The sequence below is a fragment of the Triturus cristatus genome, chromosome 4_2, assembly GCF_964204655.1.
Source record: "Triturus cristatus chromosome 4_2, aTriCri1.1, whole genome shotgun sequence".
In the NCBI taxonomy this organism is placed as follows: Eukaryota; Metazoa; Chordata; class Amphibia; order Caudata; family Salamandridae; genus Triturus; species Triturus cristatus.
The window spans coordinates 208,467,079-208,611,257 of NC_140586.1; the positions used below are offsets into that span (position 1 = coordinate 208,467,079).

The 144,179-nt window shown below is 45.7% G+C and overlaps 2 protein-coding genes across 3 annotated transcripts; both read right to left on the reverse strand.

The window, feature by feature from the left end:
* Positions 1-656: 656 nt before the first annotated feature.
* Positions 657-24,102, reverse strand: LOC146833405 (uncharacterized). The gene is made up of 2 exons (XM_085600070.1): positions 19,010-24,102; positions 657-904 (listed from the first exon to the last, which is right to left on the reverse strand). The coding sequence occupies exon 1, from the start codon at positions 22,696-22,698 to the stop codon at positions 21,790-21,792; it is 909 nt and encodes a 302-aa protein (XP_085456196.1). The 5' UTR covers positions 22,699-24,102; the 3' UTR covers positions 657-904; positions 19,010-21,789.
* An 11,029-nt stretch (positions 24,103-35,131) lies between these two features.
* On the reverse strand, positions 35,132-116,382 carry POLR3H (RNA polymerase III subunit H). 2 transcript variants are annotated; one of them, XM_085601213.1, is made up of 7 exons: positions 116,220-116,382; positions 101,253-101,405; positions 100,092-100,188; positions 94,316-94,402; positions 88,764-88,827; positions 88,022-88,226; positions 35,132-36,675 (listed from the first exon to the last, which is right to left on the reverse strand). In XM_085601213.1, the coding sequence occupies exons 2-7, from the start codon at positions 101,361-101,363 to the stop codon at positions 36,622-36,624; spliced, it is 618 nt and encodes a 205-aa protein (XP_085457339.1). In that variant the 5' UTR covers positions 101,364-101,405; positions 116,220-116,382; the 3' UTR covers positions 35,132-36,621. The 2 variants fall into 2 exon arrangements, with proteins under 2 accessions (XP_085457339.1, XP_085457338.1); XM_085601212.1 differs by lacking the exon at positions 116,220-116,382 and adding an exon at positions 115,907-116,085.
* Positions 116,383-144,179: the final 27,797 nt, after the last annotated feature.

Below are 144,179 nucleotides of genomic sequence, written 5' to 3' on the forward strand. Positions count from 1 at the left end.
TCGAACTTGCGACCGGGGTAACCTTGGTAATGTAAATGGGTATCCAATGACCACTTAGCAGTTATTCAAGAAAGGTCGTCCACAAGTTCATCTCCAACAGCCTAAAGGAGAGCGAAGTATATTGCACTCTTCAGAGGATGCATTTCGGGCCCCGTACCATTCAGGGAACCGAAGCTGCAGTCCAAGGCTATTTTACCTTTCACTGGACTCTATTTCTCGGCCAAACAGTGGAAATCATATATTCTATTTCTAGTCCAGGACAGAGCATTAAAAATGAAAACACAGATGGTGTCGGTAATTTTCTGCACTGTAAATCCTTTTATTCTTTCCACTCGGGTACTGCAAGACTGATTCCACAAATCTAGGAGTAATGATGTTGAGAATCAGGGTATTTCACGGATTCAGGATGCTCAGGCCACAAACCGCACCGAACCTAGTTCAGCCACTTCCGTGACATAGAGTCTCCCGCCAAGTAGGCCCTCTAACAGAGCCAGGACTCGCTGGACCCCTTTTTCCCAATGTCTTTGTTCAGTTGGTGTTACGAGGTCTGAGGTTATACCTGTTTCTTCCGGCTGTTGTTGGATCCGCAAAGAGAAGTTCCTCAGGTGTGGCAAAATAGTAGTCCGTCTTTTCCTCGTTGCTAAGAATGTTCTGTGCGACTCCTGCGTTCTCAGTTTCCATTGTCTGAGCCAGATCTGTTGGCACCTTTTTGCAGTGCAAAGTGTGGATCCAATTCCTTCCGTTAGTGACCCGAACTGCCGTCCATGTGGCCAATAGGACCTGTTCAGGCCCCTTCCAACGAGGTTCCAGGTTCTTTGAGCGCTGAAAGTTCTTGGTCAAAACCCTGACCAGGCTGTAACAGGTGCCCAGGACCTTCAGAATTGTCAGGCAGTGAATCATGTACCTGTTGGTGAATCAAAGAAAGATTGTCAGTCAGTTCTTTCATGTAACAAAATAGGATACTCAAGTTCTTTTATTTTCTTGGGACATGGAGGACCCCATACATTCATTGGCCTTCCAAAAACTATTTCGTAGGGTGTGAGGCCCGTTCTGCTGTGTGCAACTGCACGAGTAGACCTAAAAGCTAATGGCAGGGCATCAGGCCATTTGAGTCCCGTTGATGCCTGCACTTTGGCCAGTTTGAGTTTAAGGGTTTCGATATGTCTCTCCACCAGTCCTGCAGATTGTGGAAGATTAGCAGCGTGAAACTTCTGACGTATGCCTAAACCCTCAGTGATCAATTTGATAACCGGTCCAATGAAATGAGGTCCATTATCACTCCATAAAATTCTACAAATTCCAAATCGTGGTAAGTATTCTTTCAATAGTATTTTGGCTGTGGTAAGTGCAGTGTTATCTTTTGTAGGATAAGCCTCGACCCATTTGCTAAAGGCGCATACTATTACTAAAACATATTTCAAATTATTACATCTTTCAAGCTCAATGAAATCCATCTGTAGGACCTCAAATGGTGCACTGGGTGGGGAGAACCCACCTTTTGGGGTGGCTACTCCTTTTCCCGGATTGTGTTGCAAACATAATATTCAGCTGTCTTTTTTTTTTTTCTTTTTTGAAAGATTTTTATTTTCTTTGCAACAGTACAGAATAAAAGTTGTGTATACAATTTTCCATCAGCATAGAACAGTACAACACACAATATCACAGTCAGCACCTTGAAATCACCTCTCTGCAACATTACATCTCTGACATCACAGCTCCATATGTCCTCCCCGTGGTCTCTCCTATCAGTCTGTGTCCGAGTTTCCATCTTCCTGCTCCCGTGGTGGATCGCATATGCCTCCTCTGAATTAATTCCATGCCCCCCATATTTTACTCCATTTACGAGGGCACCCCCGCCTAATGAACACCGTTCGTTCAGCTAGCATGAAAGCATCCATGTCCCTTCCCCATGCGACCAGCGATGGCGCCTCCCCTGCCCCCCATTTTTGGGCTATGTTTCGTTTAGCTACCATGATCCCCAGCGTAGTCCAACTCTGAGCCTGATGAGTGAGGTCATTGGGTTCCCATATATTCAGCAGACAGCGTCTAGGCTCCGGCACCAATGACACTCCCTCAGACTGTGACATTGTCCGCATCACACGCTTCCAATATTCTCTGATCGTGGGGCATTCCCATATTGTGTGAAAGAAGGTGCCCTCCTCTCCGCAGCCACGTGGACAAAACGGATGTGCTATTCTGCCTATCCTATGTAGAGTGTGTCTGGTGTAGTATGATCGGTGTAGATTTCGGAGCTGCACCAACCTGAGTCTCGAGGGTATGCCCGCCTCCCGCGGCGAAGCCAGCATCTCCCACCATTCCGAATCGTCAAACTCGCCTACATCACGGGACCATTTCTCTCGCAGGGGTCCCGTTGGGTCCGGCAGGTTGTTTACTAGTTTGCAGTATGTGAGTGACGTGGCCTTCTGATGCATATAATCTGTCAACAACATGTCCTCCATGGGCGACGCCTCCGGAACTTCAGTACCGGGTGGTAGCATTGGCATTAAGGCGTGCCTAATCTGCGTGGAGGACCGATGAGCGCTGGTGCCAGTCTTCTGTCGTACAGGGGTGATAGCACACCTCTCGTGCCCAGTATGTCCCTATCTGCCTTAAACGCGAGGTCCGATTCTGGAGCATGGAACCATTGGTTGATTACCTTCAGCTGCGCCGGTTCAGCTGTCTTTTTGATGTCTGAGTGTTCCCATATTCGCTCTAATTGTGTGGCTATGCTTTTGGCACTAACGTGGGCTGGACCGTACACCATAGTTACAAATGACAATACATAGGAGCTAGGTAATTTCCACCTGTACCCATCTGGTCCTTTTCTCCAACAATTTTCACAGTCCAATATTCCTGTCTTCTTCCACTATTCTATTTCTTTTTCTGTTGCCATCTGTTGTATCTCCCTGACTTCTCGTTCCACATTTGTAATTTTCTCTGCAACAGAGTGCATCACATACATTTTGCCCTGTTGGCTACATGCTGTTTCTTTTGCTGTACTGTCTGAAAAGGCATTGCCTCAGCCCATATCATCTACTATTTTCTGATGTGCACTACACTTAATAATGGCCAGTTGTTTTGGTAGTGTTAATGCAATTAGCACATTTTTAACTAATTCCCCATATTGTATCTTGCTGCCATGTGATGTCAAAAACCCCCTCTCCTTCCATAGGCGTCCGAAATTGTGTGCTACTCCAAAAGCATACTGGCTATCCGTGTAGATGTTGACAATTAAACCTTGACTGAGCTCACAAGCCCTCAAGAGTGCAATGAGTTCTGCTGCTTGCGCAGATTTGTAGGCGATACGTTCTGTTTCCACAATTGTTTGCAATGTAGTAATAGCATAAGCCGCTGTAGTGGTGCCATCAGGTAGCTTAAAGCAAGATCCGTCTACATATAGATCGCCTTGGGCGTTAGGCAGAGGGGTATCAATAAGGTCCACACGACCCTTTGTTTGTTCCTCAGTGGGAAAAATGCAATCATGTATATCACTAGGTTGTTTGGAGGGTAATAGCAACAGGGTAGCTGGATTCAAAGTCAGGTAGCGTTTAAGTGGGATGTGTGGTGCTAGCAAGGTGAGTTTGTACCCAGTAAGACGAGCACTTGTCAAAAGTTGTGTCTCAGTCTGATTCAGCAACACATCAACCGAGTGGGGGACCAGAACCGTCAAATTGTGGTCAAGTACAAGTCCCGCTGATTGCCGGATTGAAATGGCAGTTGCTGCCACAGCTTTCAGGCAACCAGGGAGCGCTCTGGCCACGGGGTCCAAAATTGCAGAAAAGTATGCACATGGGCGTTGTTTATCCCCATGTGGCTGTGTTAGGACAGACAATGCGCAGCCTTTGCGTTTGTGTACATAGAGAAAAAATGGTTTCGTATAATCAGGTGTTCCTAGTACAGGGGCAGAACATAGTGCTGCTCTAAGTTGTTGGTATGCCCTTTGACACTCTGGGGACCAAGGCAAAGGGGATGGGGTATTCTTAGTCGTGAGGGCAAGAAGAGGTTTGATAATGAGGGAAACATTTGGTATCCAGTGCCAACAATAAGATGTCATGCCAATCAATGCCCTAACTTCTTTTTGTGTTTGAAGAATGGGTGTGTGTATAATAGCTTTGATTCTATCTTTGGTCAATGCTCTCCCCTCCTTCGACAAGAGGTGAGCTAAATAGGTGACCTCTGGTCGACAAAACTGTAACTTGTTCTTTGACACTTTGTGGTTCAATTTGGCAGAGTGATGTAACAACATTACCACAGCCTTGGGACAAATTTTTGTGTTGTAAGCTGCTATGAATAAATCAACGTATTGCAGCAAGGCAGCACCTGGTGGTAACTGCAAGGTATCCAATTGACGTTTTAGGGTTTGACTGTAGATGCTTGGGCTCTCCGTGTAGCCTCGGGGAGCGCGACAGAAGCGAAAGGACCATCCTTTTAGGGAGAACCCAAATAAATACCTGCTGGAAGGTACAATGGGGATGGGGTAAAATGCGTTTTTGAGGTCCACAACAGAAGAAACGCACGCTGTTGGTGGGATCATGGTCAATAATGTAGTAATGTCTGGGACTACAGGAAACTGTGGCACTACTACTTTATTAATGTCTCGCAAGTCAATAACAAATCTATAAATCTTATCCTTCGTGGTATCGGAAGTGGAACGCTTTAAAACCGGTAAAATAGGACTAATACAAATATTGCCGTCTGTTTCTTCTATCACCCCTCTGTCAATGAGCTTCTCTATTATTTGTACTAATGCACTCTCTCCTTCCTGCGATATCTGGTATTGCGGTATTTGAGGCAAAATGGCATTTTGTTTAACTTGTATATGTACTGGGTCAATGGATAATAGGCCAACATCAGTATCACCATCTGCCCACACAGATGGTGGCACGGTGGCCAGTTCATGGGGTAACTCATTGTTAACGTACTGCTTATCACAGCTATGTTTACCAAAACGTAACATAAACACCATCCGGTGAACAATAAATACGTTCATGGAAATGCTTGGTTAAGTCTAATCCCAACAGATTGTCAGGGCAATGTGGTGCGAGGAAGAATGGCCAGTTGGTAGTGAAAGGACCAATAGTAAGATCTAAGGGCTTGGACACAAGACTGAGTCTTGGTTTCCCAGCAAAACCTACAGACAAGTTATTATAGCCAGACAAGGGAGTCCCAGGGCTCAGTTGTTGGGAAATTGCACTTCGTGTAGCCCCAGTATCTACCAAAAATTGTTGCAGGGTCCCCAATATTTCAGCAGTAACATATGGGCCTGTCTGATCTACAGGTATAGAAACTGATCCCTCCTCTTGTCCTACGCTGTCCTAGTTAAAATACATGCCTGTGGCACCTGATTCGCTAAAATCATCTGTGTAATAAGTCTTTATCTGACCAGTATTATCAAAGTGATTCCGCCTGTCACTAACAAAGTCGTTGTAATGGGCCTCTCGTCATTCCTCTTCCCACTCCTCTGCCTTGTTGGCGGAGTAAGGGACACTCAGATCGCCAGTGTCCTTCTTTTTTACAGTATGCTCATTGATTTGGCCCTAGTGGGTCAGATGGCTGGGAATCTTGCAGGACCCTCCTCGAGGAGTCAGCCTTAGAAGCCCCTCGGCCCCTACCTCTCTGTGAACCATAGACTTGCTGGAACAATATTTTTGTTTTTAATTCCTTATTTTTACCTTCTTTTTTTGTCTCACTCGTCATTTATTTGGTTTTCGTAATACTGGGCCATGTCCAGGAATTCTAGTTGGTGTAGAAGTGGTCCATGTACTCTCGGCCACTCGTAATTTTTGCAAAATATTGGGTAATAGGATAGCGACACATTTTTCTACAAATAGGTGTTTGCCTGTGTCAGAAGCTGTGTCTTGCCCACTATAGTCGTGGAAAGTTCCCTCAAACCTGGTAAAGAAACCAGGGACCAACTCATCTTTCCTCTGCTTACAAGCCGCTAATTTTGCCCATGATATCTTCTTCGGTGGTATCACCGTTTTCATATAGGTAATTATGTTATCTGGTAGGTCTAATATAACCTGTGGCGGTTTATCCCCTGGTTTCCTATCAGCATCAGCGGCTTCTAACTGCGTCCAGGTGCCTCCAAAGTCTGCATGGTCCTGTCTACGAACCATATGTCAGAGGTAAGGGGGCAATGTAAGTCCGAAAAACATATCAATATCTGCTAGGGTCATGACACAAGAGGTCAATGAAGCACTAATTTCTTCATAAAAAGTGCTCGGTTCTTCCTATGCTCGGGCAAGGAAGCTTTAAGGGTTAATACGTCTGATCTTTTCCAAGGGGAGAAGATCCATTGAAACTGAAACCGGGCCGCATTAACACCCTGACCATCTCCTCCGGCTGGCTGAAACACAGGGGCCGCTTCCCGCATAGGGAGGACTCTGGTTGTACCTGACATTATTTTCTTTAGTCTCTTTTTATGAGTAAAAATATTCTCCACCGCTTGGTTTCATGGAACAGCAGTCAATGTGGCCTCATTTGACAATCTCCATATTTTACTCAAAACTTTAGGGGCCTCCTCACGAGTAGTGGCCCGCTAGTCCCCTATTATCGCATTGGCCTTTTCTCCTACAATATATTGCAAGGTCATTTGTGGGTGTTGTGTCAAGGAAGTGAGGACCTTGTCCAAACGTATATCATCATCTCAAACCCAATCATGGGCTCGAGCCACCAGTATTAATTTGTCGTTCTCTGTAAGGGCAGACCTATGACTTCGTCTATGAGTGGTGGGAGTAAGTACGGTGGTGGTAATCTTACTGTCGGATACGGGAGCCGTGGCAAAAGTAGCAGGTAATGGGGGATACATTGGTGGTATTTGATTGGGAGGAAAAGGTGCTGTTGGGGCCGCAATATTCCTGGTGGGATTCGGCGCATAAGGGGGTGGAGATGGTTGACAGAGTAATTCTTCAAATTCTGAATCTTCAACATCTAAACCCTGTATTGACCTTTCCATTTCTTGCCAAATATACCTTTTGCATTTGAAGTTTAAATCATCTGTCCTCATACTCTATATTTTATTCTTGCTCTTATAGTTTCAATTCTAATTTTCTGCAAAATTGTTTGTTCTTCAGATTTCTTCCTATCCTTTTCTTCCTTAATGGTGTGGCCAAGCTGGCTACCATGGCGGCTGCAGCTTGCTAGGGCTCCGAGACCGGGCCAGCAGAATGACCGTTTCCAGGCGTTGCTCCTGCTGACAAACGCAACCCTGGGCACCGGACCGCTCCTGGAGTCTGTGGATGCGCTGACTCGGCGCATGGAGGGAGAGGACCATCACGGTTGCGGAAAGCAGTGTCCGACTGAGCCCCGGTGGCCCAAGATGGCGGCGGGCGCCCAAAAAAGACAGAGATAGCGCTCCCGGAGGATGGCTGCAGGGCACACATGAGACCGACGGACCCCCCCTCGCGGCAGCCGCGTGAAGCGGCAATGGCAGAGTAGCGCTAGCGGAGCCCCGGAGGCTTCCTGGGCAACCGAGTGACATCGCGCCGGAATTGGCTCGCAGAAGACGGGACGCCATGTTGCCTGCGGCGTGCACCCGACACAGTGACCAGCGCAGTGTGTGACGCGGCAGAACGGTGTTGGGGAGAGACAACTCATCTCCTGCAGTGTCCTTACCGGAGGCAGCGTTGGCGGTGAGAGCGGCACGGGAGGGGAACCCTGGTGTGTCCCGGCGCACCATCGGGACGCCTGACTTCAAGATGGCGCCCATCGGGACATTGCCTTGGTAGTAACTGGAGTGTGACCCGGAGGACTGAGACTGCCGGCAGCAACAGTGAACGTCCTGCGCTCTCCTCATATCGGGCCTGGGGCGCCCTGCCCTGCGGGGGACGGCGAGACTGGAGGACGCCTGACATCACCCCCCTAAAAGCGTCCTGCGAGTCTGCGGAGGGCAGCCCTATTGGAGACACATTGTGGGACGTCCTCTGGACCTGGGGCCTCACCTGGCGGGGGGCCACGAAGCTGGACAGTCCACATCACCCGCTCTGATCGCTAACTCCTGGAGCCACCGCGTGGTACCCCCCGGACGGAGGACGAGCAACGGGGTGCCTACTGGACCCGTGGTGACCTGCAGCAGAGGGCGGAAACGTACGGTGAGGGCACAATTCACTGGTGAGTGCGGGCCTGACGACGAGGCGACTCCTTTACCTCCCTGGAGGACGAGGGATCCCGCGCCAGACGAGCACGAAGCGCGGAGGTGCCCTGGTCGCAGCGATGGGGAAACCCCGGGGGACCCAACAGACGACGGTTCCGGAGACGGCCCCGGAGAAGATGCCCAGGTCCCGGACATGGGTGGGCGCGGTGGAGACACAACCCGACGCCTCGGTCTCCGTCAAGTTGGACCAATTTCTAGCCGCCATTGAACATTCCAGAGTCTCGATGGAGGAGAGCCTCGGGACACTAGCGACAGACATCAATCTTATCCGCGACGACCATCGGAAACTGGCGGATAGAGTGAAAGACGGGGAGCAGAAGATGGCGGACATGCAGCCAACGATCGATAAGCACCAGCAGACTCTTCAGGAGGTACTGCATCGCCTGACGATCATGGAAGAACGTGCGGACGATTTGGAAGGACGCTCACGACGCTGCAACATTCGCGTCCTGGGGCTACCCGAGGGAATTGAAGGCGCAAACCCCTTGCACTTCTTGGAGACATGGGTGAAATCCTTCACTCCGGAAAAGGAGCGCTCGGCGTTCTTCTCCCTGGAAAGAGCCCACAGGGTCCCGGCTCGCAGACCGCCGCCGGGTACACCCCCAAGGCCGATGATAGCGAAGTTCCTCCATTTCCGGGACAGGGATGCAGTATTACGCGCGGCGCGGGCGGCAGGCACCCTGCAGGTGGACAATCAACGGGTTATGGTGTTCCCGGACTATGCCAGAGCGGTTCAACAACAACGGGCCTCCTTTTTGCATGTCAAACGCCGGCTGCGCGAGAACAACATTCAATACTCCCTACTATTCCCGGCTCGCCTCAGAGTGGTTCATGCCGAATCCACTGTATTCTTTACTAATGCCACAGAGGCTCAGGATTGGGCAGACTTGCATTGCACGCGGCAGTCTAGAGCGGAGAGCACGAGAGACCCCCACCCCAAGCCTTCACGATCCGGAAGGCGTTCACAGCGGCGCCCACGTGGCGGAGTGGGTGGCAGGGATCGGGCACGCACCCAGGACTCTCCGGATTTAGAGCAGATTGTGAAAGAAAGGAGGGAGGCCCTGCAAGCTGTGATCGATCTGCAAGCATCCCCCCTGCCGGACGACATAGATAGACCGCCGCATATCTTTACCTCGGAAGGGGAGAATGAAAGCGACGAAACACTGTCGGGGGAGGACTCTGTGACGCCCCCCATGGTCACTCCACAGACGGCGGACCACATTCTGGACGAACAATCTGGCACTTAAACGAAATGAGATGGGACTCTAGAAACTGACATGGAGCTAAGTATACTCTCCTCCCGCCTGTTGTATTTAGACATCAGACCCACTATTTGCTACAGCAGGTGCAACGTTCATTTTCCCTACTAATGGCCCGATTAGTTTCTGGCCCAGTGCGCATGCACCGCCGCCCCCTTCTTATATTGTTGTACCCCCCTTAATTGGGTAAACAGGTTTGGACGCATCGTTGCCGACGATGGGCCCTACGCATTGGGAATGTTCCCCGACCCCAATGGTTCTGTTGCTTATCCCAGTTCAGTATTTCCCTCACCTCCCGCATGGCATGACACAGATCCAAACATCCACTACCTATGACCGCGCAGCGTTGGGGGACACCGGCACCCTTAGCCAGCTCGTGCGACGGAGTTTTACACTCCTCGGTAGGCGCAGTCCTCACGCATGGCGAGTAGGCACACGGACATGACACCTCACGCGCCGCATAACTACGTTACTATCCTCACCCTCAATGTCCGTGGGCTACACACTCCGCGCAAACGATACGCGGCGTACTCTTACGCAAAGCGTCACAATGCCCCGATAGTGTTTTTACAAGAGACGCATCTCATTGCGAAAGAAGTCGGGAAACTACAGTCAAAATGGAGGGGTCTCATATGCGCCACGACTTATTCGGCGTATGCACGCGGGGCGTTGATCTGGGTACGGCCGGGAACCCCCTTTCAGGAGCTTCGGAGGGTGGTTGACAAAGAAGGTAGATATACACTGCTGGAGGGTCTATTGGATGGGCAGGCGGTACTTCTCGGTAGCATTTACGCTCCCAATGTGGATCAAGACAAGTTTTGGGACCATATCACAGGGGTCCTTGCCCCGTTTGCCTCCATACCCTGGGTCCTGGGAGGAGACTATAATTGCACGATCGACCTGCACCTTGACCGCTTGCACCCCCCTCCACTGCACTCCCCGGCACATAAGCAAACTGATAGATTTCGGGCTTGGATTAATCACTGGTCGCTCGCCGATGCTTGGCGAATGCGCCACCCCTTGATCAGAGTGTATTCCTTCCACTCTATCCCCCACAATCTGCGCGTTCGTCTTGACCGCTTTTTATGCTCGGCGGCTATATTACCTAAGGTGGTCAATTCGGACTACCTGGGTAGGATCATATCCGATCACGATGCTCACATCCTCCAGTTACACTGGCGACCCCCACGCCCACCGGTCCCCACCTGGCGTTTACCGCGGGACTGCCTGGCGGACCAGGTCTTCCGGCACGATCAGGAGAGTAGCATCCAAGACTATTTCTCGAGCAACTCAGGCACGGCATCATCTAGATTAGTGGAGTGGGATGCATTCAAGGTGGTAGCCCGGGGAGAATGCTTGAAGCAAATAACGGGGGCTAAACGCGTGCTGGAACAGGCTCTCACAACGACGGAGCAACGCTTGGCTGCTCTCACCAAACGGGATGTCACAACCGAGGAGGAGCGTTACAACAAACAAATGATGGACGGAATGCTGACAATGCATACATTCTCCCCCAGTCAAGAGATCTGGGTTAAATCCATCGTTCTTTTGCCCACTACACCACCCCAGTTTAGACATGGCCATATGCAAATCAGTCTTGACCCTGTGCCTCATGGGAACAGTCCAGCCCGAACTGCCAAGCCATGTCTTCCCTGGACCGGAATCAAGCATCCTAGGACCGGTTTCTGACTATCAGCCGTCATCAGCCAGGATAGCTTGACTCCAGTGGCGTAGTGAGCACGGGTCCCACGTCTGGGAATACCCATCCCACTTAGGGCGAAAAGCGTTACAACAAACAAATGATGGACGGAATGCTGACAATGCATACATTCTCCCCCAGTCAAGAGATCTGGGTTAAATCCATCGTTCTTTTGCCCACTACACCACCCCAGTTTAGACATGGCCATATGCAAATCAGTCTTGACCCTGTGCCTCATGGGAACAGTCCAGCCCGAACTGCCAAGCCATGTCTTCCCTGGACCGGAATCAAGCATCCTAGGACCGGTTTCTGACTATCAGCCGTCATCAGCCAGGATAGCTTGACTCCAGTGGCGTAGTGAGCACGGGTCCCACGTCTGGGAATACCCATCCCACTTAGGGCGAAAAGCGTTACAACAAACAAATGATGGACGGAATGCTGACAATGCATACATTCTCCCCCAGTCAAGAGATCTGGGTTAAATCCATCGTTCTTTTGCCCACTACACCACCCCAGTTTAGACATGGCCATATGCAAATCAGTCTTGACCCTGTGCCTCATGGGAACAGTCCAGCCCGAACTGCCAAGCCATGTCTTCCCTGGACCGGAATCAAGCATCCTAGGACCGGTTTCTGACTATCAGCCGTCATCAGCCAGGATAGCTTGACTCCAGTGGCGTAGTGAGCACGGGTCCCACGTCTGGGAATACCCATCCCACTTAGGGCGAAAAGCGTTACAACAAACAAATGATGGACGGAATGCTGACAATGCATACATTCTCCCCCAGTCAAGAGATCTGGGTTAAATCCATCGTTCTTTTGCCCACTACACCACCCCAGTTTAGACATGGCCATATGCAAATCAGTCTTGACCCTGTGCCTCATGGGAACAGTCCAGCCCGAACTGCCAAGCCATGTCTTCCCTGGACCGGAATCAAGCATCCTAGGACCGGTTTCTGACTATCAGCCGTCATCAGCCAGGATAGCTTGACTCCAGTGGCGTAGTGAGCACGGGTCCCACGTCTGGGAATACCCATCCCACTTAGGGCGAAAAGCGTTACAACAAACAAATGATGGACGGAATGCTGACAATGCATACATTCTCCCCCAGTCAAGAGATCTGGGTTAAATCCATCGTTCTTTTGCCCACTACACCACCCCAGTTTAGACATGGCCATATGCAAATCAGTCTTGACCCTGTGCCTCATGGGAACAGTCCAGCCCGAACTGCCAAGCCATGTCTTCCCTGGACCGGAATCAAGCATCCTAGGACCGGTTTCTGACTATCAGCCGTCATCAGCCAGGATAGCTTGACTCCAGTGGCGTAGTGAGCACGGGTCCCACGTCTGGGAATACCCATCCCACTTAGGGCGAAAAGCGTTACAACAAACAAATGATGGACGGAATGCTGACAATGCATACATTCTCCCCCAGTCAAGAGATCTGGGTAAAATCATCGTTCTTTTGCCCACTACACCACCCCAGTTTAGACATGGCCATATGCAAATCAGTCTTGACCCTGTGCCTCATGGGAACAGTCCAGCCCGAACTGCCAAGCCATGTCTTCCCTGGACCGGAATCAAGCATCCTAGGACCGGTTTCTGACTATCAGCCGTCATCAGCCAGGATAGCTTGACTCCAGTGGCGTAGTGAGCACGGGTCCCACGTCTGGGAATACCCATCCCACTTAGGGCGAAAAGCGTTACAACAAACAAATGATGGACGGAATGCTGACAATGCATACATTCTCCCCCAGTCAAGAGATCTGGGTTAAATCCATCGTTCTTTTGCCCACTACACCACCCCAGTTTAGACATGGCCATATGCAAATCAGTCTTGACCCTGTGCCTCATGGGAACAGTCCAGCCCGAACTGCCAAGCCATGTCTTCCCTGGACCGGAATCAAGCATCCTAGGACCGGTTTCTGACTATCAGCCGTCATCAGCCAGGATAGCTTGACTCCAGTGGCGTAGTGAGCACGGGTCCCACGTCTGGGAATACCCATCCCACTTAGGGCGAAAAGCGTTACAACAAACAAATGATGGACGGAATGCTGACAATGCATACATTCTCCCCCAGTCAAGAGATCTGGGTTAAATCCATCGTTCTTTTGCCCACTACACCACCCCAGTTTAGACATGGCCATATGCAAATCAGTCTTGACCCTGTGCCTCATGGGAACAGTCCAGCCCGAACTGCCAAGCCATGTCTTCCCTGGACCGGAATCAAGCATCCTAGGACCGGTTTCTGACTATCAGCCGTCATCAGCCAGGATAGCTTGACTCCAGTGGCGTAGTGAGCACGGGTCCCACGTCTGGGAATACCCATCCCACTTAGGGCGAAAAGCGTTACAACAAACAAATGATGGACGGAATGCTGACAATGCATACATTCTCCCCCAGTCAAGAGATCTGGGTTAAATCCATCGTTCTTTTGCCCACTACACCACCCCAGTTTAGACATGGCCATATGCAAATCAGTCTTGACCCTGTGCCTCATGGGAACAGTCCAGCCCGAACTGCCAAGCCATGTCTTCCCTGGACCGGAATCAAGCATCCTAGGACCGGTTTCTGACTATCAGCCGTCATCAGCCAGGATAGCTTGACTCCAGTGGCGTAGTGAGCACGGGTCCCACGTCTGGGAATACCCATCCCACTTAGGGCGAAAAGCGTTACAACAAACAAATGATGGACGGAATGCTGACAATGCATACATTCTCCCCCAGTCAAGAGATCTGGGTTAAATCCATCGTTCTTTTGCCCACTACACCACCCCAGTTTAGACATGGCCATATGCAAATCAGTCTTGACCCTGTGCCTCATGGGAACAGTCCAGCCCGAACTGCCAAGCCATGTCTTCCCTGGACCGGAATCAAGCATCCTAGGACCGGTTTCTGACTATCAGCCGTCATCAGCCAGGATAGCTTGACTCCAGTGGCGTAGTGAGCACGGGTCCCACGTCTGGGAATACCCATCCCACTTAGGGCGAAAAGCGTTACAACAAACAAATGATGGACGGAATGCTGACAATGCATACATTCTCCCCCAGTCAAGAGATCTGGGTTAAATCCATCGTTCTTTTGCCCACTACACCACCCCAGTTTAGACATGGCCATATGCAAATCAGTCTTGACCCTGTGCCTCATGGGAACAGTCCAGCCCGAACTGCCAAGCCATGTCTTCCCTGGACCGGAATCAAGCATCCTAGGACCGGTTTCTGACTATCAGCCGTCATCAGCCAGGATAGCTTGACTCCAGTGGCGTAGTGAGCACGGGTCCCACGTCTGGGAATACCCATCCCACTTAGGGCGAAAAGCGTTACAACAAACAAATGATGGACGGAATGCTGACAATGCATACATTCTCCCCCAGTCAAGAGATCTGGGTTAAATCCATCGTTCTTTTGCCCACTACACCACCCCAGTTTAGACATGGCCATATGCAAATCAGTCTTGACCCTGTGCCTCATGGGAACAGTCCAGCCCGAACTGCCAAGCCATGTCTTCCCTGGACCGGAATCAAGCATCCTAGGACCGGTTTCTGACTATCAGCCGTCATCAGCCAGGATAGCTTGACTCCAGTGGCGTAGTGAGCACGGGTCCCACGTCTGGGAATACCCATCCCACTTAGGGCGAAAAGCGTTACAACAAACAAATGATGGACGGAATGCTGACAATGCATACATTCTCCCCCAGTCAAGAGATCTGGGTTAAATCCATCGTTCTTTTGCCCACTACACCACCCCAGTTTAGACATGGCCATATGCAAATCAGTCTTGACCCTGTGCCTCATGGGAACAGTCCAGCCCGAACTGCCAAGCCATGTCTTCCCTGGACCGGAATCAAGCATCCTAGGACCGGTTTCTGACTATCAGCCGTCATCAGCCAGGATAGCTTGACTCCAGTGGCGTAGTGAGCACGGGTCCCACGTCTGGGAATACCCATCCCACTTAGGGCGAAAAGCGTTACAACAAACAAATGATGGACGGAATGCTGACAATGCATACATTCTCCCCCAGTCAAGAGATCTGGGTTAAATCCATCGTTCTTTTGCCCACTACACCACCCCAGTTTAGACATGGCCATATGCAAATCAGTCTTGACCCTGTGCCTCATGGGAACAGTCCAGCCCGAACTGCCAACCGAGGAGGAGGCGCGACGTGTAGCCGAGGCAAAAACGGCCTATCAGACTGCCTCCGCGGACCTACGAAGGTACAACTTCCGGTCGTATGCTACACGGATGCATAAAGAGAGGGACAAAACAGGCACTCTCTTGGCATGGTTGGCCAGGCAGGACACGGACATCAAGCCCATCACCGAGGTACTAGACCGTGGGGGGGCGTTGGTGCGCTCCCAGGCGGAGATTCTAGGGGCTTTCCGAGACTACTATGCTGAGATATACAGCGACCCTGCCCCCACCCCGCAAACTGTAGTGGATCGATTCCTCGATCCTCTCCCTATCCCAACCATTACGAGGACAGAGAGGGAGACCCTAGACGCCGTAATAACTGCGGCAGAGGTGAAGCGGGCCCTGCAGGCCCTGGCCCGCAATAAGGCTCCGGGGCTAGATGGGTTCCCCTTAGAATATTACACGACATTCGCGGTGCACCTAGTCCCTCGATTGGTGGAAGTGTTTGCGGCGGCACTGAAGAAGGGGGAGTTACCGAAATCCATGCGAGAATCCGTCATTGTGACGTTCTTGAAACCCCATAGGGACCCGCAACACATGGCCTCCTATCGCCCGATATCGCTGTTGTCCGCCGATTGCAAACTCCTCGGGAAAGCACTCGCAGACAGATACGTACAAATCATACACACCCTGGTCCACCCGGATCAGTGCGGATTTATTCCCGGCAGACGCACGTCCCAGAATATACGTCGGGTGTTCCACATTCAGGATCAGGTAAGGGGAATATACCCCCGAGCGGCCTGTCTCATCCTGGATCTTGAGAAGGCCTTTGATTCCCTCACATGGCACTTTCTGTTCTCGGTAGTGCAGCGAGCGGGCATTGGACCCACCCTCCTCGCCTACACGCGCCTACTGTACACTGGGCTCACCTCGCGGATGCGCCTAGGTCGATATATATCGACGGAGTTCGCGGTTCGGAGGGGCACGCGACAGGGCTGCCCACTGTCCCCTCTACTTTTTGCTCTGGCGGTGGAGCCGCTCGCCATACGCCTTCGACAGGAAGGGGAGAGCTGGGGCATCCCGGTGGCGGGCACAGTGCATAGTGTTTCCTTATACGCGGATGACTTGCTGATCTATGTGCGGGACATCACCGACGACCTGACCCCCCTCTGGGAAACCTTGACGGAGTTTGCGGCGGTCTCGGGACTACGGGTGAATTGGGACAAGTCCACGATATACCCGCTGCACCCGGATCTGCCCCCGCGGGAGGTTCGACTGGGTGCTCAGTGGGTGCCCTGGAGTGCGGAGGCCCCTCGATACCTTGGGATCCGTCTCTACCACTCCTCCACAGATATGTTTGAGGGTAACCATAACAGGGCACTGGCTAGTATTAGGGCTGCGATCGGATTTTGGAAGAGGCTTCCACTGGCTCCAATTGGGAGAGTGGCGCTAGCCAAGATGATCATAGTCCCAAGATTGTTGTATTTTTTTACCAATCTGCCAGTGATCCCGCCCAGGGCCTTTTTCCGGGACCTAGACTCCCTCCTTAGCGCACTCATTTGGGGATCCACTAGGCACAGGATAGCCCTGAAAAAACTGCAGCTACCCACCACACAGGGTGGCTTGGGAGCCCCCTCATTTGAGGCCTACTTCTTGGCAGCACAACTGCAATGGCTGTCTCACTGGACGGCAGACAGATACACTGTGGAAACTCACACTGTCGCAGGACGGATATCGGCCCCGGAGATCCGTCGCCTACTCCTCCCTGGCACTAAACCAAAGCGCACATACCCTTTACAAGTGTCGGTGGCGCGTAAGTGCATGATGAGGATACACCGTATGTCCCCGGGGGTTCCACTGTCCTCCCCTCTACTCACCCTGGTGGGGTGGCACAAACAGGAACACTACTACACCAATAGCGAGCTCCGCACGTGGACATCGTGCGGATTAACAGAGGTGGAGTCCCTATTCGAGGAGGGGCAACTAAGACCATTCCATAGCCTAGTAGAAGAGTATGATCTTCCCCCGGGACAATTCTTGCTCCATCGCCAACTCCTAGCGAGCTACCGACCGCATCAGGACCTAATCAAAGGGGAGCCACGCACACATCCGGTTCTCCACGCGATCTTACGCATGGGCGTGGGGCGCCATCTCACTACCTGGCTTTATAAAGCCATCCGGGAACTGTCTTACAAACCACTGGAGACCCTGCGAGCCACTTGGGAGGCCGAAATTGGGCGTGCGTTCCACGAGGGGGAGTGGGGGAGAGCCTTGGAGTACCCTAAGAAGGTCTCTAGGAACGCACGCTTTAAGAACATTCAATACTACATCCTGCATAGGGCCTATTTAACACCCGCACGCCTCCAACGGTTCTACCCTGACACTCAGTTCCTCTGTCCCAGATGCCAAGAGCGGAATGCAGATTTCCAACATATGTTTTGGAATTGCTCCACCATCAAAACTTTCTGGCACCACATTCACACCGCACTAGGTACCCTCACGGGGCTAACCTGCATGACCACATGGGAGGCCACCGCCATAGGCATCTTCCGCGCGGGTAAGCAACACAAGGTGCGGACGCGCTTCCTCTCCCTGGCGGTGCTTTTGGCCAAACGCAGCATCGCTATGCACTGGCGCTCCCCCACAGGTCCACCGCTGGCGGCTTGGGTGGGAGCTACACACAAGTGGGCGGCGGCAGAGGAGGAGACGTTGCGGGAGGAAGAGGTGAGAGGGGTCCGCAAACACCACATATCAATGGAATGGGCCATGCTATTGTATCAGTTCAAGCAGCTATCCCCGGGTGCAGATCCAATAGACAGCCCACTCACACCGTCAGCTCAGCACGCGCAGTCACAGACCCCGCCCAACCAATCTCTCGACATTCCGCCCACATGATCTTATTACATACCCCAACATCGGTTATGCTAACGTAATTCTAGGTCGACCCCCAATAGGATAGACACTCATGAGACACAGAGGTGCCTTACCCCAACGACGCTACAAACCCTCGCCGATATCATTGGTTGTGCCTGTTCATGCCCCCCCCCCCCTAGTTTAGGCCTTCGTTTTACCCTAGTTTCTGTGCCATATTTGGAACCTGAGACACCGGGGTATACACCTCATATCAAGTCTGTACGTGGGTTATGTTCTCCGATGACGTATCAATGATATATGCAGCTGATGTGTACCACTATTGAATGTACTATCTGTTATAACTATCTGAAAGATCTATATGATGTACAATGTGTCTAATGTAAAAATGGCAATAAAAATAAGTTTTTAAAAAAAAATCCTTTTCTTCCTTATTTTGTTTCTGTTTAATTTGTTTTCTCCACAATCCTAGGACGTCAAACATACTCTGTCTACTTTTTCTTTTAAAGAGTTGTTCCTCTACATATTGTAATTTATTTAATTCAAAGGTAGGTTAAGTGGCCACTGCAAATTGGTATCTGCCTTTGTGTATTTATTCCATAATGTACTGAACAATATGGAAGAAATACCATGTTTAATGTACATTTCATAATTTGGAGTACCCTCTCTAGGCGCCAGCTGTCTTTCCTCCAATATTCTATCTTTGTCACCACCACAACAACATAATGTATGAATTTTACTAAAGACAGGCATGTTTGTCAATCCCTTCTTAACAATGTTGTCAAGAAAATTTAAACATATACTAAGAGTGAGAAAAATTCCTCACATTACCTGCCTAAAACATTTGCAAATGTTTTATCAAGACCAAGTAAAAAAAAAGACAACCATTTCAATCCTACCTGATGGTAATTCTTCAACTCCCACCTGCCGATCCTCTGATCAATAGATCACCATCAGATGCCAACCGAAGAGCCCCAGTTGAGACCCGCGGCCGCCACAAAGGTCGGATCGATTAGCTGAAAAATCACTTTGGCTGCGAGAACAAGTCTCCTCTTGCGGGGCGCCCTTTGGTGTTTCTGTCCTTTCGAAACGACCTCCTTCTGGTCCAGCCACGGTCTTCAATGGTGTCCCACGATGGGCGCCAATTGTAGAAATGGGAATTTTATGTATCCCACTGGTGCAGGGACACCCTCGGTCTACGGGTTCAATAATGAGGATCAACACTGGAGTGGAAACAAAATACAAGTTTATTACGCTCATTAACGGGCGGTCTTACAGACACTGAAAGTGTCTGAGAGGGAACTAACAGCATAAGTCTCAGTACAGCATTTTATACAAATTCTTCAAGTCTTGGTACAGCACAACACCCACTGACACTCCAACTGTTGATCCTTGATAAACCACCACTCATGCTGTTTTCGTAGATAGATAAGGGCGGTTTCAGGCGCAGGAGGATGTATAGATAGGAACATCTGCGTGCTCAGGACATATCAACAGGGCCAAGTCTTTATTGTTTGCATGCAAGTATTATCCTATTGGTGCACCCAGCTCTCAGGGAAACACGTAACTCCCCATCCTTGTAATGTCGACCACAAGAAACACAAAATGGATGTTTGTGGACAAAATGGATGGCAGCATAGGCTAGGTTAACATGATACATTTTCCCGTCTAACTGTAGATGTTAGTCATGATCTCTAGGTCATTCACAATGCAGGGCCATTTGAGTGTTCTACAGTTGTTTCCTATCATAGGTTGATTCAACAAAGGATATGGATACATTTTTTGTGCATTAATATTACGCCCTGTCCACTCTAGGCACAAGGGATAATGGTTGATATCTTCTCTTTCCCTGTCTATTCAGAATTTTGTACCATGTTATTGTGCTATGCAATATGTAATCAATTCTTGTGCAAGCAGTGCCCATTCTGAATGTTTACAAAAGGGTATCACTTTCATTACCCTCCTTGATCCTTCCATTGCATGCGCTTAAGCCATGCTCTGTTGTTAAAGATGCTATTTTCATGGTCGCAGTGGTACATGGTTACCTGCATCCAATTGGGGGACACCTCTTGCCATATCCTCCTCCTCAATGATCGAACCCAGACTATGAGTGGCTTGTAAGTACAATTAAAATCTCACCCTACAATAATTGTATCACTGGGATCTAATCTTTCAAGAATGGTGTCCAGTGATTTTATTATCTGATTCAATATTGGATTGCTCAGTTGTATGTAGATATTGAACACATGTAGCGATTTATCATTGTTCATAGTTATTTTGATTCCAAGCATGTCTAATTAACCAATATGATAGATGTCAGTATTTACGTCTGGAGCAATTTTTGTCCATATCACCAAGCCTCCTAATGGTCTACCATTCTGTGAGGGAATTGCGTTTTTGTAAAATGTTTTATACCCTTGTTTATAAGGTGGGTCTAGCAGCCATGTCTCCTGGAAGAGGCAGAGATGGAACTGCTCTATGTATTTGTGCCAATCAGGATCTAATAGCCTACTTTTAGTCCTGCTACATTCCATTAGGTCATTGCTACAATTTCCTTGCCCATTGTCCTAGAAATGTTAGAAATGTTCAGGCATTCCTCCCGCTTTATCTCCAAATTTGCGAAGTTATTTTCCTCCCTGCTTTTGTCTACTTGGTTTTCTTGGTGATCTGCCCTATTTAAATGTTCTGCTTGTGCTGTCTCCATATCCTGACCATCTTCTGGAGTTTGGTTTGCACTTTTTTGTTCAACTATCCTATATGTTGTTAGTCAATCTACTGCATAAAGGTTTTGCATGTTTTATGGTCAAGCAGGGCACAGCTTATGGAGCTTAAAATGTATTGATTTTGACAATGATTCTGTTCTTAGGTCCATAGCAATTAATCCATCCACAATGTTTTTGTCCATGACTATAAGGGTGATAGTGTCATAACTGTTCTCCCCATCTTGCAGGCGTTCAGCTCCCACTATGTCTGAGCGTACTACAGACAAGCATCGCCAATTATGCCTGATTCAATGGGTAACCTTATTTTTCAGAGCTTTCCCCTCCTCTCTGCCCCATTTGTTTAACTTTGGGACATTTGTTAGGTAGATTCTGTGCTCGCTGGGGCTTTTTAATGTTTCTCCTTCTTTATACTTGTTTCTTGTGTTGGGACCACCCCTCCACTGGCCTAAGTACCATGGTGTTTGTGTATTTCCTTTCTGGTGACAGTAGGAAGTTTGATGGGATAAAGACTTAGATGGAAACTGGGGTCGCCTTACTAAGGATGTACCATGATCTTTTGTACTCGTCATTCTAACCCAGGGGTACTCATAGTACGGCCTGCGGGCCGCCAGCGGCCCGGCAAGCCTTTCTTGGCGGCCCGCGGACCTTGCAGACATCGTACCGGTGTTTTTTGTTATTTTTAACAGTGTCAGCAAATACAGACTCTGCTCTGTGGGGGCCCAGGGATTCAAGCGATAGTCCGAGTGGAGCTGCTGGGGCGCTAAAGGTGAAATACAACAAAGCCTCGTTATCATGCAAATGGTCTCTTAAAGCTGCCACACAAGCAGGGGGGGGGGGGTAGAGGTGACAAAGAATGACAAGAGAACAGCAGGGTGTGAGAGTCGGGTAAGGGGTCAGAGGGTGACAGAGGGCAGTAGGGAGAGACAGAAACAGACAGAGACAGATAGAGATAGAGACTAACAGAGACAGGGACAGACAGAGACAGATAGGCAGAGACAGGGACAGACAGGCAGAGACAGAGAGGCAAAGAGACAGACGGAAAGGGGGATGGAGGGCGACAGAGAGAGAGGGAGACGGAGAGAGAGAGGGAGGGAGACGGGGAGAGGGAGGGAGACGGGGAGAGAGAGGGAGACGAGGAGAGGGAGGGAGACGAGGAGAGGGAGGGAGACGGGGAGAGGGAGGGAGAGGGAGGGAGACTGAGAGGGAGGGAGACAGAGGGAGGGAGACTGAGAGGGAGGGAGACGGGGAGAGGGAGGGAGACGGAGAGGGAGGGAGAGAGGGGAAGAGGGGGAGGAAGGGAGGGAGACGGAGAGGAAGGGAGACGGAGAGGAAGGGAGACGGAGAGGGAGAGAGAGAGGGGGAGACAGAGAGGGGGAGACAGAGGGAGACGGAGAGGGAGGGAGATAGAGGGAGGGAGACAGAGAGAGAGGGAGGGAGACAGAGAGAGAGGGAGGGAGACAGAGGAGGGAGGGAGACGGAGGAGGGAGGGAGGGAGATGGAGAGAGGGAGAGAGAGAGATATGTGTATGCAGGGTCCGGTGGCTCAGTGGACGAAGGCGTCCGCTGCAGGGACCTATGTTCCACCTCATGGTCGCAGGTTTTTTTTGTTGCTCTAGCCCCGCCCCCTCCCCCAGTGACGGTGCGGCTCTCGGCCACAAACCGCACTGTAAATTTGCCCCCCAAGAGAAAGTTTGTGAGTACCCCTGCTCTAACCAATCTGTATAGGTAACACTTGTTATCAGGAATGATCTTCCTGCCCCAGCTGGATAACTCAAGAGAGTTCAGGTCTGGTTGTGCAGCAATGAATTCTAATCTCTCTTGCACAGGTTGAGGTATAGGGGTTAGGTACTTTAATGGCCTAGGCATCTCTGCTACTTCTTGATGTTGTGCCTTTATAATCGTTCACTTGTAGTCAGTATTTCTATTGACTCTTTTAAGCCCAGCACTTAATTTGTTAATTCCTTTATTTTTGCTAGGAGTATTTTTACTTTACTGCCATTGCATCTATAGTATTTAGTTCCTGATGATTGCATTGGCTCTACTTCTATTTGGAGTCCCCTGGGTGTTGTGGACGGTTTATCTAAACATTTGGAACCTTTCAGATTTTGCTTGTGTGTTTAGGGCTGGTTCATCATTTAACAGCGGTGTAAAACTAGTTGTGCAAATAACTGTCGTGGCCAGCCTCTCCTGCTCTTCACCCTTGTCTACATCAAGGTGGGTTTCTTTTACCAAGTGCTAATGTGCCTATCTCATTGCTATGACTTTTGCATCAACTGGTTCTACTACCTGAGATGTACATTTGTGAGTCCCTGTCTTGCCAGTTTCTGATAGTGTATTACTCAATTTCCCCTTTTATTCCTTCCTTTTGTGGTGTAGTAGGAGGTTATTTTATTTTCTCCTTCTGTGCTTTAGTATATTGTACCTTGTCCCCCAGCATGCATTCAACCTCCTCTATTAGATCTTCTATTTGTGCCACTGTACAACTATCTCGCGCACTTCTCATTATCTTTGCTGTTTTCCCCTGGGGCACTTCTGCTGCCTTTCGTTTCCCCATAAGGTTTTAGTTTAATTCCCTAGCCCAAGATACTAAGTCTTATCGTATGAGCTAAACAAGGAAAGCGATTAGGAGTTCCGTTTTAACCTCAAAATATTATAAACCAAAATCAGAAGCAAGTGCTATTCAGGGCTTCTGTCTATAAGTGGGGCCGTCGCTGCAGCATGTGTAGTCAGCGTCTCTCAATGTTAGTTAAAAAGAGAAAAGAACTCCTCCCGGAGACTCCTGTATATCTTCACATACGTTTGTGGGGCGCAAGTGCACAGTCCCTTACATTCCGTTGCTCACGTACACGGACATTGTCAGGAGCTGCAACAGTTGAGGTATCAGTACAGCACAGGATGTTTGAAGAAAGATGGGGGGGCTCAGCTCAGCTTCCTCGGGAGTCCCACAGGCGTGGACGGGCCTGCCCTTGGCCCAGGCTTTGCCCGGGAGCGTCCCGCGCCATGGAACCGCAGCGCCTTTAGTAGTGCCTGTTGTATTGTCTGTCTTTTGCTTTCTCGCCCTAAGTGCGCCAGGTATGCCCAGACGTGGATCCTGGGCTCACTGTGCCACTGGAATCAAGCTATCCTGGCTGAAGAGGGATGAAACCCCGAAACCGGTCCTAGGATGCTTGTTTCCGATCCAGGGAGGACCTGGCTTGGCAGTTCGGACTGGACTGTTCCCATGAGGCACAGGGTCAAGACTGATTTTCATATGGCAAGGTCTAAACTGGGGTAGCATGGTGAGCAAAAGAATGATGGATTTAACCCAGATCTCTTGACTGGGGGTGAATGTTTTGATTTGTTCTGCAATCCGTCCATCAATTGTCTGTCTTTTGCTTTCTCGCCCTAAGTGTGCCAGGTATGCCCAGACGTGGGTCCTGGGCTCACTGTGCCACGGGAATCAAGCTATCCTGGCTGAAGAGGAGTGAAACCCCGAAACCGGTCCTAGGATGCTTGTTTCCGGACCAGGGAGGACCTGGCTTGGCAGTTCGGACTGGACTGTTCCCATGAGGCACAGGGTCAAGACTGATTTGCATATGGCCAGGTCTAAACCGGGGTGGCATGGTGAGCAAAAGAATGATGGATTTAACCCAGATCTCTTGACTGGGGGTGAATGTTTTGCTTTGTTCTGCATTCCGTCCATCAATTGTCTGTCTTTTGATTATTGAGTGGCTACAGGTGCGGGATCACTGGGTTATGGGACTTGTAGTCCCCAGCAGTAGCAAAATGCGGCAGCTCTTCCCGTGAACTGTCCCCTCAAGGTCATGGCCACCAGGGCCGGACTGGCCGTAGTGGGCACCTGGCAATCCCCTGGTGGGCCACAGGGGTGGGGGCCAGTTTTGGGCCCCTGGGTGCCGTTTTTGTTACATGGCTGTCTTTGCAACGTAGCTGCAAAATCAGCCCTGTAACAAAATCAGCCGAAAACTGGCCCTGGCAAAGAGCTCGGCGGCACCCTCAACCCCCAGGGGGGGGGGGGGCAGCCGAACACTTTGCCAGGGCCGGTTTTGATTCCCAGTCCAGCCCTGATGGCCACCAACTCTTAATAAAGTGGAGGGATTTCAGGTCTTCAGTCCCCCTCTTAGCTCCAGTGAAAAGCACAAAGTCAGCAAGTTAGAGTATTGGCCCCTGGTGGTAGTCTGTGGAGGAGGGGAGTACCTGCTGAGACCCTAGAAGGGGAGTAGGTCTGCGAGAATTTGAATCTGGACTCTGACATGGCACTTTCCACACTCTGTAACCAGCATGGTGAGGGGTTGATAAATGTATCCTCTTTCTCAAGGGCTGGAGATCCCTTCGGAGTAATCTGAACAATTTTGATTCCTCTGGAGGAAGATCTGCTCCTCGACCTTATAGATCTCCATGTTGATTTATGTCTCTGCAAATCTGCCATACCGGATTGTACATTTCTTGATGTCGGTGAGGGTCTAGACTTCGAACGTCGCCATGTGTCTTTTGCCAGCGAGCTAGAGGTCTGCTGTGTCAGTGTACAATGATGGTGTGACGCCGAGGTTCTCGACGTCGAGCCGTGCGTTGATGGTTGCTTCAACATAGATCTCTTACGGGCTGTTGAATAGCGGGGCGCCAAGATGTTCACCTTGGTCCCTGATGCCGAAGCATGCACCTTGACATCGACTTCCTCTTCGTCAATGTGGCTGAAGCTGAATGCCTTGACGGCGATCTTTCCACCGTCAGATAGAGAATGATTTTTCTGGGGTCTTTTCTCCTTTCTCCCCGTGTTCAGGCTTTTCACGAGAGGAGGGCTCTTTGAAAGGGTTTTCAGACACCCCCAAGCTACTTGAAGGTCTCAACGTTCCTCTCTCTTGCAGAGCATGGAGTCTAATCTTCTCTCTCTGTCTTGCAACTGCTGACAGTAGTAACAAGTTTCTGGTTGATGAGAAGATGCCTTTATCCATACTGTTTGTGATACAACACATGTATTAAGGCATTGTTTGATGTTTAGATCCACTGATCATTGTACAAATACATGGTTATGATGGTGCCTTAAGATGGATTAGTTTCAGGCCCAATATGGAGGCCGCACTAGGCTGTCTAGTGGTTAATGACAGCTCATATATAAGAAGCGGCTTCTGCCGGCTTCCCGTAGGCTGCAAAAGGAGATCGGCAGATGTGGTCAGAAGCACACTGTAACAAGTAAGATCTTAAACACCTTGGGAGACTGTTAAGACTGTTAGTAGTACAACACCAGTTGCAAGTACTCATCATCCCTGTTTCCCTACTTTTAAATTCACGCACAAGATCACAGACTTGTTAGAGTATTGATGCAGTATTGGTCATTACGACCGGTGACAAACAGTAAGTTACACTCAACAACATGTGCACTTAAGTAAAGATAAGATCATACGGTACGGTGAAGAGTATAGTGGCATGTGGCATGTATTGATTGTGGTTTGACACAAGTATGTTTTCACCGGCATAGTCAAACGTCTTGTAACATCTGCTGTAGAGACGACAGTGCGGACAGTGTGCACCCATCAATATTAAGGCCCCACGATTTTGCATGGGGGATTATGCGAACATGGCACATGGGTTGCGCCATCACAGGCACAATATAACCTGTATGACACCCAATTAATTTAAGACTATGTCAAGGTGGCTAAGCGCTTTTTACATGCAGCTCAAATTTGCATGTTTTCACCTCCACTTGCTCATTATAGACTATGTTGAGTTGGCATGGCTCGCTATACATGCGGGTTGATATCCTGCGGTTCAGTTTACATACCATTCCAGATGGGCCTTGGTCGCGGATAAACTATTACAAGCAATATAATTGGATTTGGGTTGCAAGACTGTGCGTCATGCACGTTCAGACACTGTTAAGTTAGCAGGATTTGTAAAGTGCACCACTGCCCAGAGGCGTCTAGGTGCTATTCAGTTCTAGCCGCAGAGCAGAGACACCATAGAAATACGTGAGAAGGCTACTTGCAGTTTTGATAAAGAGAGGTTGGGTATTCCATGCCTTAGATGCTTCCAGCATGAAGCTCTTGCCACCCCATCTGACTCGTTTTAATGTGGGAAGTACAGCTAATTTAGCATTTGCAGAGCGTACATTTCTGTTGGGAAGATACCATTTGAAACTCTGATTCAGAAACATCAGGGCTAAGATCACGAAGTGTCTTATAAGCTAGACCGAGCTCCTTGAAGGTAACTCTTTGCTTGATGGGAAGCCAATAGAGGTTTTTAATATCCTGGGATACTGAGCAAAATTTAGGAATTTTTAACAGAAGTCTGGCTGCAACGTTTAAAAGGACTAGTAGATTTTATTGATTTTGTATTTACAGGTAGTAAAAAGGAGGCTGTTGCAATAGTCTAATTTAGACATCATCAGTGAAGTGATTTTGTTTTTAAGCTAATCAGAGGCAGGATCTTAATGATCGTTCTGAGGGTGCAAAAGATGGATGAGGTGTACATATTCACCTGCTCAGCCAAATTCAGTTTGTCGTCGATAATCACCCCCCCAAAATGGTGTAGGGATAGAACCCATAGTAGACGGGCAAGCAAATTGAATCTAAAAGGATGACTGGGATCGAAAAAGTAGGACTTCTGTTTTTTCTATATTTAGTTTGAGGCAGTTTGAATTTATCCACTCGTGGACATCCCACATGCAGTTGAAAAATTTGACCGCAGTGCCCGCCATGCCATTTCCAATGATTATGACAATTTGGGGGTCATCTGCATAGGAGGTCAGAGAGAATCCAAAGTTTCTTATCAGATTGGCTAGAGGAGAAACACATATATTAAAAAAGGGTAGGGTTCAACGAGGACCCTTGGAGGGCCCTGCAAGGGAGGGAGAAAGGGAGAGAGGTATAATTCTCCGATGTAACTATTTGCTCACGATCTGGCAAATAGGATTTTAGCAGGTCCAAGACCAAGCACACGATCCCACACTTAGCTAGTTTGCTTAGCAGTAGCTTGTGACTGACAGTGTCAAAGACAGCCAAGAGATCAAGCAGGATGAGGGCTGCCCCTTTTCCCTGATCCAATACCTCTCTGATCTCTTCGGTTGAGTTGATACGTGCCGTCTTAGTGCTATGCCCGCTTTGAAAGCTGAATTAGGTGATGTCCAACAGTTTATTAGATTAAATAATAGCCACAAGCTGGTTGCTAGTAACGTTTTCAGCTATTTTGGCCTGTAGAGGGAGGGGGAAATGGGGAGATAGTAGGCTGGGTCTTTCTGGTCTAGCAAGACTTTTTTTTAAGGGGAGGAAGCCCTTCACAAGAATGAATGCAATGGTACTCCCAATACAGCAATGGCTGAATTACACGGGCACCACCACTTGCCCCTATTAATTACATTAACTGGTTACCGTATCAAACCTTATATGCTCATGACGCATGCCATTATATCACAGCCTTCCCTCACTCATGGAGGGGGGGGGTAACCTTGCCCCGTTTTGGGTCTGCATGTATACATAGATGTACTATAACACAGATTGACAATGGTGTGTATGTGCATTGGTTCAGATACCGGTAGTCCAGATTGAATTATATGGATTTACATGGCATGTTGAGATAGGGCCCCCTAGGAAGGAGATACTTTCTCCAACAGACATTACGGTCATTCAAGTGATACTCTTTACAGCGGCTGTACAGTGGTTACACTTTAATATTATTTTGGGGTTTTCGCTCAGACAGACCTCTGGTGTAAAATGGCAAGACATTTTCTCCAGTATTGAAACTTTCATAGATTTCCCATGCTTGAATTATTCCCCGTCGTCGACATGGGAGTCCCCGGTATACATAAAATAGCAATAGAAACCATTACAAAAGAAGAAACTAGGCCCTAGGCCCATTCTAGTTTTGTAACATATCCACCTCTTTTTGTAAAAGAGACCAAATAAAATGAACAGATTAGCCTCACCCTCTAGAACCTTACTGAGAGAACCTTAGACCCTCAGATTTTCTACCGCACGTTGTGCAAGGGAGTCTCCACTGAGCTCTGCTCAGATTTTTCCTGTCAACCTTATTCCTACAGTTTTTTCACCTGTTTTTCTACAAGAGCTGCTTGGACTCCGTGTCAAGATGTCTGATAAAGAGGAAAAAGTCCTCTTTAAAGCGTGTGCACCTTTGCTAAAAAGAGACTTTAAGTGGAGGACAAGCACAAGGATTGTATTTACTGTCTGTACCCAGACCATAAGGCAGCAGACTGCAAGATATGCCGCACCTTTTCAACGAAGACTTAGTGAGACCGTGAGGGGCGTCTCTTGACCTAGCTCCAGAAGCTCAAGTCAAGGAAGGAGCCAGTCTCCAGTGATAGTGATGAGGCCTCCTCCGCTACATCTTCTAGGAGGTCTGTGAAAAGGGGTAGGTCTTCTCCTTCACCCGTCCTAGTAAAGCCTTGAAAAAGACCTCTCATAGGTCTGAAAGGCGTAGTCCTAGCAAATCTCTTAACCAAGGTGTAAAGGAGAGGGAAGCACTGTCAGAAGGAGTGACATCAGAGAGGAAGTACAGCTCAGTTCCTCCATCTTCTCCTCCAGCGCCTCCAAAAGCTTTCAAAAAGCCCTCATCTCTCTCTACTGATGGTAAACCTGTGAAGAAAATTCACTCGATAATGATGCTGTCAACGACTCTGACGACGAAGACTTCAAGGTAGAGTCAAAGTCCTCATCTCCTTCAGTTCTGGCTTCGTCGACGGGCTCGTAGACTATGATTTCCTCATCTCCGTTGCCTACGCTGCAGGGTCCAGCGTCGACAGCTTCGACGCCGGTTGTGACTTTGTCGTCGAAGATGGTGTTGACGACCTCGACGGGGATGACAACGGCGGTGGTGACGACGGCAACCACGTCTACCACAACTACGATGACTGCAGCATCTGCTGCGGTGGTGACGACGATCTCGACCTATGGCTCCATTGATGGCGTTTATATCTTCGTCGATGACTCTTACATCATCGTCGACGGCCCAGTCGACAATCTCAGCGACGAGGGAAAAAATTGAAATTACAATCAGGAAGCGCCAGATTACCCGAGATGACTTCCCCTAGGAAGGTGACACCTATACCACCTGCACTCCTTCTCGACGAGGAGGGATCTGAGGAGGATGACAGACCGTATGGGTATGCAGATAGCCCTTCTCAGTTGCATGTTAAGTGCCAGGACACAGACTCTGAGGAACAATACTTGGGAGGAGCAGCAGTATGAACCTCCCTTAGGTTATCAAGAGGTCTACAAACAGCAGATGGTCTCTATGCCTTCCTCCCTACTAATGGACTTACAATTTATGCTTTTGGACTATAGACCGAGATTCCCAACACAATCTCCAGCTCCAGTTGGGGTGCCAGTTACAGCTGTTCCATCTACACTGCCTTCTACCCCTCAATTGCCGCCGCCTCCACCACTGCCCGTGGCTCCAGATGCGCCACCAATCATCCCTCTCATCCAGGATGATACCTCTGATGAGGACCAGGGCAACGTCACTATTCCAGGTCCAGACACTGAGTGGCATGACTATGTCATTCCTGATCCAGCTTCGCCTTCACCAGTGCCAGTGGATTCTCCCCCTAGAGACATAGGGGGTTTCCATAATTTGATGGAAAGGGCTGCTAAGAGATTTGAAATGCCCATACCCATGGTGCAGTCTGAATGTTTCCTTTATGACTTCAAGGAGCCTTCCAAAAATCAGTTCGGACCATTCCTATAGTTGGTCACGTCTGGGACGAGGGTCTAAAAGTGATGAGAAGTCCAGCCACGGTTATTCCAGTACTGCCTCGCCATGAAAAGAAATATAAGACTCCTGAGGATAGCCCAGCCTGCCTGGTCAGTCAGCCTAAACCAGACTCTGTCATTTTCCAGGCTGCCCAAAGAAAGTCCCAAAATCCTTCTGCTCCCCTCTCGACACCTCCAGATAAAGAGGGCAGACGCCTCAATAACGCCAGCAAGAGGTTTTCCTCCATGTCCAGCCTGATGGTCAGGGCTGCAAACGCCTAAGCAATACTTGATCGCTACGATCGCCAGATGTGGTACGACCTCTCCCCTTATCTGGATAAATTGCCGGAAGATGCGAAAGTGGAGGCGAAAAAGATTCTTCAAGAGGGAGAGAAAACCTCTTTTGAATTAATTGATTGTGCAACGGACATTGCACCGACTGCGTTTCGCTCCCTTGTGGGAGCTGCTGTCCTTCGTCTCCAGGCTGGCTGCGAGCTACAAGGTTTCGTCCAGAGGTCCAAAACAAAATCTTGGATATTCCCTTTGATGGGGAGGCGCTCTGTGGGAAGCATACTGATGATGCGCTCCAGGACGTTAAGAAATACACGGAGACCGCAAGATCCTTACGGACTCTGCAATACCGCAAGGTCCCCTTTTGTGGGGCCAGAGGCAGAGGGAATGCTACCTACAGAGGGGGATACCAGCAATAACAGTATTCTTCATATGGATCAAACTCTCAATCTTACCGCCCGCATTAGAACAGCGGCAAAATCAATCATCCTCTTTCTCTGGATCTAACAACAGAGGATGACAAGGACGCCAGGGGAAGGACTCCTCTAAGCGTCAATAGCGGCTTGGTGGCTCTTACTACTGTCCCTTCTCCTCCTGTAACACCAGTGGGAGACAGAATCTCAAATTACTTCCACAACTGGCAGCAAATAACATTGGATCGTTGGGTTATAAAAATCATTCAATACGGCCATACTCTGGAATTTGTTCATGCATCACCTTCCAAGCCCCCTCACGCCACTGCGTCTTCTACGTTTTGAAGTCCATCAACGCTCCGGAAAGGGGCGATAGAGCTGGTTCCTCTCTCACAGCGGGGAGAGGGTTTCTACTCTTGGTTCTTCCTGGTTCGGAAGACCTTACAGAAGTGGCGCCCTATTCTAGATCTGAGGGAGCTCAACACCCATCTCATCAAACAATCATTTCGGATGGTTTCTCTGCAGGACATCCTTCGTCTACTCAACTCAGGAGATTACATGGCCACATTGGATCTAGAGGACGCATATTTTCATGTACCCATCCATTCAGCCCTCAGGAAGTTCTTTCGCTTCACAGTAGCCAACAGCCACTTTCAGTTCAAGGTCCTGCCTTTTGGACTGAGATCTGCTCCGCGGATCTTTACAAAAGTACTAGCTCCTGTGGCAGGTTTTCCCTTACCTAGACGACTGGTTGCTGAAGGCTTCTTCCAAACACGCGGCAGAGGAATCAGTCACGGCGTGCACACACCTTTTTGACAATCTCGGTCTTACTCTCAACACAGAAAAGTCGACTGGGTCCTTCCAGAACAGCCAGGTTCCTGGGAGCCATTCTGGACACGTCCCTCAACAAAGCCTTTCCGACCCCGTAGAGACAAGAAAAGCTGATGGCCATGGCCCGTCTACTGTTAAGAAGGCAGTCACTTTCAGTTCGCCTCTACAAGTCCTTCCTAGGGTCCATTTCTTCCTGCATTCCTCTAATTCCTCACTGCAGGTTACGGATGCGCCCTCTTCAGGAGGAGCTGGGCTTGCAGTGGCGCTAAGTCGACGGTCCTTCGAAGACAAGATCTTCGTTACCGTGTCCATGAGGGATGCCGCATCATGGTGGATGAACGAGGGAAACATTTCTCGGGGCCTCTCCTTCAGGATCACCCCAGCTCCTCAGATAATAACTACGGACGCCTCGCTGGAGGGCGGTCTTGCAAGACCTTCACGTAAGCGGCCGTTGACTACCCCAACATCGTCTTCTACATTTCAATCTGCTGGAACTCAGAGCGATTCGCCTGGCCTTACAGGCTTTTCTCCCGCGGTTAGAGCAGTCTGCAGTCCTAGTACGAACAGACAATACGATGGCCATGCATTACATGAACAAAGAGGGCGGCACCAGGTCTCGTCTTTTGTCAAAAGAAGCTCAGACAATTTGGGAATGGGCAATCCAGCATAGGATATCGTTAAAAGCAGAGCATCTCCCAGGCGTTCTCAACGAAACAGCGGACACGCTGAGAAGACTGAAATCAGTCAGCCACGAATGGGAACTGGACCAGTCCACTCTGGGACAGGTTTTTCGCCTATTGGGAAGGCCGTCCATAAACCTCTTTTCCACGCCGGAGAACACGAAATGCCGATTTTACGCAAGCAGGCTTCACCAACCGGGATTACTGGGGAATGCGCTTTCGATGGCCTGGTCAGGCGCCTTTGTTTGCGCGTTTCCCCCATTCCGCTGATCTCCAGCCTTCTCAGGAAGCTCAAAGCGGAACCTTGCAAGATGATTTTAATAGCTCCTGCGTGGCCCAGCCAATTTTGGTTTACAGAGCTGTATCTCCTCTCCCTGGACCATCCACTTCTTGTGCAGTCGATTCCTTCGCTGCTGACAATGTCCCAAGGCCAAGTCTGGCACCCGGATCCTCGATCCCTGCATTTATCGGCATGGGTCCTGAGCACCGAGAATTTCTTGGTTTGACCCTTTCGGCAGAATGTAGAGATGTACTTTCTCAGGCGCGAGCCCCAAGTACCAACAAGACATACTGGTTAAAGTGGAAGCCTTTCTGCCTTTGGTGCCAGCAGGAGGGTATTCATCCTCTTTCTTCTGCACCGCATGAAGTTCTTTCTTACATTCTTTCGTTAGTGAAAGCAGGACTGGCTCACTCAATCAATCAAAGTTCATCTTGCCGCCATCTCTCGCTTCAGATGCACATCATCTGGTCCTTCCCTCTGGTCGGCAAGGATAATTAAGCAGTTTCTCAAGGACCTTTTAAGAGTTTTCCCTCCAGTCAAGACTCCGCCTCCTCTTTGGCACTTTAACTTGGTTCTCACCTAGCTCATGAAGCATCCCTTTGAACCTATTCATCGGGCGGATTCTAAATTCCTCTCCTGGAAGGTGGCTCTTCTGCTAGCCTTGACTTCGGCTAAGAGAGTAGGTGAATTACAGGCTCTCACCATTCAGGATCCTTTTCTACAATTTAAAAAGGGAACCGTGATACTCCGTACCAACCCTTAGTTCATACCGAAAGTGCCTTCAGACTTTCATTTAAATGAGCCGGTCATACTCAAAACTTTTTTCCACTCACTGGATATTCAGAGGTGCTTAAAATTCTATCTTCAACGTACTAAGGACTTCAGGAAGTCTCCTCAACTATTTGTGTCTTTCAGCGCCCCTCGTAAGGGGTTTCCCCTTTCCAAGCAGGGGATTGCTCGTTGGATTACCAGCGCTATCCAGTATTGTCACAGAGCAGCAGGCAAGCCCCTTGAAGGTTGGGTCCGTGCTCACTCCACGAGGGCGATTTCTTCTTCGACAGCCCTCTTTGCCGGAGATCTTCGGAGCAGCAACCTGGAGCAGTACTCATACAATTACAAGACATTACTGCCTGGATTTGTCAATGCAGTGACACAGCAGTGGGCCAGGCAGTCCTGGGGAACCTCTTTCATTAAGTGGTGAGCTTTCCCTTTCTACCCACCTTCAGTTTTTCTGCTTATGCTCTTTGCACATTTTTGAAGTTCATTTGCTTGTATCTTCCGTTTTTCCTTATGTTTACAGATGTGTTTAATTTACATTAACTTTTGATTTTAATGAGTAATAATAGATGAATAAGGAATCAAGGTTCAAAAAATGTGCTCATAACTGCTAGCTACTCCGATTCAAGCATGGTAATCTATGAAAGTTCCAATACTGGAGTAAGAAAACAAGTTACTTAGCTGTAACTTTGGTTCTCCAGTATTAGAAACTTTAATAGATTCCCATGTGACCCACCCTCCTCCCCTGGAAAAGCTCAGCCTTCAGCAGCTTCAGTTATAATATTACACTACGGCTACGAAAATCTGAGGTTCTCTCCGGAAGGTTTTAGAGGGTGAGGCTAATCTGATTGGTTGTTCATTTTATTTGGTCTCTTTTACAAAAAGAGGTGGAAATGTTACAAAACTAGAATGGGCCTAGGCCTAGTTTCTTCTTTTGTAATGGTTTCTATTGCTATTTTATGTATACCGGGGACTCCCATCTCGACGACAGGGAATGATTCAAGCATGGGAATCTATGAAAGTTTCCAAAACTGGAGAACCAAAGTTACAGGTAAGAAACTTGTTTTCTTAGTAATACACACAGCAGATAATACACATTCAACAATGTTGTCCGATGTAGAATGATAGTTGGTCTGGTTTCTGTCTCCAGGTACATGCAGATATTGAGCCAGACGATTTGTCCTGAAGAACCCTCCCATTCACAAGGTGTCGAAACGTCAACATATATCTCCATATCTCCTTTGGATCTTAGATGACTGTTGATCCGCATTGTGGTATATTACATACACATGAATATTTGTAAAAAGTTGGCACACGAATTGAGGATGATTTATAGTGCCTTTTGTATATATTTTAATATTTATACACACACTTAAGCACTGCGTCTGCACTTGTTCTAAAGTCACACAGTTATTTGCATCTGTATTGGAGTAGAATACATTACAGCAACAGAGACCTTTCCAGTCTCATTGTCTGTTTCTTGCAACCCAAATGAAAAACTTTGCTTGGGACACTTAAATAATACATTTGATGAGGGTTTCCCCCTGATTTATACAAAGAAGATTCCAGAAGGTTTCGAAGAGTCCCACAGTGTATTCTGTTTGCATAACTATCTTGACACAGGTCCCCGTGGGCATAGTCGGTTGTCCTTGTGGCACGATACATTAAAAGACCAATCAAGCATGGCATATATCCTCCTGCATTGCAGTCAGACGTGGTTTCCCAGTCCATTTCAGAGAAGTAAACACTATTAATGCTGAAATTGCTTAGTATTCCAACGTTCTCTATTATTGTAGGATATGGTTACACTTATTGTAGTTCTGTTTTCTTTTCTATGTATGCAAAAGAGGAGTCTCACTCCCCGCTAGTACACTTAAAAACAGAAACCTAGTGACTGATGTAGAGTTGAACTCCCTATGAGATGAGGTAGGCAGTAATGGTTGGATAGGAATCACTGCAAAGCACTGAGTGTTAAAAAAAATAACATGAAAAAAACTCCCACTGCAACAGCTGTATGCACAAGAGTAGTTGCCAATAAGACATGTAAAGAAACAAGTACATTTTCTGAAACTCAACTAAAATCAATGTCGCCACATGGATTGATACACTTTCAGGTGGTAAGGGGATAAGGGATCATCCACACTGGTATCTTGAAGGAAACTGAAATACTACAGGCTGATCATTGAAAATCTTAAAACATTTCAATCACGAAATATTTTTAATACCGCAAAATAGTTTCTCCTTGTAGGCCTCTGCTTCACACGCAAAGCAAGATAGTCTGTTGTTGTGTAAAGTCACTCCGTGTCACCAAGATGCATGTTGCGTGCTATGACAAATTAACCTGATTCACATTAAGTGAATATTATATAAGAAACAATTATTTTTTTAATTTGGCATAAATTAAAGAGCAAATACCCATGATTGGAAGTGCTTAAGAGGAAGCAAACCATTTTTCACTACTGTCCCAAACAAAAGCCAATTTCAGTGGCTGCATCTTGATGGTATGACGTTGCAACATAGCCAGAACCATTTCTATAAGCATCCAGGAATGTAAATGATATACTGCTAGTTCTTAAAGTAGAATCTACTTAACAGGTAGCCAAAATTCTCGCTTTTCTTTCACACACTCTTGTGCAAGACTTTACAAATGATGAAGGCTGGAAAAATGGCAGTGTTGAGCAGGGTACTGAACATTCATTTATGGTCTTACGGTTCCCCATTAGGTCCTCAAATTGTTGGATCAATGAACCTGGAACTTGAGGCTGAACAAAATAGTTGTGACTAATAACACCTTGCTGGCACAAGCGACGTTCTAGTAGCTAGCTGCTGGTCCACCAGGAGAGGAGACCCAGGCCTGGCTCGCTGATTGAACCCTGAAAAACAAGAGAAATGTAACGTAAAATAGGGAATCCCCATGAAAGCAACCTAAGAACGTCAATACACCACTAGGGTGGGATTGCTGACTAAGTTAATTGCAAACAAACTAGCAATGTTCTTGGCAGAGGCCACCAAGGAGAGCATTTTATACCCTAATCCTCACACCACTAGAGGAACAAGTATAAATAAAGGTGAACCAGAAGATAAAGGCTATTGCTACCAGTTTCTCAGGACATAACAGCTGGACTACAGCAATGGTGAGAAGGAGCAATATTCACAACAGAAGCCTTGCTGTGAAGAAGAGATCTAAAATAGAGAAGGTATTTCCAACCTCTGAGCTTTCAAGAGGAAAAACCAGTCAATATGTGTGAGACCTGACATTCTTGGTGTGATCTTCCCCCAAACGTTTTGCTTTCACCCCTCCTTTTCTCTGAATTAGTTTTTATTGGCATTATGACTCACTTTAGCACTGCTAACCAGTGTTTGTGCTCTCTCCCTAAAACATGGTAAAATTGGCCGACACCTGATTGGCATATTTAATTTACTTTTAAGTCCATAGTAGAGTGGTGTACCAAAAGCACAAGTTACTTACCTTCGGTAACGATATATCTGTAAGAAAAATTAGTAGTGATAGATTCCTTACCTTAGAATTACCCCCAGGCGTCAGACTGGATCCGGAAAGTTTTCTTCAGCAGTACCCCTGCACGTCGGTAGGCATCGTCGTGCGGCTCCGCGTGCGTCATTGGTGTCGTCGGCACCAAGATGACGTCGCTGGAGCTACTTAGATGCGCCCACGCACGCAGACGTCGGTTCTTTACACGACTTTCCGCGCCAGGAACGCAGAGTCATGCAAGAAACTGACCACTGGTGCCATGAAACTAGGGCCCTGAAAGGGATGACCTTATTCCTAGAAATCAGTTCGCAGAACGGAGAGGATGGGTGGGGCGGTAAGGAATCTATCACTACTAATGTTTCTTACAGATATATCGTTACCGAAGGTAAGTAACTTGTGCATCTGAAAGAAACACGTAGTGATAGATTCCTTACCTTAGAATACCCCAGGTGGTGGGTCTGCGAACCAAGGTCACACCAGAAAATATTGGAGAACAGAACAGCCAAAGAAGCCGTCTCTCTGGACTTGGCTGTCCAGGGTATAATGCTTGGTAAACGTGTGCAGCGAGGCCTACGTAGCTTCCTGACAGATGTCTTGTAAGGGGACACCACGTCCCAAAGCAGTAGTAGCTGCCGTCGCCCCCCTGGTAGAATGGGCGAGCAGCCCCACCGGAGGCTCCTTTTTAGCCAAAGAATAACAAGCCTTTATGCACAAAATGACCCACCGAGAGATGGACCGTTTGTGCACGGCCCGACCTTTCTTGGCGCCCCGTAGCCAACAAAGAGCTGATCATCCACCCGGAACTGTTCTGTGCGGTTCAGGTAGAATGAGAGCGCATGTTTTGAGTCCAGACGGTGGAGCCTCTCTTCCTAGGGATGAGGAGGTGGAAAGAAGGTGGGCAAAGTGATGGTCTGCCCGATATGAAAGGCAGGGACAACCTTTGGCAGAAAAGATGGACGAGTCCTTAGAACTACTTTGTCCAGATGGACAGAGAGAAAAGGAGGTTTCGAAGAAAGAGCCTGGAGCTCACTCACTCTTCTGGCAGAGGTGATGGCCACCAGGAAAGCTGTCTTTAAAGTGAGAAGACGAAGAGGACAGTTGTGAAGTGGCTCAAAGGGAGCACACATCAGATATGTCAGAACCAGGTTCAAGTCCCACTGAGGGATTATGAAAGGTACAGGAGGGAAAATATGAGTAATGCCTTTTAAGAACCTATTTACAACTGGGGACTTGAAAAGGGAAGGCTGATCTGGAAGCCGTAAAAAGGCTGAAATGACCGAGAGATAGCTCTTGATAGTGCCCAGAGCAGAGCCCTGCTGGCGCAAAAGAAAGGAGGACTAAATTAACCTCTGAGAGAGGGGCAGAAAGGGGATCCACAGCCTTTGCTGTGCACCATGCCACAAACTTATTCCACCGGCAGGCATATATCGTCTTAGTGGAGGGACGCCTGGCTGGCAAGATTACATCACAAACTTCGGGAGGCAGGTCAAAAGACGTCAACTGCCGCCGCTCAATCTCCACGCAAGGAGGTGGAAACTGGTCAGGCTCAGGTGGAGGACCGTCCCCTGTTGCTGCGACAGAAGATCCTCCTGAAGAGGCAGTTGGATCGGGGAATCGATAGCCATGCTGAGTAGCTAGGGATACCATACTCTTCGAGCCCAGTCTGGAGCCACAAGAATTACTTGGGCCCAGTCGCGCTTGATCTTCTTCAGCACTCTGGGTAGAAGTGGTATAGGCGGAAAGGCGTATAGTAGACCGCAACTCGCGACGAAAAGCGTCGCCTAGCGAGTGCCGCCTTGGAAATTCCAACGTGCAGAACTGATGACATTGCGCGTTCTCTTCTGTGGTGAATATTTCTAACCAAGGCTCTTCCCACTGCTGAAAGAGACCTTGTGCCACGTCCGAGTGCAGACGCCATTCGTGATTCATCATGCACCGGCGGCTGATTTCGTCCGCCTGGGCGGTCAGAGAACCTGCCAGGTGTTGAACCACCTGGGATATGCCCTGATGTTCCAGCCATGTCCAGAGACGCAGAGCCTCCTGACATAGGGTCCACGACCCCACCCTGCCCTGTTAGTTGCAGTACCGCATGGCGGTGGTGTTGTCCGTGAACACCCGCAACTCTCCCCTTGACAGAGGGAAGAAATGCTTTCAGTGCAAGTCGGATCGTCCGAAGCTCCAGAAGGTTGATATGGAGCCGGGACTCTGCCGGAGACCAGAGTCCTCTGTATCTCCGCCTCTCCCATGTGGCTGCCCCATCCCAGAAGGGACGCGTCCGTCACCACTGTGGGAAGGGAGAGGGTTGGGGAAGGGAGAGGGATCTGCCATTGACCCAATCGCGATTCGTGGGCCACCACTGCAATTGTAGTTCAGTGCCTTCCGAGATCTGGACGTGATCGGACAGGTTGCCCTGATGCTGTGCCCACTGGAACTTCAGATCCCACTGCAGAGCCTGCATATGCTATCTGGCATGATCCACCAACAGGATGCAGGAGGCCATCAGGCCCAGGAGCCGAAAGGCCATCCTGACCGAAACCCGGGATTAAGGCTGAAAGATCGGAATCATAGCTTGAATATCCCGGACTCGCTGCTCGGGAGGATAAACCCGAAACTGCGCCAAATCCAGAACCGCTCCGATGAAGAGGAGCTTCTGAGAGGGAATCAGGTGCAACTTCGGCACGTTGATGGAGAACCCCAGCAAATGCAGGAGGTCGGCCGTAGTCTGGAGGTGGGAGACGACTGCCTGGGGCGAGCCTGCCTTTAACAACCAGTCATCGAGATAGGGGAAGACTGGGACCCCTGATCTGAGCAAATGAGCTGCGACCACCGCCATCACTTTTGTGAACACCCGAGGGGCGCTGGTAAGGCCAAAAGGGAGCACGGTGAAGTGAAAGTGCTTGTGGCCTACCGTGAACTCCTGTGGGCCGGCAGGACGGGAATATGAAAGTAAGCATCCTGCAAGTCCAACGCTACCATCCAATCTTGCGGGTCTAGGGCAGACAAGACCTGAGCAAGTGTGAGCACCTTGAACTTCTCCTTCCGCAGGAAGCGATTGACGTTACGAAGGTCTAAGATAAGATGCAGACCCATGTCCTTCTTGAGGACCAGAAAGTAGTGGGAATAACAACCACAACCTACTTCTGGCCCAAGAACGCGCTCTATGGCCCCCTTGGCCAAGAGGGCCATGACTTCCTGCTGAAGAAGCGCAACATGGTCCCCCGACATGCGGTGGTATTGAGGTGGCATGGCAGGAGGGGAAGTCTCGAAGGAGAGGGAGTAGCCCCTTCGGACAATTTGCAGCACCCACTTGTCCGATGTGATGTTGTGCCAGTGGGGGAGATGATGGCGAATTCTGCCACCCAATGGAGTTTGATGGGCCTGAAAGGTCGGACTAGGAAGGCTTTGCAGTGGAAGCTGCGGGGGTGGAGGTGGACTGACCCGCCCGCTGGTCCCCAGAACCACCTCGACTGCTCCCACATCCGCGGACGCGCTGAGAATGTTGCTGCGCAGGCCTGTGGCTCTGGAACGAATGTGTTGGGGGACCCCTTCCTTGGCCACGAAAGGAGCGAAAAGCAGAAGGCGGAGGAGGGCGAGTGCCCGACAGGCCCAATAACTTGGCCGTAGACCGTGAGTCCTTAAACCGCTCCGAAGCACTATCCGCCTACTTACCCAAAAGGCGAATGCCATCAAAGGGCATGTCCATCAAGGTGTTCAGGACATCACCCGAGAAGCCAGTTGTTCTCATCCAGGCGTGGCGCCAAAGTGCCACCGTCGTGGAAATCGTCCTGCCCAGCGAGTCGGCGGTATCAAGCCTACAATGAATGCTGAACTTCGCTGCGTCTCTGCCAGCTGCTATAGCTTGGGAGAGTACTATCCGTGCCTCCTCCGGACAATTGGGCAGCACCTGTGCAACCGTATCCCACAGGGAGTGGGAATAACGGCCCAAGAGACATGCGGTGTTCAACGACCGCAGCCCTAAGCTGGCAGATGAAAACAGCTTCTTGCCAAGCTGCTCCAGCTTCTTGGATTCCCTATCCGGAGGTGCGGAAGGGAACCCGCTCTGGGAAGCAGAGGCTTGGACAACCAAGCTCTCTAGAGTGGGGTGTTGGGAGAGAAAGAGGGGGGTCGCCCGGAGCCCCTGTGTTGGGCCTGGACCAAGTGCCCAAAAGGACGTTAGAAAGTGCGTCATTAAAAGGCAGCAAGGGCTCCGAAGAGGTTGTCACCAGCTGAAGCACTTCTGTCAGGAGGTTAGTCCTGACGGCCACCGTAGGGAGTTCGAGGTGGAGGGCCTCGGCTGCCCTACGTACTACCACTGCGTAACTGGCTCCCTCCTCCATAGCCACGGTAGGAGAAGACAGCATGCCAAGGTCAGGTGAGGTGTCAAGACCACTGGTCTCCCCCCAAATCCTCTGCCCAGTCCGGATCATAATCACACTGTTGTGTGAGAGGGTCCTCAGACCCCTCCCAGTCCTCTCCTTCCTCCAAAGTCTGCGAAACAGGCTGAAAATAAAGAGGATGGACATAGGGGAAAAATGGCCCCATCGGCATTGGGATCGGCACCGCACGGCGTCGATACGGCACCGTGTCTGGGCTGAAACTGGGGACGACGTCGTCCCGAGGAGCGGGCGACCTCGGAGGTGGTGCCGGTGGGGGCGGTGGAGGTGTTACGAGGTCAACCGGCATCAACCGGGGTCCGACCCCGGGAGGTCCTGCTGCGCCGGAGCCGCAGGCGACGCCGGGGCGATGGAAGGACAGGACCTCCAGTCGGGCCCGTAGGCGCACCAGCGGGGTCAGATGGGCCAAAGAGTCGGGCCATGGCAGCAAGAAACTCTTGCACCTGAGCAGGCGTCGCCGGCGGACCCAGAAAGGGTGGGTAGGCCGACAGCGACGTTGCAGGCTCCGCCAGAGCCGCGGGGGTGGCACCACCCGCACCCACAGCCGCGACGGGAAGTCGAGGAGCGAAAACGCTTCTTCAACTTCTTTTTGGAATGCTCAGATCCAGAAGAACGATGGTGGCGGCTCCACGACCGGTCCCTCGACCTCCCACGGGACCGGAACCTTGAGCGGCGCGGAGCCGACTGCCGGACTTCCAGCAACTTTCGAGACCGCTCCTGCAAAGTTTTCGGCGCCATGGCCCGGCAGTCGGGGCATGACTTGGAGTCGTGGTCGTGCCCCAGGCAGTAGACACACACACGATGTGGGTCCATCACCGACATCATGCGGTGACAGTCCCCACAGTTCTTGAAGCCGGGCATCCCTATGACACCAGGAGTCGATCGACTCGAAAGAAATTGAGACAAAAGGCCTCAAAAAAACTCAGTCAAAAAATTACTGGGGGTACTTGCACTTCCCGGATCTGCGCTTGCTAGCGCGGAAAAAGAAAGAACTGATGTCAGCGCATGTGGGCGCGTCTAAGTAGCTCCAGCGACGTCATCTCGGCACCGGCGATGCCATGACGCACGCGGAGCCGCACGACGACGCCAACCGACTCGCAGGGGTACTGCTGACAAAAACTTTCCGGATCCAGTCTGACGCCTGGGGGTAGTTCTAAGGTAAGGAATCTATCACCACGTGTTTCTTTCAGATACCCTGAGCCTGTAAATTAAATGCTACTCGTGGACCAGCAGCACCCACTGTGCCACCTATTAAAGTGGCCCCTTTAAAATATGCCTCAGGCCTGCCACTGCAGCCGGTAGTGCAATTTTCAACTGTCAATTCAACCTGGAAAAATAAACCTGTGCCAGACCTTCCTTTTTAATAAATATAAGTGCACTGTATTTTAAAAGTAGAACATCTGTTTTTAAGTTTTACTTGTCCTTGTAGTGAAAAAGGCCTCAATTTGTTTTTCACTACTGCAAGGACTGTCTCACCCAATGGGTAACATTTCGTTACCTTATTACATTTAATAAGTAATAACTTTTGATTGGAAGCAGATAGGGATATCAAGTTTGGACTCAAATTAATTATAATTTAAAATCCCTTTTAATGGTAAGGTTGTTTTTTAAGTCACAATTCTGAAAATGCCACTTTTAGAAACTTGGCATTTTCTTGTCCCAACCATTTGGTGCCTGCTGCCAGTGCTCTTGGTCACCTGACTGTGAATGACTTAGCTGTTGGGCTATGTGCGTTTCTCCCACATAGTGAGAGGAAAGGGGGCCAACTGTTGGCAGAATGTGACCAACCTGCCAGGATAGCTAAGGGTGGAGCGGTTTCCTGTCCCACTTAAGCTTAAAATGCTGCCTCCAGCATACACACTCACACAAAGGAACCTAACACTAGTCTTCTGTCACACCAGACTTCTTGGAGTAGGGGAAGGGAAGAACTTTCCAGTACCAGATGTGTAGGTGGTATAGGGAATCCTCTCCATTCCAAAGGCTGGCACCAGGTATAAATAGTGGAGCGTCAGAACCACTTTTTAGGACACTCCTAAACCTGTGGACTACAGAAGGACTGCCTTGTTCCCCAGTGGACTGAACAACTGCTAAGGCCTCTACTGCTCCCTGAGAAAAAAGACTGGACCTGCTCTCTTCATCCCAGGTTAACCTGACTGACTCCAAGGGTCAGTTGGCTGACCTCCTGATCAGAGCTACAGGGACACAACTAGCTCCAGAAGCCTACTTGCAACTGCCCAGATGGCCTGCATCAACTGGACCTGCCTGGGCCCTGCTGTCTTCTTCTGGAGTAACCCACCATCTTGATTCCCAAGCGGTGCCTTCCCAGATCCTGAACCGTTGGCTGTCATCATTGGAGCTACTCCTGTAAAGAAAGTAGAAATCCTAAAGTTTTGGAGCTCTCGGCATCCACGAACAGGCCTGTTTGTGCCGAGACTCTGTCACCTGCAACAAATGCCAATGTGAAGCTTGGGTGAACCAGACTCTTTGTGCTACAGCGACGACCAGCAACAAGAGATCTGCACTTGCCGCTACAGCAACAAAAGCCTCCAATGTGACGCTACAGCAATGACCATGCGCTCAACCGGCTGTTCACACTACAGCAATGACAGCCCGCACCGCCCCGCCTGCTCTTCACGCTACAGCAATGACCATCTGAAAGCTCTCCCGGCTCCTCGCAGCCCCCTCCACCACAAACTTGACTCTTCATGCAGGACTTTGAAAAGGTAACATTTTCAGCAGGGCTACCCTGTATCCAGCCTGGCATTCCAACGAGCTTGGCCTGAACTTGTGACTTTCGACTGGTCTAGCACGATCAGAGAATAGAAGTGGTGCTTTATTCTTTTAGGCCCTATACCTACCTAAAACTTCAAACTTTCATATCTCTGGTTCTACTGATTGGATTTTTGTCATTTTGTTCTCATTATATTTATTACAATGTATTATATTATTGTAAATTGGTTTGGGATTTTTCTTGTGGTGTTTTTTCACTTTATTACTGGATGTATGCTGTATAAATCCTTTACAATTTGCCCCTAAGTAAAGCTGAACTACTTTTGTGTCACGCTACCAGAGAGTTAAGCACAGGTTAATTTAGTGAATTCTGTGGTTCAGCATGACAAGGATTATGGTTGGTGACTGAGTAGGGCTTCCACTAGCCACCCAACCAATAACTCAATTCTTTACAGCATGCTCAGGGTGTTAGCACCAGTTATACATTTCTTGACAAAACAATTATTTTGGTTACAAAACACTTTTTTATAATACTCCTGAAAATACTAAAACTGACACTCAGCAGTGCCAGAGACTCCTGGTAGGTGGGGGTACTGATGGAATTTACTCCCTGAAATAGAGAAGTAAATGTTCAAAACAATTGACTCATGCCTTTCTATACCAGAGAAGGAGCTGTTCCAAAAGGTAACTGTGTTCCCCACTAAAGAGGGAGTTTGAAAAGGGAATAGCAGCAATATTTTGAACATGTGGACTGTCTTACAGTAAAATAAGATTTTTATAAATGCTAAGTGGATTCCGTGGATAACCTTCACTGATTGTCTGCCTGTCCATGGTATGCTGTTTTAAAAACATATTTATATAGGAACAAAGGTCCGTCACAACATAAATTTAAGGACCATATTTCATACAGAAATACAATGATGCCTTTATTTATATAAATTCAAATGGATTTTATAATTTATTTGAAAAATAAAGAAATCATGACAGTACTGAATGAAAAATTGAGTTTAACTCAGGCATTTCAAACAGTGGCCAGAATACAATAAACAGTTAGGCCACAAACATGTAGGTAGCACCATTGCACATATTTATGCTATAGAGATAAACAAGTACGTGTCAAAGTGTTGAGGTCGACGACGTTTCGATCCCTAACGGAATAATGGGATTATCATCTGGACAAATGATGCCTGAGAAAAATGCTATTTCATGGAGGGCAAAGCGGTGACTCACAGTGTCTACGTTTGAAATCCAACCAAGGCCAATCTAAATGGGAGGTTGCAAAATCATACATCAAGTCCGGAGGATCAATTGGGAAGGAAATGTGAGCGACTGCTATATACTGGTAGCCGGATCAAGATCTGATCAGGAGAAGATGTGGTGAATATCCTAGTTTTGGATTTTCAATCGGAAAACGATATGAAAGTCGGACCATTATCAGCCTGTGAGAAACAGCGAGGGTTCCCTTGCTTCTTTAAGATATGTTATTTTAATGACTGGTTACATATGGGGATCCTAAGCCTGCTGTCCTCTGCTAGCCAATCAATATAAAGGCTTGAGAACCAGGGTCTTGAGAGTTCCTTCAGCTGCAGATCACAGACCTGCAAGAAACAAAAACATTTAAAATCTTCCCTAGATTTTATTTTGGGGCTAACCATGTGCTACAATCCGACACACTGGAGCACTGACGGAGTTGTTAGGGTACTAATATAGCAGCTAGCTCTGCAGGTCAGGAGTGAAGGGCTTGATAAACAGTGAAGACATCAATATGTGAATAAAAGGGGAGCTGTAGGACAGCAGCAAGTTGCACAGTCTGTGGGTCTCAGTACTAGAATAACCAGAAGTTCAGTGCAAGATTTAGGTAATTTCTAGCCAGTATTAAATCCTTCTGGATACAAGTAACAGCAGATTGCTACAATGCACTAGGAAGAACAAAATAACTAGTATAAATATCACAACTAATACTAACCATTATAGTGGCAGAGATCAAAGTCCGCAAGACACAATTGGTATAGCACCTCTCCAAGATTTAATGACAACACCCACCTTATTACGGTTCTGTGCAGTGAGACCTACAGCAGAATCAGTATGGGAAGAGAATGGGTGTACCTATACCCTCATCTTTGTACCCTCTATATCTTTAGATACTGAGGAGTGGATCCCTGACAAGAAGGGATCTTCCCCTTTCTCTTTCACTGGATCTTTAATAGATTCACATGTTTAAATTATTCCTCGCTGTCAGGCTGGGATATACACAATTACAAATATGTTAATCTAGGAAAGAAACCAACAACAGAGAACTTTAGCTACAAGTAACATTTATTATTCAGCACTGAATCTCGCTTATATTTACATGCTTGAAATATTCTCCATCTCTTGCAAGACTGGAAATCAAAAAGGTCTACAAAAAGTGCTTGCTTCCACAGGCCTTTTTGGCCTATAATCCAAGAATCTGGAATGACCTGTGCACCTTGGGTTCTCTCCATCACTGGTGCAAGTCAGGAAATCACTTTTAATGGGTTTCTTCTAGCCTCGCAATCAAAACCAGCTACATTTTTATTAGGGTCACCCCAACTTTGAGGGTTTGATCATGAAAGAAGCTGGAAATCGTGAATGGAAATAGTTACACACAGTACTTTTGATGCACACGTGCTCTTTTTGTGATAGATGTCAGAGAAGACTAAAGGCAGCAAAAGTTTATGGAAACAAAAATAATGTGGCACTGGAGGTTTTAAATGATATGGCAGAGTTGACTGAATATATCTAGCAAGTAAAGTTGGATTTTAAATCACAATTCTGCAAATACCACTTTTAGAATCTTGGCATTTTCTTGTCCTAGCCATTTGGTATCTGCTGCCACTGGTCTGGGTCACCTGACTGTGAATTGCTTAGCTGTTGGGCTTTGTGTGTTCCTCCCACACAGTGAGACAAAACAGGACTAACTGTTGGCAGGATGTGTTCAGTCTGCCAGGATAGCTGGGGGCGGAGCTGTTCCATGTCCCACTTATGCTTCACAATTCTCCCCCTTCGTTTCATTTATTTTTCTTATACATTCTATATTTCCATCCTTCTTACAGCTCTTACACACTCCCCTTTCATTCCCCTGCTCTTGTTTCAACTTCAGCTTGCCCTTACCGCCTTCCCCATTCTCATTCCCTCTTTTACTTTCACTCCCCTCCCCTTTCTTCTATTTCACTTTCACCACACCTTTCTAATCCTCTCTACTTCCCACTTTCCCTTTTTGCTCATCTCTTCCACTTCTTCACTTCCTCCTCTGCTCTGTCTTCTATATTTCTTTCCCTCCATCTCATCTATATCGCTCCCAAAACATCTTCCTCCCCCCTTCCCCTACTTTACACTGAGTCGTTTGCTCTTTCTCCAGCTATGTTCTCTCCTTTTAGGGAGTGCAGCTCAACAGGGATAACAGGGGCCTTGTTTTCCGTAGCGCGGGGACACACTAGCCTAATGTAACCATGCGCTTTATAAATTTGCTTATTATTATTATTTTTAGGTTTCGCCTGCACAGAGCTTGTGCTGTGCTTGTGAAATCTCATGTATTTAATACATCTTAAAAGGGGCTCTTATCAGTTTCCATTGCCGAAGTACTGTGTCCATTCACTTTTGTGTAGAACCTTTTTTTGGTTTACTTTCCCTGGCTGTACGCATTGAAACCGTGTCGCAGCCATCGTTGCTTGTTCTTTAAGCACAGCATTTTTTTGCTTGTCTGACGGCCACTGCACAAATTTAACGCTTAAAGCTTTTGTTGCTTGCTTTTGTTTCAGCTTATATTGTTAAAAAGCTGGCTTGTGAAGATTGACAAAGCCCTAAAAGGTCACTTAACAAAAATCTCTCTCTCTCTCCCCCTCTGTATTGACACACCAATTTGCCCCCCTTTTACTTGATCTCTGTTTTCTGCTGCTCTTCATTCCTTGCTCATGTGCCTTCCCTCGCCCCGTTGCAGTGTCCCTACTGTTCTCTTGCAGTTCCAGCTTCTCTATCTCTGTGTCTCCCCCGCTTTTCTCTCCCGCATTGTTAGGTCTCGGCTAGCGAAGGCTGCGCTTGCGCAGTCTCGCTCGCGAGACATAATGACTTGGAGAAGAGGGGCTTGAACCCGCCCCTCTTCTCTCCTCTTCTCCATTGGCTGGCCTCTTAAATGCTGGCCAGCCATTGGAGAAGAGGCTTGTCTCGCACGACAAGCCACGTCCTTTTCGGATTCGGGGGCGTGTTTTTTCGTTGCTTTTCGCAGGGCGTGTTTAAATGCCCCCGAATCCGAAAACACGCCCGAATCCGAAAACGCCGCTGCCTTTCTCCGAGGCATTTCTGCTTCACCTCGGAGAAAGGCAGCAAGGCTCAGCTCAGGGCACCGCAGTCTGCCACATTTCCAGCTCCCAAGCCACTCTTCGAGCCTCGGTACTTGTACAATTTTAAATGAATTAAAGTATATTTACTCGGTGACGGGGCTGTAGTTTAATAAAGCAGAAGAAAGTTTAAGCATAATATTCCCCGCCGGTTCTACCATAGAATTGTCCTGCCCTGACATATGATCAGTCAGAGTGGATTAACCAAGGGGATTCCCGCAGCATCGTGTGGAGTACGTCGCGAAGGGAAAACATGTCGTCACTCTACTCCAACAATGTCGTGTACGGATCTTCAGATGCCTAGCGGAAGAAGGAAATTGGTAATGCAAGATGGCCGCTGTCTGAGAAGTAACAATAAAGTTGACAGTCTACTCTTTCTTCTAGTCTTGAGAACGGTTGCCCTTCAGCCTGTGGTTGTGAATGATCTACGCACGATGCGACGTCACACCACCGCCGCCTGTCACTATCGGATAGCGACTCTCCATATCCATTCGCCGGTTCGCTCTGTGCTGTGACAGTGTGTGCACTTCCCGGACGTCCTCGGAGCTGTCACCATGAACACTTTACCCTATTTCTGTAAGGGGGAGGTGGTGAAGGGCTTCGGCCACGGTTCCAAGGAGCTGGGGATTCCCACTGGTGAGTCGTGCTGTTGGGGTGCTGCGGAGCGCTACACTAGGGTGTTGCGAAATATGCTGGGACAGCGTACACATTATCCCCTTTGCCTTCTTCTATGATAAAATCCCCTTTGACAGCACATTTCAACTGTTTCCTCACACCTACAGCACAGCTCATTAATCATCAACCCACAGGAGGTAGATTTTGCGGCTCATGTTGCGGGAATTCAGTGTGCTACCTGGTTTGCTTTAGAGATACGCTTCAGGAGGAAAACAAATGAATTCCAACCTCGTGTGGATCACGTTTTCTATTAAACGTACACAGTTTACCAGTGACCCTTTTAACACCATATTTTAAGGACCGTCTTAACGTAGCTAATTTCAATGATAATAGGTCCCTTCATCCGTGACCGAAAGTTTGTCGCTTATCATTGGAAGGCTTGACATGTATAACTTCAGACGGCAAGAATTCTTTTCTTTTTCAAAGTGTTCATGTTCACTGGTATGTTGTACTCGAAAGGGGGAAAACGACTCCAGCATCCCATAAAATTGGCAGTGTCACGATGCAGCACGTTTCCAGCTGTGGGTTTTTTTTCCGTTAAATATGTCAAGCCTCTGAAAACTGTATTTTGTTGCATTTATTTACTTGCCCTTTGGAAACACTCTGACGTGCAGATAGCTGCAGGACCAATCCAACAGGCTATTCACGGGCTGCTCTTAACACACCCACAGTTGCATGACCTGCAGCTGTCCACCTTTCTTATGAGCTCATGACGTTTACGATTATAAAAATATATAGTTAGTCCTAAACCTGCCACGCCCCCCCCTCAGCAGTAACAAGGATGCTGTGAACCCAAAAGCAAGGAAGGAAACTGGGGACACTGTTTGGGAAGTAAAAGAAAGCCATAATTGGGGTGCAGTGGGGCCCTGACACCCCGAGGTTCCTGTCCCACTGGAACTCCTGCACTAATCATACTAGCCCCTTGACCTGAAATCTCAAATACAGACCACTCGTTTGGACAATAAGTTTTGCTGGAGACGGTGCATGGATTCCCTGTTGATAGTCATAAGCCTCCATCGCCCACGTTAGATGTGAAAAAGTCTTTAAATGTTTTAAAAACATAAACCAAAATAATGTCATGAGCAATGCCAATAGCTCTAACTTTAACAATGCCGAGACCGTTGTATTGTAATGCTTGTTTTTGTTGCTCTCTCCGTCATTTTTGCCTTAGTTCTACACATCCAATTTACAGTTTTCCCCCCCCCCCGCTTCCTATTTTTTGGAACCACTTATGACGAATACAATCCAAATGCAACCAAACGAGGAAAACACTTTAATCTCTGTAGTGTTAAGTGAGTTCATGTAGCACACTTCAGGCTTGCAATTTCTTGTTAGAAGAGCAGCATTTTTCCCTTGAGGGAATCCTGTGTTAGGTAGGGCATTTGCCTGAGAGCAGCCCGAGTCTGAAAGAGGCAGTCAGTCTGCACATATCGCCCAGATGCACACAAAGGGGGTGCTGCATGCCCAACAGCTGCATGGGTGCTTGGAAAATTAAGGGATGGATCGTCATCCCAAGAGGTAGTCTTTGTTTATATTTGGTTTAGCCTGCCTGCTGCCTTGAAGTCAAAATGTGGATTTGAAGCCTGGGATTTAATCTACCTCTTCACTTTACTTCCTGGAAATAGATTGCCAGTATGAACCAGAAGTAAGTTTTGCTTTAGCGTTATGATTAATATTTTTTGCTCCGGGTCACAGTGAACAGTAGGTTTCCAACCCTATTGCGTGTTTGTCAAAACCAGTGCTTTCCTAGTTTTATTTTTAGTTAAGAGGAGATTAGGTGAACTGCCCAGAATTACAGGATGATGTGCAGATGCCAAGTCTCAAACCTGGATCCCAGGTTCTAAAGAGGGCAGCTCTTGCCTCTTCGTCACATCCTTTCCCTTGTTGATACGTCTTGTCAAGCTCTGTCCCATCCCTTGTTCACTACGACTAGAGGTGCGCTCCTCTGCACAAGCAAGAAGGCCTCCCACCTTGCCCATCCTCGTGAAACACCTCATAAAATATTTACAATCAATATAAAAGACAACAACACTTTTAATAATAAATACTGAAATCATATCTCAAAAGAGAGCACCCTGCCTTCCCATCTAAACAAATATTAACCCCTCCCCCACTCTATATTATAGGCACCCATCAGTTTCACTTGCAACTCTGCTTCAGGAATTTGAATGCTGTCTGCAGAACTCAAAGTTAATTCCGGTCCGACTGAAAACGGAATTGCTTCATTTACGTGTGCCGATTATTAGGTCTCACATGCAGGCAACGTGCATATGCTGTCGCTTGCCAACGACTACTGTTCCTTAAAAAATGTTTTGTAAGTGTGAATTGTGGGATGGGCTGGGAATGGTCACTTCACCCCAGTGTCCCTGGCTATAACAAGTATGGGGAGCTTCGCCTGGGCAGTAGACTTGGCATCGAAAGTGAAAGGCATCCTGGAAGCAGCTTCAAAAAGTGCGTGTTGGCGACTGCATAAGCTGGTTCAGGAGGGTAGCGAAGTTTGTTGGTGAATTGCCAGGATCCATAAACTTTCTCTTTTGCAAATCACTTATTAGATCACATGGCTCTATGTAGCTGTTGTACATCATAGACCATGATTACAACTTTTAAAGACTCCTGTGTTAAAATGGTCTGCTGGGATGAGCCACATAGTCTGCAATACCAGTGAGCATGGAACTCGTCTTTCCGCGATCTATTAACATGTTTAAACTGTGACTACAAAGTAGCATGCCATCTACATTGCGCTCGTGTTTTCTATATTAAAGTGCACAATTGCTATTTCCCTGTAATAAAATACTATAGTTTGAATCGCCTACTGAAGATCAAGTATTACTTCATTCAGTTTTAAACATGCAATTTCCCATTTTGCTTGTGTGGAATGCTGACATTTGTACTGATGCTCCTTTACGGGCAAGAAGTTAGAACAACTTCACATCTCCCCAAGTAGCTGCAGTGAACAACGCCCTGCAAGTCCCACCAGTTTTAACCTGCCATTTCTTTTGCATCCGGCTTGTATATTTGTGCAGAAGTTCCCTATGTCAATGAAAGGCACATACTGCCAGGTGCACAAAGTATGAATGGAGACCCCTTGATTACACCACTGAACATAGGAGATTAGCACTTGCTGTCTTCTCTGCCCCAAGTTTCTTCTTGCCCACCTTCACACATTCAGGCCGAAATAGCAAGCTCCCTCCATCCTGCAGACACAAAAGGGCACCCGAAAAAGACAGTGCTTTGGGAATATGCAAATACGCTAGTCTTTGCAATCCCCTTTCTTGTTGCATGTTTGACATGCACACAGTTGAGCTGCTCTTTTATGAATGATACTGTGCAGGGAACATGGCTATTGGTGACTCATTGACTTTGTCATTGTGTTTTAACATAGTGTACAGCTGCGAAGCTGCTGTGCAGCATTGCTGAAATTAACCAAAGAAAAGCTCTGATGTGCAGAACCTGCCATTCAGATATGTGGCACATGGCTAAATAAAACATTGACAAAGCCAATAGCTGTGACCAGAACATCCCAAAACTTTATTTGATTCATCCGCAACTCCACATCCTAAACCTTTATTGATTCACCCAAAACTCCATATTTCTGTTCTTTCTTTTTCACTACCCAGATTTCATACATTTCTTTTCTCTTTGATATTTTCCTTGCTCGCTGGCCCCTCTTTCTTTACTCTTAAAACCTTATCTTCTTGCTTCCTTCCTCAGTCTTTCCTTCTATCTTGCTTTCCATTATTGATTTTCCTTCCTTTGTCTCCCTTTCCTGCACTGCACTGTACTGCACAGATGCCACGTGTGGTAGAACAGACAAGTCGTGTCTCACCAGGAGCAGGGTGCGGTGAGCAGTACCCATACAGCTGTCTCCAGCATATCAGGACACAGCATGGTTTTGCCTCATTTTGTAACTTTGAACAACACTTAAACAGATTTTTCCCACTCTCAGACACTGCTCACACTGCACAATCACCCACAATTTACTCAGAAGTCATTGTGACATTGCACTGGCAGTCAGATACTGCTCATCCACCACTCACATAGTGCTGACTCTGCACTCACACACCATTGACATACCTCTCACACTCCACCCACACCTCTCACCCTGAACTCAAACTGCTCATCCTGCACTTATACTATTGACATACCCCTCACCCTATACTTGCACACCTCTTACCTTGAGCAGGGTAACCTCTCTCATCCTGGACACACACACTTCATTTTGCACTGAACGCACATAAATCACCATACATTGAATCACTTTCGCTCTGCACTCAGACACTTATCAACCTTTATTCATGCACCGCTCACCCCGCACAGAGAGCACTCGCACCATTCCCCCTTCACTCATACACTGCTCCCACACTTCTTAGCTTATTGTTAATCCCATAGCCGGAACCTAATGCATTTACCAATGCTTGTTCACTTTGTCTGCTACAATCCTTTCTCTCCCTTTTGCTCTCTTACACGACTTTGGCCTTGCTATCTGCCTACAGTTCCTACTCTCTTTTTTCTCTCCAACTCACACTCCCTTCCATGTCCTTCTCTTTCCCCTTGCCCTCCCCTCCACCATCCTACCCATAGCTTGTGTCCTGTTCTAACTCACTGCCTTCCATCGATCTCTTACTTCCTACTAAACCCCTCTCTGCATCCCTTTCTCCTACCCTCTAGACCGGACTTCCTTTACCTCCTCCTTCTCCTTCTTTCCCAGCCCACCTTTACTCATTATCCCCCCACTCTGTACTTCTTTCTAGTTCTCATTGCCCTCTTCCCTGGTTCCCCTCCCATAATTTGCTACGTTGTAATATTTACTAATTCTATGATTATTTCATTGACCATCTGATTTGTGTTACTGTGTTATCTGCATGATCTTTGAGTCAATGCTTTTCTTTGCAAAATGCTCTCATACATTTTGGTGTTTGGAGCCTTATAAAACTGTTAAATAAACAAATGTTAATAAAGCAAAACAGATACTATTGAAAATGTTATTCACAAAAATAATGATTTTGTTTTTAATGGATTTTAGGATTTAAAGGAGACTATTATATTAATACCAGTCCTTTTAATACCAAGTGTAAAACAGTGTATGTTAAAAGAAGCATGCCCATGCATGCTTGTTTTCTGCTGTGTACATCACTGTTCCTGCACACAGCTATAAAGAAAGCATACTTCTAGTACTAAAAAAGACTTCTCTCAGTGCCCCGGAGTTCCTCAGTTTCTTTTTGTCATGAGGAAGTTGGTCTGAGTGATTTGAAAGACTATCTTGCGATACAGCCAGTGTTGCTTTGGTTAAAAACTTGGAAGTAGGCCCCCTGGTTAGTAGACCAATGCTACCTTTTGTGAAGTGGCTTTTCTTGAAAAAAGATGATCGCAAACTTATCTCAGAGATCTATTCGTTCCTCATACAGAGCGCCAAGGGAGATCGGAAACCGGGACAGAGACGTTGGGAAGCGGAAATAGGGCGCACGCTCTCGGACAATGAGCAGGAGGACATTTTTTATAGGACTCATCACACCGCACACTCTATGGGCCACACGGAGACTGCATTTTAAATTGTATCCTACTGGTACCTCACCCCAGCTCGCTTAACCAAATGGAACCCCCAGTGCGACGGCCTCTGCTGGGAGCCCAGGTACCCTCCTTCACTTGCTGTGAAATTGCCCGAAACTTAAGAGATACTAGGACACGATCCTTGACAAAATAGATAAGGACTCTGACACCTCCATTCCTAGGTTCCCTGCATACACTATCTTGGGACTGCCCAACGCACTGTTCTTCCCATTACGTTCTATCAAGGGCAGGCAATTAGCTCTGGCGCTGAATGCTGCCCATCGGGTACCTCCTAGCTGGTTGGAGGATGGACATGATCCCGGAACACACTCTTTGGCTGCACCAATTATGGTCCCTCTTGGGCATGGAGAGACTGTCTATGGCCAATCTAGGGGATAAGGCTGAATATGCCAAAATCTGTCCCCCCTTTATCACAATTTTATCCAGAGAATTCCGGGAACCGTCATGTCCCGCTTACACGGATCCTGCGACTGATTTCCGAGACCCAGGAAGGTGGCTAGTTCACATAGCCGTGATCACACTCATTGGGCCCCTTGGGATCCGGTAGCCACAACACTGGACCATACCCATTTGTAAGTGATTAGTTCCTAGCTCACCTGGAGAGGGGAGGGGTGGGGGGTGAGTGTTTAGGATTTTTACTTTTGATTTAACTATTGTTCGGCTTATGCTTCCTTTTTTTTTTCCTTAAAAGGCAGACCTTATCACCTCTAGTGGGACATACCGACTTTGCAATTCACTGTGATAGGCATACCCATTGTGTAATAGACCTTCCACGTGTGCATCTATACTCATGACACAGCCATTACTGGTTTCTCCACTGTACGCGGCCAGCCCAAGATGGGTTGTAGGCAACATGCTGTGTCAGTCAATGTAACAGGTAGCCTATAATTCATAAGCCTCCTTTTCTTCTTTGCTTACACTGTAGCCGGCCCAAGGGCTTGTAGGCGATGATGCACTGTACTTTCATGCTATGAATTCTGCTAATAAAAAACAATTTAATACTAAAAACTTGGAAGAACTCAGAGGCCGCTCTATGCAGAACAATACTGGCAGACTGCATGAAGCTGGATAATAGCTCAAACATGCCTTGGCTAAGGTATGTCATAAAGAGTTTTGCCAAAATGGGCGTTACAGAATATTACACAAATCCCGAAACACTACAAAATGTATCGTTTGCCACTATAAAGTCTCTTTTTTTACCACAGTCATGTGCGGGCAGGCCCCATATGCAATGCGACTGGTCAGCCAGAGCTTCTCTCTCAACCACAAAGAGAACCTGCCCTGTATCTGCAAATTGACTTAAATGAAAGAAGGACATTTTTGTTGACGAGGCTGTGTTTATTTATTTATTATTTTTTTTTTACGAGGGAACTTTTTATTGTCTTCAGGATTTTTATTTACACTTTTATGTCCAATAGAATGTTAATTTTTCTTACACAACCTTTAATCTGCTTTCCTACAGTTTTATTTTTTTTAAAATATCTTTATTCAGACCAAATTTTTGACAACGACAAGTTACCCCCAACCCCCCTCCCACTCAGACAGACAGGTATACATACGGTTATATAAAAAAAACAAAATTTCAACATAATCAGAGCATGAAAAGAGGAAAGGAATATGCTACTTACCAGTATGCATCTGTTCTTGGCATGTAGAGCTGCAGATCTGTACACTTTTGCATAGATCGCCATCTGGTGTTGGGCCCGGATGCTTGCAGTTTGTTTTTCTTCTTGGACAGTCTTTGGAAGTCACGAGTTCGGTGACTCCTCCTTCGGTCCGTACTGCGCATGGGCTTCGGCTCCATCCTCAGATTGTTTTTCGCCAGCAGGGAAATGATGGAGCGTAGTGATAACAGTAAGAAACCCATGTGTGTTGTATCTAAATAAGATAGACTGGAACGGATACAGGTAGCCGGGGAGGCGGGTGGGCGTGTACAGATCTGCAGCTCTACATGCCAAGAACAGATGCATACTGGTAAGTAGCATATTCCGTTCGAGGCATATGAGCTGCAGATTGTACACTTTTGCATAGATTATATAGCAGTACCCAGCCCTAGCGGCGGCCACCGGTATCCGTTGCAGCGGTTTGAAATAGTTTCTTTAGTACAGCCTGGCCCACACTAGCTTGTTGCTTGGAATGCACGTCTACACAGTAATGTTTTATGAAGGTGTGCGGAGTTGACCATGTGGCTGCGTTGCAGATGTCATCTAAGGGTATGTTCCCTAGAAAAGCCATAGAAGCCCCTATCTTTCTTGTAGAGTGGGCTTTAGGTGGAACAGATAATGTTCTTTTTGCTTTGTGATAGCAAATTTGTATGCACTTAACAATCCACCTAGCTATCCCTGATTTAGAGATGGGGTTACCTTTATGCGGTGGAGAGAAGGAGACAAACAATTGTTTGGTCTTTCTGAAAGGTTGCGTTCTTTGTATGTAGTACAAGAAAGCCCTTTTAACATCAAGTGTATGTAGAGCCCTTTCCGCAACAGATTGAGGTTGCGAGAAAAAAACCGGTAATTCCACCGATTGATTAAGATGGAAGGGGGAAATGACCTTGGGCAGAAATTTTGGGTTTGTACGAAGTATCACCTTGCTGTGATGTATCTGCAAAAAGGGTTCTTGTATAGTGAACGCTTGTATTTCACTAACCCTTCTAAGGGAAGTGATAGCAATGAGGAAAGCTGTTTTCCAGGTGAGGAACTGTAGCCCACATTTATGCATTGGTTCGAAAGGCGGACCCATTAGCCGTGTAAGAACTACGTTTAGATTCCATACAGGGGAAGGTGGTGCCCTGGGTGGAATTACTCGTTTTAGGCCTTCCATAAAGGCTTTAATAGCGGGCACTCTGAACAGTGATAAATGCTGTCTGTTTTGTAGGTAAGCAGCAATTGCTGCGAGGTGTAGACGTATGGATGAATATGCCAGGTTACACCTTTGAAGATGGAGCAGATAGCATATGATGTGCTGTATGGATGCATCTAAAGGGTTGATTGTATTGTTACGGCAGTAAACAACAAATCTCTTCCACTTTGCAGCATAGCATGCTCGAGTGGTAGGACATCTGGCTTCCTTGATAATGTTCATGCAATCAGGGGGAAGGTTAAGGTATCCAAATTCTAAGATTTCAGGAGCCAGATCGCAAGGTTGAGCTGAGCTGGGTCCGGGTGCCTGATTTCTCCATGGTTCTGTGTCAGGAGGCATGGGGACAGGTGCAGTTTTTGATGTGGTACTACCGATAGCTGTAGCAGTGTGGTGTACCACGGCTGCCTGGCCCATGTTGGAGCTACCAGAATGAGTGTGAGGGAGTGCTGCTGTAGCTTCCTTACCACTAATGGAATTAGCGGGAGAGGTGGAAAGGCGTATGCAAATTTGCCTGACCAGTTCATCCATATCGCATTGCCTTTGGACAACGGGTGTGGGTATCTGGCGGCGAAGTTTGGGCATTTTTTGTTTTCGTGGGTGGCGAAGAGGTCTATCTGAGGATGCCCCCACTTGCGGAAGAATGGGCGAAGAACTTGTGGATGCTTTTCCCATTCATGCATTTGCTGCGTTTGTCTGCTGAGCAAATCTGCCATGGTGTTTTGTATGCCTGGGACGTGCTGTGCCAGGAGAAAGATTTTTTGTGGAATTGCCCATCTCCATATGCTCTGTGCTCAGCGGGAGAGCTGGGGAGAGTGTGTCCCCCCCTGTTTTTGAATATAATACATCGCAGTCATATTGTCTGTGCGAATGAGGACTGCTTTGGCTGAAATTTGTTTCTGAAAGGATTTCAGGGCTGGAAAGATCGCCAATAACTCCAGATGGTTGATGTGGAGTACTTTTTGCTGTGGCGTCCATAGACCTTGCACTGTGAGGTGTAGAAGGTGCGCTCCCCAGCCGGAGAGCGATGCGTCCGTCGTTAGAATCACCTGAGGAACCGGGTCCAGGAACGGCCGCCCTTTGGAAAGGTCTGTGGTGTTCCACCACTGCAGAGAGTGATGGGTGCGGCCGTCCACCAACACCAGATCCGTCAGCTGTCCCTGGGCCTGGTTCCACTGCCGTGCTAGGCACTCTTGGAGTGGACGCATGTGGAGTCTTGCATGGGGCACTATGAAGATGCAAGATGCCATCATCCCTATTAGCTTCATAAACACTCGTGCTGGGAGAGAGTGTTGAAGAGTGAATGTTTGGCGCAAGGCTTGTATGCTTGCGATTCTGGCTGAATTGGGATAGGCTATAGCCTTGGAGGTGTCTATAGTGGCTCCGAGATATTGCTTTGTGTGAGATGGTATGAGGTGGGACTTTTGATGGTTCACCGTGAAGCCTAGCCGGTGGAGCAGTTGGATGGTGCTGTTTGTATGTTGCACACATTGGCTGTAGGACGCGGCTTTTATGAGCCAGTCGTCCAAGTAAGGGAAGACGTGAATGTGTTGCCTTCTGAGGTGAGCTGCTACTACTGCTAGGCATTTGGTAAACACCCGTGGTGCGGTTGTGACCCCGAAGGGGAGAACCTTGAATTGGTAATGCTGACCGTCCACCACAAACCCGAGGTACTTCCTGTGAGAAGGGTGTATTGGAATATGAAAGTATGCGTCTTTCAAGTCCAGTGTAGTGAGAAAGTCTCCCTGACACAGGAGAGGGAGAACTTGTTGGAGGGTGACCATATGGAAATGGTCCGAATGTATGTATGCATTTAGAGGCCGGAGGTCTAGAATGGGCCGTAGGGTCTCGTCTCTCTTTGGGATTAGAAAATACAGAGAGTAGACCCCTAGATTTTGCTGATTGACGGGGACCTGCTCTATAGCTTGTTTTTGGAGGAGGGATATCACCTCCTGTTTGAGCAGTATGGTGTGTTCTTGTGACATTGTACGGTGCCTGGGTGGAATATTGGGTGGGGTAGAGGTTAGTTCGAGACAGTAGCCTGACTGAACAATTTGTGTCACCCATTTGTCTGATGTTATGGTCTCCCAGGTCTGAAGAAAATGTTGTAGCCTGCCCCCGACTGGAGTGGAATGGTCTGGGGGAAGCGGGGGAAAGTCATTGGGCGGGTGGTGTGGCAGAACGGGTGTTGTTGGTTTTGCCCCAGCCTTTATTATTGTTTCCCCTATAATCACCTCTCTGTTAGCCCTTTGAGAAGGTATTCTGAGGAGGGGACTTGTAGGAAGTAGAGGCGTTATCGGCAGAGTAACCTCTGCCTGTGCCCCGAAAGGAGGAACGACGAAAAGAACGTCTAGGGGTTTGGGATTGTAATGCCCCCATAGACTTTGCCGTATCCGTGTCCTTTTTCATTTTCTCCAATGCTTCGTTCACCTTTGACCCAAATAGGTGTTGTTGGTCAAAGGGGTGATTTAATATAGATGCCTGGACTTCTGGCTTAAACCCTGAGATTCTGAGCCAGGCATGACGACGAAGCAAAATACTGGTGTTTATCGCTCTCGAAGCTGTGTCTGCTGCGTCGAGGGCACATTTAATTGAGGTATTGGTGATGAGCTTTCCCTCCTGTATTAGCTCCTGAGCCCTGTGTTTATGTTTGTCTGGGAGGTGTTGCATGATAGCCTCCAGTTCATCGTAATGTGCTCTATCATAACGTGCAAGCAGAGCTTGTGTGTTGGCAATGCGCCACATATTTGCGGCCTGCGAGGCAGTGCGTTTACCAGACGCATCTAAGAGCTTTGACTCCTTATCAGGTGGGGGAGCCTCCGCTGAGGATTGAGAGTTAGACCGCTTCCTAGCTGTGGATACCACCAAAGAGTCCAAGGGAGCAGGTCCTTTAATATATGCAGGATCTGTGGGGGCTGCTTTATATTTTTTCTCTATCCTGGGGTTTAGTACCCTAGCTCTGACTGGGTCCTTGAACACCTCTGCAGCATGTTTGGTTACCCCTTTTAGCATGGGCAATATTGCTGAGGCCTTATCTTGTATATCAAAAGTGTCCAGCAGGAAATCGTCCTCAACTGGCTCGCTATGTAATTCTACCCCATGGTAGTGTGCCGCCCGCTGTATTAAGTGGTGGAACCCCAGGGAGTCCTCTGGAGGAGACGGCCTGGATGGGTAAATATCATCCTGAGGCACATCTGGTACATCGGGGTTGTGGTAATCCTCCCATGGGTCTGGTGTCCCTGGAGGTGTGGGGTCTATTGGGGCGTCTGCCGGGTCATAATCTGGGTCTCCATAATCAGGGTCTGGAGAAGGGGTCGGAGAGCGGTGAGGCAAAGGTGGTGGAGATATGGGAGGTGGAGGAGGTGGAGAAAGTGGAGGAGGTGGTGGAGAGGGTACTCTGAAGGGGGATGTGGCAGAGTCCTTCCGTTTTGGTGGTGGAGGAGGATCTGGCTTGTGTAAATGTCTTTTTTTGGAAGACAAAGTTAAATGACCAATCTTTGGATCCTTTGTTAAAGTTTTTTGATAAAGATCAGTGGTAAATAGTTCTTGTGGCACCGAATCATCTGTCGGTGCCGATGTTTTCGGAGCCGAGGGCTTCGATGGTTTCTCCATGCCATGCTTTTTCGGGGTCTCCGATTTCTTCGGTGCCAAGGCGGTCTTCGGCGCCGGAGCGTCGGTGCCGGGGGACTTCTGCTTATGCTTTATCGGCACCGAAAGTGCAGGTTTCGAGCCCGATGACTTCGGAGCCGAACTGGGCGTGGTTTTCTTCGGTGCCGAACGGTGTTTTTCGGGACCAGGAGTAGGCTAGCCCGAGCCGCCGGGAGACTTATGATGCTTCGACACCGGGCCCGAAGGTGGGGTGATAGAAGCTGTATGTTTGGTTTTCCCTAGGCCCGGAGGCGAAGGAGTAACCTGAGTCTCTTTCGGTGTGGGTAGGGAAGTTGGAGGGGGTAAGGTACTCACGACCCTCTGCACCGGTGTTATCTCCTCCAGGTCAGAGTCGTCGGCCTCGGAAGCGCTGACGAGTTCTTCCTCCTGCTCTGTGTGCTGCTGCCCCGAAGCTCCGGTGTCGTCTCCGAAGATGTCGGGTGGAGCCGAAGTCGATGAGTGCGCCATGGTGCGTCGAGCTCTTCGATCCCGGATGGTCTTTTTCGATCGAAAAGACTTGCAGGCGGGGCAGTCTCGAGCCTCGTGTTCTGGAGAGAGGCAGAGGTTACACACCTGATGGAGGTCGGTGTGGGGAAATTTAGACCCACATTTTGGGCACTTTTTGAAGGGAGTCCTTTCCATCGGCCGAGACCGGAGTCGAGGGAGGCCCGTAGGCTGGTGCTGATGTCTGGAATCGAAAAGTGCCGCCGAGAGAGATGAAGAAGATGATTTCTCTTAAGAATCTCGATGGACGAGGATTTTCCGTCGAAGGTCGAACTGGAAAGGTTCGAAGCCGGAGCACGAAGTATCACATCCGAGCCCGATGGCGGAAAAAAACAATCTGAGGATGGAGCCGAAGCCCATGCGCAGTACGGACCGAAGGAGGAGTCACAGAACTCGTGACTTCCAAAGACTGTCCAAGAAGAAAAACAAACTGCAAACATCCGGGCCCAACACCAGATGGCGATCTATGCAAAAGTGTACAATCTGCAGCTCATATGCCTCGAACAAACAGTTATAATTTACACTTTTAAGTTCATTCCTGGCCTACAGTTTGCGCCATTCTATAAATGGGGCCCATATTTTTAAGCCCCTTTTACGTCTCCTTCTGCCCTTGCGTTTGTAAACAGCAATTTCGATATTAGCTATAGCGAGGAATCTGGATAGCCATTGTTGGAAGGTGGGGGCGGCAAAATCTCTCCAAGCAGAGGCAATGCATAACCTAAAAACAGCCATTGCAATAAAAATAAGTTTGTGTCCTACACTAGAATTTCCGGGGTCTACAGCCCCTAGTAGGATAACCCCGCTGGATAATAACATTTCCCAATCTCAAATTTAATCAGTTTTAAGCCTTCACAGGTGGAGAAAATATGTATGCAATCAGCCTTATACAAATTACACCTAGGGCAGCACGTGCACACCCCGCTACCCCACTTGGCTATTCTATCCGGAGTGTAGTATAAAAAAAAACAAGTTTAAAAAAATTGTGCTTGAAGTTTAGTTGACATTAATATGGTTTGTGACATTCCATAGGCATAGTTGAACTCATCGTTAGAGATCTCTGCTTTCTCCAACCATTTCTGTGAGACTTTCTCCAAATCATCGGGAAAGATAGCATTAATATGCGAGTAGATATTCCCAATCGAGTTTTTTATGTCTAATAATAGTGTGTCTATAAGATTAACTTTTAGAATCCCCCCCCTCCCTCCTGTCTTTCGTCGCAAAAAATCTCTCACTTGAAGGTACTTAAAAAAGTCCCGCCACTGCAAATCAAAACTATTCTTAAGTTCCTCAAAGGATTGAATCCTGTTAGAAGAATAAAGGTGGTCTATCTGATTAATTCCTGCCTCGTACCATCTATGAATGTAGTTATCGTTAAAAATTCAGGCAGATTTGGGTTGTTTTTAATGGGGGTATAGAAACATAATCTCCCTATCCCCAACATTTTCCTAATGGTTTTCCAAACCCTGTATCCACTCAGTACTGTTTTAAATTTTACCTTTTTGTAATGACTATCATGCAAATGTCTCCACCAATACCCTCCACTATCCCTACCTAACAATAATTGAAATGTTGTTGGTGTATAGGCCTCCCCCGCTATACCTTCCCAGTCATTCTGTAAAAGATCCTTACTGTACAAAAGTACCATTGCCCAATAGTACGCCGGGAGATTTGGGAGAGCTAAACCACCCCGATCTTTCTGAAGGGTAAGTAGCTTATAAGCCCGACGCGGCTGTGAGTACGCCCAGATAAAACTAGAAAACATCCGTTCCATTGACTTAAGCCATGGTACAGAGAATTCTAAGCATATTGCTCTAAACAAATACAGGATTTTGGGGAAGAAAACCATTTTAATCGCATTTACTCTGCCTATAATAGAGAGGTGTAAATTATCTAGTCGTTTAAGATCTTTCTGAATTACGGCTGTTATTGGTTTTACATTCAAATTGACCAAGTTATCCAAATCAGATGTAATACAGACACCTAAATAAATGGCGTGTTCCACCACCCGGGCATCCCTCAGAACACACTTTTTGTTGAGAACAATCTGAGTTTTCCCTTGGTTCAGTGCATACCCAGCCACTGTCCCAAATTGCTTCGCTTCTTTCTCTATTGCGATCATGGCCGCATAAGGATCAGCGGTCACAATCGCAATATCGTCGGCGTAGGCCAATGTTTTGGTAGGGTAGCCTTGAGATTCTATGGGTTTAATTACTCTGTCCTCTTCTAAGCGCCTGATAAACGCATCTATATAGATCGCGAAGAGCAGCGGCGAGCAAGGACAGCCCTGCCGTGTTCCTCGCGATATTAACAGCTCTTCTGTTGGGCGTTTACCATCACTATGGCCCTTGGCTTCACATATAGTTTTTGAATTGCCTGGATAAACCCTGCCTGGATCCCTATTCTAGACATCGCAGCCCATAGGAAGTGCCAGGAGACCCTATCGAAGGCTTTTTCTGCATCAAGCAGAACCAGCGCCATAGGGTCCCCTGACACCTCCATACCATCAAACAGGGTGATTACTCGGTGTATATGATTGGTGGTTGATCTACCCGGAATGAAGCCATGTTGGCTCGGAGAAACCACCCTGTGAATTAAGGGAGCAAGTCTATTAGCCAGGACTTTCGCATAGATCTTGGAGTCGTATAGATCTTGGAGTCTGCGTTAATAAGTGTGATGGGACGATATGACCCAAGCTGCTCGGGGTTTTTTTTTAATTTTTTCGGAAAGATAATTATTTTCGCCCTAGACCAGGAATCTGGGGGGGTGATCTCCCGTAAAAATATGTACTATGAGGTTTACTAAAATTCCTTTAACTTCATCTATAAAAAGGGCATACAATTCTGATGAAATACAGTCTAGCCCTGTAGCTTTCCCGGAGGGTAGATTTCTAACTACACCTATAATTTCATCCAGCATAGGAATTTCCTCTAGACTATTTATATCCTCATCTTCGAATTTTCCAAGACAAGACCTATCTAGATAGTCCTCTACACAAGCCTGGTCACCCGCCCCAGTTTCGGAATATAGCTCTTGGTAGAGCCGCCAGAAGGCGTCTTTTATGAGAATAGGGTCCACTACACGGTTCCCCAAGGGGCCCTGGATTTCGCGGATTATATTTGAAGTAGCTTGTTGTCTCATACGAACTGCTAACTGGTGTCCAATTTGTTCATTTACTTCATATACTCTCTCCTTCTGGGCCAGCGCTTTATTGATTGCTTTAACCGTAAAGACATTCAAGATCTGGGCTTTAGCAATCATCACTTGATTCTGCACTTTTTCAACCATCTCATTTGTAATTGGACTGTCGCCCATTGTAACACTTATTAATCCCTCCTCCTTAATCCTCAAATTGTCTTGTAGCCCCTGCATCTTTTCCCTAGCTTGTTTATTAGTTTTTAGAGAGAATTGCATAGTCTCCCCACGTATCCCTGCTTTTAGGGTTTCCCATACTACTTCAATCGAAGCGCTTCCCAGATTGTCGGATAAAAATTTGGGGATCCATTCCCTCATGTGGGTGCAGTAATTCTCATCTAAAAGTAACGCTTTCTCGAAGGTCCAAAAATTGGGTATACGATTTCGGTTATCTACTTCTAGAGCACAGATTAGAGGATTATGGTCCGAAAAGATCCGGGGTAATTTCATTAATTGGCACTTTGATTTAATTATATTGGAAATGAGAAAATAATCCAGTCTTGCATGAGTGAGATGCGGGTTAGAAAAATATGTAAACCCACAATCATCCGGTTTTAAAGTCTGCCAACCATCCACTAGACCATGAATACAACACATTTGCCTCAATGCTTTAAACACTATCCCTCCACCATAGTCATCCGATCCGCTATATCGGAACAGGTTTTACCGACCTTTCTCACTGCCCCTTGAAGTTTTTTGGCCGCCATGCGGGATCTTCGATTATCAGCCTTGACTTCATCCTGAAAGCCTTTGAACGACTGCAAAATAACTGCCAAAGCGGGTTCATTACTGGGGGCACCGTGATCTCCGTGATCCCCCGTTTTGCTGCTGCCACTGCCACTGCCACAGCTAGTTAGGTTGTTGTGGGTTGAAGTGAGCCCAGTAATTGTGGAGGATTTTGAGACTAATGTAAGAGGCGTATTATTATAATCTCATTTCAACTCTTGCGCGCTCTCAATCTCCGACAAATCGTCATCTCTTTGTTCCCGATTTTTACCTCTCTTTTTGGATAGTTTTTTAGTGGCTGTTTTGGTTCTCTGGACATCAGTGTTAGGGCTGCTATACCACTTCTTGCCTTCCTCTCCACTAGACAGTGAAATGCTAATGTCGGATATTTCAGAATCATCAGTCAGCGAGTAGAACTTATCCTGATTATCTGGTGTTTTTTTAATCGGATCTATGAGTGCACAGGCATTGAGTGTTGCAGATGTAGGAGTAGCACCACTGTCTTTGGCGCCGATAATAACACCGGTAGTGGTAATCAAGCTATTACAATTATTTGACAAAGTAAGGGGGAAAATATGACTGTCGGTCAAAAAGTCATTAGTATTGAGGTTGTCATCTGCCGCTGCGATGGTAGCAAGGGTTTCAAATGGAGCATCAGGTGCGAGAGAATTTGAGCCCATCGCCTCTTTTATATGCCGATCACCAAGAGCGCCACCTGAAACGTTTAACACAACTTCACTTGCTACTGCAAAGCTACTAGAGATTAGGGGTTGTGAGCCGTCAGCATTTTTAAGTGAACGCAGGTTGTTTCTCCTCCCTGTAGAGCTAGAAGCGGAGTCCTTTTCCTGCATGCCTTTACACCGAGCATCGCCCTTTTCACCCCCTCCTTTGGCGCTTACACATGCTAAGTCCATCTTTTTCTCCATGCGTGTAAGTGCAGATGATGTATTTGCAGGCACAGAGTTTAGCAGTGAGGGTATCTGTCCGTCTTTTCCCTTGCCACCTCTTGCCCCCTTAGCAGTCATCCTAGCTTGCGTGGATTGCCGAAAGATACTTTTAGTATACTTGATGAAACAATGTAGCTCTGCGCAGCTTCTGTTCCTTTGCCTGTAGCCGCCTTTATTCCAGGAAACGGAATGCAGTCTCCCCCACACGCTGCGTTCTGCTCGTTTGACTGCCCGCCTTCCACCATCCAGCTGTACCGGAAGAAAATCACGCAGCCCAGCACTAATCCATGAACTCCGAGCTTCCTTACTGCCGTAGCCAATTGCGAAAATAAACAACACAGGTAGGTTTTGCCTGATCTCGGGCTCCGGTAGCATATTTTCCTTCTAGTTTTTCCGTTTACCATTGGGGACCAATACGCTATTTTCTCTCCTGACACATACTGCTATGAGAAGCGTGATCTGCAGAAATTCGATCCGCTTCATTAGGAGAGACACAGCGGCGCTCCTTCGCGACGAGGTTAGTCGGTCGCCATCATCCCTCCCGACGAGGCTGTGTTTAAAAGCTGTACATTTCTTAGTTGCTTTCCCTATCCAAGGCTCTTGGTTTGCTTCACTACCTGTCTGTCCGTTTGACAGTTGCTCACCTCAATGCACTATGCACTTTATTGTTTTCTGTAGATTTTACACCCCCCAGAGGAAGCAGTTTATTCGCCCATTATTACTTGCAGCAGGGATTAGGAATTTTAAACTGGCAATGGAGTTTCTACTCTCACTAGGAACAGATGAGATCATATATTGTATTTTAAATGATCTCTTTACTGTTTTTAAGATTCGTAGCAGAGATTGATCATTTTAAAATTTGTAAATGTTGTGTATGTGGAATTGCTGTCTCTTTAAATTAAATTACGTGTGTGCAATCTTTTATGGCTCTTCTAGAGTCGAAATAAAGTATTCTTGACTTGACTACTAAAAAGGTGTGACTATATTTTAGGTCCGGATTGGAGTTTTGGATTTGCTCTTTGCCTATACATGGGGCTTTAGAAGCACCTTTTAAATTGCCTTGCTGGAGGGAAATGTAAGCCTGGATACATTAGACCTTAAAAAAAGAAAAGAATTCAAATGTTTTAGCAGTTTTATTATGAATTGTCGTTTTCAAATAACTGCTGCTCCGAGAAGTGTCATTGGTGCTACAGGAATATACATGCCTTATGGAAGAAAATATTTTCAAGCCAAAGGCAGAATTATTTACTGTTTCTATTCTATTAAATATGTAATTTTTGGGTTAAGCAGACAAAAACTCTTCCCCGCCTATCAATATTCTCTGCACTACATTTTCACCTTACCAGTAGAACACCTTAATTTCTGACTGAAAGTTACCACTTAACTTTTGCAAAGTGTGCGCTACTGCATTAAAATACAAGCACCATGTTTTGTTTACTATTGGTTGAAACTAATTTGTTGAAATCTGCAAATCATGCAGCAGTTGGTGGCATCTGGCAACAATAAAAAACAAGCAAGTGCAGCCTCTTGAAAAAATCCAAGCGGATGGGATGAAAACCCATATTCGGGTATAGGACACATCACACACAGTCTTCCTATACACAGAAAATAAGAATATTTATTATTTTTTTTGGGGGGGGGGGGGGGGAGGAAAAGCCTCTTGAAAGAAAGTTGTATGGAGGGAGATTGGACAGGTCAACGCCGTCGCCTCCAGCTGTTTCAACACCCTCCGAATCCTCCGAAAGACCTTCACGTGGATCCCCCTAGCCCAGAGTCAAGGAAGGCCGCCACCCACACACTCATAACCAGCAGACGGGACTACGGAAACGCCCTCTACACCAGGATCAACAAGTCTCTACTCCGCAAGCTCCAGACCATACAGAACACCCCAGCCAGACTCGTCCTTGGCATTCCTCGACACGAACGCACCACCCAACACCTACGGAACCTCCACTGGCGCCCCGTTGAGAAGAGTCACTTTCAAGATACTCACCCACGCCTACAAATGCCTTCACAACACAGATCCCCAATACCTCAACGAGAGGATCTCCTTTCACGTACCCAAGAGAACCTCCGATCCGCCACTCTTGCCGAAACCCCACACATCCACAGAGCCAGAACAGGTGGAAGAACCTTCTCCTACATCGCAGTCAAGACCTGGAATGAGCTCCCGCTCACCATCAGACGTGACCCCTCCCTCAACATTTTCAGGAAGACGCTCAAGACCTGGATTTTTGACTGATAGGGAGCAGCTCAAACCCCGCCCCCACTAAAGCAACTTGAGACCTTCACATCAAAACTTTAGACAACCCTCCTCAAGCAATATAGTAATTTTCCCTCTTAGAACAGATGACCTTCTTAGAGCATTTTGTGCAACAATGCACACATTGACAGGCTGAATCTTCTGGGATTTCTGAATTTGGATTTACTCACTTTTAAATGAGGGTGAAGGTAGTTTATCAGGTGTCTCATCAGGTTAATCTCAGCAAAATGGAACGTTACGTTGAATCATGTATAACTGAACAACATTATATACTAGCTTTAAAAATAGAAATCCTGACTGTCAAGCACAGTGCTTACTGAGCGGGCTGCTGTATTATGTATTTACCACCCCAGATGCGTTATACAAAAAGAATGTTGCAAAAGTGCTCTGGACCAGCATTCAAGTTCAAATTCAAAAAGATCGCGGGACAAATTTGAAGGTTAGAGTGGAATTTAACAATATAATGGATAAATCACAAACCAGCGTGGAGGACAGAGACAGAATTAACAACTTTCAGCATATTCCAGCGATGTTTTCACCCTTTAGAAACCGGATTTATGATAATGGTAGTTTTTGGGAAGAGATGACAGCCCATCTTTACGAGTTATGTTCCTAGATATTACGCAACATCTAACATATCAAACAAACACAATTATTTTACTAGTCATTACTATATTGACACCGGTGTCATTTTAAATGGTTGCCTTTCTTAATACAGTATAATGATAGGGACGTTGGCCACTAAGTATAACCCTTCATTTCTTGTCTACAGAACTTATAGCTTTAAAACAATTGAGACCCTGGGAGGGGTTATTTGAACAATCTCAATTGGACCCATGTGTCAAACTTTAACCTACTTCAATGAAAAAGCTCTAGGGGAATCGAATTTATACAACAAATGTAATTTACTGACTGCACCAGACATGGGGATTTTTGAGATACAGCAAGAAATTCTCACTAGTGTGATTGGTTTTGCAAGCCCCATTAGAACGGACTTAATGCTCAGCAGTACAACTAACAATCATTGATAAATGCATTAGGTTTTGCCTATGTGATTTAATAATAAGCTGTTTTTTGTTGCAAAATGTAGCCAGATGAGTAGTTGTACAGTATAAGTTTGTTTATGTACAAAAAGGCAATATACTTTACTGTTACTAGTGGTATAGTGCAGGTAAGTAATTGCAACATTTTGAAAAGTGAAATAATAGAATTAATTGATGTAATGGCAATATTATGTGTTCAGAGGAATTCTAATTTTTGGGTCCGGTGCCACTGCACCTGCTGCACCATTCAAATCATGCCTGCAAGATAACTGCATTTGTGACCGCCTGTTTAGTACTAAAATATAGCAATCCTGGTGTTTAGAAGAGTCCTGCCAACTTTTGACCCCGGTGCCACTGCACCGCAGCACCACTGAAATCATGGCCCTAGTGCTTGCTAGCTGCCTGTTTAGTAGTAAATCTTAGCAATATTCTGCGTTTAGTGGGGTCCCTAAAGCTTTTGGCACCGGTGCCACTACACCTGCTGCACCATTCAAATCAAGCCCCTTTTAAATGCAAGGTAACTGCAATTGCGTCTGCCTGTATAGTAGTAAAATATAGCAATATTAGGTGTTTAGTGGGGTGCCTAGAGCTTTTGGCCCTGGTGCTATTGCATCCGGTGCACCAATCAAATCATGACCCTATTGCCTGCAAGAAAACTAAAGCCTGACACTGAAGTAAGTGTTATCATGCAGTGCATTTACTATGATGCATCGGGGCAAACTGAGTGCTGGGATGTGAGGCAGAATACGGCCACACTCCTCCTGTTTTGAAAGGCTCCCTTAAGATAATGAGCTGACGAGCGCTGGTTGATGCACGTGCGCCCAGAGAGTGGTACAGACTTGAGAAGACTTTGAGCAGCATTTCCAGCACCCCCAAAAAGAATGTGTTGCTCTCTACTGAAGAAGGACAACTATTCTGAAACACGTGTCTAGAGATACACAGTACTGGCTGCACCAACAAGGGAGAAAAACTAAAGCCTGACACCGAAGTAAGTGTTATCATGTACTGCATTTACTATGATTCATCAGGATCAAACTTGGTGCTGGGATGTGAGGCAGTGTGCGCCCACCCTCCTCCTATTGCCTGCTAGATAACTGCACTTGTGACTGTCTTGTTTAGTAGTACAATTTAGCAATAATCTGAGTTTAGTGGGGTCCTTCGAGCTTTTGACCCCAGTGCCACTGCACTTGCTGCAAATTCCAATCAAGTCCCTTTTAATTGCAAGGTAACTGCAATTGTGACTGCCTATTTAGTAGTCAAATATAGCAATATTAGGTGTTTAGTGGGGTTGCATGGAGCTTTTGGGCCTGGTTCCACTGCACCTGCTGCACCATTCAAATAATGATCCTGTTGCCTGCAGGATAACTGCACTTGTAACTGCCTGTTTAGTTGGAAAATATCGCAATATGTGGTGTTTAGTGGAGTTATGACAACTTTTGGCCCTGGAGCCACTGCACATGCTGCACCATTTAAATCAAGCACCTTTCGACTGCAAGGTAACTGCAATTGTGACTGCCTGTTTAGTATTCAAATATAGCAATATTGTGTGTTTAGAGGAGTTCTGACAACTTTTGGGCCAGGGCTACTGCACCTGCTGCACCATTCAAATCATGATACTGTTGTCTGCAAGGTAACTGCACTTGTGGCTGCTTGGTTAGCAGTAAAATATAGCCTAGCTCTTGTATATTAACTTTATTTTTAACGTGCAACGTTTATTACAACATTTACATTTGAACATAAAGACCAAATAGATTAAGTTGAAAAAAAATCAATCCGATAATGCCCACAAAGAAAGGTACTGAGGCATGAATAGGAAATGCCACACATCTGCTTTACACAGCCAAGTAATAAAAAGCAGGTATACTGTTAGAAGCTGTCTGCCTTTTCCGTGGGAAGAGAGTCTATCTGGACAGTGAATGGGGTTTAAACAGTGTGAATAGCTTCAGTACAAGTATCGTAAATGTGTGCAGCCAGAGGAGGTTAACAAAAAAAAAGTTCCACACAAAAACCAATGGACACAGTAATTCGGAGATGGGAACTGATGAGAGACCCCTTTTAAGATATATTACATACACGAGGTTTCACAAGCACAGTGCAAGCACTTTGCAGGTGAAACCTAAAACGCACATAAATAAGACTACATCACGGGGTCTATTCAGCTGATGTTCACATTTTGCTTCCCTACTCTTCAGCACACAGTGTGAGGTACCTCGGCCACTGGTGCAGGTGAAACCTAAAAACGATACCTTATTCATGCAGAGGCTCGAACTGGATCCTTTTTTTTCAAAAAACTGAATATTAACAATCCACAGAATTATTGAATAATTGCATTGTTAAATTGTGAGGGAAATGTATTTGCCAGACCTTGAGTAACTGTAAGTTTGGATTGAGGACAATTCAGTTTTGCTGCTCTATTAATATGATTTCAGTAAAGGTGCAGAACCCATAGACAATATAATGGCAGTGCTTATAATGGCACAAAGCATGTTGAGCAATCAGTAGGCTCTACGCCTGCTTCCTCAACTACTCATCTGCTTTTGATAAGATGTATCAGGACAAAGTGTGCAAGCAGTGGATTGTGTTTTTTCTGCTTAAGACAATAAAGCGTCTACATTGGGAAAACTGAATATCCATGAAGATAGGGGATCTTATGCCTGAGAGTTTGGTGGTCCAAGCTTCCACCAGCAAGGTAATTAATCATTTGTGCCAAATGACCTCTCCAGACAAGGAGAGGTCATGTGGCAATAGTCAATAGTTGCTTGTTGACATTAGCAAATTACGCAGCAGATGGTTGAACGTGTGGCAAGAACATCAAAATCAGAATTGAGTGCAAAATAGTTACAGTGGTTCGATTAGAACTGAAAATTTGCATTGAATGATACAAAACAATCAATTTTCTTCCAGGGGATATTCATCAAGTCATAAGCACTGAATAATCCCCGCTCACGTGTGGGATACCGGAGCAGAGAGAAATATATATGTATGCTCAGGCCCACAAGTGTATAACACTTCCGAAACATACACACACATGTATATATATATATATGAAAATAATCCCCTAAATACACCTTGTGATAGAGAACATACACTGTAATATCATCATACAAGAATCCTTTATTTTCAGAAGAGGAAAACAGATCATAGCAGGCAGTTGGCCCATAGGCTGCATTGATTAATAACTATCATAGTACAGTAAAAAAAAGAAAAAAACTGCCACCTTGCCTTTAAGGCTTCCAAGATTCTGGACACCGTGTCTTTAAGACCTCCAGGAGCCCCTCTGCTCTCATCATGCACCACAGGTGACAGGTCAGTTCTTTTTTCCGGCTCCTTCTGTGAGGATCCTGGAGCTTGAGCTCGACAGTTTTTGACTTTTTCAGACAGGAATTGATTTTCTTCTCTTAAATTTCGAAATTTTTGTCTTCTGGTAGTTGTTTTCCACCGTTTTCTGACAATTTACTATCATTTTTTCTAATAAGTACCCATCTTGTGGTAAGAAGATGGCACAATCTGACCCACACTCCGAGTGTATCGTGTGTCTTCCATCTTCCAACAAGCCTGAAGTTTGCTTCTACAGCCAGCAGTTTTCTAAAAGGACCCTGTGTGACAGGGAAAGGATTCGACTTCATGCTGTGTTGGAGAGAGGAAAAAGACATCCTAAAAGTGGCCTTGGGAGTCAAAAGCCCTCCTCTCACCAAGTTCATCGAAAAACAATGTTGTTCTGCCTCTCCAGGGTCAAGAAAGAGGCAGATTCAGTGTACGCCATCGGAGTCGAGATCGCCGTCGAAGAAGCAGGCAAGGCACTCTTCAGAGTCTCCGTCACCAAAGAAGGGATCGACGTCGGGGCATACTACTTCGGGCGCGAAGTATGTTGACCCCGAGAGGCCTAAGACAAAACACCCGTCGACGCCGAAACACCCGTCGACAGCGAGGCACACTCAGCCACCTTCTCGAGGGTTGGCATCGAGAAGTTCGCCGGCTAAGACTCTGCCAAGAGCATACAGGCTGTCGACGTTGAGATCACTGTCGTCGCTGAGGCGTTCGCAGTCGAAGAAGTCAACGCGGAAAAGGCGTCATAGAAGATCAACGCCGAATTCCCCAGTTCGATCTCATAGGCGATCGACTTCGAGAGCATCGCGGAGGCAGGAGTCTTCCAGCATTTCTCCGCAGAGGAGGTCGACGTCGAAGACGGCACAGTCCGTGTCGTCGTCGAGACATCGGTCGACGTCGAAAGACAAGAATCCCGCCATCGCCTCGCAGGAGGTGACAGAGAGGCCTAGGTCAACGTCAACGTCGAGGCGTTCAATGTCGAAAGACAAAAATCCGGTCGTCATCTCGAAGGAGGTGGCACAGACACCTAAATCGACGTCTAGGTCAAGACGGTCGAGGGAACAGTCGTCATCCCCTGGCATTAACATTGTTCAAATTTCCCCGGAGGGCTCTCTGGTGGCTACTAAAAAGTCCCATCCTTTTTATCTTTCGCCAAGGTGGCTGGAAAGTGTTTCGGACGCAAGGAAACAGGGGGTGCTGCTCATAGAAGACCGGGCTCGGATTTCTCTCGTACGTATTCCCCTTCAAGACTCAACAGCCTTTTTAACGCAACCGTTACAATGCATGCAATTACATTGCATGCCGTTGCAACGCAAAAGGTGTACAGCAGTGGGTAGAAGGTGTTGGATTTAACTGAAACACCTTCCCTTCTGTTGCACACACTGGAGTTGGAATAGAAAATTAAATCTATTCCAACTTCCAGCGCTCCCCCGACAGAAAGTCAGGGTAAAGTTTTGCGCTGCAACGGCATGCGATCTAATGGCATGCATTGTAACGTCACATATTCCTCAAGGGGTTCTCTTCCAACGGTTTCATCAAGAGGGTCTTCGAGAAGGAACCTGAGAAGGTCCCCGTCCTCCCGCAGCACACGTTCCCGGGAGAGATCACGTTCTCACCATGGCTCCTCTCCAAAACGAAGGCGACGAAGATCACCAACCTGGTCCATGTCCACCAGGTCTTCGATAAGGGACTATCCCCCATCTTTGTCGGCGACACCTCCATCCAGAGTGTCCCCGATTGTTGACTTGGGTATCTTCACCAAAGTTCTCTGCAGAAGGGCCACCAAACTGAACAAAAGTATGTCGGCGCCGACGGTCTCCACTTCTGCTATCTTTGGGATTTTACATCATCGTTCTTCAACGAGGTATCTGCTGCCATTGGTCCCAGGCCTTTTGGAACCCGCCATGCAGACTTTCTTAACTCCTGCAAAAGTAAGTGCAGTACCTTCTCGCATTGCAAAGAAGTAAAAAGCCCTGATCAGGATCCGTTTCTCCTACGTTTTGATCCTCCCCCGGATTCTGTAATTGTGGCGACGGCCAGGAAGACACACTCTGCAACATCATCTTCTTCAGTCCCTCCTGAGAAGGACAGCAAGGTTATGGACTCTTTGGGCAAGAGGATGTGTAATACTTCGGCCTCCGTCATTAAGGTTGCCAGCGCCTCAGCTCTCCTGGGGAGATATGACAGGTCACTATGGGACTCTCTATAACGATTTACGGAAAAACTCCCGAAAGAAGACCAACAGGACTTTTGGGAGATACTGCAGGAAGGGGGCTTGGTGGCAAACCAGGTAATAAGTGCTGCTGCGGACTCATCTGATCTGGCCTCGCACGGCTATTCGCAGGGCATCTGCTTTAGACGCTCGGCCTGGCTGCGTCTTACAGGTCTTAAGCATGATGCGCAACGGAAGATCGTCAATCTACCGTTCAATGGTTCTTCGTTGTTTGGGTCTCATGCGGACGATGAGATGTCCAAAATGAAAGCTGAATTGGACACTGTGAAGGCCGTTGGGCTGGAGAAGCAGAAGGAATTCCGCAAACTGTTTCGTCCTTACGACAGGCGTTCCTTCCAACAGAGGGTTCAAACCCCTCAGTGGTCCTCTCAAAAATCAACAACTGCAGAGGTAACACGTCCACCAGAGGAGACCTGGAAGAGGAAACAACAGACAGCAGTCCTCAACTGCTAAACAACCAGCTAAACAAGAGGCACATGCTTCCTCCGTGCCCGTTAGCCACTCTGGTAGGGGGAAGTATCGCTTTTCACCTGGAAGAGTGGAGATCAATCACAAACGACAAATAGGTGCTGAATATTGTGCAAAATGGATACTTGCTGAGGTTCAAAGCCCCACCTCCACCAGTTCCACCTCACAGAGAATTCCGTCAATGTCACCACATGTTACAGGAAGAGGTGAACAGTCTTCTACGAAAAAAAGGCCATAGAATATGTTACGACTAAACGACGAAAACAGGGAATATATTCTCGCTATTTCCTGGTCCAAAAAAGAGGCCCGACCACAGAATACTGACCAATTCTCAATCTGCGCTTCTTGAACAAATTCATCCGCAAGGAGAGGTTTCGGATGCTGGCCCTGCACCAGATCTTCCCTCACCTACATCAGGGGGACTGGATGTGTGCTATAGATCAGCAGGAAGCTTATTTCCAAATCCTGGTGTCCGAAAAGCATCGTAAGTTTCTCCGCTTTCAAGTAGCTCCATCGGCACTTCCAATTCCGAGTCCTTCCGTTCGGGCTCAAATTAGCCCCCCGAACATCTTCAAAGTGTATGGCAGTGGTGGCAGCTTTTCTCCACAAGCGCAAGATTTTCATTTATCCCAATCTGGACAATTGGCTCCTGAAGAGCGATACGCCTTCCCTGCTTCAGAGTCATCTCTCCTTCTGCCTTCATCTACTGAACACGCTGGGTCTGCGGGTCAACTACAAGAAATCGGTCTTCAACCCAACCCAAAAAATCCATTACCTCGGCGCTTCACTGGATACCGCAAAGGCAAGCGTGTGTCCTTCGGAGGAGAGGTTATCATCAACCAGGGAGAAATGTTGCGAACTCCTCAGATCTTATCTTCCCACGGTTAGGCAGGTGTCTTCTTTTCTGGGGTCAATGGCTTCTTGTGTCTTCATCGTCCCCAATGCCAGATTGAACATGCGTCCTCTACAACAGTCTCTGGAGGATCAGTAGATGCAGACGTCAGGCCGCTGGGAAGACCGTGTAACTCTACCTCAGTCAGCCAGAGACTCCATCACATGGTGGATGAAGCGATCACATCTACTGAAGGGAGTCCCATTCCACCAAGATACTCAGACTATGTCACGGATGCTTCCCTGCAATGTTGGGGAGCTCACATGGGACATCTTCAAGTACAAGGTCTCTGGTCCGAGACAGAGCAAAGGTATCACATCAACCTTCTAGAGTTGAGAGCCGTGCACCTAGCCCACAAGTCACTGTACCCTGCTCTCCAGTCAAGCTCCCTCTTGATTCAGACAGACAACACCACGACGATGTATTATCTGAACAATCCAGGTTTCACCAGCCAGGTTCACGGGGGAGTGCCCTTTTGATAAATTGGTCTCAGACATTACTGTACGCCTTTCTGCCACTGCCTCTCATCCCAGCAGTGATCAACAAATTCTACAGGACCAACTCCAGAATGATACAGATAGCTCCGGAGTGGCCGCGTCAGTGGTGGTACCCGGACCTTCTACAACTACCCGAGGTGCCACACCAGAGGTTGCCTTGCCGTCCAGACTTGTTGTCCAAGAGCGAGGGGAGAGTGTTTCATCCCAATCAATTAAAGTTCACCTAGCAGCAATCACTGCATACAGAAAGTCCCCTACACAGGTTTCTTTTTTCCAGATGCCAGTGGTTAAATATTTCCTTGAAGGGATAAAGGTTTACCCCCCAGTGAGATCTCCTTCTCCACCTTGGGAGCTCAACATAGTCCTTACAAAACTAATGGGTGCTCCTTTTGACCCAATTAATGGGGCTTCTCTGCAGCACTTGTCATGGAAAGCTGCCTTTTTAGTCGCCATCACTTCTGCCCGCAGGGTTAGTGAAATACAGGCCTTGTGCTGTAAAGAGCCCTATACTATTTTTCATGCAAACTGGGTAGTTTTAAGAACACATCCGAGTTTTCTACCTAAAGTTATCTCGGATTTTCAATTCAATCAGCCTATCACTCTGCCCACATTTTTTCCCAATCCCACGACTCCTCCTGAGAGGTCCCTCCATTCTCTAGACCTCAAGAGGGTACTGAAATGTTATCTAGACAAAACCAAGTCATTGAGAAAGACAGACCGGTTGTTTGTTAAGTATGGTTCCATAAATACCGGTTTGGTGGTCTCTAAAAGATACATCTCTAGGTGGATAGTCTCTTGCATATCTTTGTCCTACCAACTAGCCAACAAGTCTCTTCAGGGAAGACCTAAAGCACATTCTACCAGGGGAAAAGCCTCTACCACGGCTCACCTTAGAAATGTTCCTATATCAGAAACTTGTAAAGCAGCTACATGGCGTTCTGTTCATACTTTCTCTCGCCATTACTGTTTGGACTCTGATGCGCAGGTGGATGCACCTGAAGAAGGTGGCACCCACATCACTGGGTGATTGCACCGAAACGCGCGTTGGCATGTCCAATTGTGTTGTTTGGTTGTTCTTATCACCCCTAGTAGTGTATATCTACTACTTGTAAAGAGGATTTCTGTTTGTATATTTTAAACGTGGTGTAAATGAATGTGAAGCATAATTGTTGTCTTTGAATGTTATGCTTGGTGAGTATGAATGTGTTTTGATAATTGATACACTCTTGTGATTCTCCAGATGGGGCCATTTTTGATTCTGTAAAAATATTTTCTCAAATATCACATTGAGTTGTTCTCGGATGTTCTGTTTCTTTCATATTCATCAACAGAAGTATTAATAAACATTGTAATTTTTGATCATATTTCTGGTGTGCTCTCTCTCAGATGGTCCAGCCTGAGTGACTTTGAAGGTTTTATATCATAAAGATTAGTCTGTTTATTATTGAGAAAGGTAGAGCAAGTTTTCTTCAGAGTATTGGTTTTTCCCCCATTACTCTCCCTATATTTAAACCGGGGTACCCCTATTTATTTAGTGGATATTCTTTCCCAGCCTTGATAGCTGGGGGGTAGTTTTTGCCTTCTTGATTTATTCTTTTTGTAGTTCTTCTCTACACATTTCACTGTATCGTTCCTTTTCACTGCACTAATTGTTGATATACCTCTTATGATTTTATAAGCGTCTCCATCACTTCCCGGTTCTGTGTACGTATCGTGTCCTACACACATGGATAGTATTAAAACATTTGGCTTCTCAGACGAAGATTATGCACGCCTGATAGGTCCAGCCACAGGTTCAGATAGACCATTTACATTGTCCAAAGGCTCCAACGAAGAGTGGACAAAACTTTTTAACTTAAAGAAAAAACTAAACACACTGAAGCACATGCCAACTTCATCTTAGAATACCTCAAAGCAGGCACTATACCTATTGGTCTTAGAGTCAGAAACATTCCTGGTCTCTTTGTGGAAATTAGGCTATTTTTAGAGAAGTGGGCTCTGATATCGAACAGATGCTCAAGGGATTGGATGATCCTCATCGTGGAAACAGCTAGGGAGGTCATCCAATTATTGAACATTGAAATATTAGAACTTGAAGAGAAACTCAAACTTTCAAATGGCCTAGAAGAAGGTAAGAAAAAGTTGGAGGAAATTACATCTGAATTAGACTCTTTAGTGAATATCTCCTGAAGAGAAAGACTGATAAACTCAGAAAGGATATCAGACTATTTTCTCAAGAACGAGCTTACCCGTATCTTTCTGAGCATTTTTATGCTCCATCAAGCGACTACATAGTTGGTTTACAACTTGATAACAAACGCGTAGTAACCTTCTCCGACACTACAGATTCTGACAGTGAGGGATCCCCCCACTATAACCCACAACCCAGATTTGGGCCAGACAAATATCAGGGTCAAAACCGTTTTTTAGGGAATCGGAGGGGCGGATTTCGCCCCAGATATCAGAATCAATACCAAAACCAATATCAGGGCTGTTGGAAATACCCCACTCCCACACCGGTAAGGGTTGGTGGTAACGGAGTATTTCCGGGGAACACACTGTGGTAGCTTGGCTCGAGTGGTCAGGAATCAGGCACCGTGCTAAGCATACGACATACCCATACAATAACCATGCGCGCATCCGTTCCAAAAACGACTCTACACCGTAAAAATTATGAAAATATCTTTCTTTATCTTCTTTTTCTCTTGGTTGCTGATTAGATAAATAATACACAATCACAATATACAAACTTTTTAAATAGTGCAGGTCAAATAAATACTGGCTTAATGATTCAATAAATAGGGGTGATCATAAATAATGAAGGCATAAATATAAGTGCAATACATACAGGCAATTAAATATTCTGAGGCAATAAATACTGTAAACCAATAAATATTGTGCATCAATAAATACTGTGGACCAATAAATACAGTGAAGCAATAAATAGGTTAAATACAATAAATACAGTGCCCCCAATAAATAATTAAAAGCTGACAGTGACACTCATAGAATCAGATCACATTTGAGATTACTATGGGCTAATTTGGCCCAGGCACAGCTTGTAGGGATGTGGAAGGCTTGAGGGTGTCTACTCCCTGGCTTGGACAAGGCTGAGGCCTAAACTGAGGTAGATCAAGGGGGGAATACCAGAGACCTGGCTCTCTCACTCTACACAACCCCTCTAAATTAGTCTCAGCTCACCCCTGGCACAGTCCAGCTGGTTCCAGCACCTCTCTAACCCCTAGAGTAGTCTCTTAGGATTCCACAGGGCCTTTGGCGCCCTCTATTCCACTTACTGCCCTTTTTCTGAAGTTCCGACGCCGCTGGAGTCGTGTCGACGCCGTGAGGCGGATCCGGTTCGATGTCGGCGGCCTCGGCACAATGTCAGCTCCTGACGACGCCGGTAGGCGGCTCCGGTTCGATGTCGGCGGCCTCGGCTCGATCTCGACCTCCGATTCAATGGCGTCGGGCAGTCTTGACTCGATGTCGACTTCGGGCGGCTCCGGTCCGATGGCGACCTCGGCTTCGATGACGTCGGCCGGCCTTGGTTCGATGTCGACTTCCGGCGGCTCCGGAGTGCGATCCTCACTCCCGACCTCCGGTGCTCCTCTCCTCAGGTTTCCGGCGACTCCGGAGTGCGACCTCCACTCCCGACCTCCGGCACGATTCTCTCAGGTTCCGGCGACTCCGGAGTGCGATCTCCACTCCCGACCTCCTGCACGCTTCACCTCGGTCTCCGGCGACTCCGGAGGGCGGACTTCACTCCCCCGTCGACACCGCTCACTCGACCTTGGGTGACTTTCTCCTCGACCTCTGGTACACCTCACGTCCTCCGTCGGCGCCCTCTCACGATCTCTGGCGGCTCTGGGCACGACGTCTGCTTTTCCAGTCAGCGCCGCTTCTCCACCTCAGGCTCCAGGTCTCCAGGCTACTCGACGTCCGGCTCCAGGGAAACCAATAAACAGGTCAGGTACTTGCTTCCTTGACTTCTAAGGCCTGTTCCTGCTGTCCAGGTCCTTAAGATGGTTTTTCTTGCTTCTTCCCACACAGGGCTCCAGGCTGGGCTCAGTCAGTAGGGACTAGTATCACGGGTGGGTTTATGGACCCCACTCCAGGCACAAGTTTCCACCCCTGCTGCCTCACTCCTTCCTCCTTCAGGTTTCTGCTGCTCACTCTTCACCAGTCAGGTGCCAACTGCCAGCTCCAACTGCCAACTCTCTGTCTTAGCTTCCCAACATTCTAAACCGCCTCCAACTGTCACAGGGTTCTGGAATGTTCTGGAAGGTGCTAGTAGGTTCCAGTGGGTGCTGGTGATGTCACAGGTGGCCACCATTTTGTGCTCCAGGCCCTCAGACAGAAGTTCCAGGGGTAGATAAAATGGCTCCCTGAATCTGCAGCAACACTAAAAAGTCTGGTGGTTCCCAAAAAGGAAAAATTCAAACAGGGTTTGAGGCAAAAGTGGGACAAAATAAATAATGATGAGGAGGGACCACCCAAAGGGCTGACAGGTCTAACAAGGGCCATTTCCAAAATTCACATCAAAGGGGCCACTTTCAGGAACCCCCGATAGCTCAGAGATTCCAGGAACCAGCACAGCCACAAAGATATATTCGCACACGACAAAACCAATACTGGAAAACATAAACAAAATCCCAGTATTCAACTTATCATCCCATGAAATGGATAATTCCACGGAAGCACTTTTGACGAAAGGCCTTTCATTTGTCCCTTCCATGAACCTTAACAAATTTGAACTCATAAAAGACCTACACGTGTTCTTCCGCAAAATCCGTTTACATTTTTTTTTCTTAAACACCATGGATACTGTCCCCAATAATAATCTATTGGGACTTAAACCACCATCTAATTTCACACCAAACATTGAACAAGCTGGTAAGGAAGTTGAAAAATTTGAGAAGGCAGTGTTAAATAAAATCCCCAAAATTCTTAAATTTGTTCCGTATCCCCCTAACAACATACTTAAAGAAGAAAAGATGGCATTGACCAACCTTAAACAGAATTCTGAAGTAGTAATCAAACCTTGTGACAAAGGGGGAGGGATCGTTATCTTTAACACTAATGATTACAAACAAAGAATGGATATTCTGCTGGAATCCCCCAAACATTACACCAAGATTCTGAATAATCCTGAACCGAAATTTAAACTAAGACTATTACGCTTAGTTGAGACTGCTATTGAACAGGGAGAAATTTGTCATCAAGAAGCAGAATACCTTACACCTACGTTCACTAGGTTCCCCATTATCTATGGGGTTCCAAAAACACAAAAATCAAAATGATCCCCCAATGAGACCCATTGTCTCAACAATCGGATCAGCAACTGAACCCCTTTCTAAATACATCGACAAGTTCTTACAACCCTTGGTCATTGGCCTGGAGTCATATGTAAAAGATACTGGACATTTTATATCTAAAATTGAAGGCCTTCAATTCAACCATCACAAAGAATTTTTAGTTTCAATGGATATTGAATCTTTGTATTCCAACATTCCACAGAAAGATGCGCTTAAGGTTGTCAAAGATATTATTGAAACCCAGACAACCTTACATAACAAAAAAAATTTAATCGAATGTCTCAAGACTGTTTTGGAAGAAAATTTCTTTGAGTTTGATGGAAACATCTACCATCAAATGAAAGGAGCCAGCATGGGGGCATCATGTGCCCCAAGTGTGGCCTGTCTATACATGGGACACTTTGAAAAAAAGAACATTTACAAAACATCCGTTATTGGGCACGCTTCATCGATGATATCTTTTTCGTCTGGCAGGGCGAGAAGGAGAAACTCGATGAATTTCTATTATGGATCAACCTAGCGGATCCCAATTTAAGATACTCTGCCCAGATCAGCAACCAAAGCTTGGAATTCTTGGACGTTGTAGTTGAACATCAGAATGCCCAATTGAAAGTATCACTTTTCACTAAACCTACTTCTAGAAATACGCTCCTTCATTTTGACAGTTTCCATCCCTCCAGCCAAAAGGATAGCATTCCATTTGGGCAGTTTCTACGCTTGCATAGAAACTGCACCTCTATCCAAGATTACCTCCACCACTCTAAAACGATGAAACAAAAATTTATCCAGAGGGGTTACCCCAAAAGACTTGTACGCGATGCCTTCAAAAGAGCCCGCTATTACAATCGTGACTCCTTATTTGTTTCCAAAGAGAAAAAACATACAGAACAACTGGTATGCATAACAAAACACTCTTCGATCAATCATAAAATTCGCCACATTGTTAATTCCCAGTAGCACCTTTTAAATCTTGACTCACCTACACCTAGGATTTCCAAACCGCTGTTTGCCTTTAGACGCAACAAAAACCTTAGGAACCTATTAGTCAAGGCCAAATTCACAAACTCGAACAAAACATTTGTACAGAGGTCCATCACGGGTAATCAACCTGTTCGTGACCACCACAAATGTGGAACATGCCACATGCCAATGGCATTGTAAGTGAAAAAAATCAACTTCCACAACCGCTCAGTTGAGCTAGGAGAAATGACCAACTGTCGTACTTCAAATTGTATCTATGTCATACTATGCCCTTGCGAGCTACCATATGTTGGAGAAACCGCTAGGGAATGCAGGGTACGCATTGGCACAAATCTAATACAAGACGCAACAATCTTTCAGCTCCATTATTACACCACTGGAGGGAGGCGAATCACAATGAAAATGACCTACGTTATACCATCTTGGAAAAAATACACAGCCATAAGGGTGCCAACATCACTAATATACGCAAAAAACGGGAGGTGTTTTGGATTTTCCTTCTAGATGCACAAAAAAAATGGTCTAAATGAATCTTTACCATGGGAGAATGCGATACTATAATCTATTCCAGTTAAATTTTCCTGCTCATTTAGATGTTGTTGGCCTCTGTTTAACCATCTTAACTGACCCCCTTTTGATTCTTCATGATACAGTCCATCGAACATGTACTTATATTTTTTGATTGGACAAAACTTTACCACAGAGGAGTTGCTTTCCTTTTTTTGAAAGTAATCCACTTGGCTGGTTGAGCATTACACTTTCATTTCATTATTAGTTAAATTTCTCATTTTTATTTTTTTTCTATAAAAAAAATCTTTCTGATTTATTCCTTTGATCAGTATCTTTTTCCCGTTTTTGTAAGCTTCATATGCATATATCAGTTTTCTGTACGTGTCCGGTGTGGTTATTCTGTGCGATCTTTCATTCTGTTACCCGGGCCGTGGTTAGTTCTGTTTACGATTGAGCTTGGATCACGTGCTTTTTGTCGTCATGCCTTATAGCCCGTTCTTAGTGGTTGATCTATCCGTTTCAAAGACATTTATATCCGCTCGTTTTCGCGCGCTCTTTGCACCGGTTACTCCCTACTCGAGAGGACGTTACCTTCACGGCTTATCCATAGTCTTCGTCGCGAAGGTTCATATCAGGTACTAGTCCGGTTATATTTGAATATTTTTTCTTAGTATCCATGGAGGGACACTCTACCTTCAAGATATATTTACAAAATAAAAATATTTTTTTGTTTCACTCAGAAACATCACGACGGCTAAACTTACGAATCAGCGGGAAATGTTTGGCATCATTGCAACATTGTTTCCATCTCCTCCGCTGTGCGAATGTTGATTGGCTACATTTCTATCCTCATATAAGACCGAAAGGTATGCGCCATTTACCCGATATTCAATCTAATGCTACCAGCTTTATGTATATCTCATGCTTGATTGATGAGAATTTAAGTTTAGCCTATCTACCCTCCTAGTGTCAAACATTAGTATTACTATTCAGATACTCGAAGCCACAAGGAGTTTGTTATAATATATGGAGGGTCCTTTCAAATCTGGTTAGCTCTTAAGATATAAGGCGCATGTGTCACGCTGGGCTTGGCATTGGGAACCTTTCGGATCTTGGTTTCTCAAACTATCGAACTACAACAAGGAGACAGTATATTTCATCTTTTCGTTTGTTATGAAATGCACTTATTACAGAGTTCAGGTCAATCCAGGTTCGATTTTAATTGAAATTTATTGTATGGTGCATCTATAACAGTCGAGACTGTGTCCTTTGATCTCTTGAATAAAAACATTTTGCTTAGTTTTATTTATCAAATACATAGTCTGTTTTTTGCGTTTTTCTTTAGTTTGAACACTGCTAAAGAATCGACCGGTTCTCGATGCGGAATTTTTGCTATCCTTAGCTTGTCATCATCCTTGGTTTAGCGTTAACCGACCCCTTTTACCATCCTATCATTTACCAGGCAAGTAGTTTCTATTAATTTTTGTATTCAAATTATTTTTTTTTTTTCATTGAATCTGTGTATATTTCCTTTTTCTAGTTGTTTTCTCATTTAGTTTGAAGATATATCGGATACATCTGGTACAAACCCTGTTTTTGTTCTTGACAACTCATTCGATTCAGTCTAGGTGAGTGTAGGACATATTGTGTTACAGACCAACTTTCCTGCTCAAAAACCCCCCTCCCCTCCCTCCCTCTTCCTCTGTTTTCAAGAATTCACCTCAGGTATTTAGGTATGGTTTTGTAATCTATCCCTGATTTTCAATCTTTAGTCTATGTAGTGAGGAGATCAGAGAAATGTGCAGTTCTTCTTTATACAGTGTTTTTCTTAAATTTACATTATTAAGGCGTGACAATTTAAATTTATCTTGATGTATTCATTGTAAAACCCAATTTGACTCCCCTCAGGCTGCACCATTTGATCATGATTGGGCAACAAATGAACATTACTCATGTATGGAATCCATAAATGTGTAACAGATGTTTTGACTTCATTATAGGAAAATGAATGTATAAAACATTGGAGAGGTATAATTATTATTTTTCATATTTTTACAGGCCCCTTGCAATACAGAAAACTATAAAACTTACGCCCTGAAGAAGGTGGCACCCACATCACTGGGTGATTGCACCGAAACGCGCGTTGGCGTGTCCAATTGTGTTGTTTGGCTGTTCTTATCACCCCTAGTAGTGTATACCTACTACTTGTAAAGAGGATTTCTGTTTGTATATTTTAAACGTGGTGTAAATGAATGTGAAGCATAATTGTTGTCTTTGAATGGTTGAATGTTATGCTTGGTGAGTATGAATGTGTTTTGATAATTGATACACTCTTGTGATTCTCCAGATGGGGCCATTTTTGATTCTGTAAAAATATTTTCTCAAATATCACATTGAGTTGTTCTCGGATGTTCTGTTTCTTTCATATTCATCAACAGAAGTATTAATAAACATTGTAATTTTTGATCATATTTCTGGTGTGCTCTCTCTCTCAGATGGTCCAGCCTGAGTGACTTTGAAGGTTTTATATCATAAAGATTTAGTCTGTTTATTATTAAGAAAGGTAGAGCAAGTTTTCTTCAGAGTATTGGATGCCCAAGTTGGGCAAGCCTCGTTGAGAAATTTGTTTGGTTGATTCCATTTTAAGATGCACTGTTATATATTCAGTATACTGGTTTGCTCGTTCGCGAGGTAGTGGGTATGGGCTTGCTACTCTATTCAGTGCTTAAGACTATTGATGAGTATCCCCTGGAAAAGAAGGATAAGTTACTTACCTCTAATCCTAGTTCTCTTCCAGGAGTATACTCATGAAAGTCATAAGCGACCCTCCCGCTTCCCCGGACAAGCAATTATGGTACAACAATGTGTGTTTTGCATCTTATATTCAGGGTGATACAAGTTAGTACACCGTAAAAAAAAGAACTGACCTAACTGTCACCTGTGGTGCTGGATGGGAGAAGAGGGGCTCCTGGAGGTCTTCTAGGCACGGTGTCCAGAATCTTGGAAGCCCTAAAGGCAAGGTGCCAGTTTTTTTTACTGTACTATTATAGTTATTTATCTATGCAGCCTATGGGCCAACTGCCTATTACCTGTTTTCCTTTTCTGAAAATAAAGGATTCTTGTATGATACAATTACAGTGTATATTCTCTATTACAAGGTGTATTTAGGGGATTATTTTCATACAAGAGAAACCTATGTAATTTTGGCAGTTTGCCCTATCAGAACAGTTTTAGGCTGCATGTTTAATATACACATCTGCATGTATATGTTTCGGAAGTGTTATACACTTGTGGGGCCGAACACACACACACACATATATATATATATATATATATATATATATATATATATATATTCAGTGCTTATGACTTTGATGAGTATACCCCTGGAAGAGAACTAGGATTACAGGTAAGTAACTTATCCATCTGCACATTAGGGTCAAAGCCTCACTGTCCATATAAACCTGAATAGCTGCTGGTGTTCTTGTGTGAAACAGCATCCCTAGGTCAGAAGTCACCACCCGAAGAGAATACAATGGCTATATTTCTTATTGTGTGTGTCCAGTACCAGGATAGCTTCCTCGATTGAACGGTCTAGGACTTACCACTAGTGTGTAGGGTGCCTCCTTCTTCTGCACCTCGTCTGGGGCAGAGGTAGATGCATCAGCTGTGCTGGGTCCTGTCGGCGACGTGTCCAAGAAGGTCTCATCAACCACCCGGAAGCGAATCTCCTCTCCAATGTCCATGTATAGATCATGGGCCCCTTCATCTGTTTCATACTCCCATACCCATACCTGCTCTCCTTCATCACTGGTGGGATCACAGGTCAAGAAAACAGCAAGTGGAGGATGACAGTAAAAGACATGCCCCCTTAACAATGGAGGTGGGCGAGCCAACAAAATAACACAGAGAGCGGAGCCAAGGGTCGGCTCTGGCAGTAAGAGCTCATGCACGAGCTGAGCCGTGAAACTATTTGGCATGTAAATCATGCAACAAACATCATGTAAAAATATGATAAACCTCATAGAAAATCCAAAAAGTGTATTTCTTTAATACATGGAAGCGTTTCACTTTAGTACATCAAATTATTTGAGAAGTATTTATTCAAAGTGAGTGGTTTAAAACGTGAACTGAGGCCTTGATTCTTGTTATGGTTGAAGCACCATTATAGGCTATAGCCTCCCAAAATCCCCCACCCCCGCCAAAACAAATTTGAGCAGTGTAAGACTGCCTGAAAATCAGAAAGGCAGCAATTAATTTTTCAGTACTGTACTTAAAACAACATCACTTCTCGAAAGTAATCCTATCTACTCCTTGCAACCGAAGATAATTATTTGAAAAGGATACAACTTGCCAGGCTGCTGTAAAGACTCTGGGGGAATTACTATATCATCGAAGAAGCCCAGGGTGACTACAGAGAGAAGCAGAGAAAGTTAGTGAGGGATACTGGACCTTACAAAAAGAAAGGATTTACAAAAGACATCACAGACACGCAGAATTGGGAATAGCCTTCTCATGCATATCACTCCTGACAACCACCAGAGGGCACCAAGATGAGACTTGTGGGCTATGACAGCTGTAAGAACGGGCTTGCAAGAGCGCTTAATGTGTGCCGGTGGTTTCCGGTGCTCGGTGCCAACACTTAATTCTTAGCACTGGCACTTGTGACAGTCTATCACATGGTGGAGCTGTCTGCCAAATTTGGGTATGAGCACAACGGCGGCTTATTATTTTATTATACATTAACAATCACCAATACGCCCCACCCAAGCCATTCTTATAGCTCTGTGGGACGTGGATTGTATGAAATCTCACACTTGTAGGAGTGTGCTGGTTAGTATTTGCGTTGGTAATCTGATTGGCAGTGCTGGCAGGGGCAATGGATAATGCAAGCTGCCTAATCCTCCTGACTAGGGCCCTGGCACTTACTGTTTTAGAAATTAACCACTGAGCCTGGAAATTAAGAAATGTTATGCTTGGAATTTTATCACAATACCATTGCTGGTGAAATTGCTATCCCAGTTTATGAACCTCAAAGTTACATATCATTTGATTAAACCACAATACCTCCATCCCCCAAAACATCACTATATTGGCTCTACTTGGGCACAAAACTAGCCTTAAATAGTGGAGGTCCAAAGCCACAGTTTCAAAGAAACAAATGGACATACAAAGATGTTACACAAATATAGGCAGACACAAGCCTGCTAAGCAAGCAAGAGGAGGCTCTGTGCTAAAGGAAATCAGGAGATTTTTACACAACTTGACATCTTTCAAAGGCTAACAAACCAGACTGTCAAATGTTACTGCATCTGCCCCAGCGTTCACATAAAACTGAATGTGAAAATGTCCGATTTCTGATAGGAACTTCTAACTGCAGATTCCTTATCTAGTGAATCTCCCCATGCACCATAATGGATCCAGAAATGTTTGTAGAAGCAATTCCCCAATGCGTCAGTATGTGGCGTTGTGTGACTCCGCATTGGATCCGTCCCGCTATGGATGTGCCGCGGGATCCCTATCTCTGTACCACCTCTGCATGCTCATATCAGTTCCTTTCTTTAAGCACCTTCCACAGCGGATCTGGAGCTTTTAAATTCGGTCACTTTGACAGAAGTTATACCTCAAAAATGTTTCTCAGTGTGCAGACATGGCTTCCCCTAGCAAAAGCTGAGACGAGACTGTCATCAACGGATTCTGGCGACACACATTCACAACGTCAGCCTTTGGTGCCTCAACTCCAAACATGAGTTGGTGTTGAGTGACTGCTGCACAAAGATGAACTGTGAGCCCATCCACGAGCGGAAAAGCCAAAGTCGCTGAACTCTGAAAGTAGTAGAGAAAAAGGTCCCAGTCAAAGTCAATGGGTGCAGACGTGCTCTGGCTCCCAAGGCCGATCTCACGACTGGTCATCATCGGAGTCGCCAGGGTTCAGGGAAGTTCATAAAAATAAAAAAAACACAGGAAATCCAAGCAGGAGTCTCCGTTGTCATACCGCCATCATTGGGAGTCATGCAATGCCCTGTGTACCTTGAGGCTGCTGTTTTTTCCCCGCATTGGAAATGATTTCGCTTCTGATCTGTCCTGATACCATTGGATCAGTGATGTCACAACAGCTCTGTGAGTGGAGAGAAGCCATGAATAAAATCTGCAGTACCCCTCTGGGTCCATCTGGAGCACCTCCGGCCCTTAGTGTCCAAAGTGGCCTTCAGTCAGGTTAGTGCTAGCAGATTTGTTGCAGGTTGTGCTATTAAAACTCAACCAGAGGCTGGCATCTGCTTCGAGCTCGGCTCTCCCAACACCAGCCCCAGCACAACATCCCACACCAAGCTCAGCTCCGCGATTGATGCTACCAGCACATGTCTCAACGCTGGCACCGACATCCCTGATGCTGAAAGAGGGCCAATACTGTTATCGGACCCATGGACCCATCTTCCACTAATACCAAGGACCCAAACATGACACCATCACACCCAGAGACATATAATCCATATGACAATGAGGATGCTATTGGAGAGGACAATGACACTTATGATGAAGGCAACAGCTTTGATGACTTACAGAATGCCAGTGGTCTGGACAACTCTACAGATATTGGCCTTTCATCCCCAAACTCGGCTCTGTAAACAGATTAATCTGCCTCCTTGGCCCTGGTGATTAGGAGGGCAGCAGCGATTTTGAACCTTACTCTGCCCACAGAGGAAGTTAAAGTGAATGTCCTCACTGAGGTCCTCAAAAGCTTCCCTACGACCCCTCCTGACAGAGTGAAAACTAATTGAGATATTTCCCAAGGGAATACTTTCTTCTGCCAGCCTTGCACTGAGATCTGTTAACACGTACTGCCTCCTGGGCAGGTACTCACATGCGTTTTGGGATTGGGTGGCTGACATCTTGGTGGCTGACATCTTGCTGGCTGTCCCAGATGACCTCTGACCAAACCGACAGCTACAGCGCCTTATCACGGATGGTGAGGACGCAGGAAAATACTCAATTTGCTCAGGCTTGGATACGGCTGACAGTCTAGGTAGGGCAGTCAAGACCAGCGTCGTACTTCTGTGCTATGCATGAATTTGCCCCATGGGCTTCTCTTAGGACGTTCAACAACCCTTGATGGCTCTAGGCTTCTTGGAGAGTAGGCGGACTCAACCCAAAAAGAGTTCAAAGAGAGCAAGACTACTGCTTGCTCTCTGGGCGTAGTTCTGCCGGTTCGGCAGTCCCACCAGCAATTTCACTCCTCTCAATGCTTCAGCAGGGACACCAACAGAGGCACCACCCATGCGAGATTCAGCAGCCACAGGAATCTCAGGCCTTTCGGGGTAGACGTGGGGTCCAGCAGACAGCATCCAGGCCCCCAGGAGCAGCAATCTATCCAAACCTCAGCCCCCTGTCCCACAGCTGCTGCAAAACCCCTTTAATTCACACTCAACAGCTCACGATCACATAGTGGGAGGACGTATCACCTTCTACCTCCCTGGATGGAGCTGCTTCACATTCGACCAAAGGGTGCTTCAGATCGTGGAACACAGTTACTCCTTACACTTCCTTTAATATCCCCTGGGCATGCCACCCACACCACAGTACCTCCCGGAGTACCTCTTGTCCTAATTTGCAGCAGCCCCAGAGAGAATGCCGGCATCAGAGAGCTGGACTGACAGTTTATTACATTATTTTCTGGTGCCGAAAAAGGACCGAGGCCTTTGTTCTATTCTAGATCTCCACTCTCTGAACTTTTTCCTCTGGAAGGACAAGTTCGAGAAGTTCACCCTGGCCTAAGATCTGTCGGCCCTTGACCCAGGAGACTGGAAAGTGGACTTGGATTTGCAGGACACCTATTTTCACACTTCCATTATGCAATCATAGAGGTATTACCTGTGGTTTCAAGTAGGCCATGAACATTTTTAATTCTCCATACTCCCTTTTGGCCTTATCAGTGCAGCTCAGATGTTCACAAAGGTGGTGGTGGTGGTTGCAGCACATCTGTGGAGGTTGGAAATTCCAGTCTTCTCATACCGCAATGACTAACTACTGAAGAGGGGCTACCTCAAGCAGTCGTAAGTCACCGCCAGCCGACAGACGACCTGGTGACATTGTTAGGATTTCCCGCCAAAGTAACTTCTGACTCCTTCACAACCACTTTCCTTAATTGAGCTGTTGTGGACACAGTGCTTGTCAGAGCTTTTCTTCTACCTCAATGAGTCTGGGACATTTGGAATATGATCCAGATGTTTCAACCGTTGGCCTGGGTCTCAGTGAGAGCAGCTCTGAGGCTTCTGGGCCTTTTGGCCTCCTTCATCCTACTCATGGACCACACCAGGTGGCACACGCAGCCTCTGCAGTGGGCTCTGAAGTCTGAGTGCACTCAGCACCATGGAAATCTATAAGAGTCCATCCAGGTGTTGTAGGAGATTGAAAAAGAGCTGCAGTGGTTGCTGCTTGTCCCCAACTGAACCAGGGGCAGACCTCTCCCTACCCCACCCAGATGTAACACTACTGCTGAATGCTTCGTTGCATGGTTGGGGAGGCCACCTGCGAAAGACGATGATCAAAGGACTCGTCTTTGACGGAAACTCACCTCCACATCAACCTGCTGGAGCTGTGAGCAATGTGCTTGCCATTTATGGCGTCCCTCCTAACCATCAAGATGGGGGGGGGGGGGGGGGGGGGGGAACAGGTGCAGGTCATCAATGACAACACTACTGCTATGTGATACAGCAACAAACAGGGCAGAGAGGGTTCTGTTTCAGGAGGCTCTATGTCTCTGGAAGTGGCTGAACACTAAGGGACATTTCCCTGATTGCCCAGCAACTTGCAGGATCTTTAAATGTCAGGGCAGAAGAACTTAGCTGCCAGTGCCTAGCAGATCACCAATGGCAATTACACTTGGAGGTGGAATAGGGCATATTCCAGCAATGTGGAGAACCCTGGTTCGATCTATTCACCACCAAAGAGAGTGCAGTGTGTCAAGAATTTTGAGTGTTGCTGTTCCCGCTGCAGTACTTCCTTGGAGACACTTCCCAGCTCAAATGGAGCTCAGGACTCCTGTTTGCCTTTCTGCCACATCTCTCATGCCCAGAGTGCTGAAAAGATCAAAACAGGGCACAAGTCATCCTAGTGGCCTCAGACTGGGTGAGGAGAGTATGGTACCGGGAACTTCTAGCCATGAGCATTTGTCCTCTGATCAGGCTGCCCCTGCGGGTGGACCTCCTGTCGCAGAAGCAGGGCTGAGACCTACACCCGAGCCTGCACAACCTACACCTCCATGGGTGTAGATCGAATAGGGACAGTTGATGGCCTTCAACATGCCTCCTGAAGTGGTGTTATTTTGGATGCCAGATGTGCATCTAATAAATACATTTACTCAAGATACTGGGAGAAGTTTGGCGTTGCTTCCGTAGAACGCACAGTCGTCTGATATATTTTTAACCCACCAACACCTTGCTATGGCAACAGTTAATGGTTACCTTTCAGCCTTCTTATGTTTGCCACATCAGCTATCATTTTTCAACTATCTGTTGTGATTTGGATTAGTCCCTTCATGAAAAGCATGTTCCACCAACTCCTTTCATGATACTGCAGTGGGAATTTAAACCTGATTTGTACCTACCTGACGTGCACTCCCTTCGAACTGATGCAAAGCTGTTCAATCAGTCTCCTCCTCATCAAGGCAAGGATCCAAGACGGATCTGACGCAGAGCCTCACAACGCCACCTACTGACATACAGGGGAATTGCTAAGAAACTTTTCAGAACTAGTCTAGGGGCCAGGAAATTCACAATCTGCGGTTAGATAGATTTGTTACCAGAAAAAGCGTTACCGTAACTAAGTAACTTATTCTTCTGAGCTGACTAGGCCACCGGTGAACAGAGGAACAGGGCAGTAGTGGGCCACTGGTCACCTACCGTGTACACCATCCTGGCTGCAGCCCTTTATCTTCCCAATGAGAATCTCATCCAGAAATGGGTGAAATACCACATAGCGAAAGTGAACTGCAAAAAAAAAATATATATATAGGTCAAGGGTGAACAAGACCTAACAGATCCAAGGATAAAAAAAGGCATGTATCCAGTGAATGCAGCAACAGCACCTTCCCTGTAACACTTTATTAATGCTTTGAATATCTCTTGGTCACATTTCTTCTAGATTAAGAACTTGGGGCCAGATGTAGGTAAATCTGAAATACCGATTTATTATAGCGAATTTTACCGATTCGCTATTAAGGAATCGGTATTTCCTATGTAGGTAAAGATTCGGTAAAAAATACCGAATCCTTAATATTCCTTATTACCGAATCGGTAATTGAGATTCGGTAATAAGGAATACCTACCCATTCATTTCTATGGGCTTGGAGGCCTATAGGAATGAATGTGAAGACATTCACTATTAGCGATTCGGTATTACCGAATCGCTAATAGCGGGAGCACTTTCAAGGGTGCCAGGGTGTCAAAAGGACACCCTGTTGCACCCCTGAAATGTGCATGTGTGCACATGTGGCGCACATACATGCCCTAAGGGCATGAATGTGTGCCACATGGCACTTAACAAAAAACAAAAAAGTAATTTTCTAAAGGAAATCGGTAATTACCACCAACTTGAAGTTGGTGGTAATTACCCATTTCTTAAGGCTCAAAAGCACTCTTTAATGTGCTTCCTACATTGAATGCAAGAACAATAAGGAATCTGTATTTACAGATTCCTTATTTACCGATTCCTTACTTACATTAGGAATGGCTAAATACCGGTCGGTAACGCTGAAATTTACCGAATTTCGGCGTTACCGACCGGTATTTAGCCACCTACATCTGGCCGTTGATTTCCTTCACTTTTATAACGTGATATACATACAAGTTGACCAGCCATGCCAAGTGCCATGCGTCTTAGGTTGGACTAATGCATTTGGACATTTTTTGTGCACCATCACAAGCAGCCAACTTTGTCATGCAATTAAAGCTGAGCTGTGTGTTTAGTCTTTTTGCCTCCCTCTGGCTGCTGGAATAATTTCTTCAGCTTGGCCACATGCAGTGAAAAATGACTGCTACCTGGGCCCGTTTGAAAGGTGGTAGGTTTTTTGTCACAATGACTGATAATGCGAGAGCTCAGTTTCTGAGGAACTAACCTTCACTGGCCTGGCGTCACTAATTCCAGCCAGGCAGGGGATGTGCTGGTGGTTGGCTCTCTTCCTAGCCCTGATTGGGTAACTCAAGCTCGAGTGAATCTAGTTTTACACCACTTGCTGATGATCTGACGCACCCCTCTGCCAATTTTCCTGTCTGTTACAACACATGCCGCAACCTTTCAATGTTGGCGCAAATTACTCTCTTCACGTCCCAAGAACAACTGTCAGAATCACCTTACACCACAAAGGCACTTAATTTTTCCAGCAAAGTTAGTAAGATACAAAGTTTATTCAAGTCCCTGCCTGTGAAAGTATGCTAAGCCTAGATCTTTATCATCATGCTCGATCTGGTGTTGCTTCTCTGCAGTGCATAGAAGTGCAACTGCCCATGGTCTGACTGCTATGTCACTAAATCTTGGGCTATACCATGGGTGTGCATTGCAGAGCATTGATGTTTGGACCACCATGATGAAAACAATTACAGTAGTCACTGCTGCTCACTATTCATATATTTTCCAAGTAAATTTGGATGGTAATCCAATTTTCACAGTTAGATAAATAAACCCTAACATAATTAAGCAATAGTTACTGTAATCGAACAATGCCTTAACACTGTGAAAATGAACAGGTGATGTCACAGCACTAGCACCCCCTTACATTGGAGAGGTTTGTCTTTACCCAACCCATAGCATCGCAATGGCCTCCAATTTAATCTGTCCCTGTACTGATCAAAGCAGAGGTGCATGGTGTGACAATAACAACAATCACAGGGTCTCACACCCATGAAAGGATCCTGCCACAACTAAACACCTGGGATCCTGCAGCAGCTTTGTTGCTATGAATCTGCAGTATTTCATAAGATGACCTGATCCTGCAGTATGCTCTGCAGCACCTCACACCCCCAGTGTTTGCAGGGCACCTGACTTCTCTGTGCCTGCGGGTCCTATACCTGTCGAATTTCAAAATCTGCAGCCCTGCGCTATGAAAGCTGATGACCAAAATCAACAAGGGTGAGATGCGAGTTGAGGAATGCAAGTAGCAGCAAATATGAGTCGCAAGGAAAGGGATAAATCCTGCTCAGATTTTATTACTGGGAAACAGAGCATATAGCAATCCCAGAGTGTGTATAGGATAATATTGATCTCACAGAATGCAATTGTTTTGCAGTCTGGTTTGCATATTGAAAGTAATTGGGAATCCAACCAGAATGTAGGCATTACTGTGAAGAGAATGATGACGGAGTCAAACTTCTCAGTTCTATCTCCCTTTACCTCTTCCACGGTCTCCCCTGGGGGCAGGAAGTGGTGGTTCAGTAAGAGCGAGGACAGTGGAGTTTGAAATGGCCTGAATGGCTAGGGCATGGATGGCTCACAGCTCACCTGCCACAAGTCCAAAGTATTATCCAAGTAATGAAAATTACTCGGGCAATCACCAACGTGGCCGCAATTCAGGAAGCACGTCAAGACCTGGCTCTTTGACTGAACCGCAGACCCATCTCCCCCCACTTAGCGCCTTGAGATCCCCTCGGGTAGGTAGTTGCGTTTTATAAGATTATTGAATGATAGATTGATTGACTTTGGTGAACATTCTGCAATCCCAAATGAGGCACAGGAGAACCAATGGAGAGGACAGCTGGAATACCAGGCACTGGACTTCAAGTGAAGACTTCCTTTGTTTGTACAGTCAAATGGTTTCAACCGGAGTAACTTACTTGGTTGGTCTGTTTCATTTGATCAATTATGACTTAGGAGCAGTGTATTCTAAAAAACAGCATTACTGTCCAAGGACACAGATTGTGAGGTCTGTGCAACTTGAGGTATAACTTTGCCTGTCAGTTTTGTGTAACCTTAGCTACAGCTCAATTGTTAAAAAGTGATTGCCTGCAAGATCAGATTAACTTTGCGTCTAATGCGAAAACCAGAAAAAAACTGAAGCTTCAGAGACTGTTTGAGACTTACTGTTTGTAACATTTGGTGACTTGAACCATCCCTGGTATCTAAGACAAAGCTTTTGAGCCCATATAGCCTGTGAAGGAGTTCAGCTGTGTATAGCTAGAGTTTGTGGTTCTGTGTAAGCTTCAGAATAGTTTTGCTGTGTGAGACCCTTTAAGTTCGGTGTCTCCACATTGCATCAAAATGCTGACCTTTTTTTGGTGAGAGGGCAGAAACCAGATTAAAGTTTGATCTCAGCACAACATCATTGTTTTGGCCAACAGACACCCACTAAACTGTAAAAGAACAATAACTCCCACACCCTTGGCTTCAACGTTAATATGCATCGTGCCACAACATCCCGCAGAGTTTCAAACAATTATACATTGGCGCAGTGTGCAGTGTCCTTTCGGTAAGTCTAATGGAGAGCAAGCCAAGAAAAACATTCAAATAAAGTCACAAGATAGGCTTCACCAGGCCCATGTCGGAAAGATCTGATACAGCTGGTAGAGTCCCTCTCTTGGTCCCATCCTGGTCCCCCTGAGCCGCCCCCCAACAAGTTGAATCAAGGACCCCACCCCAGGCACTCACCACCTCAGCGCAGTCACAGTTCTGGCAGCTTTTGTCACGGCGAGCCCACTGGAGTGACAGTCTTCCTCCTCCAAGGCCTCCATACTGGGCGTCCCCACCACCAACTTCAGATCTATCTCTCGGGCTAGGATCTCATATCTATTTGTGCTATGCACGGAAACCTCTGCCACCACCTGAGCCCGCTCTCTAGCCGCCTGTTCTTCTGAGTTGCGAGTCGGCAGACAGCGGAAGCAAGGACAACGAAGTTCCCCTTTACACCAGCCCAGCACATCGTTCCCTTCTGGTCCAGGCAGATCCTCAACCCACTTGGATCCCAACCACACCTAGGCCTCCCCAGGCATAGAAAATAAGTAGGTCACATCAGAATCCACCATTGGGGGGAGGAGGCGGGGGGAAGGCGGCGGTCAATATCCTATGCACCCTCTCGATAGAGAAGAATTCTGGGATGGGGGCCACCAGTACCGTGGACGTCAGTCCTATAAAAAAATAGCTCCATATTGGGGCTCTCCAACCTCGCTTGGAAACCCAGAAAGTGGATATTGTTACGCCAGGAGCGCCCTTCTGCACCCTCTGCTTGCGCCTTTAGCTTCTGCACCTCTGCCTTTATGGTCTTTCGAGTGGTCCTGCATGGACGTCATGGCTGGCCGCAATGATGTCAAGGAGGATTCTGCTTCGTCCATTCTATCCACCAGTTTGGCGTAGTCCACTTGTAGCAGGCCAGTTTCCACTTGTATCGGCCCTAGTGGGGCTCCATGGCAGTTTGAGTCGTGAATGGGTTGTAAGGTTTTGTCAAACATCCCTGTGTGTTACTCCAAGGACGTTTCCAGTAGGCAGATCAGGTCCATTGGCGCAGAGGAGGCCGTCAGCATGTCCATGATGGATTTTGGGGGTGGGGTTTAGGGACCTTATGCCGGACAATGACCAGACAGCAGGTGTCCCCAGGTTTGCGTGGTGGTGGGAGCGGTTTGGGTAGCGGGTGCTACACTTTTGCCAGCCAGAAGTTTCACTAGGCGCCTTCATCAAACACTGGACTTCAACGACTGAGTCAGAGCAGTGTGGGCCTTCGAATGTCATAGCTCATTGTTCCCGCAGTTTTGGTGCTCCCAAATCCTAAGCTCCCCCCCATGCAAGTTCAATCTGCAGAGGTGCCTGAACAGCCCAATGATGCTTCCAGGGAGCCACTGCTCATCTGACGGCCAGAGGCCTGCACAGACTCGCCTCCCGGCATTGCTACGGGGCGCCAAGGCCTACCACCCAGCAGAGCCCCTCACCATTGCACTCTGGGTGCCTCTCTTGTGGCAGAAATGTTATTTTCTCTGTATCTCAATGATCTGGTGTCCATCACCCTTGAGGGAAGAAACCTAGACAGAGTAGAAGAATTTGTCTATCTTGATATCAGGCTTACTAGTAATATGCTATGGTCTCCCCAGTCCACGAAGAGCAGAATGAATGTCATACTAGAGAATGCATTTGGCCTCGAAAACTAGTCACATTTCCCCCAGCACTTAGGGTATACAGCATAAAGGCTAAAGCTAGCGTCCTCTATGGAGCAGAGCTGTGGGGCTACGCAGGACTGTCTAGTTGGGGCAAAGCTGAAACCACTTCCTAAGATCCCTAGTAAGCCTCCTGAAACGTACATCCTTGCTACCTTTACGGTGGGATCTGGGTGTCAAACTGATTACCCACAAAGCACAGTTTAGAGCCGCCCTGTACTGGCGAGACCTCTAGAACTGGTTCTAGTTCAGCAGGGGCGAGTACACATTTGGTAAGAGACTTTTAGGAACAGCGATAGGAGAAAGAGAGAAGGGGCAAAAAAAACAGGTGCTTAGAGAGTTTAAAAGAGACAGAGGCACAAAAATCGAAGAGAACAGAAAAAAAGAGATAACACACAAAGAGTACCTGAGATTAAATCACAGGCGAGAGCATGTAAGAGAGTGTGTGAAATGAGGCCAGGATTGCGTACAGAATGAATTGGAGGGGGAAAGGTTACCTTTAGTGTGTGAGGCTCCATCCCCAGGAAAGATGAGGGGGAAAGGTTACCTTTAGTGTGTGAAGCTCCATCTCCAGGAAAGATGTAGGAGTCCTCCAGTTGGGTGATGTCATATAAGCAGATACAGAGCCCTACATTGTACACCACCTGTGAAGGTAAGGAGGGAAATTTCAATGACTGGAGGCGCTCCTCCACGCCAACTCTGTTGAGCCTCAGTTTTAATTAGTAGTACTTCTATCCAATCCTTTGATGCCAGTGAAGCACACCAGTGCAGAATATAAGAATATTTGCACTCCCTAGATCAACATCTGCATATGTTGGTAGCTGTACTCATTAGATTGCCCAACCACGATCTCGAAAACGCCATGAATTTTGATGTAACTATACAGAACAGGGAGGTCCGAGAGGGGAGTAATTATTCTGCTTTGCTGGACATCCTTACTTCCATGGCAGATGGTCCACCATTGCAACTCATCCTTTCTACAGGGCTTTATGAAGCCTCAATGTTTCCTCACTGGAAACCATCTGAGCTTGGAGGACCTGCAGAAATATACTTGCTACATCCGCATTGATCTCAGTCTTGTACTATGACTTTTAAGAGCACAATAGGCTTAGTGTCATCTTCCCAGCCCTGATGGAGCACAGCTGTGACCAGTGGAACTTTGCTCTGCCTGAAGGAAGCAAAGTAGTAGGGTCAGGCAATTGCTGGGAATCTTGGGCCAGTTAGATAACTATTGCTATATCTCCTAATAAACTGTTCTCTGCTAAGATCTCTCCAAGGCATGCTGGAAGTATAACCAGAACACCCACTGTGGGGCATCGCACACTTAAAGAGAAAGATGCAGTCAACGGTAATATGCTCACACGACCCTCACTCCTAAAATTTACGCTAAGAAAACTGGAAGGTGACACTTCCATAAAATTCAGAGCTTGGAGATGCCAGTTCCTTCTCTTCCATGTCTCACCACAAGAAGGCAAAGAATGGCATCTCAGTCCTGCAGAAGGGACTGTGAGGACCAGTATGTTTGCAGTTCCACAGTGCACCAGCAGACGGCAGACAAAAGCCCCTAGACACTTTTCTGATTCAAAGTAGATTGTGGCTGTTCTGTTTGGGCATACGAAAATATGTGTTCCGATTTTCTTCAACTAAAGTTTTAGCACACTTCTAACGAAAAGCACAGACATGCAAGCTGAGACGACCAGGTCCTTACCTTGTTAGCCAACTTCTTATTGAGTTCTTCAGCAATTGAGTCATTTAGCCTCCTTTCAAACTGCCAGGGTGGGGTTCGCACGGTGTCTATCATTTCCACCAGCACAAACATGATGGTGAGCAAGACCCCAGAACAAACATATGAAGTAAAGAGCTGTAAAACAAAGGGTTCACTATGCAGTCATCAAATCGGAGCTCAAAATCCTAAGGAGCAGTGCAAGTGCGCAAATTACAACTCACAAAACAAGAGAGAAATTTTACAAGGACCCCCAAAGTAAGCCAACAATGTGACATGGATGCCAAAGGAATGTCTACGCACAAAATATACTCAACATGAAAACGGAGGCTATGATACCACTGTATGTGTTACGGGTTAAGCTGCATCTGAAAACTCAAGTTCAGATAGAAAAACAATAAAAAATATGATATTCAAAGAAATACACAAACAGTTTAGAAAGATGAAAACATAAATTATCTGTGTTCTGCTTAAGCAATACACATATTGCAATATTAAAGGACCATGCCCAATTATTTTGAAACATAGGTCTCGTATTTTCTTCTCAATACATTATAAGCTTTTATAAGCTTTACAAGCAAATATCCTCCCTACTGTTACCACGTAGCTAACACAGCCTTCTCTCCACATCCCGAGCCCTGCTAACAAAAGACACTGTTTTAAAAGTTCTAAACAATAATCTTACAGTAGGGTCCAAAGTAGCTGCAGACAAATTGCATTCCAAAATATGACTGATACTGTACCATGAGACTTTGGGTTTTTTCATACAATTCTATCTCTTGCCAAACAATTTTCTAACATGTTTAGCCATACCCGATGTTTCATTAACTCTTTCTTTGAAAACACCACCTCCTAGGAAGCTGGTGAAAACTTCTCAGAAACAAACGGTGAAAGTATAGCCTGTTCTCTGTATTCACTAAAAGTTCATCTAACAAAGTGAGTTGATTATTTTCTAGAGACATATAGATGTAACACCAGCACTTAAATATCTGATAGCGTAATTGGTGCCCATAATAAAGTCCCAGTTCCAACTGCAATACTTTTACTGCAAGACTTGGTCTCATCATAATTCTCTTTAAAAAAAAAAAAAATCAGCCAACACATTTACTCACTTGAAAAGATTACTAAGAGTGCTTTCTATCCCACATAATAAAAAGTACACAAATTTGGCCTCATAGATTTCTTAATTGTATCAATTGTATGCTTGCACATACCAAAGAACACACATAGATTCCCATTTGTAACTGACATTTTAACAATATTTTTCCACATGTAATTTCCACACTAATGAACAGTCAGAATACAGCTGCAAGTAAAGGCAAAGTCACACATTTTCCATAATTTATCATGCAGATACAATATTTCTCTGGGGGCTCTGGCATTTTGGCAAATATCATTGCTCTGCTATTTCCAACACTGATGAAAGTTTCAAAGGTTTAATATAAAAAAATTACTTTTGATTGCAATCCTATTGGCATTAAGTCAGTCAAAACAATGCAATTCACATACATAAAAAAAGCTAAAGTGGCAAATCTCATTGTGACCAGGAAAAACAGCAGATTGGCTACGTAACAAGAGAATAGTAAAGGGGCAAGAATGCAATGCTGGGGTGTATTCAGTGTATTACAGAATTTATCTACTTCAATATTGACCCAAGTCTTTGGGCTGCTCCACTACCAACTTCAGTAGGGGTTCTGAGACCTTCCACTGCCCTTAACCTGAGCCAAAGCAATTCTTTATCCACTTTGTCAAAGGTGCTGCTTAAGTCAATAAATGCAAAGTACACTTGGTAATTATTTATCCCATATGTATCTAGCATTATAAATAGTGCCAGACAATTGTCAGCTGTAGAAGCTACTTTTGAATATGTAAATTTTTTTAGCTGGAAACCGGTTCAAAGGAACCACCTTTTCGTGTAGATTCACACAGAGGTTTGGTAAATAATTTCCTGCACCATCAAATAATGCTATCAGTTGGTAACTATTTAGCAAACCTATAGAGACTTTTTTAAAAAATAAAATAGGGCTTAGGAGGCTTTCTTTCCATTCAGTTGCATTGTACACTGCTCTATGAAATAGACAAGGAGTGTCTTCAACGCATTTGCCCATAGTAGCACATGTTTGTTTTATTATTACATGGGTTACTAATCAGGACCCTGTGTTTGGGAGAGTTTTTAAGCAGCTATTCAATTCACTACCACCTCTACATCCTGATGGCACACCTCCATATCAAAAGCTAAATCATTGGCATGGTCATAAACTAATTAAAAATAGTTAACTTCATAAATTTCATAAGGGGCTTTTATGCCATTACGCCACATTTCAGAGCTGACCGAAGTAACTTTTTAGGAACCAAATTCTCTGTAATCTTTGGCATACGGCCCTAAAAGATATGCTATTTATTTTCAATCGGGACATGTTTGAATTTGCACTAAATTGTTCAGTTTGTTCTTTTGCCTGAACAATTTGTCACTGGTGATATCGTCTACCCCATTTCACTGTTATGCACCTAATTCCCATGTGTTTGATCTACAGGCAGTAGTTTTTATAGCCTTTTCTGTTTCATCAAGGTCTAATATTTCTTTTGCCACAGCGATCACTATTCTTTATATTTCAAATCTCATTGTAGACCAGTTTGGAATACTCTCCACCGCTGTAATAATCAGTTTGTTATAACCTGACAGATCTTTCGGTCTCAACAGTTCCTCTAAATGTGGCATCAATTCTTTGTACATCTTCGAGCTGTGCTTAGAATTCCTTGATTTCATGCTGCCATTTCTGGAGGCTGCATCATCATTTCATCACAGTAATTATATCCAAGCCAGTTTAATTCTAGCTCACTAAAGTCACATACTCTTTGTCACTGCTAAACTTTTTCAAGGTGTCCACTGATATCAATGGGATGCTCAACCAATTCTGAATCCCTCATTCCAGAAATAAGAGATACATGATGTAATTTGTCCACAGCATTCCCACTGTATTTCTCCAACTATTACAATGCGGCATGAGTGACAAGGAAGTGGAGAGCCTGAGATTTATACCTTCTACAGGGGACCTCTATTGCATCAAAGCTAGTTGCTCTTAATGAATCCAGTTATGCAGAAAAGATCCCTTATGTATAGTGACCTGAAAGTCCCCACTAGGCACACCATTCTCTTACCAACATGAGTTCACACAAACCTGACTGAAGCCACTAATATTAATTGTGTGCAATTAAGAAATTTGGGCAAATAATTCCCAAATGTGTTATTTATTTAAATAAAATTAGTTGCTGGAAAATATATGTAAAAACTGCAGTGGCAAGGGGTCATATTGATATATAGGCTACTTTTTTCTGAGATCTTCGTTATGGACAATAGCAAACTTGTGTCTCTGGTAGCAGACTTACTATTCTATTACCCTTGTTGCATCTTGAGAACTCATGTTTGTATGTCTTTCTTCAAGTGTTCATACATTCAAGGCGACCTGAGGGTTTGATGACAATGAGGAGGCTTGGCTCCGAATTCTGTTCTCAGACACCATGCAAGGACTTCATGTGGGAATGAGTCCTGCCGGTTTTCAGACCCAAAAGACACACAATTGATGGACGGAATGCAGAACAAATCAAAACATTCACCCCCAGTCAAGAGATCCGGGATAAATCCATCATTCTTTTGCTCACCATGCCACCCCAGTTTAGACCTGGCAATACGCAAATCAGTCTTGACCCTGTGCCTCATGGAAACAGTCCAGCCCGAACTGCCAAGCCAGGTCCTCCCTGGACTGGAAACAAGCATCCTAGGACCGGTTTCGGAGTTTCACCCCTCATCAGCCAGGATTGCTTGAGTCCTGTGGCACAGTGAGCCCGGGACCCAAGTCTGGGCATACCCTGCGCACTTAGGGTGAGGAAGCAAAAGATACACAATTGATGGACGGAATGCAGAACAAATCAAAACATTCAATTTCAGACCCAGCTGTAATTAAAAAGTGAGTTTCAAATTTGTCCTTATTGGGCCCTGTATAGATGTCCTTAATTTTACAGACAAGACCAATGCTCGAATTCTCAAAACCCAAGGTAATCCACATCAGCGATGCAGTCCCTGTTTACATTTCACGTTTTACTCAATTTTGTTTTAGCTGCAATGTTTTGTTTCATGCAACATATGATTGTTGTACAGGGATTTTGGCGAACTGAGTCACCTCCAATTGTCTGGGTGACTTCAGATTGCGGGTGGCGTTTATAACTTGGCAGGCTGAAGGCGGTACTAGTTTCTCACTATTACAGGTTTTCAGGTTTACATGGACAGATGATACTTGGGCTCGATGATCACATATGTGCCATTTCTAACTATGTTTCTATGGGCAAGGGTGCGAATGAGGTACTCAGTGGCTAAAACAGTCACAGGCATTTCCTCACAGTAAATATGGACAAGTTTGACATGCTTACATTTATGTAGGGGGTGTGGATTTTATCTGGTATTTATTGTATTTGATAAAATGCACAAAACTCATAATTCCGATATGTGCAGTAAAAGGAGTTATATCACATACTTTAGTTACACAGACCACTCATAGAGAGGGCCTAAGAGTGATACTTTACCCCTAGTAGAACAAAACAATTATGTACACATCATGAGATAAATTACACAAGCATTGGCATAGCCAATAGGTCTCGCTTTTGGGACCTTATAAGTGTTTAGTTATGCAACTGTTGCATGGCTAAACACTTATAAGGCCCCAAAGGCGAGACCTATTGGCTATGCCAATGCTTGTTAAACTTGTTAACACTGGTTGCTCCTCATTAGTATCCATTCATCACCCAAATATAGCAATACGCAACAGAAAGCTGACCAGTCAAGTTTTGAAAAGGCCTTCCACCACGCTGCTGCATTTTTAGTATTGTTGGAACCGTTTGAGCTAGAATCAAAAAATATTTTTGTTAAAATCTGCAGATAATGCTGCAATTATGGTTTATGTGGCAAATGCGGAAAATCTATAATAATGCCAAAATCACGCGACCGCACTATCGCATAATTCCAGTAACCTTGCTTTTAGCCCACATGTATCATTAGGGCAATTTCAGCGGACTTTGGGACACACAATTCCCCAGAAATATTCTAGGACTCGTGCTGGCAACAAAAACATAACAGAAATATTTAAGGAATACTCAGTATATTATATTATAGAATACTAATTATAATGGTAATACCACATGAACAGGAGAACAGTAATGGAATTAGTAATACGAATAATGACAATAATAAAACAGTACACACCACAGTAATGCGATACACACCAATGGCGGCACGGCGCTGTAAACATCTCAACATATAACACAATTGTAACTTTGATAGTAACAGTGACAACAGCAATAACGCTGGCACTCACAATAATCACATGAATAGTTACCTGAGAGGAGAGAGGCAAGATAACGGACAGAGCCCGACTGTTGCACCCAATAATAACACGGAACTTGAAAAACGGGTTTGTGGGAAAGGAGGAAAAGTAGAAGGGAAAAGAAAATGCAAGGGGGAGATGAAAAAAGTAACAAAAGAGAAAGAAGCGAGGAGAGCAAAAGAGTACATATAGGAGGGAGGGAAGGAAAACCTCCAGGACTTTGGATAAAAGGTGAACGACCGAGACGGAAGGAGGTGAGGAAATGCACAGGTAGGGAAGGAAACGGTGGGAGGAAGGAAGGAAACGACAAAAGGCGGAGTCAACTTAGGGAGGTGAGAAAAGAGAACGAGGCGAAAAGACAACGAGTGAGAGAATAATCTAGAAATAATTAAACAACCCCAGCATGAGAGAAGGAAGGTGTTGAGTAGAGAGGGGAGAAGGGCAATAAGGACTGGGGTGAAAGGGCAGCGAGAAAGGGGGGGTAAGAGATGAGTGAAGAGAGAATGAAGGACGCGGAGAACAGAGGGCGGTGGAAGGAAGTTTGCAGAGAAAAAGAAATTGAGGAATGAAAGAAGGTGAGAGAAAGGAGACCTTCGTCGAAGGAGGGAATACGGGAAAGAGGAGCTCAATGGAATTTGAGGAGATGAGGGTAGATTGGGGGAGGTTGCAACTGTGGAAACTACGAGGAAGAATGAGGGAAAGGGGGACGAGGGATGAGAATGTGAATGAAAGAAGAGTGCGAGTGATGGAAGTGAATCAGAACCAGTTACGGAACCAATAGCAAACGTGAATCGATTAAGTTAAAGCTTATAGTGCTGGAGTGGGGGTGGGGTGTCTAGTGCCTTGATGCCCGGAAATGGGCTTGAACTATTTACAAGTGAAATAGACAGCTTGAGATAATCGAAAGGAGACGCAAGGGGGAGGACGCGTGTGACATGCTGTAAAGTGAAAGCAAATGTGTGAGCGCGCTTGGCGGGGGCGGGGGAGGGAGCGCATTCCAGGCGGGGGAGCGGACCCTTTGAAGTACGATAACAAATGGATTACATGGCGGCACGATGCACGTGATTGTGCGCGTGCTCGCCATGCAATCCTCTTTTGGGAGCACTTTTGGGAGCCCCTTACTATAGTCTCGCTGAGCGATCGCTTACGCGATAGATAGGCGAGACCTAAAAATAAATAGCCTGGGCCTGAAAGAGCAAGCAGTGTTAGAACAAGAAATCAGTACTTGGGCCAAGCTCCAAAGGAGGGGCAATTACACAGAGGAAGTGAAGCTGGTATGCGCTGAATAATCAGAACAAGGAAACTGTAGTGCCAAAGCCAAACAATAGGAAGCAATTGGCATTCTTTAAGCTCCCCCTTAAGCTAGCAAAATCTCACACAAGCAACAGTGCTTGCGCTGTCTTATGCAAGACCTAAAAAGGTGAGTGATACAGATCACGTAATTTCATGAACAAAGCACAGCAAAACAGCTGTATTCTTTTTCCATAGCAATCCTCAAATTTGTCGCAATTAAAGATATCCACAGAAAACCCTACAATACCGGACCAAGGATGATAAATTGCAAGGATTATGAGCTATCGAGCATCTATACCACTGTTAAGATAGAAACCTTGTGACTGCAGAAAAACCACTGCTGGCAGCACCTTCAGGGGCATCACACTAGTTCATGGTCATAAGATAAAATCCTCCACTTAAAGAAACCTAAAGACTTCCTTCCACAGCTACAATGCACCCATCAGCTATGTCTAAAATGTAATTCTTTCCTTTCCCACAACTGCCCAAAACACTTCGCCTTATGTGTCTGCCACTGTCTAATTGCAAAGTCAATGCAAAAAACAAAGTTATTATCCAGCAGCAGTGCAAACTCATAGAGCTTGCAACTCCCTTGATGTTTCCGCCTGCCATTATCTGGGAGCAGGGTATACCAAAATAAACACCTACTCAATTCCACCCTCCTAAGGTCTGAGAGAGAAGAGTGTTATCCTGCACCAATTTAAATATAAACTAGGCACCATCCCACTGCACAATAGACAAAAATGTCAATCTTACCTAGATGCCGAATTTATAGAGTTAAAAAAAAAGCAATGTAGAGAGACCCAGGTTGCTGTAAAGCATAACTGAAGGGAAAATGTGTCTATCACGTTCTCCTGTGAGTCTGAATCAAAGATAGTGGCATCAATGCTATACAAGATAACTGTTTTGGGCAGGAATACCAAAGTAAGCTAGAAATGTTAGGCCGAGGGCTATACCACGGCTTAGGCGGTCGAGTTCAATGCCAATTGAATGTACAAATCAAATCACAAGGTCACTATGATTTTATCATAGCTATAGCACATATTCGATAGGATCACAGCAGTACTTTGGCAAAAGTGGTGCCCATTCCATAACTTCAACTATACAACCTCACATTAACAAACTGCTGTGATACTTTCAACCCTCAAAACTTAAATTTGAGTTGCCTGGCTTGTGGTCGAGCACGTCTATTTCATTAAAGTGTTCAAAGAATTGTTAAATTAAAGTACTTACTATGTACATATATCTTCAGCATATAATTAATGGGAAATAACCTTCAATCTGAGACACGTGGTGGTGAAATGCAATGAACTCCTTGAACGCCGTTTGTGGCACAGTTCCAAAGGTTTAGACGTTTAGTGTCATTAATATCAGAATGTATCGATAGCTGACAGCGGTAAGAAACGAGTTTAAAAAAAAAGTCACTCCAACAGCACTGCCTGAGTGTAAAAAGCGTACTTGATATTTTAAGCACGAACTCCAGTGTTTCATTATCGCGACGGAATACTGTGCATTTATCCAATTAACTTTGTCGCACTATTCCCTAGCTATCTGTAATAATGTATTACACGTGCAGCGCTTCTACACTTTCTGTCATTAAGTTGTAAGCAATCCTTTTAGAACCGTCAACCAAGCTTTCAATGCCTAGTCGCGAGTAGGTAAGGTGCTCACCTACAAAACATTTGATGTCAGTTTGTACCATCTATGTAGCACAGATGGCTAAAAAGGTTTATTTATTCCGTGTACTACTTACTAACGTGACGAGTCCCTCAAGAAAGACCTACTGTACAGAACACATTGGGGGAGGGGTGCTACTATCAATCTTGGGGACAGAGTTACTGGACCTAATAGAAAAACATAAACCAGAAATACAGGAAGGCCAAACGGTTAAACCATCACACCTCTTTACAGAGATCAGCAGCGACAGCTACATACGGGAAGCTCTAAAGACATGCTGTAAAGTGAAAGCAAATGTGTGTGCGCGCTTGGCGGGGGCGGGGGAGCGGGCCCTTTGAAGTACGATAACAAATGGATTGGATGGCGGCACGATGCACGTGATTGTGCGCGTGCTCGCCATGCAATCCTCTTTTGGGAGCACTTTTGGGAGCCCCTTACTACAGTCTCGCTGAGCGATCGCTTACGCGATAGCTAGGCGAGACCTAATAAATGAATGCCTTATGTGCAATGTCATATTTTATCCACTCTATTTTCAACGTTTTGAGTTACATAACGAAATACGAACAATCTGACGTTGGTGCAATGTGATGGGTTCATATGAGAATGGGTGCAGAGGAAGACCAAGGGAGGGGAGAGAGGAGTCTTCTCGTCACAAGGGGAGAAAGCAGATACTAAACATTAACAGCTGGGGTCGTGGTCTGGGGCTATGAATCATAGGTGTCTTTCTTTATTGGTCTCCAGGATCTGTGACATTATGTTCTGAATAACCAGACATTCTATGGCACCAGGCCTCATTCACTAGATTGGGTGCGTTATGACATTTTCCAATCTCCAATATGAACATTTCATCTGCCAATAACATAGTCAGTTTCTCCATGGCATGAAAGTGCTAAAACTTGTCCACCAGAAGCCTTAAAGAGGTGGAGCTTTTTGCTTCCAGCAGTGGGCCACGATTAATTTTCCTGATAAGCGGTACTCTGCAATGAAGTATCCCATACGTAAATACATGAGATAAACCCTAGCCTCCATCCTGGTGGCTCAATAGAACTATGAATGGATCAAGTGGGAGAGCAATTCTACTTCTGTCTTTTATGAGATTGAGCAAGGACACCCAGTAGTAATGCATCTGTGGGCAAACCACTGAGGAAAATCCTCAGTTTTTGCTCAATCATCCAATTTTTTGCCTTTTGCTGGCCCCTATATTTTTGCTGGATTTAGAACTCTGTGCACTGTCCTCCAGCTAATCAGTAGTAAGGTGTCTGCGCTCCCCCCTTTAAACAAGGTTGAAATTTGCATATTCCTAATTGGTATATTTAACTTACTTATAAGTCTCTTGTGTGGAACAAGGTGTACCCAAGGCCTGGAAGTTAAATGTCACTAGTGGGCTACTGTACTTATCGTGCCTTCCACTACACTGACAGTGCAAACATGGATACAGGCATACCACTATAGCCAGACTACTACAGTTTTAAACCTGATGCTCGGCCAGTCAAAAGGTCGCTTTCTGATGCAGGAAAAACACCCTTTTAAATATTGATAAGTCACCCCTATGTAGGCCTTGTAGCCCAAATGGCAGGGTATTTAAAAGTAGGATTTGTAAACATTTAATGTTAACATGGCCTCACAGTGACTAGCACACAAAAGCTATTGTCAATGTGACAGGCCTAGCTAATACTTTATCTTGGGAATGGGACCAGCTAATCAACTATTTTTTTTATAGTTATTAAAAAAAAAAATCAATTTAATGGTGAAGTCAGGTTGTTAATAAATATTTAGGAAAAGTAACTTTTAGAAAGTTACCTTTTCCTTGACTTGAGTTCCTGGAGGCTAATTTGCATTTGTTCTCTAGCTTCTCCCAGACAGTGATTAGCCTTGAATAGGTAGGAAATGCTTCCAGGAGCAAACAATATGGACTGACATGACGCCGCTGAACTCAACAGAATATGCAGGGTGGGGGCTATGGGCATCCTGTTTGAAACTACAGTGTCACATCATGCTTAAGTTTCAAATTCTGCTTGACTAGTCTGTTGGGTTCATAAATAACACTAGGGGTGCACTAGAAAGGGAGAGAACAGGATGCTAAGGCAATTCTTGTGTATCCACTATCTAGTTGCTGTAGGAACGAACTTTTGTCCTCCTACCAGACTTATGTCTTGCGGTTTGTTGTGGGTACAGTACCTGCTCCAAACTTGATTTTATAGTGTTAGATGTGGGAGGACACTAGGATTACCATAGTACATTGAGCCAACCATGCCCAACCCACAGAGCCCAGGTTTTGTGTAGCCAAAGACTTTTACCATCTTCAAAATGCCCAGACATTTTGTGTTTTGTTCCCGATTGCAGTAAGGAAAAAAAAAAAGATCTGCCGAAAAAGTGAGTGGGGTTGGCCCCAGGAACTTTAACCCCATTAGTTAGGGCATACCCAGGAGTTACCCCAGCTCGCGCAAGCCATATATTTGGCAGCGTTAGACACCCACTTCAGAACACTTTCTGGACTTGCGGAACGTCAAAAGAGGGCTGGACCTGCTGTCTGTGACCTGACAGGGACCCTGAAAGACTGGATCTGGTCCCTCATGTACCAGGACAAAGAAGTGGACTCCAAGGGTAAGTTGGCTGACCTCCTGTGTCGGGCAAGGAGACAAGTTGCAAAAGGCCTTTTCCTGGAAGTATTCAGATAATCAGTTGCCACTGGATCAGTGTTTGGACAAAATATTGAGTTAAAAATATTGTGTGGACAAAATATTGTGTCAAGAAAATAGAGGACAAAAATATTGTGATGGTAAGTTTCTATGAGTAAGCAAAGTTCTACTATGCTCAACATTATATATGTATCTTGACTATATATCTTCAAGGTAAGTAAAACTATACTTAACTGTTTGCACTTCTCGATTTTTTGGTCCATGAAATAATTGACACAAACTTCTGCCCACACAATATTTTTAGCTTCAATATTCTATCACACAACCAATTGACCTTGACTGGACTTTGTCACCCTCGTGGTGTCCACGTCTGCAAAATTCTTAGATGTACTCTGGCCCAGAGCAGTGGCAGGATCTGCCGTCAACAGGAAGGAGCCGCATTGCTAGCTTACAATGTTTATACTATTTTTCAAAGAAAAAACCCAAAGTGGGATTTCGTTTTTGGGAAAAAAATGCCTCCCTCACCATGGGAGTTCTCTCCCAAGAAGAGGGGGGTATTTTGTTATGTTATGTTAACCTCTTTTTATAGCGCGCATGGCTACTAGAAAGTGTTCCAGTGCAAAAGCCAGCTGATAAAAGAGGAAGGGGGAAAAAAAATGACAAAGAGGGAAACGACCTAACAGAAGGTTAATTAAATAGCAGGGTTTTTAATTGTTCTTTAAATAACCTAAGGCTCTCCATGTTTCGTACTTCCAAGGGCAAGGCATTCCATGCCCTGGCCACTTTAACAGAAAGAAAGCAGCCGCCTAGCCGAGTCAAATGAAATCTGGGAACCACGGCAAGGCATTGACCAGTCGAACGAAGCTGTTGAGACGGCTCATAAAACGAGAAATGCCTTCTGAGGTATTGAGGCCCGGTCTTGTAAAGAGCACCATGGGCTAATGTCAGGGCCTTAAACCGTACTCGCTGCTCAACCGGGAGCCAATGTAGATCTCGAAGGTTCTGACTAGCACTGGATCTACCTGACATGTCCAGCAAAATTCTAGCCGTCACGTTCTGTACAATCTGTAGCTTTTTTAGCTGGTAAGCCGATAGTCCAATGTACAAGGCGTTAGCGTAATCTAACCTTGATAGGATGAGCGCGCGGTTTACCATTTCCTTAGCCTTTTTCGGAAGCAAAGGCAAAAACTTCTTAAGGATTTTAAGAATGCCGAAGCACACCCGCTAGTTTGCTAATCTGAGGCAGGAATCTCAAATCCTCACCAAACCAGACCCCCAGATTTAATGATGGGCATCCAGAGGAACTCGGCAGAGGATAGCCCACAGGCCAAATATCATCTCTAAAATGAGGGGGGAAGGCACCATAGAGGAGCAATTCCGATTTCTCATCTTTGCACTTTAATTGGGCCTTTACTAACCATTTAAAGACCTCTGCGAGACAATTCTTGGCAATGGTCGGAGAGAAGTCCGCTTTACTTCACGTGAAGAGGAGCTGGGTATCATCAGCATAAGCTATGATCCTAGCACCCAACTTCTCTGCTATTTTGCGGTTTTCAATGCCTCTTGCTGCCAGGTTTTACTTGGCGGCAACAAACATTGAAAACTGACCATGTGTTGGCCTGCTCTAAATCGGGTGGACCATAGCCATACCTCTGACAGCCCTTACTCTGTCTGGAGGTTTATGTTGGTGGCGGAGATGGAGAAATCTCCTATGTCAGCACAATGAAGGTCCACCCGTCTCTAAATGAGGTGGGTAGACCTTCAGTTTGACAGAGAGGGTACTCTGTTGCTGTTGCAACAGAATACTGTTTCCGCCAAACTCTAAATTTGCACTAAATCAGAAGGTGACATTTTTGACCCAGGTGATCCTGGCTGATGAATTTGATGCGGGCTCCATGGCAGTCAGCCTCAAATTGCACCTTTGTCCTGGTCTACCACGACCAATGATTATTTGTGCTTTTTGGCGATATTTCTAGTTTAAAAAAATTATCATTCTGGTTCCCCTTATTGTTTTTAGCATGCTGGTGTAATTTTTTTAAATAAAATGTAATCTATTTTTTGTAATTTGGTATGGGTTTCTGTTTTAATTTTCGACTGTTTTGGTACAGCATAAAAACTTTACAAGTTGTTCTAAGTAAAGCCTGTCTAATTAGCACTTTGCATGATGTGATTTTTTTTAGGCCCAAAGTACAAGGTTAAAAGCGAAACTAAAGGTCTCAACGTGCAACACGCTGCTGGTTAAAAATCTAAAGTCTAAAACATTTCAAACAGAACCTGTGGCCACTTTGTACCTTCACAGTAAAAAGATGCATTACTTGATACATATATCAGAACGCAGCTGATACTGACAGGAGACTACCGATTTTCTAATCCAAACCAGCTATATTTTACCTGTCTTCAGCCTAAGTAGTGCGTCTACTTCAATGGAAATCAACGGGTAAATAAATTACCACTTTTTTTTCCAAAATCTTCCTCTTACCGGTTCCCAAATCTTGGCATATATACTGTGATTGGCCATTTCATAACTCTGCTGCCAGTACAATAACCAGACGAGTTAATAACACCTCAGGTTAAGGCACCATGGGGCATATTTACAAGCAGGCGATAAAAGATTATCGCCGCTTTTGCGGCCGTTTTCGGCCGAAAAGCAGCGATAATTTTATCGCCTAATTAGCAAGGCCACGCTGACGCGTGAAACCTTGCTTTAGCGTGGGGATTCTTTACGCCCAGCTTTGCATCTCTAATGAGATGCAAAGTGGGCGTTCCTGACCTAACATGACAGGAGAAATGTCGCTAAGCGACATTTCTCCTATCATCAAGCCCCACGCTATGAAGCATAGCGTTAGGAAAAGTAGCGATAACTCCTGTTATCGCTACTTTCCTTACGCCTGCTTCGGGACTGACTTAGCCATAATATCCTATGGAGGGTGGATATCATGGCTAAGTTTGTGAGTCCCCATCAGCAAGCTAACGCCACAGTGCGTGAGATTATCGCTGGGTTTCCAGCGATAATCTCACGTTAGGCAGTTAGCGTGAGTATTTTTATCGCTGAGAAGATAAGCGTTGCTAATAGCACGCTATCTCAGCGATACAAATCCACGTTACCCGGCGATAATTATCCTTACGCTAAGAGCGCTGAGTGATAATTATCGCCGGGTGTTGCTGATATGCCCCCATATTCCCAGCACTAACGTACAATTAACAAATCAGTGTTATCTTTGTAATAAGGAGAGGATGTGGTCTCACGGCTAAACCGCCGACTTGGGAGCTGGGAAACCAACGTTCGAGCCTCGGGGATCGACTCCACATCCTGTGATTCTGGGCAAATCACTTAATCTCCCTGTGCCTACCAAAAATATGAATGTGTCCTTGTGTAACGTAACTGGTGCTCGTGTGAAGCGCTCCAATACCTTCGTGTCCAGTTCGCGCTATATAAATCTGCAAGGAAACAACACAGTCTGGGAAATGCCTCGCTAAAACTAACGCCCATCACGACTCCAAACTTAAACAAATTCTACCTCAAAGGAGGAAATTCGACGTAAAAGGGTTTCAATTTTAATGAAGTTGTTAAAATGAACCTAGGCCTCCCTAAAATAAATTAATCTGATCAGATTAATTATGAGCTGAATACAATTTCTAAAATAAGTAACGTTACCTGTATGGTGTCTTTTTGCCATACACGCCACAACTTATCCTGCATTGTAAGATGTATTACTGTGTACTTAATTTCCTTGAAAAAAAAATCTAGCGGCAAAAGTAAATGCACCTTAAATGTTATTAACCCACTTCTAATCGCCACAGTATGTAACTGCAAGCCAATACTGTCCGCCATATGAAAGTGTTTTCTGTTTCCGCATGCGCACGAAGCCAAAAGTAAGGGCATGCGCATTAGAAAAATCCAAAGGCATGGGTAGTTAGCGCTGATCGTTGACCCTAAGTACGAGGCAGGCACCTACGGAATGACTTACCTTTTCGTAAGGGTAACACTACGTATAATGCCCCCACGTGCTGCACAAATAGAGCATGACAGAGCGGGTAGAATCCGGAGGGCGGATCAGCGTCGTCTCCAGTGTACTGTGCGCGCGGGCCAGCCAATAGGGGTCACTAGACGTAGAAGACGGACTTTTCAGTAGAAATAGAAAAGAGAAAAAAAACTTAATACGCCAGTCACATCGTGACTAATTTGAGGAAAGCTAAAAGTACTTGCGGCCCTCGCCTCGAATAGCAGTGCATCTTCAGGGCAGGGTGCGTCACAGTTGTGATTCAAAAATGTCGGGTAGTCGCACAGTTTTCATTTCCTAATGTTCTTCAGACATGTTTAGCCGCGTGCCTTGTTCTGGTAAATACGACCTGTTCCTTTTAGTTTTTATATAGTATGCTAGTTTTCTAATGTGCATTAATGTTAGCCCATTAACAGATATGTTCGCCTTTGCATTTGGAAAGGCTATCTATTCGCTCTCTCTCACTGGGCAGTTTAACCTATGACTTCCTACAAAAATAAAGGCAAAAAATGAGGAGGTAAATTTAATTTAGCATTTCTTAAGTCTGCCAGGTGGCATTATTACATGATACCATTAGCCATTTATAGTTTTTCATTCAGCAACATATTACATTATGAGGCTTGTTGCTCTGCTTTATTTTTTGGCACGTTCATATGGGTTCAAAATCCCAGCATGCAGTGTGGTGGACTAAAATGCCAGAATTGCCTGAAAGTGTTATACAGGATATGGAGCCACTTAGCTATTTAAAAATGGTACAGTCATCTAGGCCATTAAAACACAAAACATATTTTTTGGTATTTATTTTCTTTTACTCCTATAAGCGAAAGTAAACTATGCTCACCCATAGGGTGTTTAACCAGAGGTGAGTATCTGTTATGTCCAGAAGGAGAGCCAGGCACAACAGAAGCCCAAATATGAGACCAGTGATGACAACGACCACACCTCAAAAACCCTTGTCTGGGCCTAGGGCCAACACCAATTGCAACAAGCATTGGCATAGCCAATAGGTCTCACCTTTTGGATCTTATTAGTGTTTAGTCAGAGCTATTGGCTTTGCCAGTGTATTTAAGCTATGTTGTAGAGTAGTGTGGCTGTTGTGCAGCATGTTGCGAAGTTATAATAAAAAGCATTATAAGCATTTTTGTTACCTTATATATAATTAAAAAGATATTATGAATCACTCGATGACAGTTATCACAGAGAGAAAGGAAGTGAGATAGTGAGTGAGTGGAAAAGAGTGTGTGTGTGAGAGAGATTGAGAGAGAGGGTAAGTGGAAGAGAGAGAAAGAGAGTGAGTGAGAGTGAAAGAGAGTGAGTGGGAGAGAGTGTGTGTGAGAGGGAGTGAGCGAGAGAGGGTAAGTGTGAGAGTGTGCATGGGAGAGTGTATGTGTGTGAGAGAGAGTGACTTAGACAATATAAACATCTCTACTTTAGAGTACTGGATGTGATATTTTACTGTAGGAAATAACCCGATACCTCTCACCCACACAAAGGTCTGCTACAATTCCCACAACTGGCAACACTATTACATCAAACCGGAAATAGGTGGTCTGGAACTCTTTCTCCCCTAAAAGACACCCAGAGCAAAAAAAAACAAACACAAACGAGCTCCTGCCACCCCTCTCCGATACCCACATACCAGATACCCTTCTATCGGAAATCCCCCTGAAACTGAATGCAACAATCTGCCCGCTAGCGCCAAGAGGCCAATGAATTAGTGAACGCAGCGCTACCGAAACGCTTAGCAGATGTGTGCTTCCTATCCCCTCCAAAGCCCTTTTACTGAAGCCCGTGGCCCTTTGGCTGCTCCCGGGCTCGGGGGCCTGTGTGCGATGATCCGGGTGAAACGATGCCAGTGGTTCCCAGAGCTGCAGAAGGCCTCGCTTGTCCATGGAAAGCGACGTCTCCCTGAGCACTCATTAACCGGCCAGCACAGCCTCCGCCCGGCCATCCCTGTTAAAGCCGAGATTGCCTTGCTGCGCTCGCGGCCCAGCTGTTTCAGCAGCGCGCTTGTTTGTTTTGTGATAAACCCCGGGATCTGCCGCGGCGCTGAAATGTGTGCTCACATTATCTGTAAAATAGATATGAAAAAGTATATATCTTTTCAGCACTAAAGATACACCACTACCTGAATCAAAGTTATGGGCCCAAGCTGCAGGTGAATTCCTATAACAGGGGGACGACGCTTAACCCAACATTCCATTATTTCAATTAAATACATGCCCTCCATTCTCCTTCATCACAGAAACACAACAGAGAAACAATATACCAGCTTTCTCTACACTAGAAAGAGCATGCAACTAATGAGTATACCAACTCTAATAGTGGTAGATAATATATGGCTAACTGTAACATGGTTCTACTTTTCTGACAGTGAAGCAGTGTTTGGAAGAGGGAATTCCTATGAAGTGCTGCAGGGTGGGTGATGCGCTTCTGTACTCTCCCGTGAACGGTGAAAGAGAGAGTAACTCAATTTGTGCCTTGACACATTGTACATTAAGTGCCGCCTCAAAAGAGGCTGCCACCTACAGTAGCCGAAGGGATTAGAGGAGTAAATAACTGCTCCCCATAACCGCGGAGTTTAGTTGAAGTTTCAAAGGAGACGTTGCAAGGCTTTATTTAATTTAACATTGTTTCTGCCTCAAAGCAGAGACCACGCATGCTACCGAGCTTCCCTTGTTTTCGGGCTTGGATGTTCTCAGCCAGACGTCTGAGTCGGTTCGAGCCGTGGGTGTTGAGATGGAGTGGAGAAGGGCGGTTCTGTTTATGGAAACCTGACCCGAAGTGAAATATAAAGCCATCAGGTTCAACTGCAGTCAGTGCCTTAGAAAATGATCCGGCGGTTATTCATCCGCAGTTTTTTATGCATGCTCCGCCAAGCAGTCTTGGGCCTGCTGAAACCTGCTCATGCCAGCTGATTTCACAGCACGTTCTCTTCTCGTGGCCAGATGACGCCTCGACTGATCCGCTGCCCAGTGCGCCGATAACGAAACAGAGGCGGCCCCGAGAGGTGGGGGTTAAGCCAGTCTTCAAAGGTGCACAGCAGTGGCGGTAAGAAGTCTCGTCTTACCTGCTTCTCGAAGTGGAATACAATATAAAGATCTGAGACAAAATACACCAGACTCGTTTTGCCTCCAGGCTCAGACTTCAGACACTATCTGCTCTGTGGTGTTTTCAGACATTTCCCACTTTTCCCACAGTGACAGCAAACAGTTGTGATAGTGAGGCGCCGAAGGAAAGAAAGCTAATCCTAAATACCTGAAGAGGTGAGACAGAAAATGAGAAAAAAAGAACGTGTCCGAAACAGCAAGGTCCAGCTTGGTGTCGTAAACCGCCCAGACCTGGGTTTAAACAAGGTTCTTCGTTCTATGCGCGTGACGGTGTGTCGAAGCACGAGCTGACACGATGACAGCCTGTTGCCTCAGCAGAGCACACCCTGTAGTTGAAAAAGCCCCGTGGACTTCTACAATGCAACACAAGTTTGACGAGGACAGGAGGAGGCAGCAGTGGGAGAGGAGAGAGGAGGGGGCCTGCGCCTGTTTCCCTTGCGGGAGCGAGCAGCAGCACCATCTGTTTGCAAGTTAATTACAAACAGAGGGTTTCAAAGCTCGCTCCCGTAAGGGAATCGCCAAACGTGCACGCGTTGCCATTGAAAGCAATGCAAAGTGTGCACGTTTTTGGCCGAAAAAGTGAATCGATTCCTAAAGGTCTCCTCCTATGCAGCGCATGCACGCTGCGTAGGCGAGACCTAATAAGTAAATATTTTACCAGAGCTGCAAGCTCAAGAAAGGTAGCAAATACTCTCCACTCTGGATGGACCGGCTGAATTAGTGGATCTAGTCTTAGTCCTGCAGGAGTATTGCACAGAATTGCAAACAAGGCAGGGGTTATCTCCAGAACAATGCGCTGATTTGTCACCAAAGCCCAGGGAGCAGCTTTCAGCTATTTAGCTAATCGAGCTACCCTCTACATCTATATCCTCATTAGCCTCAAACGACAAAGCCCAAAAACATGGTTGTCATCTTGGCACTGCGCCTAAAGTTACTACAAAAGCATTATTCCACATCAACAACTCCACCCCATATATATTTGATAAAAAAAGGGGGTATTCAAAGTAAGGGCGCAAGTCCACCAGCAGGTCTCCGAGGATGTGGCAGAGGGGGAATTTGCGTCCCCCCTGGAACATATCTGACCTCCTAGCACGGATGGCTCGAGTGATCCATTCATGAAGTGTCTAACCTCCCGGTCAGACTTATCTGAGCAAATCTGTCATAATAAAGAAAAAATGGATTACAGCAATGGTAAGGTCTCAGAACAACTCCACAGCAACATTAAATCATCTTCCCAAATTAGCAGTTCTCACCAAGATGCATTACTAGCATCAATAAACTTGACCCTTTATGTGGCAATCACATAAGAGAGAGCTACAAATGGACACCATACATACTATTGCTCCAGCGATTGCAGCGATGGCAGCTAAAATGAATAAGCTACACTCCAGGTTGGGCTCTCAAGGAGACACTTGCCAATGTCTCTCAGGTGTGGAGAATCTTAGCTTTCTATCGGAGGTGTTCTCATAGTTGATTAGTTACTGACTTGAAGAGCATCCAAGTCCTTTCAAGCATCTCCACCTCGGGTCAGCTGGTTAGCCAACAAGGGAGTAAAAACAACTTACAAAATATCTCGGACATTTCCCCTGAAGCTACAAAGGTAAACAACAGCCATAATGTCAAGAGGATAATGTAGTCAAGCTCCGCAGCAGCAGTAACCAGCATTTATAACACAAGCCTCAGCCCCCGTAATTGCCCTGGGGGACCGGCTTCGAGCACTTCCGCTGAAGCAAAAGGTGCCGTCAAACGTTATCGCGAAGGGCAAAGTAGGGCCTGAAAAAGACCCAAGGAGGTAGGAAGAAGGACCCTGAGCTTAAGACTCAATCAGCTCGTTCAATCTCCTACACTCATATTTTGTTTCCAATCTTTCAAAATAAATCTTCTGGCAAAAACGCACTCCAGCTAGAAGCTACTCATGATGCACTATCTATACTGACACCAGTGGCACCAGGAAAGGCAGCCAACCCACCCCCAAGCCTGAATCTGCAATGCACAAGTTCAAACATCTCAGATGTCACAGAGGTCAGGTCACAGACAATACCAAATAACTATAAGTAGGGACAACGCCCCTGTAGCTCAATTTGACTCACTCGGTTCAAGCTGTTCGGTCCTGGCCAGAATAAAGGCTCAACCCAGCCCAGGAATGCCCCTGCCAGGTCCCACAAAAATAATGTCACTCTATTCACACCACAGTACACGTCACATAGGAGTATGGGCATTTTAAATAGGGCAAACATCCATCTTGAACCACATCCCATATCTGGCACACTATACCACTGATGACATGCTACGAGTTCAGTTCAGGACACTAAGCTCCCACACAATAAAATAATTCACAGTGGTCACCTGGAAAAACAGTGAACAAACTCAGAAGATACTGACGGAGAAGGCTCAATTATCCAATTTGGGGATTCTGATTCGGCCACCCAAAAAAGAAAGACACCTGCATATATTGATGGGAAATACCAGCAACCGGTTAGCCCAACCTAGGGGGAGAAGTATACTAAGAGAAACATTGTTTGCACTCCCTAACAACACCCCACCGGTCTTGAAAATCCGTTGCTCTTTTGATCCAAATAATCCAGTGGCAGCGCACAAAATTACTGCAGGCATTCCACATTCACATCTAGCAAGTGACTGGGGGTGGCTAGCCTCCAATCTGGCAGGGAAAAACTGGAACTATCCCTAGCCCCCTTAGACAGAAGAAGGTGGAACCTCCTATTATTGCTTTAGAAAAGCCCCTTTTAGTTTTTTCATGGTACAATGCCAGGCTAACGAGCACTACAAATAACAATGAAGCCATAGTATTGCTCTAGAGCAGTAACCTGTTATCCCTGCAAGAGACTTGGTCTATGGCACCGCTATTAATCCCTGGTTTTGCGGATATCTATCACTCTGCTAAGAAGACCAATCTCTTCGCCAGACCTTCCGGAGGATTATCCATTTAAGTAAACCTGCCATTTGCCGTAACTTCTACAAAATCAGTCTTATCACCAATCTGGCTCAGACTGTGCTACTGGATGGCATAAAGGTGAACAGGAACAATGTATCCATATTGTTAAGAATGATGTATTTCGATTGCAAAGACAATCTGAGAATAGACAAGATGGTACAACTTGTTTGCATTCTAGAAGGTTTAATCTTCTCTCACCCCGCCAGCGAGAGAATCATTGATGGCAATTTCAACACTTGCCACGGTGTAAGCGCAGACCGCAATGGTGCTCTTGACTCAGTGGGCAGTATTCTAAACATGTTTCTTAAAACTTTTCAACTGGAGTCTGTCCAGAGTGGATTTACTGTAGCAAATTTGCCCAAGTCTTTCAGTAATGTCTAAATATTGGATTACATGTTCCTGAGCAAAGCCCTCTCGGTTCAACTGTTAGACTTCTCAATCAAGTTGCAGCACACTAGCGATCACCTACCTCTAACGGCCACCCTAATTTTGCATCCATTGACCACCCACAAAATGAACACCTTGGGTTCCAATCCCCCCCCCCGGGAAAGAAATTCATGAATTATTAAGAAGAGTGAAATGGTACAAAATAAATACCACTAGTCTGGCTGACTGGAAATGTAATTGGACACAGGAAAATGACAACAACTCAGGAGCTTATACATTCTCGCTATATGCAGAAATAGTAGCATATCTGCACCAATTACTGCAAGGAAAAACGCTGCGCAACTGACAAGGAAACGATTAAATGGAGAGCCAATTTCAACACGTTACAGCAAGGCTGTGAAACAGCAGGAGAACCTTGAGAAGGCCACCTTGCAATTCAAACATCACGGTAACGTGAAGCACTGCAATAAATTAGCCACAGTCAGAAAACTTCACAACAAGCTTATATTGCAGGACAAAACCCAACACCATGAATTGCATTGGCTCTCACGTCTTTAGTCAACTGCGTGAAGGCAACCAGGCTCAATTCTGGCAATATATTAACAACTTAAATGGTCACTGCCAAGACAAACGCACCAGTGTATCTGCTGCCGCCTGGGTTAAACACATCAAGAAACTGTACTGAAAATTTCCCAGCAGCGTTAGCAGCCCCATTCGGCCCAGGTCACAGGAAAGCCCAGGACCGAATCAACTGTACCCCAAAAATAACAACTTGCCCATGATTAGATCTGCAACAAGTTTGACTTTTGACCAAAGCAGCCAAATATCAGAGCTGCCTCATGTTGATGCCACCTCTTGACTCTCTCTTCCACCACTCAACACTTCCTTTGTATCTGCTGTTGCCGGTTCTTACTCTATCCCAGCTTTTTTTCTGTTTGTCACTGTTCTCCTATCTTGAAGTCTGGTAATGGTGATCGGCCCTATAGCGCTTACACTTCAAAGGCCATTCTAAAGCGCCATAGGGAAATGAGGTGACATAAAAAGAAAGGAGTTGCAGAGAAAAGCAAAACAAACGAAAAGCAGAAATGACAAATATGCAGACAGAGTAACCGCTTCTCCTGTCATCCACGCACTTCCAAGCTCGCAAACCCCTCCTTAAAAGGGTCACCACTAAAGTTGCCAAGTGAAGTTTTCTGCTGTCCTTATTAAAGCCAGGACTCATGGAGCGCTGCGAGCAGTATTTCGGTACGACAGACCTGTACTGGGTGTTGGGATTGAAGGGTAAGAAATACAGCGAAGGAGAGATACGACACGCCTGCCATTGCGTCTCTCTGAAGGTGCACCCCGATCGAGTCCCCGAGGGGTGCCGCTCGCCGTGGGGTTTCTGTGTTGGCTGTTGTTGCCTCGAGACTCCAAGGACCAGGAGCCCCGTGACTGCACACCTGTGCTTGCCCTCCTGGCCGCATACAAGTGCTACTTAACTCCTCGCGGCCCCCGCTTCGCGGGAGCCGCTCGCCGTGGGATTTCTGTGTTGGTTGTTGTTGCCTCTGGACTGCAAGGACCAGGAGCCCCGTGACTGTGTACACCTGTGCTTGCTTGCCTGCCTGCCCGCCCACAAGCGCTACTTAACTCCTCGCGGCCCCCGCTTCGCGGGAGCCGCTCGCCGTGGGATTTCTGTGTTGGCTGTTGTTGCCTCGGGACTCCAAGGACCAGGAGCCCCGTGACTGTGCACACCTGTGCTTGCCTGCCTGCCCACAAGCGCTACTTAACTACTCGCGGCTCCCGCCTCGCGGGACGTGCGCCGGGCGAAGCCCGGGCCAAGGGCGGGTCCGTCCGAGTCTGTGCGAGGCTGGGTTGTGCCAACTCCCTTGGTTTTATAATCATAGTCTGATAAGGAATCCGTGATTAAGTAGTACGCTTTGATTGTTAAAGATGTTTATAATCAGTCCATTTGGACACGTCTAGTGGTACTTCAGTACTTTAATATTAGTATTTGTTATCCCTGTAACTTAGACGATCAATAAGCTTTTTATATTTTATTTGTTTTAAAAGTTGTCTAAGAGATCGGATACGAACTTAGTCATTGATTTTAGTTTGTGTGCTTATATTTTATTTTTCTTGTATATAGGGGTATTTGTTTAAATACAGAATTAATAACATGTCCAAAATGCAAATTACCAAAAGGCACAAACAATATAGCTGAGATCCCAGGCTCTACCATTGATTGCTATCTTGTTAAGGCGGTTAGCGTCATTAGTGTTGAGATAGATAAGGCGGAACAACGCCTCTCACTAGGACTAGGTAAAGCATCCGGCTCTACTAGCGTGGCTGATTTACCAGTGGAGTCTAATGTAGAGCTCAACACAACCAATGATCCACATATCGCTTCCCATCTTAACTCCTTATGCCCAGACCCTGCCCCAGATTCACCAGACCTTAGAGAAGTTCATAGTCTACCAGTAGCTAATGGATCACCTCTCCCTAAAAGGAAAAGGAGCTGTAGGAAAATTCAGCAAAAACAGGGGATAGCCAACAAATGCACTAAGGTATTAGCCCCTAACCCTATAGTGGAGCATACATCTAGCCTGGGAACTATGTGTGATTTACAGGTTAATAAGATCATAGCTGCTATATCCCAAACTTTAGAATCTCACCTTAAACAACTGTATGATAAAATAGATCTACTTAATGGTGAGGTACTTAGATTTAATGGGGCACTTAACAAATTCGAAAATATGGCCAAAAGGGATTTAATTGGGCAGCAGGAAAGATCACAAGGTACAGGAGCAATATCTGTTACAGGGGATGTATCAGATATTCTTAGGAGCAGAAGGGCTGGAGAACAGATCAGCCCTAATTCCAGAGTAATAAACACAGTAGTTAACACAGTCCCTCCAGGACAAAGGAAGGAAATACAGGGGAATAGTTCTCCCTGTGAGGCAGGTATCAGGAACATGGGGACTATACAGCTATCTACAAACCAGATAGAAAAAGACTCAGAGGTGGGAAAAAGTGTTAGATCTATTAATTTACCCCCGGACTGTTGCCCGTATGTGGCAGTATTGGTGAATATTCCCCCTCTCAGCCCAAGTATAACAGAAACACATGCATCCCTTAAAAACAAAGTGGTGGATTGGTTAAATCGCAATTGTGGATTCCCTGTTAACTTTGCGGATCAGATCCTTACGACAAGAAGAGTCAACTGGATTGGTCCCCTAAGAAAAACAAAGAAGGGTGACTGTGTTATTGTTAACTTTAAAAACCCATATCATGCTAGGATCACCCTGGTAAGAGCTCCTGGTCAGACCGATAATGAAGGTAGCATTTTACTTCTTCCACTAGGTTTTTTTATAGCCATTTAAAACAAGATACATCCATGGCCATAGATCTGGTACATTGTAGAGCTAACTGGACTTTGCCCTCTTTGTCACATTTTGCCCTCCCAACCCATAACAGATTTCAACCACTCATGAATCTTGAGGAGATTGATTGACATAGCCCTGCCCGCCACGTTAAAGGAATGGCGGGCTCTACGGACACTAGCCAACATAGTGCTGAGGGATTAGTAGAACAAGTACCTTTTAGACAGGAGCTAAATTTACAGGGGGATAAAAGTATTCTGGAAGGTAGGAATCTGAGTAAAGAGCAGGGTGAGTCTTTTGATGTTAATATGTGCGAACCCATGGAAGAAGTTTTCTCTCCCCTTGTTGTGATCTGTACGACTAATGTGACTGGGGCTGTGCAGCACCCAATGACCCAGGTAGTTGAAACCGTAAAGAGCCCTATAGTTTGTGGACTGAGTATAGCCACATGGAATATAGCTGGATTGACTAAGAAAAGAGAGATGCTAGGTTGGATGGATTTTCTTAGTAAACATGGCATTATATGTCTCCAGGAAACATGGTGTCTAGAATATGTTAATTTTGATGGGTTTGTTTCTTTTAATTTACCCGCTCTGAGTTCCACAGCTGGTAGAGCGAAGGGGGGGCTGTTAATACTTATGTCCAATAACCTGCCTATAGAAGTTAAAAAGTCTTTTAATGTTGGATGTCACTCACAGGTACTCTGGCTATACCAAAAAAATGGACAGGAAGTCTTGTTAATCAATTTTTATAATAATCTGTTTGATTGTACACGACACAAGGTAGTTATAGAATTGGAGAATGCAATTGATAAACTGGGTAATGAAAAAGGTGTTAAATTTGATATAATCTGGATTGGTGATTTTAATACGCATATATGCCCTTTATCTGCGACTAAGGTTTGTGGGTTTAGGAATGACAAAGGAGACGATTGTGTGCACTTCCCACATAACTCCTATGGAGAAATTTTAAAAATATTTTTGGCCAAATTTGATCTGGATATATTGCAGTGTGCGAGAGACTGTTCTGGTAATTTGATCCCAACTTTTACAGGCAGAAACACTAACTCCATTATAGATCATGTCTTGGTCTCAGCAAATATTGTTTCACTCTATACCACTCCGTGGATAGAAGATTTATTATTAAGCGATCATAATTGTATTACTATGATATTAGCTGTATGAGGCAATAGATGCCCGGCAATACAAACCATGATTGGTAATATAGCCCCATGTCGACCAAATGGTACTAGAATAAAATGGAAAGGGGTCAACCCGGATAAGGTAATAAAAAATATTGTCACTGAATGTTATACCGAGATCTGTGCAAATCTGGATGCTAATGTTGAACCTTCTCTGATTCTAACGAACGTCTGTAAAATTAATGGAACCATTAATAGTATTATGACCACAACTTCTAATAAGAAATCTAAACAGAATAGAGGATGGTTTAACCATGCCTGTACCCACTCTTTGAATCAGCTCAAACAAGCACTCTCTAGCAGGAGTAGGGATTTGGGGCTTGTTAAGACTTTAAGATTGGCCTATAAATTACATTTACAACTAAGAAGGAGAGAGCTCCAAGAGGAGGCTTGGGATAAATTAACAATGGCTGTGGATACTTCTAACAGCCAGTTATTCTGGGAGACAGTTAACTCACCCTTTTTAAAAAGCGAGGAGGTCCCCGAAATGACATCTCATGTCAGCATTGAGGCATGGGTTGCGCATTTCTCTAGCATCTTCAACCCAGGAAATGTAACCATAATGGACCGCGGGGATTCACGTCCCTGGCCGATTTTACCTCTTAATATTACACTAGTAGAGGTGGAACAAGGAATTAATAGCAGCAAGGGTGGGAAAGCCCCGGGCCCGGATGGTGTCCCAATAGATGCCTATAAAGCCACACCTGCTCTCTGGGGCCCCATATTAAATAGAGTTTTTAATGCCGCTGTCTCGGAAGGCGCTCCCTCCACATGGGGCGAATCTATAATTATCCCCATATTCAAGAAAGGGGATAGATCTGATGCAAAAAATTACCAGCCGATCTCTCTCCTTGATTCATCTATTAAAATCATGAGTAGGGTCTTACTTGTTAGGCTAGAGGAGTGGGTGGAGGAAAATGAGATTTTAATTCAATCCCAATATGGTTTCAGGAAAGGACGGGGGACCCTTGAACAGGGTATTAACTTGGATCTAGTAATTGGAAAATATACACGTGCCAAGCAAGGGTTCCTCTTCCTATTTTTTGCTGACCTTAGCAGCGCATTCGATTTAGTGGATCATGCCATGTTATGGCCGATTTTACTAGACCTTGGTGCTCCAGAGCCTATTGTTTTCTTTCTGGCTAGGCTTTACGAAAAATTAGTAACATCAGTGCGGTATGGACAAAGGGGCGAGTGTACTCCCAAATTCAAGGTTAAATAAGGCATCCGGCAGGGGTGCGTCCTTGCTCCACTGCTTTTTACACTTTTTATTAATGAAGTGGATGCAACACTTAAATTGGTAAAGTCTGATGCACCCCAGGAGGAAGGACAAGATGTGCCGGTCTTGCTTTATGCAGACGCCGCCGTACTTTTATCGAGAACACCTATAGGCCTACAGAGGCTAATAGATAAGTTTGTCGGTTTTATTAAGGGTAGAAAGTTGCAGATCAACAAGACTAAAACATATGCCATGGTTTGTGGCCTACGGCCCGTGAGAACCAAACCGTTTTTTGTAGACGGACAGAGAATACAAACAGTAGATAAGTTCTGTTACCTAGGTATAACTTTTTCTAGTAACGGTAAATGGTCACAAGAAATGATGAATGTTAGGACTAAAATGGCAAAAGGTGTACATGGGATTTTCAGGTTTGCTGCTAAAATAGGGGATCGCCGTATCAAAGACATGATGCTTATTTATCAATCAAGATGTACCTCAATCGCACTTTATGGTGCGGGGGTTTGGGGTCATCATTATCATGGTGACTTTCAAACAGAGGAAAATATGTTTCTTAAAAAATTGCTTTGTCTACCCACTTCAGCGTCCTCTGATCTAATACATAGCGAAGTGGGGATTAACTATCTGACGGACCTAATTGGGTTAAGACCATTGTTGATCTGGAGATCTTTATGGCTGAAAGAAGAGACCGCGTTCAACAGAAAAATTATTAATGACTGTCTCCAACTAGATAATTGTTTAAAGATCCCTTGGCTCAACTACATAGTACAAACTTTTAAGGATTTATTTAAAATAAATATTTTGGAAAACCCCAATGAAGTAATAGAAATGTTTAAAACTGAAATGAAAAATATCTTTCTGAGAGAATGTAAGTCTGTACGACAAAAAAGTATTGGGCAATTAACAACTTGCCAGTTCTATTATTCATTCTTAGAGATTGGGGGCTTCCAAGTTTATTTGAGCCAGGTAACTAGATTATCACATCGATTTGTCCTTACTAGAATGAGATTAGGTATCGTTCATCACTTGGTAGCATTTCCATGTGTAAAAAAGTATTCCGTTTCCCCCTGCCCATGTGACGGACGTTCTAAACAAAGTACTCTGCACTTTCTCCTTATATGTGATTTGTTCCGGGACCTCCGTATTGCTTTTCTTAAACCTTTGTTTAAAAAATATTGCACTTTAACTACCAATGCTGCTATGAGTTTATTGTTTACAATGCGAGAACCTGATATTTGTTTTTACGCCGCGACATATATTCTGAGATCAATTCAGGCAAGGAAAAGTATGCTGTTTTAAAATTGTATCAATAGTCGTAATCAATTAATGTAATGAATTGCACTGGTCTTTTAACAATGTTTTTTAAAATCTGCTTTTATGGTTGTTTTATACTTACCGAATAAAGCTTATTGAATTGAATTGAATTCCCGAGGAACAGAAGAATGAGGCCACACGTAAAGTTTATGCAGTTCTAAGTGACAAGGAGCAGCGGGCAGTCTATGATGAACAAAAAAGATCACTACAGAAATGGGAATTTGTAATGCGCACGTCTCCTCTCACAGCTTGGCCAGGAGGAAGCAGATATTGGACGGCGGCACATAGTGACGTGTGCGCGCACAGCCAATAAAAGGGCATTGTTTGTTTTGGTGTCTCCTGGTAGACACTTTATTGTAAATATCGCGGCCAATATTGCGAATATTGCAGCCATCACGCTAGTTGGCCGATTTACGCGTTTTTTTCATTAATCGCGAAATGCTGGAGGGTCTGTCTATCCACTCTACCAGCACTGTTTTACAACAGCCACAGTCCCAGAGTCCTGGTGTAGTTCAGTTCTTAAGCTAATACATAAGAAGTGTGTCAACACAGTCCCATCCAAATATATACTGATCGCTTTGGTTGACTGAAGCACAGGCTCGCGCTAGCGCCATCCTACAGGACTTGGAAAGCTGGGCCATTGACTAGGACATTCTTCCGTTCTGCCAGTCAGGCTTTAGGGAAGTGGCATCCACCATTTACAACTTAAAGGCACTAGAATTCCTGGAAGAGCAAGCTAACCGGCCCAACAACCCCCGCTCTTTGCATGTTTAGTTGATTACACTGAAGCAGTCGACGGTGTGGACCATCAAATCCTTTGGCATAAACTACACAGGTAGAGAATTCTGAAAAAATTGCTGGATGCAATAATCTCAGTCTATTCTCAAACTTGGGTGAGAATTAAGTCGACACAAAATACGGCAATACCCAGAGTTTACACTGATAACGGCCTAAAATAAGGATGCTTCCTCGCGCCTCATGCTTTTCAACTTGTACACAGCTGATCTTGGTCAATCTCTAATAACAGCAAACTTGTTAGTGCCCAAAATCAGCAAAGCGCTTTTTCTTGATGCAGTATGCAGACAATATGATACTTATGGATCACACTAAGATGGAGATGCAGAAAGCCCTGGACGCTCTCAATGTGTATAACATAAAGAACAAACTAAAAGCGAATTGCACTAAAACAAAGGCTCTCACCTTTGGGCATTACCCCAACAAGCACAAATTGCAATTCAGATTAGGTGACCTGAAGATCAAGAGTGCCCCTAAATACAGCAACTTGGGCATTTGGTTCGCAAGCAACGGAAAGCCAAAATTGCATATCACTTGCATGGAAGACAGGTATTTGGCAAAGCCTATAGGTCTTGCCTATGCAAGTGCTATTTGCTTAGCCAAAATGTTTTAGCCATGTTGTACAACAGCATGGCTGCTGTTCAGCATGGCTAAAAGCTAGTGGGGTAGAGGAAAGATGCGTGGAGTGACGTAGAGAAGAATGGCGAAGAGTGGAGTAGAGTGTAATAGAGTGGAGTGGCGGAGAGTGTTGTGTATTGGAGTGGCATAGTGTGGAGTCGCGTAGAGTGGCATACACTAGAGTGGCGTAGAGTGGACTGGTGTAGAGTCCATTGGCGTAGAGTGTTGCAAAGTATAGTGGCAAAGAGTGCAGTGGCATTGAATTCAGTGGCATACATACATACATAATCTTTATTTGATTTTATAGAAAAAATAATATAAGACAGCATTAAAAACAACATATAAAATTCCGATGCCACAATTATTCATGTTTTAAAACCCCCATCAAAAACATACAAGAGAAAAGCAAAGGAAAGGGTAAATTACCAGCTGTGAGAACAATAAGGCTGGCCTAACTTGAGTAAAGTTCAGCGGTATTAAAATTGGGCGTATAAACTTATATTGCAGGTTACTATATTTTGGACAAAACATAACCACGTGTAATGTGTCATTAATCGATGTGTTGTCACAGTTGCCAAGGGGCAAATCTAAATACTTAAAACAGCCACGGTTAAGAGGGACTAAGCGTGGAAATAAATTAAATCTGAAGTGAGTCAGCAATCAGCGTTATGGCGAGACATATTCCATGTCAAGTATGGCTCAATATTGCATGTCGCATAGAGTGTTTTGTTAATGCAATATCCTCGCGTTCAGATGTCAGCTTGTCCTTAAAAGTAGTTTCAACCCATTTGCCGTCTGCACGGGTTATGTTTGAGGTGTTAACAAACATATCTGGCCTCCCTAGGGACGGCAAATTGCGCGCCACATACGCCAGCCAAGGGATCTGTAGGGACTTTTCTAGTTGCAGGCAATCCTGCAATATCAGTCTCCTTAAACTCAGTTCCTCCTTTGTCCAGATTGAATTCCAGAGTTTTAATGGGCTGAGGCGGAGCTGGTCAATTAAAAAATCTATACATAATTCTTCATGAACAATTTCATACAGTATGCTCTGACAAACTCCCAAAAGACTCCTTAAAACTTATTTTCAGCGACTTGGAGTGGAGCAACTTGGCCATATCCCCAAATTCCACTGCCATAACACACTAGGGGAATACATTTGGCCATGTAAATTTCCAGGACCGATTGGATATGAATATGCCCCAATCGGCATGAGAGATCCCCAATACCAAATATCGCCCTATTAAAAGATAAAACACTTTGATTTATGAGTGACTCCCAATTAAGCTCAGAGTCCAATTGTATCCCCAAGTACTTAAACTTATCTACCAGTCTAATATGTTAGCCATCTATTACATATTTCATAGTTTTCGTGTTTGATGGTCCAAATTTCATAACGTGATTTTAAGAAGTTTGTCGACAAATCAAGACTTTTTATGAATCTTACAAAAAGAGTAAGGAGCGTTTGTAGGCTTTTAGCAGTACGAGCCCTTAAAACTGTGTCATCTGTGTAGAGCAAGGCAGGAATAGGACAGCCTCCTACTCTGAGGACGTCAACACCCGTCACTGTCAGAGCTTGCTCTATGTTGTTAATCTTAAAAATAAATAAGGGGCTAAAATACTGCCCTGCCGTACCCCACACTGCAGTTCAAAGTGCTCAGTGCATTCCCCATTGGGACCAAACCTAACGCTGGCAGAGAGTCCATTGTGCAAATCACGCAAAAAATTCATTAAAGCTAAATCAATATCCATCTGTTCCATCATGGACCAAAGCTTAGAGCGGTTAACTCGATCAAAGGCCGAGCTTAGGTTAATACAATGCTGCGTCGTAGAATGCAGTGGTCCATAGTAGAGTGGAGCAGCGCAGAGTGGCATAGATTGCAGTAGCAAAGAGTGATGCAGAGTAGCGTGCAGTGCTGTAGAGTGGAGTAGCATAGAGTGTAGTTGTGCAGAGTAGGGTTAAGCGACAGAGAGTGCAATGTTGTATTGTAGAATGTCAGAGTAGAGTGTAGTGGTGTAGAGTGGTGCAGAGAGCAGTGGCGTAGAGTACAGTGATGCAGGGTAGAGTGCAGTAACAGAGTGCAGTTGTGTAGAGTTCAATGGTTTAAGAGTAGAGTGGCGTAGAGAGCACTGGCACAGAGTGGAGTGGCACACAGTGGAGTAGAGTGGCATAGAGTAGATTGTTTCAGAGTAGAGTGAAGTGGCGTAGAGTGGAGTCTTGCAGAGTAGAGTGCAGTTGCATAGAGTGGAATGGCGTAGAGTGAAGTGGTGTAGAGTAGATTAGTACCATACAGTGGATTGGCATAGTCTGCAGGGGCATAGATTTGAGTGTTACAGAGTAAAGTGCATTGGCGTAGAGTGTATTGGCATAGAGTGCAGTGTTGTAAAGTACAGTGGCGTAGAGTGGAGTTGTGCAGAGTAGATTGGTGTGGCGTAATCTGGAGTGGTTTAGAATGCAGTGGAGTAGAGTGGCGTAGAGTACATTAGCGTAGAGTGGTACAGGATAGAGTAGAGGCGTAGTGTAAAGTGGCGTAGAGTGCTACAGAGTGCACTGACGTGAAGTGGTGCAGAGTAGAGTTCAGGGGTGCGGAGTGGTGCAGAATAGTATAGAGTGGAGTGGTGTAGAGCGTAGTATGCATGGTATGGTAGCACACTGCTATTACAGACAATACATTTTCCATTGAAATGACCATTACATTTGCACAGACATACAGCTTTACTAATAAAACTATACAGTGCACAAACGAAAATGTGCGGGAATTGCATCACCTGGTGTAATGATTTGTTTTGGTCATATTAAAGTATTTGCTTCCAACACACTACAAAAATAACAAATAAAATTGCTTCATTTGTGTTCCTAAGTCTGACATCGTCTGAAAAACGTACACAGTTCATTTCAATGTTGTGTGCTAAAAAAAAACTCTTTCCTACTCCCAGTATCCAGCCAGATAGTCACATAAATCCTCTCACCTTGAAGTCAGAGAAAGAAAAGTAAACAAGCGCCCTTGGAAGACAGCGCATGACTTTTGGCCTTGGTCTTTTAAATGCACTGCAAATGTGACAAGATAAAAACAAGATTTAAAGGCCTGTTTACAGAAAAGGAGTTTGTGGAAGAATACAGTTAACACGCTTTAGGCAACGGGAGGGATGAAGTGAACCTGGAGAGCCTAAAGCAAATAAAGCCAGAAAATGTGAGTTACAAACCACAAAGCCAATGGTAATCAACAGGCGGAATGCATTCCTAGGTCAACTTTCCGAAAGTCCCCAAGATGCCTTTAGCAAAACAGACAGCTGCTCCATCCTTTAGGCTGCGACTTAAAAAAGGAAAGGCAGTGACCTATTGTTGGGAAGGGAGGTCTTCTGCATGTCTCTGGAGAGAGTGCTTTCCCTGCCTTATGCTGATCTCCAGGCAAGTCCCTTAAAAGCTACTGTATGGTTTCTAGATCCCTACCTCAGTGAGTATGACAATCATACATGTCCATTGAGGGTCTCCCTGTTTACATGGATTGAGACCCTAGAGCTTGGCTTTGAGGTCGAGGGGCCATGCCTAGTGCACCCCTATTTTTCAGAGAGTGGCTACTGCCCTCTCTACCCAGGCTGTGGTAGACTGACAGTGGTTGCAACAATACATCTATAGTCAGGAGGGGTGAGTCACTAGCCACCCTCCTGATCAAGTCTGTGCAGTCTCCCCCTTGCCTGGAGACCTGTTGCCTTTGTCTACCTGACGTGTGTTTGAGAGCCAGTGGGTGTACTGTGGACGGATGGTGAGTTGAGCCATTGTGTGTAATGTGAGCTGTTCTGCTGGACATCCCAGGTCCCATGCTCCCCTCCCAATTCCTTGAAGTGGCCTGGTGGGCTGGAGTAGACACTCAGCTCTTATCTGGGTTTAGCTGCGCTAATTACTAAAAAGACCCTCTCCCCCGGTCAGTTCCTCCTGGTCTGGAGTTAATTAAAATTCCTCTTTGGGGAATAGCACAGGCTGGTACGAAAAAAGGCAGTAGATCGTCCTGTGCATGCTTTGGTCATGCAGTGAACAGACAATGAATGGTTTGTGATTAGAGGTGTGATCAGGATTCAAAAGTAGCAGACCCTCTGTTTGGATCAGCCTATCAATCAGAGGTGATAAAAGTATGGCCTTAGTGATCAGCTATTGTTCAAGACTGGTCTATGACTGAAGAGGAAGCTCACACCAGGTCCGTCCAAAGGTAGCCAGCCGTGATCTGTGATGTGAAGGCAACAAATGAAGTGATAAAACAGGGAATGATTAGATGTTGTTACGTAAGTGCTAGACGACAAATGGGTGGGTACCTAGATCACAGGCAATTGTTCTGAGGACAGAAATGTCAGATGATGCAAAGAGTTAAAGTGTCATAAGCCGTACATTACATAAGGTGCTAAGATTCGGCATCTACCGAGGTGCCCATTCATACAGTCATCATTATATAAGCAATGCCCTGTAGTGCTGCGGGCTAGGGTATTATACGCCAAGACTACCTCCATTGTAATACGATGATCCACTAAAGGGTTAAGTGTTTTCATTAAAACATGCAAATATATAACAAATGATATAATTCTTCCCCATCGTGAGCCAGTACTGGCAACACTTAATAAACAACCCATTATCTGAACAGTACATCATGTTCTTGTGAAGTGGCAAAGGGCGTCTTAGCAGTTCATGTACAGATGAGAAACCTACTGGAGGTAATGATTAACAAAATACAAGTTGTGTCTCACCTCCTATTACTGTGAAGGCTTTCCTAGCCCACATTCCATTGGCCCTTGGCAAACAAGATGTATAACATGATTAATATTCCATTGCTGCACGATTTCAGACCTTACTACCAGTGTTGGAAGCCCCACCCTTACGTGTTCAATGGATGAAGAGAAGGGTGAAATCAGTTATTTCGCTGTAACCCTGTAATGATTACGCAGTGTTGTGGGGCATTCTGCAGGTATTTTTTAGGTTACTGGATGGTTGCTCACCCATTGTGTCTCATGCCAGTTACTTAGACATCTAATACTGTTTCTTTTCATGGGCGGATAATGCTTAATAGGGCCAGTAGAAATATCTGGCAATGGAGGACCAAATTATGCAGCAGTATTGACTAACTTGCGAGGCAAGAATGAGCAAATCATGAAGCAGCTTGTTACTGGAAGTTAATGATGTGGCACATTCTTTTGCATTATCTGTTTGACTTTTTTCACCCATTGATGCTAAAGACATGCCAATGCTATTAAAAGATTGGTCTTCTGCCCACTACAGCATCCAGAATGGGGCAGTGGGTCAGCCCACTTCAGCCATTGGCTTACTTCACTGTGAGTGACTGCAATTCTGCCCTTTCACCAGGAGTACATCTACTTAGAGTAGTTCCTGTTGGCAGAGATGACTATCGTCATCTATGTTTTTGACACCAAACGTTTGTTTTTGCCTTTGTATTTGTACAGCGCGGTATTCATTCCAAGGGACATCATGGCGCTAGGTAAGCAGAAACCTGTTTGGAGAGGTTTAGTGACATATGACATAAAGTACCGTGTCTGGAGCAATAACCCATGGACATCAATACTTTAGTCCGGAGAAAAACGACGTCTTCAGCTTCTTTCTAAATCTCACATGAGCCTCAGTGAGACGAAGCTCTAGCAGGAGTTTGTTCCAGTGGGTAGCTGCCAAATAGGAAAAGGAGCGACCCCCTGCTCTGGCTTTTTTATGTGTATGGTTTTGGCTAGAACGTCATTGCCTGACCTATGGTCATGCGAGGGGACATAAAATTCCAAGTTATCCTGCAGAATTCTGGGACAAATTTTTAGGTGAACAACAACAAGAGGACACTGTTCCTATAACAGGGTGCAAAAAGTCACCCATGTTTTGGGGTGCAAAAGTCACCCATATAAAATTAGGGGAAGAAAAGGAAGAGAAAAAGAGAAATCCTAGGGATGAAGAGTCCATAGAAAAGGAGAAAAGAAAATTCATTCTTTGTCCTTTAGTGCCCTCACACACCCCAAGGGGTGTCATGCTTCATCATCGGGCAATTGCTCCTCGTAGGGCCGGCGCTGCAATTCCCTACGGGTCCCCCGAAGGGTCACTTTGTCGGAGATCTTTTCAGGACTGCCGGATGGTGCATGAGGGTGTGTGAAGGAGGGGGTCTTCTGAGGGTAAGAGAGATGCGTGCAAAGTGCTACAAAAAATCATAAATAATAAAGGGTAAACTTGCAGCTTAGTTGTAGACATTTTACCCTTTGTAGTAAAAATATATCGCCCCAAAGGCACACTATGCCTAGGTGTCAGAGGTCAACATGTTTCGCGCTTGGATCGCCATAAAGGTCGGTGGCGCTTCTTCAGGACCAAAATCATAAAAAGTGTAGTGCACGTGAACCAATATACATCACATTAAAATACCCTCTTTTTTCTTCTTGAGTCAGGGCAGTGCAGAAATCTGTATACTCTCATTGTGGCTACAGCTGTGTGGTAGAGACTGCTCCTGACCGTGCCTAGGAAAAAGAAAACGGAATCAACCACAGATGTGGGCATCAATACATATTGATGCATTCATAATGTGCTAGCACTGTGTGCACATCGATTAGACAAAGGAAAAGAACAGAACAGACACACAAGACCGATTAATTGTTGGTGCTCCAATGAGCCACAATCATGTATGGTATCATAGGTACTGTGACGAGACCTTACTCCGTGCATAAGCTATTTTAGCCAAAAAGTACCATGCTCGGGTAACGGTGCCGCCACTCTAATGTTGCTGAGTTGATAACACACAACTATCTATTGTAAAGGGAGTGCTTACCTAGCACTGTAAAAATGTAAATCCCCTTGGCAAGAGCAATGGATGCCCGCATATAACCGGGCTGTAGAGACAAACAAAAACATTTTGTCGTCAAACCAAAATACTCAATGCACTGAGCAGTTGCTCAGAATCTTACAACACATTTAAAAAGCTTTTATAAATACTCCACTTACAATTTCACAAGGGTGTTCCCTCCTCTGAACCTACCCCGTCCATGCGTATGCCGAAAATGCGCTCTTCGTGACCAGGCGCGATATTAATGAGGTGGCGGGATCCCGCCACCTCATTAATATCGCGCCTGGTATTTATAAAAGCTTTTTAAATGTGCACGGAGTAAGGTCTCGTCACAGTACCTATGATACCATACATGATTGTGGCTCATTGGAGCACCAACAATTAATCGGTCTTGTGTGTCTGTTCTGTTCTTTTCCTTTGTCTAATCGATGTGCACACAGTGCTAGCACATTATGAATGCATCAATATGTATTGATGCCCACATCTGTGGTTGATTCCGTTTTCTTTTTCCTAGGCACGGTCAGGAGCAGTCTCTACCACACAGCTGTAGCCACAATGAGAGTATACAGATTTCTGCACTGCCCTGACTCAAGAAGAAAAAAGAGGGTATTTTAATGTGATGTATATTGGTTCACGTGCACTACACTTTTTATGATTTTGGTCCTGAAGAAGCGCCACCGACCTTTATGGCGATCCAAGCGCGAAACATGTTGACCCATGACCTCTGACACCTAGGCATAGTGTGCCTTTGGGGCGATATATTTTTACTACAAAGGGTAAAATGTCTACAACCAAGCTGCAAGTTTACCCTTTATTATTTATGATTTTTTGTAGCACTTTGCACGCATCTCTCTTACCCTCAGAAGACCCCCTCCTTCACACACCCTCATGCACCATCCGGCAGTCCTGAAAAGATCTCCGACAAAGTGACCCTTCGGGGGACCCGTAGGGAATTGCAGCGCCGGCCCTACGAGGAGCAATTGCCCGATGATGAAGCATGACACCACTTGGGGTGTGTGAGGGCACTAAAGGACAAACAATGAATTTTCTTTTCTCCTTTTCTATGGACTCTTCATCCCTAGGATTTCTCTTTTTTTCTTCCTTTTCTTCCCCTAATTTTATATGGGTGACTCTTGCACCCCAAAACATGGGTGACTTTTTGCACCCTGTTATAGGAACAGTGTCCTCTTGTTGTTGTTCATATAAGCATTAGGAGCATGGACACTGGACCTTCATTAGCTCCTAGGTCCCCCCTCTTCTCCTTTTTGATACAGATAATGCACGGCGGCTCAGCCGAGGGACCAGACTATTGCTTCTTTCCTCTTTTTACCTTTCTTAGACACACAAGACATTATCATATTAACAGTATAAGGTGGCCGGACTTCGCCCTAAAACACCTGTTATGGCTAAAGTTCCAGCCCTCCCTTTTACTTAATTGTTAGGTTGATTTATGGGGTGGGGGGCACCGGTGTACGCAGTGTCCTGGTGGCCCTAGATATAGCCCCATTATTTTCATTCAACAGAAAATACCAACTTCATTGATTAATTTACCTACTATCTACAACACAGACTTGCCCTGAATTTCATACGGGATGGGATTTTGCTCTTTTCCCGTGCTTACAATGCTTAAATTCCCCTCTGCTCCTGCTTGCTTCTCGCAATCCAACAGCGCCAAGAAACCGCTTGGTAAAAGTGCGCTATAGAAATGTTTTTAAATTCAAATTCAAATTCAGTAATAGAATCTTTATATGGGTTCGTTTAGCGTGAGTTAGCCTTACAACGCATTACCGTCTTTTACTGTGGGAATTCCTGTCGGCAGCACCTGTCGCCTAAGTTTTGCCCCATCAACGCATTGTTAACTCGAGAGCCGGTATTTAGATACTGGGGAGTAGTTCTCCCCTCATGCACATGCGCATTTCATCCGTGCACTCGCGCATGCGCCCCCCTGTTTTGGAAGCCTAGAGCACACCCCGGAAAGGGAATCCGCCCAGACACCTGATCCCGCCACCTCATTAATATCGCGCCTGGTCACGAAGAGCGCATTTTCGGCATACACATGGACGGGGTAGGTTCAGAGGAGGGAACACCCTTGTGAAATTGTAAGTGGAGTATTTATAAAAGCTTTTTAAATGTGTTGTAAGATTCTGAGCAACTGCTCAGTGCATTGAGTATTTTGGTTTGACGACAAAATGTTTTTGTTTGTCTCTACAGCCCGGTTATATGCGGGCATCCATTGCTCTTGCCAAGGGGATTTACATTTTTACAGTGCTAGGTAAGCACTCCCTTTACAATAGATAGTTGTGTGTTATCAACTCAGCAACATTAGAGTGGCGGCACCGTTACCCGAGCATGGTACTTTTTGGCTAAAATAGCTTATGCACGGAGTAAGGTCTCGTCACAGTACCTATGATACCATACATGATTGTGGCTCATTGGAGCACCAACAATTAATCGGTCTTGTGTGTCTGTTCTGTTCTTTTCCTTTGTCTAATCGATGTGCACACAGTGCTAGCACATTATGAATGCATCAATATGTATTGATGCCCACATCTGTGGTTGATTCCGTTTTCTTTTTCCTAGGCACGGTCAGGAGCAGTCTCTACCACACAGCTGTAGCCACAATGAGAGTATACAGATTTCTGCACTGCCCTGACTCAAGAAGAAAAAAGAGGGTATTTTAATGTGATGTATATTGGTTCACGTGCACTACACTTTTTATGATTTTGGTCCTGAAGAAGCGCCACCGACCTTTATGGCGATCCAAGCGCGAAACATGTTGACCCATGACCTCTGACACATAGGCATAGTGTGCCTTTGGGGCGATATATTTTTACTACAAAGGGTAAAATGTCTACAACTAAGCTGCAAGTTTACCCTTTATTATTTATGATTTTTTGTAGCACTTTGCACGCATCTCTCTTACCCTCAGAAGACCCCCTCCTTCACACACCCTCATGCACCATCCGGCAGTCCTGAAAAGATCTCCGACAAAGTGACCCTTCGGGGGACCCGTAGGGAATTGCAGCGCCGGCCCTACGAGGAGCAATTGCCCGATGATGAAGCATGACACCCCTTGGGGTGTGTGAGGGCACTAAAGGACAAAGAATGAATTTTCTTTTCTCCTTTTCTATGGACTCTTCATCCCTAGGATTTCTCTTTTTCTCTTCCTTTTCTTCCCCTAATTTTATATGGGTGACTTTTGCACCCCAAAACATGGGTGACTTTTTGCACCCTGTTATAGGAACAGTGTCCTCTTGTTGTTGTTCATATAAGCATTAGGAGCATGGACACTGGACCTTCATTAGCTCCTAGGTCCCTCCTCTTCTCCTTTTTGATACAAATTTTTAGGTAACTCTCTGTGTGCGTAGCATAGCAGTTTAAACTTGGGTCTCTGTCTCATAGGCAGCCAATGAAGTTCTTTCAAGCAGGCCGAAGCCGAGCTATACTTGGTCTTGTTATGAACCAGTTTGGCTGCAGCATTCTGAATAACTTGTAGACGGGGGAAAAAGGTAGTCGGCCATGCCAACATAAAGCGTGTTCCCATAGTCCAGATCGCTGGTCAGCTGGGCTTAAGTAATGGTTTTCCTTCTGTTCAAAGGGATCCACATAAAAAGTCTCCTGAGTAGTTTTAGCATGGCAAAAAAATTACAACACAGAACTCGGACTTAATCTTGCATGTTTAGTGTGTTATCTATAAGAAGTCCCAGAGTTTTACAACACGTTTAGGCACGGGAGCGCTGCCCAATGGCTGAGGCCACCATGTTGTGAACCAGACTGTTTGTGCATTACCAAAGAGCAGTATCTCTGATTTGTCGGCATTTAACTTCAGACAATGGGCTGACATCCATTCAGCAGTTTCTGAAAGGCAATAGCTCCGGTTACTTTTGGTGGTCTTATATTTCTCAAACGCAATCAACAACTGTGTATCGTAAGTGTATGACCAGATGTTGAAACCCCATTTCCTCCCAATCGAGGCCAGGGGAGAAACATAAGCGTTAAATAGGGTTGGGCTGAGGGAGGCTCCCAGCGGAACACCACATTTAATAGTTTTAGGGTTGGAGGAAAAGGAGCCCATTTGTACTGTTTGGATTCTGTTCAGCAGGAAAGAGTTGAACCATTGAAGAGTTTTGGAATAAAGCTCTTTTTCATGTAAAGTTCTCAGCAAGAGGTTGTGTGAAACAGTATTGAATGCCGCCGACAGGTCCAGAAGGATCAGGGCGGTAGCTTTACCCTGATCTAGCAAAAGTCTGATGTTGTCTAGTACGGCTAGCAGAGTGGCCTCGGTACTGTTGGAGGCCCTAAAGCTAGTCTGAGAAGGGTGCAGAAGCTCATTCGTCGCAAAGTAGTCAGTTAATTGTCGATTGATCTCAAGAACTTTGGACAAATAGGGAAGTTGGGAGATTGGTCTGTAGTTTTTTAGATTGATGACCTCCATGCCGGCTTTTTTTGCCAGAATGGATACAATTGCTTGTTTCCAGGACATAGGGAACACGGCTGTATCTAGTGAGTGATTGACAATTTGTGTGACATAAGGGCAGAGAACTGATATAAGACAGGAAAATATAAAGTGTGGACAGGGGTCGAGCAAAGATCCCGATTTGACCTCTGACATTGCTTTGGCGACTTGTTCATCAGAGAAAGGGACAAATTTCCTACGTGAGATCGGGCACCAGGATGGGGTTCCAGGGTTTCCCAATCAGTGTCCTCAGGAGTAGGCTGTTTGTTAAATGTAGAACAGATTTGGTTTATTTTGTCAGAGAAAAAGTTACTAACTTTCTCGCAGTTATCTGCTGACGGGGTCAAAGTTTGTGATAAACCCGCTGATCTGCACAATTCCTTCACTATTTTAAATAATTATTTGTTTGAATTACTGTTTGCTGTGATATGTTTTAGGAAATAAGCCTTCTTAGCATGTTTAAGGGCTGTATGATAATTCTTTAGTTCTGTTCATAAGATAATTTGTCATTCATATCTTTAGTTGTTCTCCATTTGTGTTCTAAAGATTTACATTTTCATTTTTGGAGTCTAAGGTTGGATGAGTAACACCTTTTAGAAGGTGATTTCCTTGTAGATTTATTTACTATCTTAGGAGCACATAAGTCCAGTGTAAACGTTATTGCAGAGTTTAGGGTGTCAACCATTGTCTGGACTGGGGGTGTCCCTAAGAAAGCCTGGTCTCTTAGTGGGAAGTGAGAGGTGAACAGTTCAGGGGTAATAAGATTCCAGGGTCTTTATAACCCTATAGATGAAGTATTCGAGCTGGGTTTATGGGCCGGCAAGTTGAAGGAAAAGTTTATTAGAGAATGGACGTTCCATATGAGGAGTGTAATTTCTGCGATCTTTAAAGACTCAATATTGGAAAATAAAAGGTCGAGGATATGTTCAGCAACATTGGTGGTCCATTAACCCATTGTTTGAGCTGTATATCTGCATGTCGTCTTTTAATTGTTTACCCATAGAATTAGCCCTGTCTTCGTTATGGATGTTAAAATCACCTATAACCAGAAAGTGGTTTTGTTTCAGGCAGGAGGGAAACAGTTGGGTTAGTAGGTTGGCGCTAAATTCAGGCTTCTAGCCCGGAGGTTTGTAAATGACTGCCCCTCCGAACGTTTTATACTCCCCACTGGAGACTTGGAGTACTAATATTTCATGATCACCTAGTGAAGTTACTGGTTCAGGGAGACAAGCGAAACAGTCTTTAAAAATGATTGCTTTTCCTCCTCCTTTCCGCCTCTGTCTATCACATTTTAATAGTTTATAGCCAGCAGGAAGGGCAGAGGCAATATCAGGGGAATTATTGTCGTCTAACCAGGTTTCTGTGATAAATACTAGGTCTGTTGTTTTTCTGCTATGATCTCCCAGATTTCCAGGCAGTGTTTTGGCAGAGATCTGGAGTTCAAATAAATGCAGTTCAGTAGATGCTCAGACAAGTTACCTATATCTCGATAGCTCTGTTCTGTCACTGCCCAGCTTACCCATTTGCACTTAAGGCAGGGCCCTCCGTCTCTCCTGGTGCCGTCTTAATACAGGGTATTGACGCATGTGTTTGGGCCATACCTAGGTTAAGGAGCACCTCTCAAGAGTAGCAAATATGGTGGCTGGAATCTGGCAGAGAAGGGACTGGGTTCCTGGCTCCGTTTGGGC

What these genes read in the sequence shown, in the direction of transcription:
- POLR3H (XM_085601212.1), bottom strand. Translation starts at nt 116,083, where the DNA reads ATGGCGGACAGTATTGGCTTGCAGTTACATACTGTGGCGATTAGAAGT. An exon ending in GGCAAAAAGACACCATACAG is followed by an intron (nt 101,406 to 115,906) that starts GTAACGTTACTT and finishes TTTGTTTTACAG; the next exon opens with CTCTTTACTTCATATGTTTG. An exon ending in AGGCACCCTACACACTAGTG is followed by an intron (nt 36,676 to 88,021) that starts GTAAGTCCTAGA and finishes CTTGTTTTTCAG; the next exon opens with GGTTCAATCAGCGAGCCAGG.
- LOC146833405 (XM_085600070.1), bottom strand. Translation starts at nt 22,698, where the DNA reads ATGCCTAGGCCATTAAAGTACCTAACCCCTATACCTCAACCTGTGCAA.